General features: G+C 44.1%; 1 protein-coding gene across 1 annotated transcript; it reads left to right on the top strand.

The window, feature by feature from the left end:
• Window positions 1-49,018: 49,018 nt before the first annotated feature.
• TNKS1BP1 (tankyrase 1 binding protein 1) lies at window positions 49,019-134,774 on the top strand. Its single transcript, XM_077251171.1, has 10 exons — window positions 49,019-49,129; window positions 62,066-62,134; window positions 68,240-68,678; window positions 70,879-71,743; window positions 84,638-85,089; window positions 86,779-89,377; window positions 100,655-100,796; window positions 104,287-104,438; window positions 114,579-114,688; window positions 134,489-134,774. The coding sequence occupies exons 2-10, from the start codon at window positions 62,086-62,088 to the stop codon at window positions 134,544-134,546; spliced, it is 4,866 nt and encodes a 1,621-aa protein (XP_077107286.1). The 5' UTR covers window positions 49,019-49,129; window positions 62,066-62,085; the 3' UTR covers window positions 134,547-134,774.
• Window positions 134,775-144,179: the final 9,405 nt, after the last annotated feature.

Raw genomic sequence — 144,179 nt, 5'->3', positions numbered from 1 at the left:
CTGATGAGGATGATGAAGTAGAAAGTGTGTTAGAAGTAAAAAAAAGGTGCAGAGCATGGAAGTAGAGAAACATAAATATCTGACAAAATCTAAAAAATCCAAACATAGTCAAAATCTTTGTAACTCCGAACGTCTTAAAAAATTTATAATTCCTGCTATTCCATTTGAATGGGTTAAACCTCTATGCCTTTAATGTCCCCTCCACCTTCTCCGATACATTCTACGTTATTCTTAGTTGTTTTCCTTCATGTGGAATTAGGCTACAAGGAAATAAAGGGTTTATTTTAATTCCGATATTTTGCTCCCATTGACTTGCATTGGTATCGGGTATCGGTATCGGCGAGATCCGATATTTTGCCGGTATCGGCCGATCCAATCCGATACCGATACTTTCGAATATCGGAAGGTATCACTCAACACTACTCCCTATCAAAAAAAAATTTTGGTTCCAAAATTGTGCTGATGTAAAGTAGACATGTGGGAAATGTTACTTATTAAGTATTTTGTGTGACATATCTCTGTGATTTAAGGGCATAAAAAGTTGGAAAATTGTGAAATTTTCAAAATTTTACCCAAATTTCCTTTTTGTTCACAAATAAACACATCAAAGAAATTTTACCACTATCATGAAGTTCAATACGTCATGAGAAAATAGTGTCATAATCATCAGGATCCGTTGAAGTGTTGCAGAGTTATAACCTCATAAATGGACAGTGGTCAGAATTGTAAAAATTGGCCAGGTCACTAACGTGCAAACCACCCTTGGGGGTTAAGGGGTTAAAGAACAGAATGACAGAAAGAGCAGAATGGGGAACATATACCAGGCTGGAGGATATATATATATATATATATATATATATATATATATATATATACAGTGCCTGGCGAAGGTATTCTGCCCCCTGGAACTTTTCAACCTTTTCCCACATATCATGTTTCAAACATAAAGGTACCAAATGTAAATTTTTGGTGACGTAATTCTAGGCATTCAGAATTTGAAAATTACGTCACGGCTTATGATTGGTCGCGTGCCGCCCATGTGACCGCGACGCGACCAATCACAAGCCGTGACGTAATTTTCAAATCCTGAATGCCTAGAATTAGGCATTCAGGACCTGAAATTACGTCACGGCTTGTTGTGATTGGTCGCGTCGCGGTCACATGGGCGGCACGCGACCAATCATAAGCCGTGACGTAATTTTCAAATCCTGAATGCCTAGAATTAGGCATTCAGGACCTGAAATTACGTCACGGCTTGTTGTGATTGGTCGCGTCGCCGTCACATGGGTGGCACGCGACCAATCAGAAGCCGTGACGTCACGGAAGGCAGTAAACGCGCGCATTTTAAGCAAAGAAGGCTCCCGGTTCCCTCGGTAAGGTGCAGGCTGCGTCGGAGAGGTGAGTATAGCAATATTTTTTATTTTAATTCTTTATTTTACATAGTAATATGGATCCCAGGGCCTGAAGGAGAGTTTCCTCTCCTTCAGACCCTGGGAACCATCAGGGATACCGTCCGATACTTGAGTCCCATTGACTTGTATTGGTATCGGGTACCGGTATCGGATTAGATCCGATACTTTGCCGGTATCGGCCGATACTTTCCGATACCGATACTTTCAAGTATCGGACGGTATCGCTCAACACTATTTGTGAACCATTCCATTGTACATTTTGCCTTATGTTTGGGATCATTGTCTTGTTGGAAGACAAATCTCTGTCTCAGTCTCAGGTCTTTTGCAGACTCTAACAGGTTTTCTTCAAGAATGGTCCTGTATTTGGCTCCATCCATCTTCCCATTAATTTTAACCATCTTCCCTGTCCCTGCTGAAGAAAAGCAGGCCCAAACCATGATGCTGCCACCACCATGTTTGACATTGGGGAATGTGTGTTCGGGGGTGGTTTCATCTGACCAGAGCACCTTCTTCCACATGTTTGGTGTGTCGCTCAGGTGGCTTGTTGCAAACTTTAAACGATACTTTTTATGGATATCTTTGAGAAGTGGCTTTCTTCTTGCCACTCTTCCATAAAGGCCAGATTTGTGCAGTGTGCGACTGACTGTTGTCCTATGGACAGACTGTCCCAACTCAGCTGTAGATCTCTGCAGTTCATCCAGAATCCAGAGTGATCATGGGCCTCTTGACTGCATCTCTGATCAGTCTTCTCCTTGTTTGAGATGAAAGTTTAGAGGGACTGCCGGATCTTGGTAGATTTGCAGTGGTATGATTCTCCTTCTATTTCAATATGATCGCTTGCACAGTGCTCCTTGGGATGCTTAAAGTTTTGGAAATCATTTTGTATCCAAATCCGGCTTTAAACTTCTCCATAACAGTATCACGGGTTCCAAACAGAACCCTGAGGCAATCACAGAGTAGGTGCATTTATACGGAGACTTGATTACACACAGGTGGATTATATTTATCATCATTAGGCATTTAGGACAACATTGGATCATTCAGAGATCCACAATGAACTTATGGAGTGAGTTTGCTGCGCTGAAAGAAAAGGGGCCGAATAATATTGCACGCCCCACTTTTCAGTTTTTGAATTTTCACAAAAAATTGAAATAACCAATACATTTCATTCAACTTCACAATTGTGTTCCACTTTTTGTTGATTCTACACCAAAAATTTACAGTTGGTATCTTTATGTTTGAAGCATGATATGTGGGAAAAGGTTGAAAAGTTCCAGGGGGCCGAATACTTCGCAAGGCACTGTATATATACCAGGAAGGGGTTCAGGATAAGGGACAAACAGTGAAGAGCAAAAAAGGGTTACAATGTTTTGAACTTTGGACTTTCAGGCTGCAAATCTCACCATCCTCTTCTGCTTTGAACTTGAGACTGCCATCATTTTATAGACAGTCATCTTGGATATCTCATACTTAAATTTGACTTACAACAATTTAGCATGATTAGTTATGCAGATTCTTGTCATGTAACTGCATTGTTACTGCTTTGCTCCTAAAGATCTAAATTTTAATTTGTATTATTTTGTTAGTATTTTGTAAATCCACCTTTGGCTTTCAACACTGCCTGAATCCTTCTGGGCATGCTCTAGGTCAGATTCAAATATGTGTCGACCGAAATTTGATCTCAGGTCTCTTCTACATGTTCCCAAAGTTGGAAAATTGGTGCATATTGGTCGATTCACTTGGGTATGTATACAGTTTTTCTTCAATCTTACCCACAATTGTTTGACTGGGTTGAGGTCTGGGGACTGTGGGGGCCATTCAAGCACCTCTACATCATTGTCATTGAACCATTTCTTTGCCAATCTCAACGTATGCTGTTTGTTATTGTCTTGTTGGAACACTATGTCACTCTTCTCATATCCATAGTACTACAGTGTACGACATAGCGAACCGGGCTGCCTGTTGTAAACTGTGTTTAGTCAGTGCTGCAGGTCTCCGTAGTGTTGGGACACTACTCGCTGAGGATAATGATGTTTCCTCCTTCATTGCCTCATCTACTGGACCCAAAACCCACGTCAGGATCCCAAGGAGTCACCGCCATCGTCAGGACCACAAGAGGACATCACCAATGTCAGGAGATATTACCCCGTCTTCCTCAGGACTGTGACAAACTCCCACTGCAATCTAAGCAGCCCCAGTCACAGTCTGAGTGATAAGTTATTATTAATTGTCTGTTTTATTTGTCCTTTTTCTTTAATTTAACCCCATTAGCCATTTACTGTATTGTCACTCCGTTTTCTCCCTGCGTGGAGTTTCTGTTGTTTAAAACCTTCCTCTAGTGTTAGGGTCGTGACCGACCTGTTTTAGGTTTTAAAGGCATACAAATTCTCCAAAATGTTTAGAATTGAGAGTCCTCAGTGGTTGATACCTTTTAATGGCTAACTGAAAAGATGGTAACAAATTGCAAGCTTTCGAGACTTCTCCGGTCTCTTCATCAGGCATAGACTAATATAAATTCTGAAGAATCACATATTTATGCACAACATACAACGGTATCAAGATATATATCTTTCCTGTACAAATTCTACATACATTTGTTTATTGCATCAAGACTTTTTGACTTTTTCAGGAACTTATTTTAAAACAAAATACAATAAAATAAAACTATTTTACTAAATTGTAAAATGCTCTTATTAAAATTATAACATTTGTGTTGTTGGGGTCAATTTCGAACCAGGTCTAATATAAGAGTTAAAAAACAATAATAAGTCCCAAAACTGAACTCATAAACACAATATAAACCAACAGCCCACAGCCAGCTCTACCTCCAACAACTTAAGTTAGGGACATGTCCAGGCATGTATGGCCAAATCAGCTTAGAGTTGGTACTTTGCAGAGTATACATCTTCAGTTTACACATGCAACAATGAGGAGAAGATTTGATGTAAGCCAAATTCTGGATTATATCTTAGATGATAATGAATCAGAGGACACACAGCAGCAAACTGATACAGATGAACAGGTTTCTGAGGAGGAAGATGATGTGGAGTATCAACCGGAAGACACAGACAGTTCTGATCAGTCTGATGAGGAGGTCACTGGTGCCGAAGCTGCTCCCGCTGAAAGATTCAAATCCAAAAGTGGTAAGATTAGTTGGAGCTCAGTACCTCCAGATGTACATGGCAGGGCAGATGCTGCAAATGTCATAAAAATGACCTCTGGGATCACAAGGTTAGCTGTGACAAGAGTAAGTGACATCAAGACATGTTTTGATCTGTTTATGCCATTGTCAATAAAAAAAAGTTATTAATGCTATGACAAACCTTGAAGGATAAAAGTCCACGGCAACATGTGGAATGACCTTCATGATGATGTCCTGGATGCCTACATTGGTGTTCTTCTCCTTGTTGGAGTGTACAAATCCTGCAATGAGGCCACTGATAGTCTCTGGGACGCATCGACAGGCAGGAATATTTTCCAGGCAACAATGTCACTTCAAAAGTTTCAAATGATATCAAGAGTCCTCAGATTTGACAACAGAGACACCAGAACAAAATCTGACAAACTTGCTCCCATCAGGGATGTTTGGGAGAAATGGGTGCAGCTCCTTCCACTGATGTTCAACCCAGAGCCAGAGATGACAGTAGACGAACGTTTTCTCCCTTTCCGCGGAAAATGCCCCTTCCGGCAATACATGCCAAGTAAGCCAGGCAAATACGGCATAAAAATCTGGGCAGCCTGTGATGCAAAAACTAGCTATGCATGGAATCTACAGATTTACACAGGCCAGTCTGCAAGCGGCATCCCTGAAAAAAAACAAGGAAAACGTGTAGTCCTCGATATGACTACTGGACTGCAGGGTCACAAAATTACTTGTGACAATTTTTTTTACCAGCTATGACCTTGGACAAGAACTTCTCAGGAGGAAAATCACCATGGTGGGCACAGTGAAAAAAAACAAACCTGAGCTGCCCGCTGAATTGTTGCAGATGAAGGACAGGGCTCCACTTTCCTCAAAGTTTGTTTTTACAGACACCACCACTGCTGTTTCATACTGCCCCAAAAAACGACGAAATGTGGTACTGATGTCCACACTTCACAAAGATGCAGCTGTGTCATCAGGAAGTGACAAAAAGCCCAGAATCATCCTGGACTATAACAAAAACAAAGGAGGAGTGGACAACCTGGACAAGCTGACTGCCACCTACACTTGCCAGCGAATGACTAGGAGATGGCCAATGGTTGTATTTTACAACATCCTTGATGTGTCAGCATGCAATTCATTTGTGTTGTGGACCCACATTCACCAAGGATGGAATTCAAAGAAAAAAAAACAAGCGGAGGATGTTTCTTGAGGAACTTGGAAGATCCCTTGTCAAGGCGCACATTGACCAAAGGGAACGAGTGCCCCGAGACCCAGCCGCTGCAGCCTTGGTCCGACAACTCCAGAGCTCAACAAGTGCTTCGTCCACACCCACAGCAACACAAAGAGCATCATCACCAGCATCCTCCTTAACCAGTCCTGCCTCAACATCAACCACAACAGCCACAACCCCAGTGAGACCACCTGATTCTAAAAGAAAGAGGTGTCAGGTCTGCCCTAGCAATAAGGACAGAAAGACAAACACATCGTGCTTCGCCTGCAAAAAATACCTCTGCAAAGAACACACAAAAAGTGTCACTTTTTGCCACACATGCATCTAAATACTAATGCATCTAAAAACTAGTACTTGATTTCTGTTGATTTGATTTGCTTGATTGATTGTTGTTTGTTTGTTTGACCTAGAAAAGCTACTTTTTATTATTATTGCTATTAATGTTAATATAATTTTCATCTTTTATTTGTATTAATAAAGTTCTATTAAAAAAAAAAATCTGTTTTTTGCCTTTTTCATAAAGTAGTTAGATATGGGTCAAAATTGACCCGTAACACCATAGATGTTACTAGAGTTAATAATATAAAATATATATATATTGAAAAAAAGGGGGGGTAAACACTGACGCTGCACTGTCCGAACAATAGGGGAAGGGGGAGATAAAGCTGCTGGTGAGGTGACAGAGACTGTGCTGAACCCTGTCTAAAATAAATACATAATGTAATAAACCGATACCACACCTGCGCTAATAGGAAAAGGATGCTGCGTACACTACGGCGCTGCCTGCTGTGAGGGCAAAAACGGAGCCAATTGCGCTCTGCTAAGTGAAGAAGGTCCAGGATGCAGACAGTTTATGTACATACACATGCACTTACTAGATGTAGGCGTGAAGATGGTTACGGAGGTCAGTATATGTCCAAGTCCCTTCTGCCGGTGAGCCGGGCTGAACCGCGTGCCTCTAGGGAGATCCGGAGCCGCAGGGCCGAGGGGTACCCGGTACCGGGCCTCTGAGTCTCTGCTCTGGGGTTATCACGGTGGCTAGACCCGGTCCGTGACCCTGCTGAGGGGCGTACAGTGATAGATGTGGATGGTGGTGGTGGTGCGGTGCAGTAAATAACGAGGACACCAGGTTGCAGTCTCTTTACCTCTTTACTGAAGGTCTCTGGGTCCTCAGTCCGGAATACGGTTCACCAGGCTGCGCAAGTCCGGCCGGTCCGATGGCACTTCCAGAGTTCTCCTTGCAGGTGGAAATCTGTGCCTTCCTGCTAGCGCTATGTGTTGTGGGCCTCCCCTGCTGTGCTTACGGGATAGTCCCCACAACTGTTGTGTCTGTTTCTCATGTTCCCTCACAACAACTCGATTAGATGATTTTCTGCTAATCCTCCGTCCCTCCCGGTGTTATGGTTGGGACGCACCCGTATGACGGGTAGGCTCGGAGCTCTTCCGGGACCCTAGAGTCACCCCTCTCCACAGGTTGCCCCCCAAGTCTGCATAGGTGATTTAGGTGAGACAGCCCGCCTGTGACTGACTGTCCTGCCGCTGGTTTGAAGTATTGCTTGGAGCTAGATATATAAATACTTCCTCGGCGTTCCGGCCGCCGGTTGTGCGCCTCAGTAGGATGTTGCCTCGGTCTTACAGCATGACTCCTACTGGTATTCTCCTTCTTGCTTTGATCTCGTTTCTCACTCAGCACAATATATCTCGCTTCTGATCCTTTCTTAGGGCACCACCGCTATGCTGAGCAGGCACGGTCCCGTGACGTTCTTTCTTGTTGCCAGGCCTCTGTCAGGGTCCCAAACCTGACAGGGACCCTACCGAATCTTCCCCCACAACACCCTCTGCCACCAGGTGTTGTCCCTTAGCTCCCCCTGGAGGCCCGACTGTGAAATGTATCGGTGTATGTGATACCTGGTCAGATGAACTCCTTCAGTGCCATCAGACGTACCATAGCCCCCCTTAGCGGCGGAGCCACAGTACTGCAACGACCAGGACTCTGGGGCGCTGCATCTACCTTTTGGCTTCAGAATGGATGGATGGACTTCATTTTGTATTCTTCCAACTGTCATGGCACTCACATGATCCAGTTTGATAATTTTCTTGGCCGAGAGACCACTATTGATGAACTGGTTGACCCTGTTTCTCTTTTCTTGGGGAATCGTCTTCATGGCTCTTCTTCAATTCGGGGCGCTGCACTCCCCCCCGGTTAAATCCAGTACTCCGGGACTGGGAAGAAAACAACAATACATGTCAGCAAAAAGACATACAATTTTTGTGAGTGCAATAACAATAAGCATATTTGAACAGAGCTTCTCTTTATGGGAGGTGAGGACACTTAAACGTTACAAACATGGTTAAATACTTTCAAATAACTTTTCTTACCCAACCGGGTACTCTACTAAGTGCAAAAATTTTAAACATTAATTCAACATTGCCTTTAAGGATGTACACTCTGAATCCACTAAAGACCTTCTTATAACACATTATAAGGCTTAAGCAACTGTGCTACATTCTCCTACTTTATGTCTGCAGGACCGCCTGTCCTAACGGCTCCAGACCTACTGCCTCTCCTTTCTATTACAGGACCGCTCCTTTCAGCCCGAGCCTTCTGTCCTTCCACTACTATACACAGTATAGAACATGTTTTTCTTTCAGTTGGAGATTACTGAGCCATCCCTATATGGCTCCTAAGAGGACTCACCACTAACCCCTACGGGTTCACTTCCTGTCCTCATCCTTCTATTAACTTTATTGAACATTTCTTACAATCAACTAATTGGTTACATTTAACTTTCACATATCAACATTATTACTTCTTCTTTTAAAGCTATCGATGAACATCCCCTTTAAGAGGGGACCAAGTCTTTATGAGGTAGCGCAGCTTCTTCAGCTACCAGTCCGTACACCGTAAGGACTCCGGTGCGGGTTCCAAGAACCGTATCTTCGCAAAGAGTCCTTCTTGTATGTAAAACCAGTAAGAAGCACCTTTAAGAAGGTGCGAACTATTTACAAGGAGTTTGTATCATGCAGTGTTCATGATTCAGCAGTTCTTTTCAACAACGAGGAAACAGGAAACAAAAGCAAAAGCAGAGGAAGGGATCCCGGGTAAACAAAGGGATCCCTTTAAGAGTTAACCCTAGTCGGGTTTAAAGCAGCAAAAAGCAGGGAAACAAACAGTTAACTATGTACAGTTTCAGGTTTCCGAGGTTTAGTTGGACGGCTTCCAGGGCTGCACCTGGCACTTAACCCTTCTTGGCCTGGGAAAAGTGAGGTCCAGGGTTACACCCAGTGCTGGACAAACGCCGTTAATCCGTCTTGCATGTACAGTTAAATCAGGCGCAGCGATGGAGGCCTGCGCAGCTTGAGTATGGGCATTTGCTGCAGCAGAGTGTTGTGTATCCGCTTTTTGGGCTCCCCTGGTGGTTGCTGGTGGTACTGGTGACTTGTTTGCACTTTGCTTCTTCTGTTCACCTGCTTCCATCAGTGTTTGGGAGTTTCCTATTTAGCCTTGCTCTCCAGTCATTTCCTTGCCGGTCATCATTGTAACCAGAGCCTTCGGTTGCATGTTCCTGCTACTAGTCTGCTGATCAGCTAAGTGGACTTTGTCCTTTTGTTTTGTACCTTTTGTCCAGTTTGCAGTTTTTGTAATTCTCTGTAGCTGGAAGCTCTTGCGGGCTGAAATTGCCACTCCTGTGTCATGAGTTGACACAGGAGTCTTAAAGTAATTTCAGGATGGTTTTTGAAAGGGTTTTCAGTTGACCGTGAAGTCCTCTTTTGTATCCTTCTGCTATCTAGTAAGTGGACCTCTCTTTGCTAAATCTACTTTCATACTGTGTATGTCTTTTCCTCTTAATTCACCGTTATTACATGTGGGGGGCTGCTATCATCTTTTGGGGTATTTCCCTAGAGGTAAGCCAGGTCTGTTTCTTCCTCTACCAGGCGTAGTTAGTCCTCCGGATGGCGCATGGCATATAGGAAGCCATAGGTATGCTCCCTGGCTACTGTTAGTTGTGTGGTAGATTTAGCTCACGGTCAACTCGAGTTTCCATCACCCGAGAGCTCGTTCGTTACTTATTTGTTTCTTACGTTCCCTTGCCATTGGGAACCATGACAGTATGACCGGCCTACAAAGTGTTAATTGTTTGGGCTGAAGCAGGAGAAAAAGAAGTGTTGAAGGGAAATTTTTTTTTTTTTTTCCTTTTCCTCAGAGTTTTGCTGCCTAGCCCTTAATTGCTGTCTAGCTGCTTCTTACCTCCTCTTAACCCTTGAATGGCTCTGACCTTAGCTGTTTAATATGGATGTCCAGAGTTTGGCTGCAGGTTTAAATAATCTTGCTACGAAGGTTCAAAATTTACAAGATTTTGTTATACATGCTCCTATTTCTGAACCTAAAATCCCTACACCAGAGGTGTTTTCCGGAGATAGATCTCGGTTTTTGAATTTCAAATATAATTGTAAATTATTCCTTTCTCTCAGACCTCACTCCTCAGGAGATCCTGTCCAGCAGGTTAAGATTGTAATCTCTTTGCTGCGAGGTGACCCTCAAAATTGGGCATTTTCATTGGCACCAGGGGATCCTGCGTTGCTCAATGTGGATGCGTTTTTCCTGGCTTTAGGGTTGCTTTATGAGGAACCTAATTTGGAGATTCAAGCTGAAAAAGCTTTGATAGCCCTATCTCAAGGGCAAGATGAAGCGGAGATATACTGCCAAAAATTTCGTAGGTGGTCTGTGCTTACTCAGTGGAATGAGTGCGCCTTAGCGGCAAATTTCAGAGAGGGCCTTTCTGATGCCATTAAAGATGTTATGGTCGGGTTCCCTGCGCCTACAGGTCTGAATGAGTCCATGACAATGGCAATTCAGATTGATCGGCGTTTGCGGGAGCGCAAACCCGTGCACCATTTGGCGGTATCTTCTGAAGAGACGCCAGAGAAAATGCAATGTGACAGAGTTATGTCCAGAAGCGAGCGGCAGAATTATAGGCGTAGAAATGGCTTATGCTTCTATTGTGGTGATTCTGCTCATGTTATATCGGCATGCTCTAAGCGTACTAGGAAGGTTGACAAGTCCATTTCAATTGGCACTTTACAGTCCAAATTTATTTTGTCTGTAACCTTGATTTGTTCATTATCAGTTATTACCGTGGATGCCTATGTGGACTCGGGCGCCGCTTTGAGTCTTATGGACTGGTCCTTTGCCAGGCGCTGTGGGTTTGATTTAGAGCCTCTGGAAGTCCCTATACCTCTGAAGGGTATTGATTCTACACCTTTGGCTTGTAATAAACCACAGTTCTGGACGCAAGTGACTATGCGTATGACTCCAAACCATCAGGAGGTGATTCGCTTCCTTGTGTTGTACAATTTACATGATGTTTTGGTGCTTGGATTACCATGGTTACAGTCTCATAACCCAGTCCTTGACTGGAAGGCTATGTCTGTGTTAAGCTGGGGATGTCGGGGGGCTCATGGGGACACTCCTATGGTGTCCATTTCGTCATCTATTCCATCTGAGATTCCGGCATTTTTGTCTGATTATCGTGATATTTTTGAAGAGCCTAAGATTGGTTCACTCCCTCCTCACAGGGATTGTGATTGCGCCATAGATCTGATTCCTGGCAGTAAATTTCCAAAGGGTCGTTTGTTTAACCTATCTGTACCTGAACATGCTGCTATGCGCGAGTATATTAAGGAGTCCCTGGAAAAGGGACATATTCGTCCTTCTTCATCACCTTTAGGAGCCGGTTTTTTCTTTGTCTCTAAAAAGGATGGCTCTCTGAGGCCTTGTATTGATTATCGTCTCCTGAATAAAATTACAGTCAAATATCAGTATCCGTTGCCTTTGCTGACTGATTTGTTTGCTCGCATAAGGGGGGCTAAGTGGTTCTCTAAGATTGATCTTCGTGGGGCGTATAATTTGGTGCGAATTAAGCAGGGGGATGAGTGGAAGACCGCATTTAATACGCCTGAGGGCCATTTTGAGTATGTGGTAATGCCTTTCGGCCTTTCTAATGCACCTTCTGTCTTTCAGTCCTTGATGCATGATATTTTCCGGGAATGTTTGGATAAATTTATGATTGTGTACTTGGATGATATTTTGATTTTTTCTGATGACTGGGAGTCTCATGTTCAGCAGGTCAGGAGGGTTTTTCAGGTTTTGCGTGAGAATTCTTTGTGTGTAAAGGGTTCAAAGTGTGTTTTTGGGGTTCAAAAAATTTCATTTTTGGGGTATATTTTTTCCCCTTCTTCTATTGAGATGGACCCTGTCAAGGTTCGGGCTATTTACGACTGGACGCAGCCTACTTCTCTGAAGAGTCTCCAGAAATTCTTGGGCTTTGCTAATTTTTATTGTCGATTTATAGCTGGTTTTTCTGGCGTTGCTAAACCTCTGACGGATTTGACTAAAAAGGGTGCTGATGTTGCCAATTGGTCCCCTGCTGCCGTGGAGGCCTTTCGGGAGCTTAAGCGCCGCTTTTTGTCTGCCCCTGTGTTGCGCCAGCCTGATGTTTCTCTTCCCTTTCAGGTTGAGGTCGATGCTTCCGAGATCGGAGCGGGGGCGGTTTTGTCGCAGAAAAGTTCCGACTGCTCAGTGATGAGACCTTGTGCGTTCTTTTCGCGAAAATTTTCGGCCGCCGAGCGAAACTATGATGTTGGTAATCGGGAGCTTTTGGCCATGAAGTGGGCATTTGAGGAGTGGCGTCATTGGCTTGAGGGTGCCAGACATCAGGTGGTAGTTTTGACTGATCACAAAAATTTAATTTATTTGGAGTCTGCCAGGCGCCTGAATCCTAGACAGGCACGTTGGTCGTTGTTCTTTTCCCGGTTTAATTTTGTGGTCTCGTACTTACCGGGTTCTAGGAATGTGAAAGCAGATGCTCTTTCTAGGAGTTTTGAGCCTGACTCTCCTGGGAATTCTGAACCTGCTGGTGTCCTTAAGGATGGAGTGGTTTTGTCTGCTGTCTCTCCAGATTTGCGACGTGCTTTGCAAGAATTTCAGGTGGATAGACCTGATCGTTGTCCGTCTGGTAGACTGTTTGTTCCTGACGAGTGGACCACTAGAGTCATCTCGGAAGTTCATTCTTCTACTCTTGCAGGTCATCCGGGAATTTTTGGCACCAGAGATTTGGTGGCTAGATCCTTCTGGTGGCCTTCCCTGTCTCGAGATGTGCGTGTTTTTGTGCAGTCTTGCGATGTGTGTGCTCGGGCCAAGCCTTGTTGTTCTAGGGCTAGTGGGTTGTTGTTGCCCTTGCCTATTCCGAAGAGGCCTTGGACGCACATCTCTATGGACTTTATCTCGGATCTCCCTGTTTCTCAGAAGATGTCTGTCATCTGGGTGGTGTGTGACCGTTTTTCTAAAATGGTTCATTTGGTGCCATTGCCTAAGTTGCCTTCCTCATCTGAGTTGGTCCCTCTGTTTTTTCAAAATGTGGTTCGCTTGCATGGTATTCCGGAAAACATCGTTTCTGACAGGGGTACCCAGTTCGTGTCTAGATTTTGGCGGGCAGTCTGTGCCAGGTTGGGCATTGATTTGTCCTTTTCGTCTGCATTCCATCCTCAGACCAATGGCCAGACGGAGTGAACTAATCAAACTTTTGAGACTTATTTGAGGTGTTTTGTGTCTGCGGATCAGGATGATTGGGTTGCCTTTCTGCCGTTGGCGGAGTTTGCTCTTAATAATCGGGCTAGTTCTGCCACTTTGGTTTCTCCTTTCTTTTGCAATTCAGGGTTTCATCCGCGTTTTTCATCTGGTCAGGTTGAGTCTTCGGATTGTCCTGGAGTGGATGCGGTGGTGGATCGGTTGCATCGGATTTGGGGACAAGTGGTGGATAATTTGGAATTGTCCCAGGAGAGGACTCAGCAGTTTGCTAACCGTCGTCGTCGTGTTGGTCCCCACCTTCGCGTTGGGGACTTGGTGTGGTTGTCTTCCCGTTTTGTCCCTATGAGGGTTTCTTCTCCCAAATTTAAGCCTCGGTTTATCGGTCCTTATAGGATTTTGGAGATTCTTAACCCGGTTTCCTTTCGTTTGGACCTCCCGGCATCTTTCGCGATCCATAATGTGTTCCATCGGTCGTTGTTGCGGAGATATGAGGTACCGGTGGTTCCTTCTACTGAACCTCCTGCTCCTGTGCTGGTGGAGGGTGAATTGGAGTACGTCGTGGAGAAGATCTTGGACTCCCGTATTTCCAGACGGAGACTTCAATATCTGGTTAAATGGAAAGGCTATGGTCAGGAAGATAATTCTTGGGTAACTGCCTCTGATGTTCATGCCTCGGATTTGGTTCGTGCCTTTCATAGGGCTCATCCAGATCGCCCTGGCGGTTCTTGTGATGGTTCGGTGCCCCCTCCTTAAGGGGAGGGTACTGTTGTGTATCCGCTTTTTGGGCTCCCCTGGTGGTTGCTGGTGGTACTGGTGACTTGTTTGCACTTTGCTTCTTCTGTTCACCTGCTTCCATCAGTGTTTGGGAGTTTCCTATTTAGCCTTGCTCTCCAGTCATTTCCTTGCCGGTCATCATTGTAACCAGAGCCTTCGGTTGCATGTTCCTGTTACTAGTCTGCTGATCAGCTAAGTGGACTTTGTCCTTTTGTTTTGTACCTTTTGTCCAGTTTGCAGTTTTTGTAATTCTCTGTAGCTGGAAGCTCTTGCGGGCTGAAATTGCCACTCCTGTGTCATGAGTTGACACAGGAGTCTTAAAGTAATTTCAGGATGGTTTTTGAAAGGGTTTTCAGTTGACCGTGAAGTCCTCTTTTGTATCCTTCTGCTATCTAGTAAGTGGACCTCTCTTTGCTAAATCTACTTTCATACTGTGTATGTCTTTTCCTCTTAATTCACCGTTATTACATGTGGGGGGCTGCTATCATCTTTTGGGGTATTTCCCTAGAGGTAAGCCAGGTCTGTTTCTTCCTCTACCAGGCGTAGTTAGTCCTCCGGCTGGCGCGTGGCATATAGGAAGCCGTAGGTATGCTCCCTGGCTACTGTTAGTTGTGTGGTAGATTTAGCTCACGGTCAACTCGAGTTTTCATCACCCAAGAGCTCGTTCGTTAGTTATTTGTTTTTTACGTTCCCTTGCCATTGGGAACCATGACAGCAGAGGTAGCGGCTGCTGCAAGATCAGTCACTGGAATGGAGTCAGCAGTTGTGGCACTAGCAGTCACTGCTAGTGGTGGTGTCGGTTGTCAGGGCAGGGTCGTCCTTCATACCTGCTTCAGATGCGGTCCCTCCGGTGCCGTTCTGCTCCGTCTCCGCTGAGGTCTGAAACGCTGGTTGCAAGGCCTTGTGCTGTGGCGTTGTCATCTCTGCATGCAGCATACCACTTTCCGGCAGGGCCTGGCTTTCCGGCTTCGGAGCGCTGGAACTTCTTTCTTGCTCCGGACCAGGCGAGGCTGCCGACAGATGTCTGGTGAGGCTCCCGATGATGGTCTTCTTCCACCCGGCCTCAGTGCTCAGCTGCGTCTGCAGGAGTTGGTGGATCAGCTCATCCGCTCCGGTCTGCAGGAGGTCAGCATCAACTGTGGAGGTCTGGCTGTGGTGCCTCTCCGGGTAGCTGGGGGAGTCCTCGGCTCCGACCCCACGCTCCGGCTCCGGGCGGCTGGCCATGGCGTCCTCCATCTCGCTGACTTCTTCTTCCTGGTCCTTTTCCTGCTCTCTCCTTCGTGGGTGGTTTCGTTTTCTTTGTCTCCGCCCCCCATTGAGGATCAGTAGGCGGATCTCGGCTGCTGACGGACATGTTCTCAAGGGGCAGCAATATTTAGACTGGGCGGCCATTGTCTTTCGCGCTCTCCAGCTTGTCTACGCCCACTCCACGCCCTTCTTCTTCTCCTGCGCTCTCCTTAGCGCTGTAATGGCGGCGGTTTTGGCGGGAACTTCTGGCGGCAAATGGCAATCCACAGTCTTTGCAATAAGTCACAGTCCAAGTATAATAAATCACAGTTCCAAGGCACACATGACCTGATTCTTCAGGCTTAAGTAGATCCTGTTCGTGACGCCAAGTTGTAGCGCCCCCACTGCCGCAGGGCCGAGGGGTACCCGGTACCGGGCCTCTGAGTCTCTGCTCTGGGGTTGTCACGGTGGCTAGACCCGGTCTGTGACCCTGCTGAGGGGCGTACAGTGATAGATGTGGATGGTGGTGGTGGTGCGGTGCAGTAAATAACGAGGACACCAGGTTGCAGTCTCTTTACCTCTTTACTGAAGGTCTCTGGGTCCTCAGTCCGGAATACGGTTCACCAGGCTGCGCAAGTCCGGCCGGTCCGATGGCACTTCCAGAGTTCTCCTTGCAGGTGGAAATCTGTGCCTTCCTGCTAGCGCTATGTGTTGTGGGCCTCCCCTGCTGTGCTTACGGGATAGTCCCCACAACTGTTGTGTCTGTTTCTCATGTTCCCTCACAACAACTCGATTAGATGATTTTCTGCTAATCCTCCGTCCCTCCCGGTGTTATGGTTGGGACGCACCCGTATGACGGGTAGGCTCGGAGCTCTTCCGGGACCCTAGAGTCGCCCCTCTCCACAGGTTGCCCCCCAAGTCTGCATAGGTGATTTAGGTGAGACAGCCCGCCTGTGACTGACTGTCCTGCCGCTGGTTTGAAGTATTGCTTGGAGCTAGATATATAAATACTTCCTCGGTGTTCCGGCCGCCGGTTGTGCGCCTCAGTAGGATGTTGCCTCGGTCTTACAGCACGACTCCTACTAGTATTCTCCTTCTTGCTTTGATCTCGTTTCTCACTCAGCACAATATATCTCGCTTCTGATCCTTTCTTAGGGCACCGCCGCTATGCTGAGCAGGCACGGTCCCGTGACGTTCTTTCTTGTTGCCAGGCCTCTGTCAGGGTCCCAAACCTGACAGGGACCCTACCGAATCTTCCCCCACAACACCCTCTGCCACCAGGTGTTGTCTGGTTCCAACCCAGTCAGCTTTCTGAACTAACTTCCTGCCTGACCCCCAGTTTACCCACACGGTGAGGAGTGGCCTAATAAATAGCACCCTTAGCTCCCCCTGGAGGCCCGACTGTGAAATGTATCGGTGTATGTGATACCTGGTCAGATGAATTCCTTCAGTGCCATCAGACGTACCATAGCCCCCCTTAGCGGCGGAGCCACAGTACTGCAACGACCAGGACTCTGGGGCGCTGCATCTACCTTTTGGCTTCAGAATGGATGGATGGACTTCATTTTGTATTCTTCCAACTGTCATGGCACTCACATGATCCAGTTTGATAATTTTCTTGGCCGAGAGACCACTATTGATGAACTGGTTGACCCTGTTTCTCTTTTCTTGGGGAATCGTCTTCATGGCTCTTCTTCAATTCGAAACAATGACCTTTCACTTGGGAATCAACCTAGTAATACACTGAGCTATTAGAAAATGTGAGAACAGGTTGTGTTTTGCAGTAAAATATTTTTCCACCACCAGGAGCAAAACTATAGCAATGCATGGACATGACAAGAATCTGCATAACTAATCACATGCTAAATAGTTGCAAGTCACATTTATGTATGAGATAGCCAAGATATTTGTCTATAAAATGATGGTAGTCTCAGGATCAAAGAAGTTGTAGATGTGAGATATGGAGCCTGAAAGTCAAAAGTTCAAAACATTGTTCCCCTTTTGCTCTTGACTGTATATACCAGGATGGGGCCCATGATAAGGGACATAGATACCAGGTTGGGGGATACATATACTACGATGAGGCCCAGTATAATGGACATATATACTAGGATGTGGCCAAGGATCAGGGACATATATACCAAGTTGGGGGATATATACGGTGGGCCATTTATATGGGTACACTTAAATAAAATGGGAATGGTTGGTGATATCAACTTCATGCTTGTGGCACATTAGTATATGGGAGGGAGAAAAGTTTTCAAGATGGGTGGTGATGAACATAGCGGCCATTTTGAAGTCTGCCATTTTGGATCCAACTTTATTTTTTCCAATGGGAAGAGGGTCATGTGACACATCAAACTTATTGAGAATTTCACATGACAAATAATGGTGTGCTTAGTTTTAATGTAACTTTATTCTTTCATGAGTTATTTACAAGCTTATGACCACTTATAAAATGTGTTCAAAGTGCTGCCCTCTTCTCCCACTCTTGACACACTGATAGCAGCACCGCAGATGAAATGCTAGCACAGGCTTCCAGTATCCATTGTTTCAGATGCTGGGGTCATCTGTAGGCAATTGTCTATGCTGTGAAGATATGAGATGTGCAGCATCTGAAACAACAGATACTGGAAGACTGTCATTTCTTCTGCGGTGTTGCTATCAGTGTGTTAAGAGTGGGAGAATAGGGTTGCATTGACAATCCAACACAATGGGCAGCACTTTGAACACATTTTATAAGTGGTCATAAACTTGTAAATAACTCATGAAAGAATAAAGTTACGCTAAAACCAAGCACACCATTGTTTTTCTTGTGAAATTCTTTAGATGTATCCATATAAATGGCCCACAATGTATATACCAGGATGGGTCCCAGGATAAGGAACATACTGTATTTTTTGGACTATAAGACTCACTTTTTTCCCCAAAAATTTAGGGTGCGTCATATAGACGGAATGTACTTACAGTTAGCATGGTGGCAGCAAGAGTCAGACAATTCTTCTGGTGGTCCGATGCTGCAGGGCGATAATCTCACGGGAGCCTATTGCGGCTGGTGCAGCAGGTTCAGCAGTGCTCAGTGGAGCGTGGTGGTGTGGGGGGCTCCGGGGGCATTTTGTGAAAGCCCGGAGCCCCCAAACTTCTATTGCATCGTTGCTGTGGCTCCGAGATCTCATCTTCTGAGATTTTAGGACGAGATCTCATAGCTGAGATCTCAATCTGTGCCTGGGGAATCAATCTGGCCTCTGGGAAAATGGCCGCCGGATGCGGCACATGCGCAGATTAAGATCTTGGCTCTGGGATATCATTTCCCAAGATCTCGGGACGAGATCTCGTTGCCAAGATCTCAATCTGTGCATGTGGCATTTTCCCAGAGGCCACAGCATCGAGGCAATAGAAGTGCGGGGGGCTTTGGACTTTCACAAAATGTCACCATAGCTCCTGCACCAAAGCTCACCACCGAGCTCTGCTGAACCTGCAGCACCAGCCACACCAGGCTGGGATGGGAGTGAGATCATCACCATGCAGCAAAAGACTGGGATGGGATTTCCCGGAGACCAAAGCATCACAGCAATGGATGTGCGGGGGCTCCGGGCTTTCACAAAATGTCACAGTAGCACAACCCAGCACTGCCGATCCTGCGCACCAGTCTGGGTCATATCATCGCCGGACCACCAAACACCCCCTGTGACTCTGTTGCCGATTTCCCCGGGTCTGCTGATTTTAGGACTGTAAGACGGACCCCATTTGACGCATTAATTTTTTCCCCCATTTTCCTTCTGAAAATTTGGGGAGGGTCTTATGGTCCCGTGCATCTTATAGTCTGAGAAATACGGCATATACCAGGATGGAGCCCAGGATAAGGGCCATACATACCAGGTTGGGGCATATACAGTTAGGTCCATATATATTTGGACAGAGACAACATTATTCTAATTTTGGTTCTAGACATTACCACAATAAATTTTAAACAAAACGATTCAGATGCAGTTGAAGTTCAGACTTTCAGCTTTCATTTGAGGGTATCCACATTAAAATTGGATGAAGGGTTTAGGAGTTTCAGCTCCTTAATATGTGCCACACTGTTTTTAAAGGGACCAAAAGTAATTGGACAGATTAAATAATTGTAAATAAAATGTTCATTTCTAGTACTTGGTTGAAAATCCTTTGTTGGCAATGACTGCCTGAAGTCTTGAACTCATGGACATCACCAGACGCTGTGTTTCCTCCTTTTTGATGCTCTGCCAGGCCTTCACTGCAGTGGTTTTCAGTTGGTGTTTGTTTATGGGCCTTTCTGTCTGAAGTTTAGTCTATAACAAGTGAAATGCATGCTCAATTGGGTTCAGATCAGGTGACTGACTTGGCCATTCAAGAATATTCCACTTCTTTGCTTTAATAAACTCCTGAGTTGCTTTGGCTTTATGTTTTGGGTCATTGTCCATCCTTAGTATGAAACGACAACCAACCAGTTTGGCTGCATTTGGCTGGATCTGAGCACACAGTATGGCTCTGAATACCTCAGAATTCATTCGGCTGCTTCTGTCCTGTGTCACATCATCAATAAACACTAGTGACCCAGTGCCACTGGCAGCCATGCATGCCCAAGCCATCACACTGCCTCCGCCGTGTATTACAGATGATGTGGTATGCTTTGGATCATGAGCTGTACCACGCCTTCGCCATACTTTTCTCTTTCCATCATTCTGGTAGAGGTTGATCTTGGTTTCATCTGTCCAAAGAATGTTCTTCCAGAACTGTGCTGGCTTTTTTAGATGTTTTTTAGCAAAGTCCAGTCTAGCCTTTTTATTCTTGATGCTTATGAGTGGCTTGCACCGTGCAGTGAACCCTCTGTATTTACTTTCATGCAGTCTTCTCTTTATGGTAGATTTGGATATTGATACGCCTACCTCCTGGAGAGTGTTGTTCACTTGGTTGGCTGTTGTGAAGGGGTTTCTCTTCACCATGGAGATTATTCTGCGATCATCCACCGCTGTTGTCTTCCGTGGGCACCCAGGTCTTTTTGCATTGATGAGTTCACCAGTGCTTTCTTTCTTTCTCAGGATGTACCAAACTGTAGATTTTGCCACTCCTAATATTGTAGCAATTTTTCAGATGGGTTTTTTTCTGTTTTCGCAGCTTAAGGATGGCTTGTTTCACCTGCATGGAGAGCTCCTTTGACCGCATGTTTACTTCACAGCCAAACCTTCCAAATGCAAGCACCACACCTCAAATCAACTCCAAGCCTTTTATCTGCTTAATTCAGAATGACATAATGAAGGGATTGCCCACAACTGTCCATGAAATAGCCTTGGAGTCAATTGTCCAATTACTTTTGGTCCCTTTAAAAACAGGGTGGCACATGTTTAAGGAGCGGAAGCTCCTAAACCCTTCATCCAATTTTAATGTGGATACCCTCAAATGAAAGCTGAAAGTCTGAACTTCAACTGCATCTGAATTGTTTTGTTTAAAATTCATTGTGGTAATGTCTATAACCAAAATTAGAAAAAGGTTGTCTCTGTCCAAATATATATGGACCTAACTGTATATACCAGAATGGGGCCTAGGATAAGGGACATCCATACCAAGATGTGCCCAAGATGTGGACCAATATACCAGCATGGGGCACAGGATAAGGGACATATATACCAGGATGGGGCCAAGGATAAGGGGCATATATACCAGAATGGAGCCCAGGATCAGAGCCATATATCAGGTTGGAACATATATACCAGGATGGGGCCCAGAATAAGGGACATATGTACCAGAATGGGAGATACATATATACACCAGGCTGTGCCCAGGATAAGGGACATATTTACCAGAATAGGACCCAGGAAAAGAGACATATACACTAGGATAAGTGACATATATCGGGGTGGGCAACATACAGGGCCGTATTTGCCACTAGGCACTCGAGGGCACGTGCCTAGGGCGGCGACATTGCGGGGGGCGGCACCTGAGCAAGGTTTTTTTTTTTTTAAAGTCCCAGGTCACAAATACGACCAACTGCCCCCCCCCCCGCCTCCCGCCCCCCGCCTCCGAGTCCCACCCTCCTTGAAGACGATACTCACCCTGCTCCAGCGATGTCTGGTCTCAGCGCCTGTAGCGCGTCCTGAGTGAGCGGTCACGTGGTACCGCTGATTAAGCTCATGAATATGCACATATTCATGATCTTTAATTAGCGATACCACCTGACCGCTCACTCAGGAAGATGGCGCTGCGGCGGGACAGAGCCAGAGGGATGTCGGCGCGGCCGCGCGGTGTGTGGGACAGCTGACAGGTGAGTATGGGCCCCCCCTTCTAATACTCACCTCTCCTGGTTCCTGCAGCAGCTGCAGCGTCTTCACCGCTCTCTGACTCTGCGACGTCTCAGGGCAGAGGGTGCGATGACGTCATCACTGCGCGCTCAGCCTCTCTGTCCTGAGCGTTGCAGAGCCGGATAGACGCTGAGTGCACCGGACCTGCGCTGGGAACGGGAGAGGTGAGGATTTTACTTTTTTTTTTTTCTTTATGTCTGACAGACCCTGGGGCAATGCTGCACACTGGGGCAGATTGCTGGACACACTGGGGCAATGCTGCACACTGGGGCAGATTGCTGGACACACTGGGGGCAATGCTGCACATACTGGGGCAGATTGCTGGACACACTGGGGGCAATATGCTGGACACACTGGGGCAGAATGCTGGACACACTGGGGGCAATATGCTGGACACACTGGGGCAGATTGCTGGACACACTGGGGGCAATGCTGCACACTGGGGCAGATTGCTGGACACACTGGGGGCAATGCTGCACACTGGGGCAGATTGCTGGACACACTGGGGGCAATGCTGTACACTGGGGCAGATTGCTGGACACACTGGGGGCAATGCTGTACACTGAGGCAGATTGCTGGACACACGGGGGCAATATGCTGGACACACGGGGGCAATATGCTGGACACACTGGGGCAATATGCTGGACACACTGGGGCAGAATGCTGGACACACTGGGGCAGATTGCTGGACACACTGGGGGCAATGCTGCACACTGGGGCAATGCTGCACACTGGGGCAATGCTGGACACGGGGGCAGATTGCTGTACACACTGGGGCAGATTGCTGGACACACGGGGGCAATATGCTGGACACACGGGGGGCAATATGCTGGACACACTGGGGCAATATGCTGGACACACTGGGGCAATATGCTGGACACACTGGGGCAGAATGCTGGACACACTGGGGCAGATTGCTGGACACACTGGGGGCAATGCTGGATACTGGGGAAGATTGCTGTACGCACTGGGGCAGATTGCTGGACACAGTGGGGGCAATGCTGGACACACTGGGGCAGATTGCTGGACACACTGGGGGCAATATGCTGGACACACTGGGGCAATATGCTTGACATACTGGGTCAGATTGCTGGACACACTATCTGGGGGCAATGCTGGACATACTGGGGCAGATTGCTGGACACACTGGGGGTAATATGCTGGACATACTATTGCAGATTGCCGGACACACTGTCCGGGGGCAATACTGGACACACTGGGGCAATATGCTGGACACACTGGGGCAATATGCTGGACACACTGGGGCAGATTGCTGGACACACTGGGGCAGATTGCTGGACACACTGGGGGAAATATGCTTGACATACTGGGGCAGGTTGCTGGACACACTGGGGGCAGGACTGGAGGTATGGACAGAATGTAGATACGGGGCATGATTTTAGACACGGGGCAGAATGAAAGACATGGGGCAGGATAAGATCATGGGGCAGGATGGATACGATAGAGACAGATGGGGCAGGATGGGGAGATCATATGGGGTAGAATGGATACTCATGAGGGCAGGATGCGAGAACATATGGCTGGAGCCAGGAATGAGACACACGGGGCCAGGGTGGGGAATATTATTACCATAGGGGCTAAATAAGGGATATTATTACTGCAGTGATGTATTTATTTTATTTTTTGAGTATACTGTTTTAAATGGGGGGGGGGCGTCCTGTTACTGTGTAGAGTGACACTATGTCGCCTTTTTTTCTTCATGTGGTGTAATGTAGAAGTTGTGAAAAATTAAGTAATGTGTTCTGCAAGCAGAGCTTGAGATAACTGTGTTATTTCCTGCAGAAATGAGTCCTGGCTGGAAGACATGACGGCGGTCTGTGCTGGATGAAAGATGAAGGACTTCACCTAGAGACGTCACTGGTGAGTATGGAGTATCATGTGTGGCCAATGGCCATTATACAGTATGGAGCATCATGTGTGGCCATTATACAGTATGGAGCATCATGTGTGGCCATTATACAGTATGGAGCACTGTGTGGCCATTATACAGTATGGAACATCATGTAGGGCCATTATACAGTATGTGGAGCCCTGCGTAGCCATTATACAGTATGGAGCACTGCGTAGCCATATTTTTTGGGGGTTTTAATTATTGTATAGGAAACAGTGTGATCAGAAGTGCTAAATGGCTGTGGTTGGGACTTGGATATGGGTGTGATTAGTTGTGAAATGGGCGTGGTCAGAGGCATGGCCTAAAATTTGCCGCGGCGCACTACGTGCGCCGCAACCTTTAGTCCTTTTTCCCTTCTTCAAAAGTTGGGAGGTATGGTACCGCATTTCACAGATCACAGCAAGTGCTGCAAATCCCATAGGGAATGAACGAAACCAAACACAGTCTTGCCGTAAGTGATCCATTACACAGCAGATGCAGAAAAAACTGCCCGATCTGCTGCAAAAGGCGACTTTCACAACAGCGATTCTCACCAAAAGTCTATGCAGATAGTGTCATACTCACCTTTTTATCGTATGTACTCTTCAACTATGAGAGACAGAACCTAAAAGTAAAAAAAAAGAAAATCACATTGTATGATTTTTACATAATTAATTTGCATTTTATTGCATGAAATAAGTATTTGATCACTTAACAACCAGCAAGAATTCTGGCTGTCACTGACCTGTTAGTTTTTCTTTAACCCCTTTACTCCATAAGGCTGTTTGCACCTTCATGACCAGGCCAAATTTTACAATTCTGACCACTGTCAACTTATGATTGGTAACAACTCTGGAATGCTTCAATGGATCTTCCTGATTCTGAGACTGTTTTTTATGCAACATATGTACAATATTATGATAGTTGTAAAACTTCATTGATATGACTTGCTCTTATTTGTGAATAAAATGGAAATTTGGAGAAAAGTTTGCAATTTTCCAACTTTTAATTTGTATGCCCTTAAATCAGAGAGTTACATCACACAAAATAGTTAATAAGTAACATTTCCCACATGTCAACTTTGCATCAGCACAATTTTTGAAACATGTTTTTTTTAGTTAGGAAGTTATAAGGCTTAAAAGTTGACCAGCGATTTCTCATTTTTCCAACAAACTTTAAAAGACCATCATTTAGTGACCACATCACATTTGAATTGACTAAAAACTACACCCCTCAAGGTGTTCAAACCCACATTCAGGAAGTTTTATTAATCCTTCAGGTGTTTCACATGAATTTTTGGAATGTAGAAGGAAAAAATGAACATTTAACTTTTTGTCACAAAAATTTTACTTTAGATCCAATTTTTTTTAACTTTCACAAGGGTAACAGGAAAAAAATTATCACAAAATGTGTTGTACAATTTCTCCAGTGCATGCTGATACCCCATATGTGGAGGGAAACTACTGTTTGGGCGTACAGCAAGGCTCAGAAGGGAAGGAGCACCATTTGACTTTTGGAATGTAAAATTTGCTGGAATAATTAGAAGATGACATATTGCATTTAGAGAGCCTCTGATGTGCCTAAACAGTGGAAACCCCTCCACAAGTGATATCATTTTGGACACTAGACTCCTCAGGAACCTTATCTAGATGTGCGGAGAGCACCTTGAACCCCCAGGTGCTTCACAGAAGTTTAGAACATTGACTGTTGAAAATAACAAAAACACATTTTACCCTTCGCCATGACAGCACCCACTAGAGAGATAGGGATCTGCCCCAAGGAACAGGAAACCTACAGAGACATAAAAGGGGGCGGTCCCCCTCTCCTCCTCAGTTTAGGTTTCCTGTTCCCAGGGGACAGGATCTCTGAGAAAACTACAGAAGATCATACCTGGGCTAGGAGCATCCGCCTGTGCGGTTTCTGCAGGAACGGCAGGGGATGCAGTCCAGAAGCAGCGTCGGGGGAGACTCCGTTAGACGACTCCCCCCTCGTCTGTCCGGCATGTGGGATGGCTGGGTCCGGGAAGACGCCGCCCGATTCCACAGAGCAAAGCTGCAGAGGTGCAGCCTTGAAGAGGCTCCAGAGGCAGGCCAGCAGGTAAAGGGATCCGGGATCTGCGGCACAGCTGCAGCGGCAGCCGGTACACCGCTCCATAGCGCAGGCCGGGATAAGATGGCGGCCGCACATGCGTGGAGCAGTGTAAGAATCCCCATACTGACCCGGAGGTATGGGAACACTTCCGGGTCACTCACACAGCGGTGAGGGAAAGCGCGGTTTCGCGCATGCGCACACCGCTGTGGAAAAAAAAAAAAAAAAGGGAAACTGACCGGATCTTGGCCTATAAAAAGGGGGAAGTTGCAAACGCACAGGCGATGCAACATGTCGTCCCCAGGCAAAACAGTGGACCCAGCAGGTGAGCCAGCCAGCAGAAGGTCCTCAGATGCCAGCCACAGGAGTGAGACCAAGGATTCAAGATCCAGAAAGTCGCAGCCTCCTATTTCGGTACCGTACAGCTTCACTGGGTGAGTGTAATTTCCCCTCTGCCTATAAAGCTGACACCCTTTTCCACAAATGTCTTCTTCTCCCAGGCCAAAAAGAGACAGAAATCTAAGCACAAACAGTGTGCGTTATGTGACGAGCCTCTCCCAGATTCCCACCCAAAAAAACTCTGCAATCAATGTATGGCGGAAACAATGCAGAGTCCATCTATGTCGGTCACAGATATACGGGCCATAATTAGAGAGGAATTACAGGCCATCTCACAAGCCAGTACCCCCCCTAAAAAATCCGGGAAAGAAAAGGCTATATCCAGCTCTGAGTCCGAGGAGGAAGGCGTTATCCACTCAGACTCCTCGCAGGCATCATCCTCTTCCTCAACACAATCCGACATTGAGGGTCGAGCTTGTTTTCCCCTTGATGGGGTGGACAACCTAGTGAAATCCATCAGGAATACTATAGGTTGTGAGGATGCAAAAGACGACCAAACTGCACAAGACATCATGTTTGCAGGGTTGGCAGAGAGGAAGAGAAGAGCATTCCCAGTAATTCCTGCGGTTAAGGCACTGATAAAGAGGGAGTGGGAGAAACAGGACCAGAGAGGTTTTCTCCCGTCAGCCTCCAAAAGGAAGTACCCCTTTAATGATGAGGAGTTAATTTCATGGACTAAAATCCCTAAGGTGGACGCTGCAGTCGCCTCCACCTCAAAACAGTCAGCTCTACCAGTAGAGGATGCGGGCCTACTTTCTGATCCTCTAGATCGGAAGGCAGAATCGTCACTAAAACGATCATGGGAAGCTTCCACGGGCATATTTAAACCATCAATTGCCAGTACATGCACTGCTAGATCCATGCTTGTTTGGATTGATCAGCTGGATCAACAGATCGAACAGGGGGTCTCCAGACAAAAATTGCGGGATGCGATACCACTAATTAGAGGTGCAGCAGCATTCATGGCCGATGCTTCTGCTGACTCTCTTCGCCTTGCAGCAAGATCAGCCGGTCTGATTAATAATGCCAGACGTGCGTTATGGATGAAGAGCTGGAAGGGGGATACGCAGTCAAAAGCTAAGATCTGTGCTATTCCGTGTGAGGGTGAGTTTTTGTTTGGAAAAGCATTAGACGAGATCCTCAAAAAAGCAAAAGAGAGGAAAAAAGCCTTCCCTGACCCCTCAATTCCTTTCTATAGGAAGACCTTTAGGAAGAGGCCGTTCGGGAAAAGAACAAAAAATGAAAGATCGTCACGATGGGCTACAAGAGAGGGAAAACAGGGTGGCACTATGTTTAAAGGCCCCCCCTTCCGTAGAGACAATAAATTCTGAAACACCAGACACCCCAGTAGGGGGTAGGTTAACATTTTTCTTTCCCCAATGGCGAAAAATCACGTCAAGTTCCTGGGTGCTAAATATTATTAAGGAAGGAATGAAAATAGAATTCCTCCAAATTCCCCATGATTCCTTTATTTTAACAGCCCTTTCCTCACCAGTGCAACAGAAGGCCCTTGAACTGGAAATTAGAAGTCTTATAGTTAAAAATGTTTTAGTTAGGTTGCCAAAGGGACAAGAGGGTAGAGGATTCTACTCTCCGTTATTTTTAATCCCTAAACCCGATGGTTCATTTCGAACAATTATAAATCTTAGAAAACTCAATACGTTTATTAAAAATTATACGTTTAAAATGGAGTCTATTAGATCGGCCATTAAGCTCCTTTTTCCAAATTGTAAAATGGGCGGCATTGATTTAAAGGATGCCTACTACCATCTCCCTATCGATAGTAGGTATCAAAAATACTTAAGAGTGGCAGTAACTCTTGAGGGGGAGATTCATCATTTCCAGTATACAGCCATGCCCTTCGGTCTCTCCACGGCACCCAGGATCTTCACGAAGGTAATGTTAGAAGTAATGGCCTACCTTCGCCAGAGAGACACATTAATCATTCCCTACTTAGATGATTTTTTAGTTGTAGGAAATTCGTCCCTTCAGTGTGCGGAACGATTAGCTGACACTGTCTCGTCCTTAGAAAGCCTGGGCTGGATCGTCAACTATAAAAAATCCAGACTCATCCCACTCTCTCTTCAGACATTTTTGGGGTTCAATCTAGATTCCATAAAACAAAAATGTCTACTTCCCCAAGAAAAAATATCTCTTATAGAGGGTAAAGTAGTGGCGGCCATTCACAAACCTCAAATGTCCCTGAGAGCAGGAATGTCCTTGCTAGGATCCCTCTCCTCCTGTACTCCAGCCGTTCAGTGGGCACAACTTCATACCCGAACATTACAACATCAGATACTTCGGGAACAGAGAAAATTTCTGGGGCACCTGAAGCGATGGCCCGGGGACCACCACGGTGCAGGAAGACTACTGTACACAAGACGAGGTGCGAACAACAAAGGATGGATTTATTGGGAGACAGGGAATGGAAGGGACATGTAAAGTGCAAACAGGGATTTACAATAGCACAAGATAATGCACATGAATCAACTGGTCTATATAATAGCACAGTGCTTCAACAATCATAAACTCAGAATCTATCTCACCAGCAACTTTACACAATAAAACATTTATAGATGCTACTCTGCATATAACCTTCCTGGCCTGTACTACGCAGGCCGCACGGCTGCCGTGCTCTTACTACTGAAGCCTGCACTAGACCCTAACTGTTGCGCCAGGCAGGAACAGACTCACAGTGATGTTGGGGACACAGGTCCAGTCCCGGGGGGCCCCAGAATGTCCAAAACGGTGGTGCGCACGGATTCCTATCGGCTCTGTAAAGCGTGGTCTTCTCTTTGCTCCTGGAAACCGTAAGTCCCCTTCCAAGTATCTTCGTGGCTTCACCAACCAGCGCAGAACAGCCACTCTTTGCTGTAAATGGGAAAGTCTATCTGACAAACACAGTTCGTCTCAAGCTGTGTAATCTTTCTTGCAGCCAAAGTCTCTTCCTTGCAGACAGGACAGAACACAACACACGGTTTTCTATCTTCCCTCTGGAGACTTCTTCCTGCACGCTGCTTCAGCTCCACCCCTTCACACAGCCCCGACCAATTCATAGCAAAAGCAAGAGTAGGGGAGAACAGTAGAACATACCATCACATAAGACAAGGGGATGCAGCCTCTTAAAGTGACAGCGTGTTTCTTATTATCCACAACAGCACCACCCTCTTACATGCCTCCCTTCTTAATGATGGTCGTCCTCGGCCATCACAGCTTTAGGGTAAAAGTGTAATGGAGGAGGCAACAAAGGTGTACAAACAAACAGAGCACACTGTTCTACATATCGGACTGGTGGAACCCCTGCATTAGACCTCTGGGATCTCCGAAGCTCTTGGCTGTCAGGCAAGGCCTGACTATCTTCCAGAGTAACACTTGTTGCAGGGGACATTGTGCGCTCTTGTCTGGTCTCCTCCTCACATGGCGGTACTGGTACATCCATGAGATTACCGCCTCGGGGCGGCTGAGGACCCCCTACTGTGTCAGGGACGGTCCACCACTCATCATCGAATTGGACATCAGGCATAACAGATTCTGGCAGTGGAGTGGCGCCTCCAGGCAACAATGGCATAGAACAGACTTTAGACCGGCAAGGCCGCAGCATATTTCTGTGAAGTACTCTAGGGGTGGATGCCCCATCTTCAACCTGTACCTTGTAGACAGGGCCGTTAGCATACACTCGCTCGATAACCTTGTACGGCTGTACTTCCCATCTTTCACTTAGTTTTCCCTTAGGGCGTCTCTCTCTGACCAATACCCGGTCTCCAGGTTGGAGCGGTAGCTCTTGAGTCGGTTTGCGGGCCGTATGTTCTTTTTCTTGCAGTTGCTGACCCGCCAACCACCGTATCGTTTGCAAACGTTGCCGATGCTCTTTCACCCATGAGGTGACATTTCGCTCCATCAGCTCCTCTGGCTGTTCCAGATTCAGCTCAATGATCTCTCGTCCAGCTCTTCCAAACAACAGTAAATAGGGGGTATAACCCGTGGTGGAGTGGACCCGATTGTTGTAGGTCCAGACCAATTCTGGCAGATAGTCTGGCCAACACGCCTTCTTATCCTCCTCCAAAGTTCTCAGCATCTGAAGCAAAGTTCTGTTGAAGCGTTCGCAAGCTCCATTGCCTTGAGGATGATAAGGAGTGGTCCGGGACCGCTCGATGCCATACATGCGATACAATTCTTCCATCACCCGGCCTTGGAAACATGCGCCTTGATCGGAGTGGATGCGCTTTGGGCACCCATATGTTGTGAATTCTGTTTTTGGGCTCCCTCTGGTGGCTACTTGTGGTACTGCTGACTTGTGGCTTGGGTTCCCAGTGCACCTGTTTTCATCAGGCAATTGGGAGTTTCCTACTTAGGCTGGCTTCTCAGTTATTCTAGTGCCGGCAGTCAATGTTACCAGAGCTCCCCTGTTGCTTGCTACCTGCTCCAAGTCTGCAATTCAGCTAAGTTGAATCTTTGGCATTTGAACGTTTGTTTTTTGTCCAGCATGCATTTATGTTTCTTGTGCTGCTGGAAGCTCTAGTGAACTGAAATTGCCACTCCGGTGTCATGAGTTGATAACGGAGTTAAGGTAATTTCAGGATGGCTACTTAGGGTTTTTAGGTAACCGTGAAGTCCTCTTTTGTATTTTTCTGCTATCTAGTTAGAGGGCCTCACTGTGCTGAATCTATATTCATACTGCGTTTGTGTTTACCTCTTACCTAACCGTCATTATATGTGGGGGGCTACTATGACTTTTGGGGTTTCCCTGGAGGCAAGCCAGGTCTGTGTATTCCTCTGATAGGGGTAGTTAGATCTCCGGCTGGTGCGAGGTGTCTAGAAACAACGTAGGAACACCCCCTGGATACTATTAGTTGCGTGGTAGGTTCAGCATCGCGGTTACCTTAGTTTCCATCTTCCTAGAGCTAGTCCGTTTTTTCCCTGTTCCCTTGCCATTGGGAATCATGACAGTACTGCCGGCCTAAATGTATTGGCTGAAGAAAGAGAGAAAAGAAAAGAAGTTTCTGACACTTTTTTTTTTTTTGGCTCTGAAACTCTGCTTAGCCATAATTGCAGTTTGCTGTTTTTTGTTTTTTTCTCTCCTCTTAACCCCTGAATGGCTCAGATCTCAGCTGCCGAAAGATGGATATCCAGGGTTTGGCTTCGGACCTGAATACACTTGCTTCTAGGGTGCAAAATATCCAAGACTATGTTATACATGCTCCTATATCTGAACCCAAGATCCCTATACCTGAGTTCTTTTCTGGAGATAGATCTTGCTTTTTGAATTTTAAGCACAATTGTAAATTGTATCTTTCTCTGAAATCTCGCTCCGCTGGAGACCCCGCTCAGCAGGTTAAAATTGTTATTTCCTTGTTGCGGGGTGACCCCCAGAATTGGGCATTTGCATTGGCACCAGGGGATCCTGCGTTGCTCAATGTGGATGCGTTTTTTCTGGCACTGGGGTTGCTCTATGAGGAACCTAATTTGGAGATTCAGGCTGAAAAGGCCTTGATAGCCCTCTCTCAAGGGCATGATGAAGCTGAAATATATTGTCAAAAATTTCGAAAGTGGTCAGTGCTTACTCAGTGGAATGAGTGCGCCCTGGCGGCTAATTTCAGAGAAGGTCTCTCTGACGCCGTTAAAGATGTCATGGTGGGGTTTCCTACGCCCACAGGTCTGAATGAGTCCATGACTATGGCTATTGAGATTGATCGGCGTTTACGGGAGCGCAGACCAGTGCACCATTTGGCGGTGTCTTCTGAGCAGGCACCGGAGATTATGCAATGTGATAGAATTCTGTCCAGAAGTGAACAGCAGAATTATAGGCGTAAAAATGGATTGTGCTTTTACTGCGGTGATTCTGCTCATGTTATATCAGCATGCTCTAAACGCACAAAAAAGGCTGATAAGTCTTTTGCAATTGGCACCTTACAGTCTAAGTTTATTTTGTCTGTAACCTTGATCTGTTCATTATCATCTATTACTGTGGATGCCTATGTGGATTCTGGCGCTTCCTTGAGTCTTATGGATTGGTCCTTTGCCAGACAATGTGGGTTTAGCCTAGAGCCATTGGAAGTTCCTATCCCTCTGAAGGGTATCGATTCCACCCCTTTGGCTAGGAATAAGCCACAATTCTGGACACAAGTGACTATGTGTATGACTCCTGATCATCAGGAGGTGATTCGTTTCCTTGTGCTACATAACTTGCATGATGTCTTAGTGCTTGGACTGCCATGGTTGCAAACTCATAATCCAGTCCTTGACTGGAAAACTATGTCTGTATTAAGCTGGGGATGTCGGGGGGCTCATGGGGGAGCATCTTTGATTTCTATTGCTTCATCTACTCCTTCTGAAATTCCAGCATTTTTGTCTGATTTCTCTGATGTTTTTGAGGAGCCTAAATTTAGTTCTCTTCCCCCCCACAGGGATTGTGATTGTGCAATAGACTTGATCCCTGGCAGCAAGTTTCCCAAGGGTCGTTTGTTCAATCTATCTGTGCCTGAGCATGCTGCTATGCGAGAGTATATTAAGGAGTCCTTGGAAAAGGGACATATTCGTCCATCCTCATCCCCTTTAGGAGCAGGTTTTTTTTTCGTGGGTAAAAAGGATGGCTCCCTGAGGCCCTGCATTGATTATCGCCTGTTGAATAAGATTACAGTCAAATACCAGTATCCTTTGCCACTATTGACTGATTTATTTGCTCGTATTAAAGGGGCAAAGTGGTTCTCTAAGGTTGATCTTCGGGGTGCGTATAATTTGGTGCGGATTAAGCAGGGAGATGAGTGGAAAACTGCATTTAATACGCCCGAGGGCCATTTTGAGTATTTGGTGATGCCTTTTGGCCATTCTAATACTCCTTCAGTCTTTCAGTCCTTTATGCACGATATTTTCCGTAAATACCTGGATAAATTTATGATTGTGTATTTGGACGATATTTTGATTTTTTCGGATGACTGGGAGTCGCATGTTCAACAGGTTAGGAAGGTTTTTCAGGTTTTGCGGTCCAATTCTTTGTTTGTAAAGGGTTCAAAGTGTATCTTTGGGGTTCAGAAGATCTCCTTTTTGGGGTATATTTTTTCCCCTTTTTCTGTTGAGATGGATCCTGTCAAGGTTCGGGCCATTTGTGATTGGACGCAGCCTACTTCCCTGAAGAGTCTTCAGAAGTTCTTGGGCTTTGCTAATTTCTATCGTTGATTTATAACTGGGTTTTCAAGTATTGCTAGACCTTTGACTGATTTGACTAAGAAGGGCGCTGATGTTGCCAATTGGTCCTCTGTGGCTGTGGAGGCCTTTCGGGAGCTTAAGCGCCGCTTTGCTTCTGCCCCTGTGTTGCGCCAGCCTGATGTTTTGCTCCCTTTTCAGGTTGAGGTAGATGCTTCCGAGATTGGAGAAGGGGCGGTTTTGTCACAGAAAAGTCCCGATTGCTCAGTGATGAGACCATGTGCATTTTTCTCTCGAAAGTTTTCGCCCGCTGAGCGAAATTATGATGTCGGGAATCGGGAGCTCTTGGCTATGAAGTGGGCATTTCAGGAGTGGCGTCATTGGCTTGAGGGTGCTAGACATCAGGTGGTGGTCTTGACTGATCACAAGAACCTGATTTACCTTGAGTCTGCCAGGCGTCTGAATCCCAGACAGGCGCGCTGGTCGTTGTTTTTCTCCCGGTTTGATTTCGTGGTTTCATACTTGCCGGGCTCGAAAAATGTAAAGGCAGATGCTCTTTCTAGGAGTTTTGAGCCTGACTCCTCTGGTGATTCCGAGCCTACTGGTATCCTTAAGGATGGAGTGATTTTGTCTGCTGTCTCTCCAGACTTGCGACGTGCGTTGCAGGAGTTTCATACTGATAGGCCTGATCGTTGTCCGTCTGGGAGATTGTTTGTTCCAGATGAGTGGACCAGTAGTCATCTCAGAGGTTCATTCTTCTGTGTTGGCAGGCCACCCTGGAATTTTTGGTACCAGAGATTTGGTGGCCAGGTCCTTCTGGTGGCCTTCCCTGTCTCGAGATGTGCGTACCTTCGTTCAGTCTTGTGATGTGTGTGCTCGGGCCAAGCCTTGCTGTTCTCGGGCTAGTGGATTGTTGTTGTCCTTGCCTATTCCAAAGAGGCCGTGGACGCACATCTCTATGGACTTTATCTCGGATCTTCCGGTGTCTCAGAAGATGTCCGTCATTTGGGTGGTGTGTGACCGTTTTTCTAAGATGGTTCATTTGGTACCCTTGCCCAAATTGCCTTCTTCATCGGAGTTGGTTCCCTTATTTTTTCAGAATGTGGTTCGTCTACATGGTATCCCGTGTCATGATTCTCAATGGCGAGAGAACATAGCCCAGCATATATGAGAACTAGCTCTTGGAAGATGGAAACTATACTGACCATGAACTAAACCTGCCGCACAACTAGAAGTGGCCGGGTAGCATGCCTACGTTTTTTTATCCCTAGATGCCCAGCGCCAGCCGGAGAACTACCTAATCCTAGCAGAGGAAAAGACAGTCCTGGCTCACCTCTAGAGAAATTTTCCCAAAAGGCAGACAGAGGCCCCCACATATATTGGCGGTGATTTTAGATGAAATGACAAACGTAGTATGAAAATAGATTTAGCAAAAATCGAGGTCCGCTTACTAGATAGCAAGAAGACAGAAAGGGCACTTTCATGGTCAGCAGAAAACCCTATCAAAACACCATCCAGAAATTACTTTAAGACTCTAGCATTAACTCATAACACCAGAGTGGCAATTTCCGCTCACAAGAGCTTTCCAGACACAGTAACGAAACAGCAGCTGTGAACAGGAACAAAATGCAAAAACACACAAGGACAAAAGTCCAACTTAGCTGGGAGTTGTCTAGTAGCAGGAACATGCACAGAAAGGCTTCTGATTACATTGTTGACCGGCATGAAACTGACAGAGGAGCAAGGTAATATAGCGACTCCCACATCCTGATAGGAGCAGGTGAACAGAGGGGATGATGCACACAAGTACAATTCCACAAGTGGCCACCGGGGGAGCCCAGAATCCAATTTCACAACAATCCCGGAAAACATCGTTTCTGACAGGGGATCTCAATTTGTGTCTAGGTTTTGGCGAGCGTTCTGTGCCAGGATGGGCATTGATTTGTCTTTTTCGTCTGCGTTCCACCCTCAGACTAATGGCCAGACGGAGCGAACTAATCAGACCTTGGAGACTTATTTAAGGTGTTTTGTGTCTGCTGATCAGGATGATTGGGTCGCCTTTTTGCCGTTGGCCGAGTTTGCCCTCAATAATCGGGCCAGTTCTGCTACTCTGGTTTCTCCTTTCTTTTGCAATTCAGGGTTTCACCCTCGTTTTTCATCTGGTCAGGTGGAATCTTCAGATTGTCCTGGAGTGGACACTGTGGTGGATAGACTGCACCAGATTTGGAGTCATGTGGTGGACAATTTGAAGTTGTCTCAGGAGAAGACTCAGCAGTTTGCTAATCGTCATCGTCGTGAGGGTCATCGTCTCCGTGTTGGGGACTTGGTGTGGTTGTCTTCTCGTTTTGTCCCTATGAAGGTCTCTTCTCCTAAGTTTAAACCTCGGTTTATAGGTCCGTATAAGATTTTGGAGATTCTTAATCCTGTATCTTTTCGTTTGGACCTACCAGCATCTTTCACCATTCATAATGTCTTCCATCGGTCGTTGTTGCGGAGGTATGAGGTGCCGGTTGTTCCTTCTGTTGAGCCTCCTGCTCCTGTGCTGGTGGAGGGTGAATTGGAGTATGTTGTGGAGAAGATTTTGGACTCTCGCATTTCCAGACGGAGACTGCAATATTTGGTTAAATGGAAGGGATACGGTCAGGAAGATAATTCTTGGGTGACTGCTTCTGATGTTCATGCCTCTGATTTGGTCCGCGCCTTTCATAGGGCGCATCCAGATCGCCCTGGTGGTTCTCATGAGGGTTCAGTGCCCCCTCCTTAAGGGGGGGTACTGTTGTGAATTCTGTTTTTGGGCTCCCTCTGGTGGCTACTTGTGGTACTGCTGACTTGTGGCTTGGGTTCCCAGTGCACCTGTTTTCATCAGGCAATTGGGAGTTTCCTACTTAGGCTGGCTTCTCAGTTATTCTAGTGCCGGCAGTCAATGTTACCAGAGCTCCCCTGTTGCTTGCTACCTGCTCCAAGTCTGCAATTCAGCTAAGTTGAATCTTTGGCATTTGAACGTTTGTTTTTTGTCCAGCATGCATTTATGTTTCTTGTGCTGCTGGAAGCTCTAGTGAACTGAAATTGCCACTCCGGTGTCATGAGTTGATAACGGAGTTAAGGTAATTTCAGGATGGCTACTTAGGGTTTTTAGGTAACTGTGAAGTCCTCTTTTGTATTTTTCTGCTATTTAGTTAGAGGGCCTCACTGTGCTGAATCTATATTCATACTGCGTTTGTGTTTACCTCTTACCTAACCGTCATTATATGTGGGGGGCTACTATGACTTTTGGGGTTTCCCTGGAGGCAAGCCAGGTCTGTGTATTCCTCTGATAGGGGTAGTTAGATCTCCGGCTGGCGCGAGGTGTCTAGAAACAACGTAGGAACACCCCCTGGCTACTATTAGTTGCGTGGTAGGTTCAGCATCGCGGTTACCTTAGTTTCCATCTTCCTAGAGCTAGTCCGTTTTTTCCCTGTTCCCTTGCCATTGGGAATCATGACACCCATACACCCTGATGAAGTCTTGACAGATGGCTCGCGCCGCCGATTCCGCAGTCTGGTCTCTAGTCGGAGTGACTACTGCGAACTTAGAGAAATGATCGGTCATCACCAAACAATATTGCAGCCCCCGGGCCGAGTGTCCCACGAGGAGGTAGTCGATCATCAAGACTTCCAGCGGCTCCTTAGTTCGTATGGTCTGGATGGGTGCCCTCTGTTCAGTACTCTTAATGAGGTCACATACTCGACACTGCCGGCAAACCTCTTCCACCACAAGCTCCAACCGGGGGCAATAGACATGCCGCTGTAACCATTGGTAGGTCTTTGTGGAGCCGAAGTGCGCTCCGAATTCATGGGCTTCTTTAGCTATTTCTTGAGCCATTCTTCCTGGGATGACCACTTGCCACCTTACTTCCATCTCTTTTGGCTGTTGCTTCTTACGATATAGTACTGACTCTCGCACTTCCAGTCTATCCCACTGGTGCAACACACTCCTCGTTTCAGAGTCCAGATCATCTCTCTCTTGTTTGCCAGGCTTCCGCTTTTGCGTTACCCACCATTTCATTTGTCTCAGCCCTTCGTCTTCATCCTGAACGTGTCCCCATTCTTCATTGGTTCTTCCCAGGGACGGAGGTAATGCGCAGGCCTCCCTTCTTGACTGGGCCACAACCATCGGGGGCTTGAACTTATTAAAGTCTGGGGTTTCTTCTACTTCGAGTTGTTCATCAAGATCCCCCACTGGAGTCTCCACAGGCACTCTGGACAGCCCATCCGCATTTGCGTTTTCGGTAGCAGAGTGATAGCGGATAGTAAAGTCAAACTTGGCCAGGCGAGCCATCCACCGTTGTTCTAAGGCCCCCAGTTTAGCATTCTCAAGGTGGGCCAGGGGATTATTGTCCGTTCGAACTTGAATTTTTGTACCTGTCAGGAAGCCTGCAAACTTTTCTGTCATGGCCCACACCAGAGCCAGGAGCTCTAACCGGAAGGAGCTGTAATTGTGAGGGTTTCTTTCGCTGTCTCGCAGGGACCTGCTAGCATACCAGATAACTCTCTCATGTCCATCCTGTATCTGAGCAAGTACTGCACCGAGTCCATGTAGGCTACCATCGGTGTACAACAGGAACGGTTGATCGAAGTCTGCGTAGGCCAAAATCGGGGCCGAAGTAAGGGCATTCTTTATAGCCTGGAAGGCCTCGTGTTGTCCCTGTGCCCAGGGGATGCGCTGGGTCTTCGGCACTCCAGCGGTCCCCCTCAGCAACTCATTGAGAGGACCGGCCAACTTCGCGAAGTCTTTAACAAACCGGCGGTAGTACCCCGCGAGTCCCAGAAAGGCCTGGAGTTCTCTCACTGTTTGAGGGACTGGCCACTTCTGGATAGCAGCCACTTTTTCTGGCGAGGGTAGAACTCCATCTTGTGACACTATGTGACCTAGGTACTCGATTTCCCTCTTGAAGAGGTGGCATTTTTTTGGCTTCAACTTCAGGTTATGAGCACGCAATCTTCCGAGTACCTGTCCAAGCCGGGCAAGGTGATCTTCGAAAGAGGATGAAAACACAATGATGTCATCCAGATAGATCAGAGTAGCCTCGAAATTTAGATCTCCCAAACACTTCTCCATCAGCCGTTGAAAGGTGCCTGGGGCATTGGAGAGCCCAAAGGGCATCCGGTTAAACTCGTACAGTCCCATAGGGAGGATGAAGGTGGTTTTCTCTCTGTCTTTCTCTGCCACGGCTACTTGCCAATATCCGCTTGCTAGGTCCAGGGTGGAGAAGTACTTGGCTTTCCCCAATGCTGTCAAGGATTCCTCGATGCGGGGCAACAGATACGAGTCTTGAACAGTGCAGGCATTGAGTTTCCTGTAATCTACACAGAACCGGATGGTCCCATCCTTTTTCTTGACGAGCACCACCGTGGCTGCCCAAGGGCTCTGACTACTCTGCACCACTCCTGAATCCAGCATCTGCCGCAGTAATGTTTTCACCTCTTGGTACATCTTGGGCGGGATCTGCCGGTATCGTTCTCGAATTGGACGAGCTTCCCCAGTCGGGATCTCATGCGTGATGGCTTCAGTACAGCCGAAATCTTCGGCGTGACGGGCGAATGCGGCCTGATTTTCCCACAGCATAGTTTCTATTGCTTGCACATGCTCAGGGCCCATAGCCTTCACATCCACTTCCATTTGCTCAAGGATGACCCGTCCACTCCATTCTGGAGATGGTGTCTCTTCGCCTCCCGCAGCAACTGCTAGGGTCCACCCCACGCCTTCTTTCGGTGATAAAGGCATCTCCTTCTGACTCACCACTTCACCCTTATGTAGGTACACCAGGGCCAGATCTGTCCCTCGTGGCAAGGCGACCTCCCTGGGGCTCACATTCAAAGCTCTTATGGGGACATGTCCTCGCTGGACCACAGCTATCGTGCAAGCTATCATGACTTCTTGGTCCACTCCGCCGCCTACCACAGGCTGAACAACCACTTCCAACCCATCAAGGTTGCGGTGGGTCCCCACTGGAAGGTACACTAAAGTTTCTCGCTCGGGAGGTAGGATTACAGGTTCTTTCCCAGGAGCCCGGATGACCCCCACCGTCTGATAAGATGGCACACTCTTCTGCATCCCACAGACGCGGATCAGTCGTTGAAGGGCCTCCTGAGTAGGCTTATGTGGAGTAGCCTTCTTCCAATATCCAGGTCCCCGTTTGGTAAACATAATCTGATCGAGTTCCCGTAGGATATTCATTCCCAGTACTACAGGCACATCTTTCTTGACAGGCTCAGGGACTAGTAGGATCCCTTTTCTTCCAACTACTTGTCCACAGATTCGAATATTCATCCACACGACCACTGTGACCGGAATCGGTTGTTGGTTGGCAGCAAACAAGCGAATCAATGTCTCTTTTTCTGGCTTGGCCAGGTTCTGGAAATGCTGTTTGAAGTACGCTTCTGACATTGTTGTCACTTGTGACCCGATATCTACCAGGCAATCCACCAGAACTCCTTCAAATTCAGCACGTAGGATGGGGCTCCCAGCGATCAAGTGTTCGTTATGATATGGAGCGGCCTCTCTTCTCGCCTCCCCCGCAGAGTGCCGCACTACTGCGGGGGTTGGTAGTTTAACGACGGCTTCCACCGGCCTTGAGTACAGTTCCGACAGTCTTTGGCAAGGTGCCCCCGTCCTCTACACTCCCAGCATTGAACGCCTCCCCCTCGCCGAGGGGTACTTCCAGCCTGTCCTCGGGCCGCCGATGTCTGACGGGAGGGGGCTTGTTCCCACTGATCCATTGTCGATCGGGCCAAAGAATGGTTGTATGAGTATGGTGGGTCAGTTTCTTGTAGTTCCCCCACTCTACGCTCCATCTGGGTCAGTTTCTCTTGTACGTTCACAAGGGACCGCTGCAAATCTTGCACTACCTGGACCAGCACTTCTTGATGGTTTGGGTCCCCTCTGGCATTGGCGCCCTGGACACGCATCACTCCAGACGCATAGCTTTCTTCTTTACTTCGGGCCACTGTTTCCGCCAGGACTTGACGAAACGTAAGGGCCGGGTCTGCCCGGACCCGTTCTGACAGTGCTCGCCTCAAGGATGTGCTGTGTAGTCCCAGAATGAATTGCTCCCAGAGTATCCGGTCTTTAGAGCCCATGCCGCCAAGTCCATCTGCCTCCTTTCTCTGCACCTCTTCGAACACTTCTTGCAGTACTGTTGCATACTGAGAAATTCCTTCTTCTTCCTGCTGCAGCCTAGAGAAAAATTTGGCGCGAAGATGTCCCGCGCTAGCAGTCTCACCGTAGATCTCTTCCAGGAACTTCACTAGCTCCTTCAGGGTGCTGCGGATGAGTTCTGGTTGTAGGCAGACGTTTCTGCGGGCTTCCCCCTCTAGGGCAGTTAAAGCAATGTCCACTTCAAGGTCTGGGCTTATGTTATAAATCTTCAGGGTGCATTGCAGCCGGGACACCCAGTCGGACAGTGGCATATTCTTGCCGTCAAATTTTGGGAGCACACTAAATATGGTGCCCATAGGGAGTGTCCTTGCAGGGGTTCCACCAATGCCCACAGCATCCCCATTAATGTTAGCATTCTCACCATTGCTGTCTGCTGCCTCCATCTTGGTGACAGTACCCTGCTCGCAGCGCCACTTGAAGCGATGGCCCGGGGACCACCACGGTGCAGGAAGACTACTGTACAAAAGACGAGGTGCGAACAACAAAGGATGGATTTATTGGGAGACAGGGAATGGAAGGGACATGGAAAGTGCAAACAGGGATTTACAATAGCACAAGATAATGCACATGAATCAACTGGTCTATATAATAGCACAGTGCTTCAACAATCATAAACTCAGAATCTATCTCACCAGCAACTTTACACAATAAAACATTTATAGATGCTACTCTGCATATAACCTTCCTGGCCTGTACTACGCAGGCCGCACGGCTGCCGTGCTCTTACTACTGAAGCCTGCACTAGACCCTAACTGTTGCGCCAGGCAGGAACAGACTCACGGTGATGTTGGGGACACAGGTCCAGTCCCGGGGGGCCCCAGAATGTCCAAAACGGTGGTGCGCACGGATTCCTATCAGCTCTGTAAAGCGTGGTCTTCTCTTTGCTCCTGGAAACCGTAAGTCCCCTTCCAAGTATCTTCGTGGCTTCACCAACCAGCGCAGAACAGCCACTCTTTGCTGTAAACTGGAAAGTCTATCTGACAAACACAGTTCGTCTCAAGCTGTGTAATCTTTCTTGCAGCCAAAATCTCTTCCTTGCAGACAGGACAGAACACAACACACGGTTTTCTATCTTCCCTCTGGAGACTTCTTCCTGCACGCTGCTTCAGCTCCACCCCTTCACACAGCCCCGACCAATTCATAGCAAAAGCAAGAGTAGGGGAGAACAGTAGAACATACCATCACATAAGACAAGGGGATGCAGCCTCTTAAAGTGACAGCGTGTTTCTTATTATCCACAACAGCACCACCCTCTTACACACCTTGAATCAAAGATAACTTTATCCGAGAAAGTCTTATCTTCCTTAGAGTGGTGGCTAGATAAAGACAACCTAGCGGGGGGTGTCCCTTGGGTAATATCACCATCCCACACGATAACTACGGACGCTAGTCCCCACGGGTGGGGCGCACACATGGGAGATAGATTCTGCCAGGGAACCTGGGATAAGAATGAGGGTTTATATTCATCAAACCTGAAAGAATTGAATGCGGTAAACTATGCACTGCGTCAATTTCTCCCACAGCTACGAGGAAGCCATGTCAGAATCTGTTCAGACAACACTACGACAGTGGCGTATTTAAACAAACAAGGCGGCACAAGATCAGACACTCTAATGTCTTCCGCAAACAGTACCTTAATCCTGGCCGAAAAGCATCTGTTGTCCCTCTCGGCAGTCCACATCAAAGGAGAGGACAATCAACAAGCGGACTTTCTAAGTCGACACACTCTTCATCAAGGAGAATGGTGTCTCAATCCTCACATTTTCCACAAAATAACATTGTTATGGGGCAAGCCCCAAATAGACCTGTTCGCTACAAAACAAAACAAACAAGTCCAGAAATTCGCATCTCGGTCCCGTGCAGATCACCCGGACATTCTAGATGCTCTTCAAACACCCTGGCAATTCAAGCTAGCGTATGCATTCCCTCCGATAATTCTGCTTCCACAAGTAATAGGGAAGATCAGGGAAGAGCAGGCCAGGATAATACTGATAGCACCATTCTGGCCCAAGAGACCATGGTTCTCGTGCCTGCGGTCAATGTCGGTGACGGATCCTTGGGTCCTTCCCTCAATCCCAAACCTTCTCTCTCAGGGACCTTTCTTCCACCCTCAGGTGGACAGCCTCCACCTGACGGCCTGGAATTTGAAAGGCAGATATTAAATTCCAGGGGTTTTTCAAAAGGCCTAATTGATACACTCCTGCTTAGCAGGAAACCATCTACAACAAAAATTTACACCAAAGTATGGAAGAAGTTTCTTCAGTTCCATACTAGTTCAAACCCCTCTGAAGTCCCAATAAAATCTATACTAGAATTTCTACAGAAAGGGAAAGAGTTAGGTCTGTCAGTTAACACACTAAAGGTCCAGGTGTCCGCTCTGGGTGCCCTCTATGGCCATAATATTGCTGGTAATAAATGGGTATCCCGCTTCATCACGGCCTGTGAACGAGTTACTCCTGTCCACATACCTAGGGTAGCTCCTTGGGATCTAAATCTAGTCTTAGATTCTCTAACAGAATCTCCGTTTGAGCCTATAGACACAGCATCTTTGAAACACTTGTCGTTAAAAAAAAGCCTTCTTAGTAGCCTTAACATCGGCTAGAAGAGTCAGCGACATTCAGGCCTTGTCGATAGATCAACCTTACCTCCTCACATTTCATGACAGACTAATCTTAAAACCGGACCCCTTATACCTTCCTAAGGTAGCAGGGAAGTTCCACAGGTCACAAGAGATACATCTTCCTACTTTCTTTAAAGACCTCTCTACTCATGAAGAACAAAAATTTCATACTCTAGACGTCAGGAGAGTAGTTTTGCAATATATTGAGAAAACTAGTAGTTGGAGGCAGAGTAGGGCTCTGTTCATATCCTTCCAGGGCAAAAAGAAAGGATATGGAGTCACAAGAGCAACATTATCCAGGTGGATAAGAGACGCTATCCGGTTGGCCTATTCCATGAAAAATGAAGAACCTCCGGAGGGTATCAAAGCACATTCCACCAGAGCCATGGCTTCTTCCTGGGCCGAAAAAGGGAACGTGCCAATCGAGGATATATGTAAGGCTGCAACTTGGTTGGCTCCTTCCACTTTCTATAATCACTACAGGCTTGACCTGTCTTCCGACTCTGACCTACACTTTGGCAGGACTATCCTCAGCACGGTGGTCCCCCCTAGGTGTTGGTCTCTGGAAATCTCTCCAGTGGGTGCTGTCATGGCGAAGGGTAAATAGCCGGATTACTTACGGTAATGCTCTTTTAATGAGTCCATGACAGCACCCAGTCACATCCCTCCCTAATAAAAGCCAATGTAATTACTTCTATGAAGTTTATATTCTGATGATACATTGTGATGATTGACTAACACTGGCGGTCCTCCGGGTACTCTGAAATTAAACTGAGGAGGAGAGGGGGACCGCCCCCTTTTATGTCTCTGTAGGTTTCCTGTTCCTTGGGGCGGATCCCTATCTCTCCAGTGGGTGCTGTCATGGACTCATTAAAAGAGCATTACCGTAAGTAATCTGGCTATTTGCCACCAAAAATAATATTTAACCCTATTTTATATTTTCACAAGGATGGCAGTAGAAATTCAACCCTAATATTGGTTGTGTAATTTCTCCTTAGTACACAGATACCCCATATGTGGGGGTAAACTACTGTTTAGGCTCGCAGAAGGGCTCAGAAAAGGAGGAGTGAGGTTTTGGAATGCAGACTTTGATGGAATGGTTTGCCGGTGACATGTCTAGTTTCAAGAGCCCCTGATATGCCTAAACAGTGGAAACCCCCCACAATTGACACCATTTTGGAAGCTAAACCCCTCAAGGAATGTGTCAAGATATGTGATAAGCATCTTGAACCCCCAGCTAATTCAGATAAGTTTATAATGTGCCATGAAAATAAAACAAATAATATTTTTACCACATAAATGTTATTTTTGCCCCTTTTTTATTTTCATAAGGATAGGAGGAGAAAAGGGAGGCCAAAATTTGTTGTGCAATTTCTCCTAAGTACCCTGACACTCCAATTGTGGTTGAAAACTGCTTTTGAGGCCCAGTGCAAAGCTCAGAAGGAAAGAAGCACTATATTTGCGTTCACATTTTGCTGGACTGGTTTGAGAGTGCCATGTTACATTGGTGGAGCTCCTGTGGTGTCAGAACAGCAGAACTCTCCAAAAGAGACCGCATTTTAAAAATTACACATCTAGGGGTGCAGTAATCATATTGACACCACAGGTGGGTCACAGAATTTTGTACTGTTGGGCAATGAAGAAAAAGATAATTACATTTTTACCACCAACATTTTGTTCTAGCCCCAGATTTTACATTTTCACACTGGGTACCAGTTAAAAATGGCATCAAAATGTGTCCCACAATTTCTGCTGAATGTAGAAATACCCCATATTTGGCTGTACAGTTCTGCTTAGCCATAGGGAGACACTCGGGAGGGATGGAGCGCTATTGGATGCATGACATTTTTACTCCCTGGCTGAACTGAATGTTGAAGAGACTACTCTCTTTTATTTTAGTGATATTCTCTTGTACAACTATCCCACTCATTCAGAAAGCCGCAGTATTTTGTGTATCCACCCTGGAGACTAACCTCTAAGTTAGCACAGAGGAGCCACAGATGTTGGTCTTAGCTTAGGCACCTCAACAGCTGTTTCATGTTGTCATAGGTTTCTATCATGTGGACTGCATAACCAACTGGAATTGAAGGTAGTGCAAGATGGCTTTTGGGCTTGTTTTTAACGAATCAATGAAAAGCCTCCATTCCTTTGGATTATGACTTTAATTCAGAGCTTCTATTAAACTGTTGATGCTGTTGCATGCCACCAGATCGCCCTCCATGAAGAAGTAGTGGACAAGATCTTTATCACGGTTGCGGAGCAAAGAAATCTGAACATCGGCCACTAGGAGATTCCATTGCTATAGCCTGCAACCTAGGAGCAGGGCCGGTTTTAGACAAAGTGAGGCCCTGGGCAAAAGCTTAAAGTGGGGCCCCAAATGCTAACATATTGCACCATCACACAGAAACATTTCTGTTGTATTTAAATGCGCTGAGTTTAGGCCGTTAAACAAGCTGGATTGACAAAATTGAAGTTGTCTGATGATTGTTCCCGAGTTTCTTTACACCGGCTGAGAAAGAATGATGGGTACAGATAGTCCTCGATATAGTATAATGCACTCTTCATGGTCCTTGATAGAGTATACTGCAGCCCCTGTCAGGGTATACTGCAGCCCCCTCAGTGTATACTGCAGCCCCCCTCAGAGTATAATGCAGCCCGCTCTCAGAGTATAATACAGCCCTCCTCAGAGTATACTGGAGGCCCCCTCAGGGTATACTGCAGCCTCCCTCATAGAGTATACTGCAGATCTCCCCACACACAGTAGAGTGCAGACCCCACACACACACAGTATAATGCAGCCCCTTCACACACACACAGAAAAATGCAGACACACACACACACTATAATGCATACACATATATACACATACATACACACAGTATAATGCATACACATATATACACATATACAATACTCACCTCTCCTCCTCGTTCCACGCGCTGCTCCAGGCTCTGCTTCATTCTCATCCGCTCCACTGCTGGCGCAGCATGGTGCATGATGAAGTGATGTAATCGCGTGCCCGCTGAGTCATGCGCAGAGGGCAATGATGGGGGAAGAAGCGTCATGTGACGCTCTCTCCAACATCACTGATTTCAACTGTATCGGCATCTATGATGCTGATAAGTTGAATGTGAGATGCGTGGGGAGGGACGCCACCAGGTCCCTCTTGCTCATGGGCTCCATAGCGGCCATGTGGTGTGCCATTATTAGTGTCATGTCACTGGCTGGGGGCCCCTGGAGGAGCGGGGGCCCAAGACAGTTGCCTGGTCTGCCTGCCCCTAATGCCTCTAACTCTTGGGCAGTTACAAATGTTTAACAAGATTCTTACCGCAGGGGTCGGTGTTGGGGCCTATGCTCTTCAACATATTTATTAGCGATCTGGTAGAAGGTTTACACAGTAAAATATCAATATTTGCAGATGATACAAAACTATGTAAAGCAGTCAATATAAAAGAAGATAGTATTCTGCTACAGATGGATCTGGATAAGTTGGAAACTTGGGCCGAGAGGTGGCAGATGCGGTTTAACAATGATAAATGTAAGGTTATACACATGGGAAGAAGGAATCAATATCACCATTACACACTGAACGGGAAACCACTGGGAAAATCTGACATGGAGAAGGACTTGGGAATCCTAGTTAATGATAAACTTACCTGGAGCAGCCAGTGCCAGGCAGCGGCTGCCAAGGCAAACTGGATCATGAGGTGCATTTAAAGAGGTCTGGATACATATGATGAGAGCATTATACTGCCTCTGTACAAATCCCTGGTTAGACTGCACCTGGAGTACTGTGCACAGTTTTGGGCACCGGTGCTTCGGAAGGATATAATGGAATTAGAGCGAGTCCAAAGGAGGGCAACAAAATTAATAAAGGGGATGGGGAACTACAATACCCAGAGAGATTAGAAAAATTAGGATAATTTAGTCTAGAAAAAAGATGACTATGGGGCGATCTAATAACCGTGCAGAAGTATATAAGGGGACATTACAAATATCTCTCAGAGGATCTGTTTATACCAAGGAAGGTGACGGTCACAAGGGGGCATCTGGAGGAGAGAAGGTTTTTCCACCAACATAGCAGAGGATTCTTTACTGTTAGGGCAGTGAGAATCTGGAATTCCTTGCCTGAGGAGCTGGTGATGGCGAACTCAGTTGAGGGGTTCAAGAGAGGCCTGGATTTCTTCCTGGAGTGTAACAATATTGTATCTTACAGTTATTAGGTTCTTTAGAAGGACATAGATCTGGGGATTTATTCTGACGGAATATACAGTAGGCTGAACTGGATGGACAAATGTCTTTTTTCGACCTTGCTAACTATGTTACTATGTTACTATGTTCAGTTCTCTTTGTTTTATAAGATGTGTTTCAGTGAAGGTTGCTGACAGAAAGTCTAGGTTATAAGAGGAAAATGCTTCATGACACCAAACACCATCTTCTTCCTCACTTGACTCGATTGAAAATGAAATTAGATTTTTTATTTTCTCCACTCATTGTTATAACCTTCTGTGAAGCATCTGGTGGTTTAGAGTGCTCACCACTCATCTAGATAAGTTCCTTGAGGGGTCTAGTATCCAAAATGGGATCATTTGTGGGGGATTTACACTGTTTAGGCGCATCAGGGGATCTCCAAACGTGACATGGTGTCCAGTAATGATTCCAGCAAATTTTGCATTCAAAAAGTCAAATGTAAAACTCTTTCCCTTCCGAGCCCTGCCGTGCATCTATACAGTAGTTTTCCTCCAAAGTATGGGGTATCTGCGTGCTCAGGAAAAATTGCACAGCAAATTTTGGGGTCCACTTTCTCCAGTTACTTATGTGAAAATAAAAAAGATGTGGGTCTAAATTAAAATTTCTGTGAAAAGAAAATATTCATTTTTTTCCTTCCACATTGCTTCAGTTCCTGTGAAGCACCTGAAGGTTAACACATTTCTTGAATTGAGGGTGCAGTTTTTAGAATGGTGTCACTTTTAGGTACTTTCTGTCATATAGACCCCTCAAAGTCACTTCAAAAGTGATGTGGTCCCTAAAAAAATGGTCAACTTTTAACCCTTATAACTTCCTAATAAAAAAATATGTTTAAAAAATTGCACTAATATTAAGTAGACATGTGGGAAATGTTATTTAATAACTATTTTGCGTGACAAATCTCTCTGATTTAAGGACATAAAAATAAAAAGTTTGAAAATTGTTAAATTTTCAACATTTTCACCAAATTTCTGCTTTTCCACAAATAAACACAAATCATATTGAATAAATTTTATCATTATCATAAAGTACAATATGTCACAAAAAAACTTTTTCAGAATCAGTGGGATCTGTTGAAGCGTTCCAGAGTTATTACCACATAAAGTGACAGTGGTCAGAATGGCAACATTTGACCTGAGCATGGAGGTGAAAACAGGCTTGGGGGGTAAAGGGGTAAAACATCATATTCATTTTCAGCACCACAAAATTAGATACATTCAACTGTTTTGTCTCTGAACCAATTTGGCTGTAGAACAGTGATAATCAAAAGAAAAGCCGCACATGCAGGCAGGTAAGAGACCTTACTCCAGTGGCCACAGATCACTGTCGTGGTTGATGGGATATAACTCCATAGACGTAACTTTAGCAGCACTGTGAACTTATTCTAACATACAAAAAGTAATATAATTACAGTGCTTCTTTGACCCATGCACTGGAGCAGGCAAAAAAAGGCAGAACTCATTTCTTTCTACATTTCTGTCCAGTAAAATACACGACGGCGTTTGGCTACAGAGCTGCCCGTGCGAACCCAGCCTCAGGGTCTGTCCATGGAGTTCCAGGCTTGCTCAGTACAGTGCAGTCCAGCCACATTTTTGTGTTCCCTCTATCTGAGGCACTGCCTTTTTTGTCCATAATATTTCGTTTTCTGCATTGCAAGCGGTGGCAGGGATCAACACTGATTATGCAAGAGCTGAACATATATTCATGAGTGAGCCTGAATATGTAAGAGCTGGGGCTGGGCTACCTCTGAGTAAGTGCAGAGGAATGCCTCCCTGACTTTCATTCTTGGGCTGTGTGTAGCTTGTAAAAACAGTTGCAGACTCACAAGTCCGAAGGAAAGACACAGATGCAGGTACCATATGGAGAGTAGGCGGCTTGTGCTGTGCATGGCTCTGTGGGCTGCATGTTGTCATGCATATGTGGATATGAAAAGTGACATGCCTCCACTCATGCTTGTGTGTGGAGGGTACGGCTAGTTACAGTGTATTGTTGCTTTAAGTTTCTATTGTTTGTCAGCTTGATACATTGTATGATAGGAACCTTTAGACTGAAGAATGGTATGATACCATGTTTCAGACTGATTCATGGTGATATGTGGTGTGATACGGTGCTTCAGACTGATAAACGGTACTATACAGTGTTTCAGACTGGTAAAAGGTGCGATAAAGTGTTTCTGACTGATACTTGCTGTAATATAATGTTTTAAACTAATGCATTGTATTATATATTGTTTCAGACTGATACATGGTGTGATACGGTGCTAAAGACTGACACTTGGTGTGACATGGTATTTCAGACTGATGCATTGTAATACATGGTATTTCAGACTGATACATGGTACGTGATATAGTGTTTCAGTCTGATTCATGGTATGATATGGTGTTTTAGTCTGATGCATGGTATGGTACAGTGTTTCAAACTGAACACATGATATAATGTAGTGTCTCAGACTGATACATTGTATGATACAGTGTTTCAAACTGACACATGATATGATACAGTGTTTCAGACTGATAATGGTATGTGATATGGTGATTCAGACTGATAATGGTATGTGATACGGTGATACAGACTGATAATGGTATGTGATACGGTGATTCAGACTGATGCATCGTATAGCACAGCTTTTCAGATTGATGCATTGTGTGGTATGGTGTTTCAGAGTAATGCATTGGGTGATACGGTGTTTCAGACTAATGCACGGTATGATATAGTGTTTCAGACTGATACATTGTATGATATGGTGATTCCGACTGATACATGGTGTAGCACAGTGTTTCAGACTGATACATGATGTAGCACAGTGTTTCAGACTGATACATGGTGTAGCACAGTGTTTCAGACTGATGCATTGTGTGATACAGCATTTCAGACGAATGCATCGTGTGATACGGCGTTTCAAACTGATGCATTGTGTGATAGTGTTTCAGACTAATGCATGGTATGATATGGTGATTCCGACTGATACATTGTATGATATGGTGATTCAGACTGATACATGGTGTAGTACAGTGTTTCAGACTAATGCATTGTGTGATACAGTGTTTCAGACTGATGCATAGTATGAAATAGCATAGCTTAGGGGGAGAGGCGGGCACTTTATGTGCCAGAAGGGGACAGCAATAAGACAAAATATTAGGATATAGGTCTCAGACAGCACCCTTAATCTTTAACTCTGAATGGAGTGTATACAGGTCGTGTGGGTGAGAACCCGGGTGTGTCTGGGAGCCTGTCACAGTTTCTGCTTGGCATCTAATACTTATTGCTCAATTCTTGGCTCTTCTTCCTATTTCCCTTGAGGATTCCTTTGTACTTTGGAACATTTTATCAGGCACAGATCACGACACAGGGAGACAAGGCCGGCCCTGAACACTCACACATGGAGCCATGCCAGACTTACTGCTCAAACATTTATACAATTAAAACCACAAGCCCCACACATGATCGTGTGTCCATACTAATTGGGTACAACTAAAGGGTTAATTGGGCAAATCATGAGTCTGTGTACAGCGGAAGGGTCTGTTCCCCTGGTGAACATACCATGTCCTGTCCCTTTAATTGCAGAGATCTGATCACTGCTGAGAAACAGATTTTTTCCAGATGTTTGCTTTTCCTCTTGTGCCTGAGATATCATGTAATCCTTGTAGTCATTTATGTTTTGCTGTACACATTTTAAAGGGATGGGATCTATTAAAAGACCATTTCCCATGGCAATAAAAAGTTCTATAGCTCAGTGTGGGAAATCTCAGGGCAATGACTGGGTTGGTCACTCGTCTTACCGAGAGACCTGAATGACAATCTTCCTAGTGGGGTTGGGTGTGCCATTGACGTTCATACCAGACTTCAGACTGACAATGATGAGGGCTTTAATGACAGCGATATTGGTCGTCACACCACTAACCGAGAGACAAATATAGCTAAGATTCAGGTGTATAATAGAAAGAACGCCGCAAGGCAAGAATTTAGATTTCTGGGTATTTTTTGGCTGTACTGAGGCCTCATGCTCATAGTCATGTCCAAGAAGTTGCCCAGCGGCACATGTAGTCATTGTAGCTCTGTATTATTGAGCCCTAGGCACTTCGTGCGCCGTAGAGTAGCAAGGCACTTCCATACGTCTTAAAGTCCGCACTTTGGTAATTGTGATGCAAAACAGGTGTTTAGAACTGTGTGACTTATGCTTGTATAAGGCTGAGTATCTGATGCCAAAGGACACAAAAGTCATGACTGCCTTCTCTGCCCATAATGTCATAAACAAGAAGAGACAAACAGATTTGATTTCTGTATTAAAATTGTACAATATATAAATAAAAGGAGGAATTATCTCATAACATTCCGATAATAAAGCAGATTCCCAATATTTTTACAGTGAAGTTTAGAATATGAAATCAGTGATTGATTTAATTTCATGGCATCTGCCCGGTTATGCAATAGTTTGTTCCCTCATCGTTGGTCAGGTGTATTTCCCTCATGGTCGGTCAGGTGTGTTTCCCTTGACATCGGTCAGGTGTGTTTCCCTTGACATCGGTCAGGTGTGTTTCCCTTTACATCGGTCAGGTGTGTTTCCCTTGACATCGGTCAGGTGTGTTTCCCTTTACATCGGTCAGGTGTGTTTCCCTTGACATCGGTCAGGTGTGTTTCCCTTGTAATATCAAAAAATACTAGGCCTAGATAGCTGGCACTTCCAATTATTAATTCATCCTACAATTAAATGTGGAAGTAAACACCAAATTGAAATAATATATGTTTCCCTCGCCGTCGGTCAGGTGTGTTCCCCTCGTCGTCGGTCAGGTGTATTTCCCTCGTCGTTGGCCAGGTGTGTTTCCTTCATACTCGGTCAGGTGTGTTTTCCTTATTGTCAGTTGTTTTTCCCTCATTGTCAGTCAGGTGTGCTTCCCTCATCGTCCGCCCGGAGTGTTTCCCTCGTCGCCGGTCAGTTGTGTTTTCCCTTGTCGTCGTTCAGGTGTGTTTCCCTCATCGTTGGTCACATGTGTTTCCCTCATCATTGGTCACGTGTGTTTCCCTCGTCGTCAGTCAGTGTCTCTGAGAAAGAGAGCAATCTATGGAAGTGCATGTTTGCACAGGGATCACCCACACCCAGGATCTGTCTGCAACTTGGAAGCTTGCTCAAGCCCGTACTGCAGTCTGGATTATTTGTTCACAGTGGTGAATATACTGCAAAGTTATTTCTATTATGTATGTATGTATGTGTATATACACTGGATGAAATTTTTTTTATAAATTATGAAGAAAAACAACTTGTTGCCGTTTTCTGCTTTTGATGTTCTATTCGAAAGACATGTACGAAAGAACAGAAAAAAGACTAGACTAATAATGGCGTGCACATCCACATAGTAAAATATAAGAAAAAACCTTTATTGCACCTCAAGACATATCAACATTTAAAAACATGTAAAATACGTATAACATGACCAATAAACAATCACCCCCAAAGAACTAGGCCAATTAGGCATAGAATGAAACAAATGAAATAATCAAGGAGAAAGGCTGTAAGATGGAGCCATGTGAGCATGGAATCCTAATAAAGGATAAGAGGGGGTGAGGTAAGGGCCCCACACGTATCGCTGCAGCAGCAGCTTCGTCAGGGGAAGACTTCCATGCTCACATGACTCCATCTTACAGCCTTTCTCCTCAGTTGGTAATGTGGTTTTACGCACTCACATCCCACAGGCTATTGTAGCCTTCTGTTGATCTTTATTCCACCAGGAGTGACCATCCATCAGGTTATATGTTTACCTTTCCCCAGTGTTGCTGCACATTCCATTATTGGACTTTCCTTATCCTTTCCTCTTTCCAACTATGATGTTTCATATCGTGGGAATTTATTCCCATACCTTTTAGGATAACACACCAGTGATCTGGGGGTTGGGATGGATCATTATATGTTTTCCCAATGCGGCACACTTGTGAAAGCAATCGTGTGCATATATCCTATGTAAGGTGTATTCTATTCACTATACATGATTTTGCGGTCACATTATTTTTGGGATGTTGTATGGCTTGCCACTAATATTTGCGTGTACTTACTGACTAGACCAATATAATGGTGTACATGGGCCATTATTGAGCTTTTTATAAATATAACATTGATTATTTCATTTGTTTCACTTTATGCCAAATTGGCCTAGTTCTTTGGGGGTGATGGTTTATTGGTCATGTTGTATGTATTTTACATGTTTTTAAATGTTGTTTTGTCTTGAGGTGCAATAAAGGTTTTTTCTTATATCTTACTATGTGGATGTGCACACCATTATTAGTCTAGTCTTTTTTCTCTTCTTTTGCACATATCCAGTACAGACTAGGTGATGCACCCCATTTTAGCAATTTATATAATTATATATTTGTGATAGCAGTGCACCCCTTATTCCTCTTGTAACTATTCCAAAGACATACTGATAGGGGATTTAGATCATGAGCCCCATCGGGGACAGCAATGATAATGTGTGCAAACTAAAGTGCTGCGGAATATGTTAGCGCTATATAAAAATAAAGATTATTATTATTATAAATAAAGGCCAGTTTCCACTCCTAACAGAGGTTGTCGGTGATAAATGTTGCTTTTTCTTAGGGATACAGCCCAAATTTGAAGCAGCATGAATCAGAGCCTGGCTGCACGACTGGAATCAGGAATATTTTTCTCTCACATACTCTGGGTGTTTCAGAGAAAATATACTTTTAGGCTATGTGCACACATTGCGGATTCCATTGCGGATTTTTCCACGCAGATTTTGCAGAATCGCGCTGCGTTTTACCTTGCGGATTTACTGCAGATTTTGTGCGGTTTTTATGCGGATTTCACCTGCGTTTTTACACCTGCGGATTCCAATTATGGAGCAGGTGTAAAACGCTGCGGAATCCGCACAAAGAATTGACATGCTGCGGAAAATTAACCGCAGCGTTTCCGCGTGGAATTTTCGCAGCATTTGCACTGCAGATTTGGTTTTCCATATGTTTACATGGTACTGTACACCGCATGGAAAACTGCTGCGGATCCGCAGCCAAATCCGAAACGTGTGCACATACCCTAAAGATCCAGCCGGGACCATAGCTGGAGAAGAGTCTAGTCTTTTACCATCTCCAATCTGCCGTCTTAAGTGATTGACATGTCTTTCCCATAGCGAGAGACTCACCTAGAGCAGTGTAAGGAAAATATAGCTGAGGGAAGTGACGGACTAGTTTTGTTTCTACCTGTGTTTCCCACATGGATGTTTAATAGGCACTTGCAATGCAAAAAAAATACTATTAACCTGCAGACATTGGGCTCTGCAGCGCATCACTGCAGAGGTGGCTGTCAGCGCCAGGGTGTGGTTGCATCTGCCGCTCACTATGTGTTGAGCAGATATCACAGACGCGTCATCTATGACTGAAAGCTGGAGGCTGCCGGGAGGAATAAAGTTAATTTCCTTCCAGTACCCAGGCTTTCAGTGCGGCAGGCTTTATTATCTGTTTCCGCCACTGGTTGCAGAAGGCCACTGCAGCCAATCACTTGCTTCAGCAGCTCGTACAGTATACATAGTGTTTGTTATTTTTATCAGTTGCACACTTAGGTGCTTTCACACTGCATTCAGGCATCCATTCAGTGGCTTACGTCCAAACACCCCGGAAAACGGGATTTAGACGAATGCGAAGACGGGGTGATCAACTATAATGGTGCCATCAGAGCGAATGTGCACTCTGTCGTACATCATTTTCGGGCATGTACGGCTACTGGACATGGACACCCAGACCCGGTCTACTACGTCTGAGTGTCCGCCTCCCGTATGACAGAGAGCGCGTTTACTCTGTCAGCATCATTATATGCTATGGCCCCGTCCGCACATATGCCCAAATCCCGTTTAGCAGTGTGGTTCGGTCATAAGCCCTGATGGGACCAACTAACAGGTGCCAGAACGCAATGTGAAAGCATCCTTATGGAAAAAAAATATCCTGGACATACAAACCCTTTAATTCACATAGACTAGGATGGAGAGAACGGTGTAAATATCTGTCCCAACGATTCTCAGGCTTACTACTTACCGCAGGGGATCGTTTCAAGCTTGTGTACGGACAGGTGAACTATTCTATAAATGTTGCTAAGTTTTAGAATTTGACCCAGTTATAGCTACTGCTTTACACCTGGCAGTATGAAATATGCTAATTATAACCAACAGTAACCTGTTAAATTTTCCGCCACTCTAGCTGTCCCCATCATTTCTAAATTAATTGTAGTAATATATCAGCTATATTTCCATACACCCTGCAGTCAACCACTGGCCTCAGTGGTCTCTTGACGCACAACCAAGAATGAGCGCAGTGATTGGCTGCTGCAGTCACAAGTATCATTGGGGCATGACATTATTATGGATGTCATGTCATCATCATCAGGACAAAAACACAAAAGTAGCAGAGGGGGAATGGTTGGTAATAGTATGGGTGTAATATACCTTACTAAGGGGACCCTAGAGGATGCAGAAGCTCTCTCAACACTACATGGAGTCAAGTATTAAAAAATTGTTGCATTATAATTGGATGTCCTTTTTGTATTTTTTATTCGGACCTTTAGAACCACAGGATGCTAGATGCCACCAGGGCTGTGTCATAATGAGTGAAGGAGAAGGCAAGGTCATCATAAAATGATTTTGTAGCAGACAACATACATAAAAAGTAACTTTTAGGGTTTATTTGTAATAAAACTAGTGATTATTGATGACATGCTCGGTTGTGCCAAAGAAGTAGAGACTATTGACAATACCATGATTGTATATATGTTCAAAGCAACACTGGCCAACATTTTGTAGAGGGGCAGGAAGTGTATATGTGCATACCTAAGCAAATATACTCCACCTATAACAGTGACTAGAAAGACAGACCAATAGTGCCAGTCATGTTGGCAGTTTTTCACAGGAAATGAAGGTTTGTTCTGTAAAATCAGTTACATACATTCCCTTTTTTAGAAGCTTTGTTGAATGGTTACCCTCTACAGCACTCCTGATGCTGTATCTTATAGACAGTTGCTTATGCCCTACAAGAAACTCATAAGAAAGTAAAATGTTCATTCAAAGTTCAAGTGAATTTAGAGTCTTTGCGGGAAAGGTTCTTAAAAAAAAAGTCTTCGTTGGCCCACCAAGGTGATCATAGTTGGTCATATTGGCTTTTATTGTACCCTATAGCTATTTTTTAAGTTTATAGAGTTGGGTAGAATGGATTGTGGTCTGTGGCCTCTGGATGGCAGTGAGAGAACCACCTCTCACCTGACAGCATTTTTGTCTCTTTTGATTATCTCATCTGGCTTGGCACAAGTCATCTTAATGGCGACATGTTGCACTGAGCTCGCTAATGGCTAATAAGAAAATAGAGCCTTGGATGCCATCAGGTTAGAGGCAGTTCTCTGTTTCCCATCTAGAGGCCAAAGTTCACTGTTGTGGTCAAATCGATTGGTATCAACTCTACTTTTCATATTTGTCCATAGTATGGGTGAATTTTAACATCATAACTACACAACACCCAAGCAACCTGGTGACTTTTGTCAATATAAAACATTTTGGATCTGCCTGGACCAAATACTAAAAAGGGACCTAAAAGGGTAGCTTAGTCCCTTGTTTTTCAATGAGCTTTTTTTTGCAAATGAGGCTATGGGCAGTCAAGGGAATAAAACAAACAGTACTGACTGTTCCCGGCACTATGGTCTAAAGAAGAGGACTTTAGCATTGGGGAAATCATATTTACAAATGTAGTCAAGAGAAAACTACTCGTCGGCGCCTGATTTTGTTGGAAGGTGCCCAATGCTTACCTGCTATTGCATCTCCTTCTCATATAGTGTACGGTCATTCAGTGTATAACAAAATACACAGTGACTAATAATATAATCTGTGTAGAGCCAATATAAGCCATACAGAGCCAAACAGCATTTCTATACACTTGCTATACCATGCTGCAGACACAAAACACGGCAAAAGTAATAAATTGTGCAGTACCTTATAGTGCCTAAGTAAATACAAGATAGTTGGCTTGTAGTATATGCCTACCTCTATTTAACACTGTGCTGTGACCCAGTTCTAGATAATTAAGCTTGAAGAATATCTTTTTTTATACACTTTACTGTAAAAAGGTTTTAGGCAAGTGTGGTAAAAAATCTATAAAGTTTTAGTAGTTTTATTTATATCAATTAACAAAATGCAAAGTGAATGATCAAAAGAGAAATCTAAATCACATTAATTTTGGTGAGACAGCCCATTTTTTTTTTCAAAACACAGCACAGATCTGTTAATGTGGGTTTGTACAAATCCTTATATCTCTCCATGGAATCCCACACAGACTCGATGATGTTGAGATGAGGGCTGCGTGAGTCCATATAATCACTTCCAGGACTCCTTGTTCTTCTTTATGCTGAACATGGTTGTTAATGACATTGGCTGTATGTTAAGGGTCGTTGTCCTGCTGCTCCATGATGGTATTGAATGATGGATCAGTATCTAACTGTATTTCTCAGTATTGAGGGACACCATTAATCTTGACTAAATCCATAACTTCCATTTGCTGAGATGTAGCCCAAAACTTGCAAGGAACCTCAGCCATGCATCATGGCTACTTGCAGACACTCACTATTGAAACACCCTCCAGCCCTTTCACATTTTGGCTCATTGGTCAAAAGCTCCTATTACAATTTTTCTGCACCCCAGTTTTAATGTTTTTGTGCATAGTTAAGTAATTTGCTCTTGTTTGCATGTCAAAGATGTAGTTTTTGGGCCTCAATTCTTCCATGAAAACCACTTATGGCCAGATGTCTCCAAACAACAGTTGAGTGTAGCTGGGTCCCACTGGTTGCTGCCAGTTCTGAGCTGATGCCACTGCTGGACATCTTCCGATTTCGAAGATAGGAGTGATGTGTATTTCATCTGCTGCACTAAGTTTTCCTTTGCCTACTATCGTGTCCACTATCCTCATTGTTGACCATTTCTTGATGTCCTTAACCATTATGCAATATCATCAGGGAGGCATCTGACTCACTGTATGTTTGGGGTCATTGTCTTTGTGCAGAATAAATTTGGAGCCGATGTCATTAACGAAGAATTATCTTTAGTGTAAAGAAGAATAGGGAGTCCTGGAAGTGACGATGTGGTCCTCATAGAGTCCTGATGTTAACACCATTGAGTCTGTCTAGGATTATATAAAGAGAACAGAAGGATTTGTACAATTCTACATCCACATAAGATGTGCGGTTAGTTCGCCAAGATGTTTGGAACAATCTCCCTGCTGAGTTCTTTCTGAAACTGTGTGCAAGTGTATCTAGAAGAATTGACACTTTGATGTAATTTTGAAAGCGGGTGCACTCGAGTAAGATGAATTTGGTGCATATTTCAACTAAACTGGAGTAATATATTTCAGTCAGTGACTGGAGTAAATTTCTGTCATAATTTGCCCTACTTTTGTGGTGCAAATCATGATGAATTTGCTATTCCTGTGCTATTCCTCCTGACAAATATTCACCGACTCTTAAAAAGGTGATTGGCCTGAACGGGTGTAAAAATACTCATTGTTGCTAAACTTTTATACAACTATAAGTGGCATGAATATTTTGTGATATTGCAGACTGTTTTACACCACCAAAATTTTGTAAAAAACTGTTTTATGAATTGGGGCCAAAGTCTTACTGATATAGGTGTGGGACTTTCTTAGTATTTTGCATCTTTCTTTTGTAAGGCTTCATGCAGACATCCGTGAAACTTGGTCTGAGCCTGGGCCATGATGCAGACTCTTCATGGATCTCCTTGACAGCTTCATATATTCAGGTTGGGAGAGCCACAGACTGTCCATGTATTGCAGTTCGTGCTTGGACCGACTTTCATGAATGTCTGCATGAAACCCAACAAATAATGTGCGAGCAAGAGATTTTAATCAACAGGTGTGTTAACTTTTTGACTGCAAACGAAGATATTGGAAATTGAGGTGAACTGATAAATAATTTGTAACTATGGATTTGCATCCATGATTCAAAGGTTGGCCGTGGATCTCTTGACCCCAAATCAACAGCCTCATAGGCAGCATTGTAAGACAGCTTTCACACATCCGTGTGTCACGGTACGGGCTCAGTCTATGATGTATGAACTGTCTTCAACAAGACAGCTTCATAAATATCTATAAGTTTGTCAAGTTAGAGTCAGGAATGGCAAGAACTGCCACTGCATCACGATCCATCAATGTAACCTCATGGTGGGTTCATACAGTGCAACTGGCCAAGCAGCCAATGCTTGGCGTCGGTAGGCGATGTATCATTTTTTCAGTATTCCCGCAGTATTAAGGCACAGTCAGATGACCGTATAAATAGGAATGAGATTGGAGCGCAGTGCACGCCTGATGGTGACTCTCCAGGCCCGATCATGTATTTCCATGCAGCTGTCACGCTCTGGTTGGAAGAGTCACCGACCAATCCGTGCACTGCATTCCGTCCTCATTCTGATTTATACGGCTGTCTGACTGCGCCCTTATGCGTATTCACATCTGAGTGTAATGGTCCAACCACAGACTGAGATTTACAGACCGGCCACATATCTCCTGACCCAAATTTGACAGCCTCAAAGACATATATGAGACAGTCAGTCCATGCACCACAGTGCCTGCTGACTTCACACTATCAACAATGAAAAATAGGCTAAATGGGGACTGCTGTTAATGAGAGATTGTCACCATAATGTCCCTTTGTCCCAGAAGAGTTCTCCTTTAGGTTGTCATTTACTGGTTAAGACTGAATATCTTTAGACAGAAGATTTACCAGACATGTTTCAAACAAGCTCCAGGGTGGCCGAGCAAGCAAATCCAACCTCGCACACAGAGACTCGTATTATACCATGAGAATATTACGCTGTAATTACTGTTTGTGAAACATTCTTTATGCAATAGGATCCAACCCGTATGTTAATGCAACCGGATCATCAAGTTATGTTTTCTCACTGACAAGGCAAATGAAACTGTACTGACTTGCAAGACCTCAGGCATTGCAAGGTATTGCAATTGTGTCATGTATGTTTTATGTGAGTCTGAGAGCACAGCTTTCCTGTTCTTCATTAAAGCATGCTGGACTGATCTGAAGTGTTAAAGGGGTACTCCCATCTCCAAGATCCTATCCCAATATGTAGTAGGTGTAATAATAATATTAGCAAATTCCTCCAATTAGATATGTAGTATACAGAGGGGGAAAAAAGTACAATATAAGTAACTTACAAAATCAGCAAGGGATCAAATACTTATTTCCCCATCGAATTTCCCCATTGTGCAAATTCGACACAACGTGGGCAGCGGATGCAGTTTTACAACGCATCCGCTGCCCATTTTAAGTCCCGGGGAGGAGGGGGCGGAGTTCCGGCCGCGCATGCGCGATAGGAAATGGCGGATGTGACGTACGAAAAAACGTTCCCTTGAACGTTTTTTCATGACGACGGTCCGCCAAAACACGACGCATCCAGTGCACGACGGATGCGACGTATGGCTATACGTCGCGATCCGTCGGCAATACAATTCTATGGGCAAAAAATGCATCCTGCGGGCACATTTGCAGGATGCGTTTTTTTTCCCAAAACGACGCATTGCGACGGATCTAAAACGATGCCTGTGTGAAAGTAGCCTAACTGATGACATTCTGTCATTTAGGGGCTGAGATATCATTGGTGCAACCTGTGCAGCCGCACAGGGGCCCAAGAGGTAAGGGGGCCAATTTCTACCTCCAAAGCAGGTGCAGTTTTGCATTTTTAGGAGCTCTTGGGCTGGAAAGGGCCCCTACATTGTTCTTGCACAGGGGCCTCTTCGGTCTGTGTCCGCCAGTGCTGTCATTGCCCAGTGAGGAATCTAACAAGATTGGCTTTACCATCCAATAGTCAAACAAAAGATCTTTCATTCTTAAAAAATATTTTTTCATTTACAAAGATCTGTCCTTGAGAGAATGTCCTGAAAAAGATTGCTTGTTCTATGACTATTGTCATTAAAAAAAAGTATGGCCAGGATGAGCAGCTATTATGGCCAGTTTGGACTAAGGTGTATCACTACTGCTGTGTAATGTTCGATCACCAGATGATGGTTCGCTCAATCAGCAAGCTACTATTTTTCTGAACGTGAACATGACGCAGAAGTGTTTATCGTCTGATCCCGGGTTAGGCCAATTTCAGTCTAATTTGTATGGAAGTCTTAATGTGTATAGCTACCTTACAGCCCTAGGCATATCCAACCCAAGTTCTATAGAGATGGCATGTATGTATCATAGAACATGACTAAATGGGTGTCTAGGAGCCCTTGGAGTAAGAGGGCGCAGCCTTGGTTGGTGGTATTGTGGCCTGATCACGGGCAATCTGGTACCAGCCCGAGAAATTTCACCCCCCCCCCCATCCCATTACCATCATGGTGACTTAGGCCCTTCACTGCAGACTGTCATTTTTCTGTACCTAAATTTTTGCCTCTTAGTTACCGTATATATATATATATATATATATATATATATATATATATGTCAGGTTTTTTTCTGATTGTTACCTTGTTACTTTCTTATCTTCAGAACTAATAAAACATACATAAAAAATGGTGGTGAATCAGCCCCTTGGTCATGGTTGGTCTGTATTGGCTAATACAAATACAAGGCCCCTCCATCCCTGAGTGATAAACTCTGGCACCGTAATGGGGACCCATATTTCTTTTTTTTACGAACCCACTTTTCTATGTATACCATTCATAGAAAGATTAGAAAAATGCTTCTACTTTGCTATTGCTATATTAATTAAAATTGTATTCTATTTTTCCTTGGCACCAGGAACATTTCCCAGCATCATCATGTCAGCGTCCAACTCCCAGATCCTGGAGCAGACAGAACCCTTGAGAGGTATGTTATCCACACGAGAAATAGCAGAGTAGGCATGTTAACACAGAAGAACAGAAAGAGGACGTGTTAGACAGAAAACGCCCAAAAATTTCTGCGCAACATATGTGCAAAGGGACAGCAATGAGAGGGGCTGAACAGCTGCCTTTTAGGTTACACAACTTGCTTGTATTGATCCAAACATGCTGTCATCATCATCCTTTGCAGTTCATGTGACTATTGTAGCAGATTTTGGGCCAAAATCTGGAAACTTTGGCTAGAATCCCTGTTCCTCACTGCCTGTTTAAACCATAACATCAGGTATCTGAAAAAAAAAAACCCGGATGAGGGTAATGTGTCCCACAAGGCATTAGTAGACATGCATAAATCCAAAAACAAAAAATTACCATGACTGAAATCATCATTATTAAGTTAAAAGTATTGATCTTTATTGAGTACAAGATATAAAATATTAGTAAAATCTAAAATATAGACACAAAGACATATTGGTGAGTGAGTAACTGAGGGGACCCCAAGTCAAAGTTTCCCTTGTATAGGGTGATATGTATATAGATTAAACAATCATTTAAGGATAGTATAATAAGGTTGTAATTCTAATACACAGTCAAGCAATATAAGTGGCCATATGCATATCCCACAGTTGAAAGCGTAGCAACTAGTGATGAGCGAATATACTCGTTACTCGAGATTTCTCGAGCATGCTAGGGTGTCCTCCGAGTATTTTTTAGTGCTCGGAGATTTAGTTTTTCTTGCTGCAGCGGAATAATTCACATCTCTTAGCCAGCTTGAATACATGTGGGGATTCCCTAGCAACCAGGCAACCCCCACATGTACTTATGCTGGCTAACAGATGTAAATCATTCAGCTGCGGCAAGAAAAACAAAATCTCCGAGCACTAAAAAATACTCGGAGGACACCCGAGCATGCTCGAGAAATCTCGAAGAAATAAGTATGTTCGCTCATCACTAGTAGCAACAATAAACATATAAACATATATAATGTACTTTTTTAGTAAGCAACTCACCTACCAGACACTTGACGTGCGTTTCACAAATTCTTCATCATGGCTCTGTTTAAACCTTAGTACATTGTTATACACTCACTGGCCACTTTATTAGGTACACCTGTCCAACTTCTTGTTAACACTTAATTTCTAATCAGCCAATCACATGGCGGCAACTCAGTGCATTTAGGCATGTAGACATGGTCAAGACAATCTCCTGCAGTTCAAACCGAGCATCAGTATGGGGAAGAAAGGTGATTTGAGTGCCTTTGAACGTGGCATGGTTGTTGGTGCCAGAAGGGCTGGTCTGAGTATTTCAGAAACTGCTGATCTACTGGGATTTTCACGCACAACCATCTCTAGGGTTTACAGAGAATGGTCTGAAAAAGAAAAAAAATCCAGTGAGCGGCAGTTCTGTGGGCGGAAATGCCTTGTTGATGCCAGAGGTCAGAGGAGAATGGGCAGACTGGTTCGAGCTGATAGAAAGGCAACAGTGACTCAAATCGCCACCCGTTACAACCAAGGTAGGCCTAAGAGCATCTCTGAACGCACAGTGCGTCGAACTTTGAGGCAGATGGGCTACAGCAGCAGAAGACCACACCGGGTACCACTCCTTTCAGCTAAGAACAGGAAACTGAGGCTACAATTTGTGCAAGCTCATCGAAATTGGACAGTAGAAGATTGGAAAAACGTTGCTTGGTCTGATGAGTCTCGATTTCTGCTGCGACATTCGGATGGTAGGGTCAGAATTTGGCGTAAACAACATGAAAGCATGGATCCATCCTGCCTTGTATGGAGCATCTTTGGGATGTGCAGCCGACAAATCTGCGGCAACTGTGTGATGCCATCATGTCAATATGGACCAAAATCTCTGAGGAATGCTTCCAGCACCTTGTTGAATATATGCCACGAAGAATTGAGGCAGTTCTGAAGGCAAAAGGGGGTCCAACCCGTTACTAGCATGGTGTACCTAATAAAGTGGCCGGTGAGTGTACATAGACAGAACCAATATATAGATGAAAGGACCTAGGGTAACAATCAAAAAGGGAACCATCATATCACCATTTTTTGACAATTATTTCCATATTTTCTTGAGCTGTATATACAGTTGTGGCCAAAAGTATTGACACCCCTGCAATTCTGTCAGATAATACTCAGTTTCCTCCTGAAAATGATTGCAAACACAAATTCTTTGTTATTATCTTCATTTAATTTGTCTTAAATGAAAAACACAAAAAGAATTGTCCTAAAGCCAAATTGGATATAATTCCACACCAAACATAAAAGAGGGGGTGGACAAAAGTATTGGCACTGTTCGAAAAATCATGTGATGCTTCTCTAATTTGTATAATTAACAGCACCTGTAATTTACCTGTGGCACCTAGCAGGTGTTGGCAATAACTAAATCACACTTGCAGCCAGTTGACATGGATTAAAGTTGACTCAACCTCTGTCCTGTGTCCTTGTGTGTACCACATTGAGCATGGAGAAAAGAAAGAAGACCAAAGAACTGTCTGAGGACTTGAGAAACCAAATTGTGAGGAAGCATGAGCAATCTCAAGGCTACAAGTCCATCTCCAAAGACCTGAATGTTCCTGTGTCTACCGTTCGAAGTGTCATAGTGTCAACAAGAAGTTTAAAGTCCATGGCACTGTGGTAACTTCCCTAGATGTGGACGGAAAAGAAAAATTGACAAGAAATTTCAACGCAAGATTGTGCGGATGTTGGATAAAGAACCTCGACTAACATCCAAACAAGTTCAAGCTGCCCTGCAGTCCAAGGGTACAACAGTGTCAACCCGTACTATCTGTCTGAATGAAAAGGGACTGTATGGTTGGAGACCCAGGAAGACCCCACTTCTTACTCCGAGACATAAAAAAGCCAGGCTGGTGTTTGCCAAAACTTACCTCAAAAAGCCTAAAACATTTTGGAAGAATGTTCTCTGGTCAGATGAGACAAAAGTAGAGCTTTTTGGGCAAAGGCATCAACATAGAGTTTACAGGAGAAAAAAGAGGCATTCAAAGAAAAGAACACGGTCCCTACAGTCAAACATGGCGGAGGTTCCCTGATGTTTTGGGGTTGCTTTGCTGCCTCTGGCACTGGACTGCTTGACCGTGTGCACGGCATTATGAAGTCTGAAGACTACCAACAAATTTTGCAGCATAATGTAGGGCCGAGTGTGAGAAAGCTGGGTCTCCCTCAGAGGTCATGGGTCTTCCAGCAGGACAATGACCCAAAACACACTTCAAAAAGCACTAGAAAATGGTTTGAGAGAAAGAACTGGAGACTTCTTAGGTGGCCAGCAATGAGTCCAGACCTGAATCCCATAGAACACCTGTGGAGAGATCTAAAAATGGCAGTTTGGAGAAGGCACCCTTCAAATATCAGGGACCTGGAGCAGTTTACCAAAGAAGAATGGTCTAAAATTCCAGCAGAGCATTGTAAGAAACTCATTGATGGTTACCGGAAGCGGTTGGTCGCAGTTATTTTGGCTAAAGGTTGTGCAACCAAGTATTAGCCTGAGGGTGCCAATACTTTTGTCTTGCCCATTTTTGGAGTTTTGTGTGAAATGATCAATGTTTTGCTTTTTGCTTCATTCTCTTTTGTGTTTTTTCATTTAAGACAAATTAAATGAAGATAATAATACCAAAGAATTTGTGTTTGCAATCATTTTCAGGAAGAAACTGAGTATTATCTGACAGAATTGCAGGGGTGTCAATACTTTTGGCCACAATTGTACATAGTGTTCAGTATAAGTACACCCCAACACATTTGTCATAAAACCTTTTAGTTCCCTTTCAAAATCAACATTTTAAATGTGACATCATACTACTAAATATTCCCACAAATGTGGGCCATTGATTGCAAGATTTCTTATTTTGCACACCCAAAAATGTAATTTTCCTAACAAATTCATTCAAGACCATAGTGCAAAAATGAGTGCACCCCAATGAATGTCTTAGGAGCAAATCCAAAGACTACAAAATTTAATTAACAAAAATTCGAGCACAGACAAGTCTAATTATTAAACAGGTGTCCAGCAGACTCTTGATTATAAAAGGGTGTTACTTAACAAAAAAAAACCCTTCCCATTTCCTGCTGTCTGCAATGGCACCACATGAAAGAGAAACGTCACAAGATCTGAGAAAGAAAAAATTTTCTTCACACAACAAAGGTGAAGGCTTCAAGAAGATCAGCAAAGTTTTACTTATCGGTCAAAATACTGTAGCAAAAATGATACAAAAATTTTATACAGATGGTACTGCAACCATTTCACAGAGAACAACGACGGAAGCTAACATCTAAACAGGAGCATTTTTGCATGAGAAGTGAGGAAGAAAATCAACATGCAACTTCACTGCTGTTAGTTAAAAAAGTATAAAGTGCTTCCCATGACACAATTCAGCATACACTGCCTAAGCTGAAAAATATGAAGACTACTGGGACTCTATACTCTGGAGTGATGAGACCAAGACAAATGTTTTTGGAACTGATGGCTTCAAAACTGTATCAAAGGTGAGGAGCAAAAAGAAAAATGCGTGTAGCTTACAGTGAAATGTTTTGGTGGCAGTGTCATTTTGTGGAGCTGCATGAGTGCTATTGGTGTCAGGGAGCTACATTTCATTGATGATATCATGAATTTACAAATGTACTGCTCTTTATTGAAAGAGAAGATGCTACCATAGCTCCCTACCCTTGGTAGATGTGCACTTTTACAACATGCCAATGATCCAAAATGGCAAATCTGTTTCATTTCTGAAGAAGAATGGGGTAAAAGTAATTCCATGGACAAATAGGACAAATATGTCTATTGAACTGAACCCGACACCTGTGGGGAATTCTGAAGAAACAAGTTGAGCATCACTCTCCATCCAGCATCCAGGCCCTAAGAGGTTGTTTTTGAAGAATAGAAAAAGATAGATGTTACCATATGTCACCAACCTGTTCATTCCATGTCTAGAAGACTTGGTGATGTCCTTAAAAATCATGGAGGTCATACAAAATAGTAGATGTCGCAATTTTTAATGTGGGTCGTATTCATTTGTGCATAAAATAATTTGACTAAAATCTTACATTTAGTAATGAAAGTTATATTATTAAACTTTTTTGTCAAAATTTTGGAACTTGTTCTTGTGTTCGGTGAGATATTGATTCATATCTTACTTTTCAAAGGGAGCGTACTAATTTATGCTGAGCACTATAAATTATTTTTTTAAATGTATATCTAGACGCTGCCATGAAATACCAAATAATACTTTACTCTTCAGTGCCTGATGCTAAAGCAGTGGCGTAACGATTGTGGTCGCAGAAAATGCGACTGCGACTGGACCCGTGCGGTAGAGGTGCGTCAGAGGATGCACATTGTGGCTCATAGACCCACCGGGTCCCAGCGTTGTAATTAAAGCTGCCAACCAATCAGAGGCTGGCAGCTAACTTTGGTATGCCCATGACTGGGGTGGCATGGCAGTGACGTCATGCGCTGCCCATCACTTGCATGCTGAAGTCAGCTGCTGGCTACAGAAAAGGACACTGCGCTTATTTGGAATGGGGGCAAGGTGTGTAGAATTGTTTATTTTGTTTACGTGTTAAAGAACAGTGAAATAACAGGGGACATACAGTAAATACCAGGATGAGTGACATATATACCAGGATGTGGGCCATATATACCAGGATGGAGCCAGGATGAGGGACATGTATGCCAGAATGATTCTAGAATGGGGACATTACTACATAATGTGTTTGGGGGTCAACACTTATGCCTTTATAGGATTTAGAATGCTACAAAGACCCATACATCTGACCAACATACAAGGGAAGGCCCAGGTACAAATTTTGCACTGGGGCCCATTGGACTCTAGTTACACCACTGTGGTCAAGGTTGTTAGCAGCTATCGCAAAATAAAAACCCACAATAGGTTAATTTGAGGACTTTGGCAGTTGTTAGGATGGAACTATTTTTCAAGGTTAAGATTGATGGTGATCCCTTCACTGTGTAACTAAGGGCAATTACAAAACCTGAGCTTAGGTAGCATATATGTCTAGAATCTAATACAACTTGTGCTTTCCATATAATGATAACTGATGTATATCTCCTGTTCAATCAGGTGTAAAGCATGTGAAACCTCCCGTAAAGCCTCCTGTAAAACCAAAACCATTGGTACCTCCACGCCCTAAGGAAATTCCAGCATCCAGCCCTGAAAATAAAAGTCCTTTGCTATCACCAACATGTGGCCCATGCTCTCCAACTTTGGATATGCCATCTGCCCTCAAAATCAGCCAGCTCACAGGACCACAACCCTATGGGACCAGGCGGACTTCTTTAAAAAGATGGTCATCCTCTGTAGGAGAAGACGTAAACCCGGAGAATCATGCATTGTCACCAGTGGAAAACAGGAGTATAGATCTGCCAGCCAAAATTACAGCGCAGCCATTATCTGCTCCTTTGAAACCTCTGAAGACTGGACCAGTATGGAAGGGAAAAAGTCCTTTTATGTTAACAACTCGAGGATGGGGAGAACAAAGAATTAGTCAATCAAAAGAGAGGTGAGATTTGTTTAATTGCTGTGGTCATTTCAATTTCTTTTTTAAACTTGTTGTCAACTTCTCAATTTCTTAAACCCCCCCCCACACTTTCATACACAATACATTGCTGTCAGCTGAATGATGTTACGGTCCTTTATTTAGTCGGTATCTAGCTCACGACTCCTTCATACACAAGAGAGTTTGGTCTTCTGTTTGTCCACGTGTTCTCTAAGAGAGTGTTGCTGCCAGTCATCTCTAGCGGCGGCTTGTGCATCAAGAACAAAAGGATCGGCAGTTCAAAATCGGATATGCTGGATAATTCTCTCCCCTGATGCCATCTGTCTGGGTAGAGTCAGAAGGGCCCTATAAACATTAGGCTACTTTCACACTTCCGTCTTTCAGCTCCCGTCACAATCCGTCGATTTTTGAGAATGCAGGATCCTGCAAAAAAAATTGCAGGATCCTGCATTTTCCCATAGACTTGTATTAGCTACGGATCACGACGGATGGCTACACATCGCATCCGTTGTGTGACGGATCCATCGTGTTTTGGCGGACCATCGTCTGGGAAAAAACGTTCAATGTAACGTTTTTTGTCTGTGTCAGGAAAACGTGTAGCGATGGATTCTGCTTCATACGTCATTCAATAGAATGAAAGCCTATGGACGCAGGATCTGTCGCTGACCGTCACACACTGGAATCCAGCGACGGATCCAGTTTTTCCCCTCTGAGCATGCCCGGAAGAATTTTCAAGTCCGGGAAAAAGGTCTCTCTCTCTCTCTCTCACTCACTCACTCTCTCTCTCACTCTCTCTCTCGCTCTCTCTCGTCCCCGGACATTTATTTTCCCGGAATTTGTGGACGACGCATCCGTCATTACACTAGATGCTTCGCACACGTTTTTTACTATTTTCATGACGTCCGTCGATCCGTCATTTTGCTGCACTACGACGGACATAGAAAAACGGAAGTGTGAACGTAGCCTTATACATGTGGGGGCTTCTAGCGTGGGTTGTCTCAAGATGAACATTGATGCGATGTGAGAACTCTGTCTACTCAGCCCATGTCCCAGTGTTATGACCATACTGATCACTAGAGCAAAATATCACTCATGCCAGGAAAGCACTATTCCACTTTTTCTTCTGTCAATTCTGCTTAGCTTTTACCAGGTAGCTGCATAGTTGGCTCTTGACGTAAATGAGCCTTTGCATAAACTGCTATTAAAGTGAATGTATCGTCATAAAATGACCTTTATTTTTTGTCAATTTCCCATGTCACTCCTGATAAAGCATATATTAACCCCCAAGCAATGGCCACTGTACATCTACAGCTGCTGCGCACCATCACTGTAAAGAGCAGATCAGTAGCTGAGCTTGCTCCATTCTGCATTGGTATTGGCGGTGTTACATAGCTGGTACTCGATAGAAACTAATGCAACTGGAGCTAATGTCAGTTTAACCAACTAAATACTGCTGTCAAGTGGCATACATGGTAAAATGAATGGTGTCATTCAAAACTACAACTCATCCTGCAGAAAAACAAGCCCTCATACAGCTATGCCAATAGAAAAAAAATATGACCTTTGGAAGAATGAGAGGAAAAATTCTACATCTTTAAGGGAAATCTTGCGATTTTCCCTTTGGCCACTAAGCCTAATACTAAACCAATACTTCCTTTTCTGCACAAAAGACTTTTCAGCAGGCTCATTATCATCACAGCCAGAATTCACCTTTTATGATAGCTCATGCTAACTCCTCAATGTTCTCCTGCAAAAGTCGCTGAATCAGAGCCAGTCTATTGCAGCCTATATCCATGTGACTGCTGAAAAGAACACACAGTCTGAGTTTAGTATTGGTCCTAGAATCCAATCTGAAAATTTCAAGATTTCTGATTGTTTTTTAATGTAGATCTAAAATTTTAAAAAAAATTCAATTAGCATAAAATCTGATTTAAACAATTAAATGTAATGTGTCATCAGAAAATGACCTGTTAACTGAATGGTGCTGAAGTGTATTACCAGATACAGCCATTGACAAGATTAGTGTTATTTCAAGAGAAAAAAAAGTTGTGTTTTTTTTTGTTTTTTTTAAATTATTAAGAACTGCACATGAGAAACAAGGCTACAATAATTGTGACCCTTTCCTACGACCTTCTCCATGTTTTTCTTCTATTTTTTTCTGCTCTCTGTACTTAATACCTCTATTTATTTTGGCTCATATCAGCGATGCTGTATCCCTGAAATCCAGTTCCAGTGCGTCAAGTAAAGATACAGATGCACAAAAAGAAACAACTACACTTAGAGAAGACTCAAACAGTCACAACAGAATTACTGCAGAAGAAAAAGTCGTAACTCATGTCCTAGACTCCATAGCAAAGTCTGAAAAATCGCCTTCACTGGTGTCAGAAGATGTAATGATGGCTTCTTCTGGGCTTGGTTCTTCTAAAAGACCAGCTCTAGTTAAAGAATGTCAAAAAGAATTATCTGCTCCCCTACAATCTGATCTTTATTTTGAAAGCAGCAAGCAAGCCTCACAATATGATCATCAGGAAAACATCACGTCCATTGGGTCTAAAATCAAGGGAAAAGCACCAAGCGCTATGAGGGAATCCTTACAAGTCCAGAAAAGCCAGATTGAGGAAGAAAATGAAAAAACAACACTAGTTTATGATAACCAAATTCCTGACGTAAAGTCAGGCCTTGGACATGTATTAGCCTGTGATGGTGACATCATTGTTGACCAGGGACAACCAGAAGCTTATGTTGATCATGGCGATCTCCAACAAATTACAGATGTTATACCCAAATATACTGAACACACCAATACAGCTTTTGGGCAACCATCACATCATGAAAAGCAAGAGCCAAAGGACATAAGTGTTACCTCAGTTCTTTCTCCCCCAAAACCGAAAGAAAGAAAAAAGCCATCGGCGCAATTCATTGTGCCAAAAGCAGATGACTCCGCTGAAGGACCAATATCATTGGACTCTACTTTACCGGAATCGGAGAGATGGGAAACCAACTATAAAGAGAATGATGATGGGAATGCAGATATGAGAAGATGGCATGGCGCAGACAGGATAGAGAAGGTAAGATTTCAAATAATAATAATAAATAATATTTTTTATTTCAATAGCGTCAACATATTCCGTAGCACTTTACCTTTTAGCGTTACACATAAAACACGTAAAATAAATTGTCTACAAGTTTAGCCCTAAGTGGTCACTACTAGAAACAATGTTTCTAGAAAAGAGTACCTGTGTGACATTGCATTTTATAGACTATTCCACAAAACCAGAGGCATGCGGAGATTTAGCTAACTTCTCCATTGGCAAAGAGTCTTTTATATTGAAGTTTAAAGCTCCCTTCCTATTGGAGTTTGTCAGCAGTGCCAGCTATGATGAGAGGCCATGTTACATTCCACTAAAGCCAAAGAGGCCTTCAGCAAAATTCTCAAAATGTGTCAGTTCAGTAGTAATAAACTATGTCTTATGGTACCAAAGAAAGAGAATTCTTATTGCTTTACCAGCGACTGGTCTGGTGAACACCAGTGTTGAAGATAGGATACAGTACTGGAAGTGAATGGTGATGGGACTTCCCATAGAGTCTTCATTACAATAATGCACCTGAGCCATATCAGAAAGGGCCGTGTTATTAGAACTTTATTATTTATATTACTCATTCATATAGCGACATAAATTCCACAGCGCTTTACAGACATCATCATCACTGTCCCCATTGGGGCTCACAATCCAAATTCCCTATCAGTATGTATTATGCTATTTGCTAAATACAGAGCCACCACGCTGTCCACAGTATGGTGTCAAGCTGTGGGACTTAAAATCTAGCCTGGCGATCAATGTAGGAATGAAAGGGTTCATGCCAAGAAGAGATGTTATCCTCTCTCCGTGGGATATGGGATAACTTTCTGATTGATGGGGGTTGAATTGCTGGGATCCCAAGAATGGAGCTCTGAATGGCCTAGCTTGCGCACCTCTGCCCCATTCATTTTTAACGGGACCATCAGAGATAGGGTGCGCATGCTTGACCACCACTAAGTCCCATTATTAGGATTTGTGGGGGTCACGATAGTTCACCCCCAGCAACCAGGAAGCTATCCTCTATCCTGTGGTTAGAGAGTAGCTTCCCATATTGGGACAAGCCCTTTAAATTGGATGTCTGGTCTTCTGATAAAAGTACCAAGTTAATGACCAAATACTTATTTTCCACCATAATTAGCAAAATAAATCTTGCCAAATCAGACAAGGTGATTTTCTGGATTTGTTTTCTCATTTTGACTCTCAGTTGTGGTCTACCTATGATGTCAATTACAGGCCTCATCTTTTTAAGTGAGAGAGCTTGCACAATTGGTGGCTGACTAAATACTTTTTCCCCCCCACTGCATGTGCGGTGCGCACGCTGTCAGGATTCACAGGTATGGCCGGTGAGAATGGGCAGTCACTTGACCTCAAGAATTACATTTGCATACCACCGGCCACATTCCGATTACAAGTGAATTGAGATAAGCTGAACACGTCTAGTCGGCATGTGACTGCATGCATGCTAATTGCATACTTTTGGTCATGTGACTGCCCAATTCCAGAGAATCCTGACAGTGTATGCACCACATGCTGTAAGGATTCAGAATTCTGCAGTCACACATAGTGACTGCTTACTTTTATCAGTTTTATCAGAAGACCGGACATCCCGTTTATGATATTTTCCTGCAATTTTAAACATTGAAGATCATAGCTTGGAATTATAAGTCTGAGGACCATTCTGCCCTACTGCGGGATTGAAGACAACATACAGCGGCAGATTTATCAATGCTGTCTAATTCTTAGGTAGTGTAAAATGTAAAATATAGAGCAGTTTTTGGGGGGCACACAGTACACCATAGTTCGCTTGCATTTAACTTGATGAATATGTCCCAGTTTTTATTTCAGCTACAGATGGGACTTACATGGATGTTCCATGTATTTCCCTCCTGGGATTTGTAGTACATATCATGACCACTGGATTAGAATGCTGGTGATGTGCACAGTTGGCCAGATCGGTTTTACATGTCTGATCTGCACAGACCAAATATGCAAATATACTGTATATGAGGCTGTGATTGCGTTCGAGTCAGGAGACCTGTGGCCAATCTGGACATCATGGTCAGTGCTCAGATCATGAATGCCAGAGGTGTGAAGCCAGCTATAGTTGTATCTATTTTTTCTTTGTTATTTAAGACATTAAAACTGATCAAAAGAAACTGCAGAAAGCGAAAAATGTCAAACACGATCTAGTAGAACAAAACTCCTCCATAAAACTTTATTCATTCTAATTCGCCCATGCGCCCCCTGGTGGTAGACTGGAAAACGAAGCCTGTTCTACTACTGCTGCTTCAAACACTTTGGATTTGCTTTAAGAATAAAGATAAAAGTACACGTGTTACTGCTCTTTAGGGTGCGGTTTGTGTTACTTTGCTCACTCAATCTTGGCTAAAAAAAAATAAAAAATTGCCACTGTTTCTTGAAAAATAAATTAGATGACAAATGCTTCTTACAATAAAAATGAGAATACCGGTAGTTAGCATGGAGTTCTGTAAGTGGCCAGGAACATGACTAAGGCTGGGATCACGCAAATTGTGGCCATACCTGGCTCCGTTTGCTCTTCCATAGGAGCTGCCTGCCATTGTCATGCACTGGTTATTATTGGATAAGTGTACGGTCTGCTCAGCACACGGACACTACTCTGACTCAATATACAGCTATTTGAACCCTGCCTAAATAGGATTCAGATCTAGCATACTTGGGCTGACGCACATCAAAGACCCCTCTTCCCAGTGTCGGACTGAGGTGCCAAGAATCACCCTAATTTACCTATGCTTCTATATGATAATAAACTGGGTATTTTTGAATGATTATATCTACCCTTGTCTGTACATGTTGCATTAAGTGCACTGTGCCATACAATGCTCATTTAAGGGGGTGGAAGGCCAACTCCAGCAGAGGGGCCTACCAGGGGATTCACCTGTTCACCCGTGGACCAGTCCGAACCTGCCTCAGCAGCATAAGATGGCACAATTTGTAATAATGGCACTCCATAATAAACAAAGGGTCCTAATACAGACTTACTATTGGGACCTAAGAGGTTAAAGTCACAGCACGAGTAACTTCACTATGTGACATCTCTGATATTTTATGGTCACAACAATTCTTATTATGACGACTATATGACAGTTTTTCATATGGTCCATTTTGCATTACCCTATTAGGCAAGATTATTTCTCCTACAACATTTATCGTTTTTAGCCTTCAAAGGGAACAATGATGCCGAAGGTCTTATCATTTTTCCATGCATTCTTATCTGACATATGTTCATTTATTAACCTCGCACTGTAGTGACTTTGCTACACTGGAATGCATTACCGACTGTGCACATATGTTATGCTGTGCCAAGGGGATAAATAATTACAGCTATGCATGGAGAAATATATTGTATAATGAGAACATGGAGGCCTCATTCGTGTTCCATCAGTGGTTAAAAGGAGACAAGTCCGTTTTTGATCGAAGTCATGGATCAAAATGACTAATATAGATAGGTCATCAATGGAAAAGCAGTGGAAAACACCTTTCAGCAGGTTACATAACTCCTATTCATTTGTGGGTTTTTTCATGGCCATCCGGGTTCCATTGGTGGAAACCCCAATCTTGCACACTGCAATCTACTCACCTATCAGGAGTCAAATGCTTTATTAGCTTTCAATCTCATAAATCAGTACAAAGACCTGCCAGCCGATAAATAAAATTGTGGCTTCCATGATATTGTTCTTGGAAACCACAAGTGCAGTAACCACGGTATGTTATTGACTTGTCAGGCACAAAAGCCAAAATGATGCCATTGTGTGCTCAAGCTAGATGGAAAACCAGTTTCCCTGGTTGTTGGGTGACAGGTGAGAACCAGAACTAGTCTTTAGCCGTACGATCTGTATCTGGATTCCCATTTCCCAGGTCTGGAGTGAGACAATCCTAAGAATGACCATGAGGTTCCTTTTAACCTCGCTTCATAAATGGCCCCATATTTTTTATATACATGTATGAAATACCATCAAGTTGAATCTGATGGACCAAAGATATTACTAGTCAGTCATGAGTCTGGGTTTCAAACCTCGAATAAATCCAGTGGTCAATGGTCCCCCGGATTTGTAGACAGCTTAACTGCAGTACATTTTAAAATGTATTTTAGTAATTCTTTGTGGCAACATCACTATCAGAGGTTACGTCACTAGCAGAGGCAACGTTAGTGTTCTGCAACCTCTGCCCCCTGCTCTGATGATGCTTCCTTTGAGAATCCCAGCATGCACTGGATTTCTGAAATGAAGCATCATCACACAGGAAATAGATTAGTTAGGGAAATGTAGGGAATTTTTCATACAAGAATATTAGAAAATAGCTTAGATTATGGCACTAAATAGATAGGGATCTAGAATGAAATTTAGTTTGACTTCGGACCATCCCTTTAAACGCTGAATCTATTAAAACTAGTGCTACCATGCAACAGCCGCCATTGCTTTAGGTAACCTCACTGATGGCTTGGCTCAGCGGTTAGCACTGTACTCTTGCAGCACTGAGGCCCTGGCTTCAAATCACACCAAAGACAACATCTGCAAGGAGTTTGTGTGTTTTCACGTGTTTGCTTGGGTTTCCTCCGGGTACTCTGATTAACTCCCACACTCCAAAGACATACTAGTAGGGAATTTAGATTGAGAGCCCTAATAGGGACAGTGATCACGGTGTCTGTAAAGCTGTGGAATATGATGGTACTGTATAAGTGAGTAAATTACAAATAATAAAACTAAATGTCAGTGCTATCAATGGATCAGAAATGCAGAAAATTTGTAACGGCACTGTCCTGCCAACAGTAGAAAAATCCGAAGCTTCAGCCATACGTCCTCAATATAAAGATCGCTCATTGCCTTTTGTAACAAATATGAGTGTGTTAAAAAGTTTGACTTACTGTATCTATACTACGTCTGACCTAACATAGTACAGGATACTGTATTCACTGTATTTGTTGTTAGTAGTAGAGATGGGCAAACCTGAACATTAAAGTTTGGGGTCTATACCGAGAAACTCCGGCGGCTCTGATCGGCCGTAAAATTAATAACACCGGTCAGAGCGCTGCGGTTCTCATGCTGTCAAAGGACAGCAAGAGCCCACAATTGTGATCGGAAAATTTACCTCCGGCACTGATGTCAGCTAATGGGACTACTACTCCCATCAGCCTACACCTGCTGCCGCTAATAACAGCGAGAGCAGGTGGCGGCTGATGGGAGCATACATCAGCCAGCGCCTGTGCTCTAAATAAATAATTAAAACAAAAACGCATGGGGTCCCCCCCATTTTTGACAACTAGCAGACAGCTGGGGGCTGGTATTCTCAGACTGGTAAAGGGCCATGAATATTGGCCCCCTCAACCTAAAAATAGCAGCCCGCAGCCGCTCAGAAATGATGCATCACTTAGGCTAGGTTCACATTGCGTTAAAGCAGTCCGTTCAACACATGCGTTAAACGGGCTGTGTTAACGCAAGTGCCGACCAGCCATCGTGCTAGCACAGATAGAGCTAGCAGATGCTCTATCTACACTAGCAGTTACGGACCCGGAAAAGCTGCAGCCCGAGTCCGAGGATCCGTCACTCAATGATGGCACATCGCTAGCGCACGCCCATTTTGGGCGTGCGCTAGCGATGCGCCCGAAGTAGTGCTTAATGGCAGCATTTACGGACTGCGTTACACCGCATTATGCCGCTGTGTAACGCAGTCCGTTTAATGGACTGCTTAAACGTAATGTGAACCCAGCCTTAAATGCGCCAATTCTGGCTCTTTGCTCAGCTCTTCCCACTTGCCCTGTGACGGTGGCAAGTGGAGTTCATATTTGTGGGATTGATGTCACCTTTGTATTGTCCTGTGACATCAAGCCCACTACTTAGTAATGGAGAGGCATCTATAAGACCCCTATCCATTACTAATCCTATAGTTGTATTGTAAACAAACACACTTTTACTTTTTTACTTAAAAATAACAAACAGTTATATTTACTTAACGCCCATTCCACTGAAGCCATGGTCTCCTGTAAAAAAGCAAAACTAAAAAGCAACCATATCCCTCACCTGTGACGTCCTATCCCATGCCAAAATCATTGTCTGGAGGTAAACAATTTTCAATCTGGACAATGCTAAATGCGACCATCCAGGCTGAGAACCAATGAGGAACGAGCTGCTGTGAGCACAGCCTCAGTGACTAGCAGTGATGTCATCGAGGTTACTGCAGGTCACTGAGGCTGCATTCCCAGCCAGGCCCCTGATCTGCAGTGATCTTGGTGAGAACACCGCTTGTCCTGTGAGAAAAAGTCTCATGGTGCAGAGGTGAGTTCACCGTAGTTCACTGTAAGAAATTTCATTTGACAGTGTGGGAGTGGCGGCTCTCTGGCCGGCAGTAATGATTTTACCACAGATCACAGGCAGTGATCAAGTGAATGGGTCCAAGTTCGGGTACTATTCTAGTACGCGGGCTGAAATTTTTTTACACTGTTTGGTTGAACGCGCTGGTCCTGAAGATCCAGGGGTTTGCCCATCTCTAGTTAGTAGTTGTCAGGTTAACATTGTAAGATCTCAGCAGATTTCTGTTTAATAATATGACCAATATATTTCCTAGAAATAAAATTATAATGTTATCCGATCCCGTTTAAACTTGTGGTTTAATCCATTACATAGAAAAAATGGTTACATGCCGAGCTGCAGGTGTCAGGGGAGTAGTTCATAAGAATAGAAGACCTGACGGACTAAGACCACTTAACGGCTTTCTGGGTCCATAGAAGCACCGGAAAGGCGTGAAACGGCTGTAGTCCGTCAGGTCTTCTATTTTTATGAGCTACTCCCCTGACACCTGCACCTCCAATATGTAACCATGTTTTCTGTTTTCTATGTAATGGATTAAACCACAAGTTTAAACAGGATCAGGTGAGTGCTGCATTTCTTTCTACCCTTGACAATTGAGTACATGCACTTTAAGTGTCTGCACCACCCAGAAGAGATCCTACGAGGTCAATTAAGAGGACTCAGGTAGTGTTAACACACTAAATGCTGGAACTTGGTGCTTGGAATAACCCTTCTGTAATAATTATAATTTTACTGTGAGAGTTAGCCTGCACATTGTTTGCTTAAAAGTAGAGATTAACGGGTCTGTTGAAATGAATGATTATATAGCTACAGCACTTCTGTAAACATTCCACTGAGTGACTATACAGCTTCAGCAGTGTCAATTGAATCTTTCGGTTATTATTCACAGATTCCGACTTCCTCTCCCATTTTCAATGTGTTACCTAGAATGAGCTGTGCGCTCTGACCTCCTATCCCTAAGTGAACAAGCATAAAATGGCACTACTTGGCCAGGCCTCATCTTTTATACTGCCTATGACAGACCACCTGATTACCTGCGCTACAGCCATGTGATGCCAAAGCTGCAGAGCATTAGGAGGTTGCCTGTGCAAATTGCTATTAGCCCGCCAGCTGATGCATCAGCAATGTGTGAAATAACATCAGGCATTGCTTTTTTTCCGTGATTCTTGTGAATTGAATTTCAAACTATTCAAATTTAGAGAGACCTGCGAATTTCAGAGAATCTGACTTGAAGTTGATCCTCTGCTTATCTCTTCTTGTACTAATCTGTGCTAGAAGTTTTAGTTGCATTTGGTTGTAGCCAGCCATTTTCAAAGCTCTGAATTACTGTTTTTTTTAGTCCATTCCTCTGATTTACCTTTGTCCAGGTCATAAAATATGTATATTGTATCTTACTTATTCTATAATCCTTGTTCCGTCTTTTCCTTCTTAAATTAGAACGTAAAGCAAAACTGTCACCAGGTTTGGCCGATATAAGATATGGCCACCGCCTTTCAGGGCTTATCTACAGCATTCTATAATGCTGTAGATAAGCCCCGATCAGACCTGAAAGATAACAAAAATAACTTTTATTATACTCACCTGGGGGGGTGGTCTGGTCCGATGGGTGTCGCTGGTCTTGGTCCTGCGCCTCCCATCTTCTTGCGATGCCGCCCTCCTGGTTGCTTCATGGTTCCCCGGCATCACGCTCTTGCGCAGAGGGCAGAGGAAAGTACTGCAGTATGCAGGAGCCGGGAAAGGTCAGAGAGGCCCAGTGCCAATGCACTGCAGTACTTTCCTCTGCCCTCAACAGGGCAGATAAGTACACCTGAGCAGGAGTGCAATGCCGGGGAGCCATGAAGCAACCAGGAGGGTGGCATCGCAAGAAGATGGGAGGCGCCAGACCAAGACAAGACCAGCGAAACCCATCGGACCGGACTGCCCCCCCCCTTTCCCCCCTTTCAGGTCGGATCGGGGGCTTACCTATAGCATTATAGAATGCTGCAGATAAGCCCTGAAAGGCGGTGGCCATATCTTATATCGGCCAAACCTGGTGACAGGTTTGCTTTAAATGGAAGACATTTCTATTCTGACATGGTGATGTTCACATTACTGTCAGCACATACTAGCAGTGTATTATCATCTTAAATTCAAACTGGCATATAAAAAAAATTTGTATCTGTATTGTCACATAGGGGTGGACGAACCTGAACGATAAAGTTCAGGATTCTTAACAAACACCTAGTATACGTGCATGGACCCCGAACATGGACTTCTCCAGGATGTCCGTGGTACTGTTCAGGTTCGACAGCCCGAGCAAAGATTTGCTGTTCCCTCTATTTTTGATAACCAGCGCAGGCAAAACCGACAGAGCTGTGGGCTGCATCTCCCAGCTGTGAGCTTTATCTTTGCTGGTTATCAAAAAGAGAGGGGTCCCCATGCTTTTTTTTTTAATTATTTAGCTAACGAACCAAGCTAAAACAAACAACTGGGGGAAGGTATTCTCACACAGAGAAGGGGCCATGGATATTGACCATCTCCAGCCTAAAAATAGCGCCTGATGACATCCCAGAAAAGGAATATCTATTAGATGCACCATTTCTGGTACTTTTCCCGGCTCTTCCCACTTGCCCTGCTGCTGCAGCAAGTGGGGTAATAAATGTGGGGTTGATGTCAGCGATTTTCTGGCCACTGACATCAAGCTCACTGACATCACATGCCCTCATTACTAACCCTGTAAGTTTAAGTTAAGAAACATACACACTGAAAAAAATCCTTTATTTGAAATAAACACTCCCCACCCTCTTTTATCCATTTATTAAGATAAAAATAAAAAAACACAGCATTTCTCACCTGTTTCCAAAAAATCCATTTGTCCCATGATGTGCTCCAACTCTGCTACATCTGGATGCATTAATGAGAGGTGGCAAGATGCTATGCTAATGAGAGGTGGTTACTCAGCCATGCATCCAGGAGACACAGAGATGAACGTGAATATGTAGCTTCAGTGCTGAGCAATGACGTCAATAAGGTGAGCGGTGTTCTTAGCAGATGAACTCCAGTCTCCTTACTGACGTCAGCGCTTGGCACTGAAGCTGCATTCTCACGCTCACCTCAGTGTCACCTGGATGCAGGGCAGAGCGGTCGTATCACCCAACCGCTCAGCATCAGCAATGCATCCAGATGTAGCTGAGTTGGCCCATGTCGTGGGACATATGGATTATCGGCTGATAGGTGATGAATACTGTGTTTTTTTAATTTGCATTTGGAAAATAACAAATTGTTAAAATAGGATTGGTGAGTTTTTATTTCAAATAAAGGACTTTACTCTGTGTGAGAGTGTTTTTTAATTTAAACTTACGGGGTTAGTAATTTGGGCATCTGGTAGGTGCCTCTTCATTACTAACCTCTGGGCTTGATGTCAGCTGACATTACAAAGCTGATATCAACTAAATACTATTATCCCACTTGCACCAGGGTTAGTAGGAAAAGCGGGCAAAGCATCTTATAATAGATGCGGCTTTGCTGGGGTGGCTGTGAGCTGCTATTGTTAGGCTGAGGGGGCAACATCCATGGCCCTTACCAGTCTGAGGATACCAACCCTCAGCTGTCTGCTTTAGCTTAGCTAGTTTCCAAAAATGGGAGGGACCACTCTCCTTTTTTTTAAATTATTTATTTTTGATAATCCACCAGGATAAAGCTGACAGCTGAGAGATGCAGCCTGCAGCTGTCTGCTTTAGCTTGGCTGGTTACAAAAATGAAGAGGCCCCACAAGGTTTTCTAAAATTGTTTATTTAAATATACTGGAGCTGTGCTATACGAGACCCAGCTGCTGGGAACTGAGGTGATGTCAGTAAGCGTATATCAGTTCACAGCACCCGGTTCTCATGAGGGCAGGGCCGCTGTGTACTGAAATAACCTTACTGTAAGGTCAACTGAGTTCATAGCAGCTTGTTCTCATGCTGTACAGCGCCTGTACCTGACTGATTATGGACTGCACTCGGCACTCCAGCATTCATCAGTCCGGCACTCGGGCTACTGTGGGACCCGTTGGCTAAGGTTACCAGGGTTCACAGCTGCCGAGTCTCCTGGCAGCTGTGAGGTCCAGAAACCTGATGGGAAACTTTGAGGGACACTTCAAGGTTACTTTTGTTTCCAGCTGTTGGAGCACCTGGAGGCTGTGAACTAAGGTTACCTTGGGTGTGTATTTTACTGTACTTGATAATAAATAAAAAAGTAAATGAAGAAAATGGCATGGTATTTCCCCATAATTTTCATAACCAGCTGAGGGAAATCTGATGGCTGAAGACTTAATATTCTTGGAAGGGGACTATACCCATAAAGGTTAACAGGCTATTAAAATCAGCTCACAGCTGTTTACTTAGCTTTTACTGGTTATTATAGGGAAGACCCCCCAAAATATGATGAAGTGTCCCCCTATATTTACTATCCAGCAAAGGCTATGCAAACAATTGTGGGCTAATATTAATAGCATAGGAATGGGCCATGGATATTGTCCCCCACAGACTAAGAACATTAGCCATCAACCGCCCCCAGAAATGGTGCATCCATAAGATGCACAAATTCTGGCTCTTAGCCTTGGCTTTTGTCACTTTCCCTGGTGTGGTGACAAGCAGTGTAATAGTTGTGGGGTTGATGTCAGCCGTTCTATGGCAGCTGAGATCAAGTCCATGAGTTAGTAATGGAGAGGTGTCTATCAGACACCTCCATTACTAAACCCATAGTCACATGTAATAAAGACACAGCCAGAGTAAAGTCCTTTAATTGAATAAACACACATACTCCTTTATTTCAAATAAAACCTCCCTACCCTCTTTTACCCATTTATTCATCAAAAATTCAAATTAAAAGGCAAAGTTATACTCATGAATTATTGGCAGAAAGGCGAGTATAACTTTGCTTTTCTTATTCTATTTTTTGGTGAATAAATTGGTAAAGAGAGTTATGGAGTTTTTATTTCAAATAATTATGCAAATTGTCTCTTCAGAGAGGAAGAGAGCTAGAACTCCAGTGCCACCTGTTGGAAGGTAGCAATCCTACAAGTCAATATTGACCCTTTAACGAGCCTTGTCACATGACTTAGGATAATAGCCAAACCAGAATCTCAATTTGCAGACACTGGGATTGAGATTCTCGTGGCACTAGAGTTCTAGCTCTCTTCCTCTCTGAAGAGACAATTTGTATAATTAGCATATTACCCAGAGGAGCATTGCGGCTTTAAGTCTCCTCATCTCAGCATGCTTAGCATGTCGATCTCCGCAAGGAGAAACAATACTTGGATATTTCAAATAAAGAAGTCGGGGAGCATGGACTACATTAGATCTTCCTGGAAACATTTTTGGTAATAATTCCTTATCATAGAATCATAGAATGTTAGAGTTGGAAGGGACCTCAACGGTCATCGTATCCATCCCCCTGCTAAATGCTGGATTTGCTAAACCATCTCAGACAGATGTCTGTCCAGCCTCTGTTTGAAGACTTCCAGTGAAGGAGAACTCACCACCACCTCTCGTGGCAGCCTGTTCCACTCATTGATCACCCTCACTGTCAAAAAGTTTTTTCTAATATTTAATCTGTATCTTCTTTCTTTCAGTTTCATTCCATTGCATTGCTCATCTTGTTTCCATGTGCAAATGAGAATAATGCTGATCACTCTACACTGTGATATCCCTTCAGATATTTGTAGACAGCTATTAAGTCTCCTCTTAACCTTCTTTTTCTACAAGCTAAACATTCCCAGATCATTTAACCGTTCCTAGTAGAACATGCTTTGCAGTGCGCATACTATCCTAGTAGCTCTTCTCTGAATTTGCTCCAGTATTTCAATGTCTTTTTTAAAATGTGATGCTCAGAACACAGTATTCCAGATTACGCCTGACCAAGGAGGAGTAGAGGGGGATAATTACTTCACGTGATCTACTCTATGCTTCTCTTAATACATCCTAGAACTGTGTTTGTCTTTTTTTGCTGCTACATCACACTGTTGACTCATGTGCAGTCTGTGATATATTAGTATACCCAAGTCTTTTTCTCAACGTGCTGTTGCTTAGTTCTATTCCTCCCATTCTATAGATGTAATTTTCGTTTTTCTTTCCAAGATCCAGAATCTTGCATTTCTCCCTGTTAAATACCATTCTATTAGAAACTACCCATTGCTTAAGCTTATCTAGATCCTTATGGAATCTCATTTTGCTTTTGCCACACCCATAAACTTTAATGTGCAAGTCTTTACCGACAAATATAAAGAGACTAGTCCATGCTGCAATTTTTTTTTCACATGGACATTCGGTCCATTTAAAAAATGTCATCTGAACAGGGTAATTGAATAACATTGGTCCTACAGCTGTCTGTCTGTGTGATGTCATTTTTTTCAATGAACAGCACTTTGACTGAAAATACGATCATGGGAACGTAGCCTAAGGGTTATAATTAAGTCCAGTAAAATTCTCAGACTGGCAAACAAAAAAAAGTATTGTAAAACATAATTTTAATCAACTGGTCAAAGTCAGCTAATTATTTTTATGTACAAACTTTGCAGATACCAGTTTCAAAAGGGCAGCAAAAGGCTGGTGAAGAAAAGAATCAGGAGAAGTCTACAGAAATAGAGGAGCCACCAAGTTATGTAAGGACACAAATAACCAACTATACAGTGACCATAGATGACATTATTAGCAAAGATCCTACAGACTATACAACAAGTCATAGAAGTGACCGTCATAATAGTATTCAAGAAAATATGGATGTTTGTCAATCTGATATTCATGGGTCAAGTTATCATCAAAAAGAAACTAAAATTACTTATGAAGAAGACAAGTCTTCCATTTCTTACCCTACAAAGCTGAATGATGATGTTGAGCATGGGAATCAACCTGACAATGTGGTTGAGGAGTACAGAAGCTTCCATAAGAGACAGCCAGATGGAGATCCTGCAGTGAAGAACATGGACTATATGCCTCATTTTGCTCATACGCCCCCAGATTCTTCACCCAGGTAACCAATTCTATTTAATTGTATTCCTTAACTGAAGGTTTTGTACAGGAAGGAGATGTTTTCTTTTTCAGAGAATACATCTCGTATTAAATACATGTCATTATTGCCATTGAAGTAAGAAAATTTAGAAAATAAGCATCATTGTCATTAAAAAGATCAGTTTGTTTTAACAAGAACCTTTCACCAAATTTTTCATGTAGATCTGGATACATAAAATGGTGTCTGCAGAATGGTGTAAAATGTCCCCCACCAAAAACTCTCTGATAACACCCACTTGGGCTTAATGAAAATGATGTCATTAGGTGCCAAATACTTTGCTTATATCTAATCAACGGAGAAATGAAAAAAAAAAAGGTTTTATTCTGCTCTGCAGCCGCTATTACATCGTGTGTCCAGTTCAACAATAAAAATTTGGTGAAAGTCCTGTTTAATAATCAGATGTCTAGAAATAGGGGATTTAAATCAAATATGGTGGGTCACATATTATATTAAGCCAGGGGATAAATACACTGTACAGGATCCTCAATGTCTCTTGAATGCACCAAAAGGCTGTGTAACACATTTAACACATTCAGAAGGAACAGGTTAAGAGGCATGTGCAGTCCATGACACCTTGAGCAAGGTCAGTGTCACCCTAATGACTAAGTTTTGCTATATTTGCAAATGCCATTTTACTGGGAGAACATTTATCTGACACATGCAGCTGTACTGCCTTACCGGTGACAGATATCATAAAAATAATCTCTGATGTTCTCTATTTAATCTCTATTTGACAATTGTACTGTCTGTTGCATTTAGCCACGAGACCAAAGAGGTTTGGTTATGTTTGGTCAGCCCAAGGTCCATTTAAACTGTGGGATGTGCAATATTAAATGACTTCGGACGGACAACATGTTTGCTGGTGTGAGGTTGTTTAATACCTGCTTCAGATATGCACTAATAGATCATTCGGAGCAAATAGACTGCCATTGTTTTTCACAGCACAGATCCTGTTTGCACAGGATGATGTGCTGTTGAGAACGAAGATCTTTTGTGCAAGCCAAAAGATCGTTTCACCTAACGAACAAGCTTTCTGCTTGTCTGTGATGGGTTTTAACGTGATTAAATATGTATATTTTTAGGTACCTGAAAACCCAAGTAAACTGAGTTGGCATTAAAGCTATATAGTTATAGTTAAGTATTCTAGCATTTGAACAAACTTCTGTGCAAAATCTTCTGCTGATTAATATGTTAATATAGTTATAGAATTTTTTATATCGGTGGAAGTTCCATTTTCAATTACAAAGTTTTATCCCCTGTAAAACTTTACAATTAAATGTAAAAATTCTGTCTGCCAGCAGCACTAAAGGGAAACTTTTGTATGCTGTGAATACATTAAACCCAATACTAAAACAGTCAAATGTAAACTCTAAGCAGCCCTTTATAGGCATTAAGATATATTAAAACACAAAAGTTTGGCTCTAAAATCACATTTGGCTAAAATGTGAACATTCAAACTCCAGTATTAACAACAACTTTAAGGAGTGACCTAAATAGGCACCAGCCTAGTTTTACTTACTCTATGGGCTGCTGGTGGCAATGGCATTCTTGGTCTGGCAGTAAGTGTGCATCAGGTCAATTTTTTGGGGTTATTCATTGTACCCATGTATATGCATTTATTATATTTATTTTCTGTTGTTTTTTTTTTAGATCAGAACATGAAAATTATGAGTATTCCTCCCATGACTCTGGGACAGCTTATATCCATCATTATAAATCCACAATGGATCATTCAGAATGTGATGATATAAAGGAGCCATCACACATGAGTAAAGAATCCCAATCAGAAAACAGACTTCCTTCACGGGAAATAAATACTAATTTAGTGGAAGTTCATCCACCAAGTGCTCTGACTCAATCACAAGAGGAGCTGACTCAGCTGAAGAACTATGAATCAAACAGTTCTAAGTCAAAACTTGGTTACTTAGAAGATTTGGTGTCTTCTAAATCAGAAGAAGTTCAATTAAGTAGTTTTGGAGATCCTACTTACAAAATCATTCAGTCAACGGTGGAAAGTAATATAAGTGATCACGAAGGAGGACTTCAGTACTATAATATTTACTCACAAAATTTGCAAGATAGAGAAAAAATAAAACACAGAGTTGATGAATCAGAGGACCATGATTATTCACATAGTCATATAGAAGAACCAATGCATGAACACGCACAGTCTGAGGAACCAGTTCATACATATGAACCATCTGAGGAACAAGTTAATACATTCACAGAATCTAAGAAAATGTTTCACACATATGCACCATTTGAGGAGCAAGTTCACACATATATATCATCAGAGGAACCAGTTCATACATATACAGAATCTGAGGAAAATGAACATTCTTATGGAACATCTGAGGAACCAGTTAACAAATATGCACAATTTGAGGAACCAAAGCAAACTTACGCACAATCAGAAGAGGAAAGTCATAGATACGGTATAATAAAGAAACCAAAATATGAGTATGATCAGTCAGAGATGCTAGAACATTTGTATAAGCAAGCGGAGAATCAAGTTTCCCACAATGCCGAGTCAGAAGAGTTAACTCATAGCCAACAACCTTCAAATACACAAATCCTCACATATGAGCAACATATGAAACCAATTTACACATATGATGAATTAAGGGAGTCATATTCCCAGGACCCACAAGTCAGGGAAACAGAAATTACATATGAAGAAGTTTATCAACATGCAAAGGAAAGGTATGCACAACCAGAGGATTCACCAGAAAACATAATTCCCTATATAAAAACACATTACCAACAAACAGAGGCAGAAGAGCCAGTTAGAAAGAACTCCCTTTCAGAAAAAATAAGTTCCAGTAAAATGCCATTGGAGTTGTCAAATAACCTACAAGCACAATCAGAGGTGTCAAATTATGGACCAACACAAACAAAAGATCTAGATTACAAACTAATACAATCAGTAGAGCTTAATTATCAACAAAACCAACCAGAAGAGCCACAATATCAACAAAAACACTCAGTAGAGCCAAATTACCAATATAAATACTCAGAGGAGTCAGAATACCAAGAAGAACACGAGGTGCCAAATTATCAATATAAACAGTCAGAGAAGTCATATTCCCAAGAAAAACACTCAGTAGAGCCAAATTACCAATATGAACACTCTGAGGAATCAGAACACCAAGAAGAACACGTGGTGCAAAATTACCAATATAAACAGTCAGAGAAGTCATATTCCCAAGAAAAACACTCAGTAGCGCCAAATTACCAATATAAACACCCAGAGGAGTCAGAATACCAAGAGCATGAGGTGCCAAATTACCAATATAAACAGTCAGAAAAGTCATATTACCAAGAAAAACATTCAAAGGAGCCCAATTACCAATATAAACAGTCGGAGGAGTCAGAATACCAAGAACACTCAGAGAAGCCCAATTACCAATATAAACACTCAGAGGAGTCATATTACAAAGACGAACACTCAAAGGAGCCAAATTACCAGCAAGAAGACTTAAATGAGCCAAATTATCAAAAAGAACACTCAGATGAGCAAAATTATCAAGAAACACGATCAGAAGAGCTGAATTTCAAGTATTCACAACAAGAAATCTTGGTACATAAAAATAAAGACTCAGAGCATCCACACTTAATAAGTTATTATTCAGAACAATCAGAGGAGAAAGATGGTCAGATACAGGAACAGAAAAGTAAGATGTTTGGAGAACATAACAATAGGTTAACAGAGTCTTTAGAGCAAGAATATATGAACCTGCATGCAGCAGAAAAAGACAGTGGACATATTACTTCAGTAGAGCAAGATAAACCTAAGAGCACACTTGAAACATACTTGGAACAGCAAGATAGCGATAGTGCCCCGGAAGAATACCACCACAAAGATGAGTCAACTTCTGAGACCTACGATAAGGAACTGCTGTTGAAAAATCAAAAGCTTGAGAACACACAGAAAGAAGAGCCAAAGACTTTATGTGCTCATACTGTTGAGTCAGAGCCTCAAGATCAACCAGATTCTAAAGAAACAGATAAACATGCTCAATTCCTTGAATCACACACAGAGGAAATACACGATACTTGTGCTGAGGATGACTTGGACAAAAACACTTTAAATGAAAAAATTATAAATGGACATTCTGAACTGGAAGAACCTGAACACATTGAAGATAGGTCTGGTGGACATAAATCAGATGGAACACAGGAAGAAAGTCCAGTGGATACGGCATCAGATACAGAGGAAATTCCAGAAGAAAATTTTGATTTTCTAGAGGTATGAATCCTTCCTTTTATGGTTTTGAATAGCAAAACATTTAGCTTTCTAGATAATGAGTCCATTGTTTTGCTGTATCGTGATATGGCAGAGCTCTGGCTACGAGCATGTTCTGAATGGCATAAACTCATTTTGATGTAACACTATGAAACCGTAGGCCATGGCTTCTAGTGCTTCATAGAGATATTACTTTATATGCTTCTTCATGAAATCCAAGGCATGTACTGTAGTGCAATAGGGGGACTTTGCTTTGTGCAACTCCAAGGTTTCTTTGGCCATTATTATGACTATAATAAACATGAGGCTCTAAACTTAGGATCAGTTAGTAGTTATCAATAAGTAGACCACAGATACATCTATCAACAACAGTGATCAATCTACATAGTTATTAGAAATATACTTGATATTGGGTGCTAGAAGTGACAGGCAGACTATTGCTAAAGCAATCCTTCAGGCTATCCCTCACTAAGACTCATGACGCTTACCAAATATTAATCAATCACCTGATTATCATCTTTTTCTCACTTGTGGTATAGTAATCTGTACTTTTTAATCATTCTGCCCTTACTATAATAGAAATCAACTCTGAAGAGGCAGAACAGAAGGAAGAAGGGAGTGAGCACCAGCTTGGACCATTAATGAGACATTAGGTGTGTCCAAGGCCAGTTTTAGACAAAGTGGGGCCCCAAATGCTCACATATTGCACCATCACACAGAAACATTTCTGTTGTATTTACAAGCGCTAAGTTCAGGCCGGTAAACGAGTGTGATCGACAATATTGAAGTCATTCGATGCTTGTTTCCCGGCCTATTTAGGGTACGTGCACACATTCAGTAATTGGCAGCGCTTTGGACGCAGCACATGTCTGCTGCGCCCAAAGCGCTGCCGACTATTGAACGCAGATTAATCCACATGTGTTCATTGAACCATGCGGAATCACTGCACCAATACATTGTACGGGTGAAATTTATCTTGCGGAGACAAATAAAGATAAATTGACATGGTGCGGTCTCCGCGGGTGAGCTGCGGGCGTCAGTGCACGCATAGTGGGCATGGGATTTCTTGAAATCCCATCCACTATGCTATAACATCTGGCCACTGCACAAGTACGCAGCATCCAACCCGCATCATTTACAGTATAATGCAGGTCCCATATAGTAATATGCACTTCCCATGGTCCTTGGTAGAGTATACTGCAGCCCCCCTCATAGAGTATACTGCAGCCTCCTCAAACAGTATAATGCAGCCCCATCAGAGTATAATGAAGCCCCCTCAGAGTATAATGCAGCCACACACAGTATAGTGCAGACCCCTCAGAGCATAATACAGCCCCACATACAGTATATTGCAGGCCAAGCCCCACAAACACACATAGTATAGTACAGCCCCCTTCACACACAGTGTAATGCAGCCCCCTCACACACACAGTATAATGCAGCATCCCCCAGAGTATAATGCAGCCCCCTCAGAGTATAATGCAGCCCCACACACAGTATAATGCAGGCCCCACCCCCACACAGTATAATTCAGCCCCCTCCACAAACACACACATTATAGTGCAGCTCCCACACACACAGTATAATGCAGCCCCCCACACAGTATAATGCAGCCCCCACACACAATATAATGCAGCTCCTCCAGAGTATAAAGCAGCCTCCTCAGAGTATAATGCAGCCCCCAGTGTATAAAGCAGCCCCCTCAGAGTATAATGCAGCCCTACACACAGTATAATGCAGACCCCCACACACATAGTATAGTGCCGCCCCCCCACAGTATAGTGCAGCCCCCGCACACAGTATAGTGCAGTTCCCTAAGAGTATAATGCAGCCCCCACATGCACACAGTATTATGTAGCCTCCTCTGTTGTGAATTCCGTTCTCGGGCTCCCTCCTGTGGTCATGAGCGATATTGTGTGAGTTTGTTCTGGGGCTCCCTCTGGTGGCCTTTAGCGATATGGCTGGTCTTGGCTGGGCTCAGCTTCTTCATTTCCTGCTATCCTGAGGCCTATTTAATTCATCTGGCCCTTCATTTGTTGCCTGCTGTCGGTGTATTCAGTCCTGTTTCTGAGAGCTCCTGAATATTCCTTGTGACCAGTCTCCTGCTGGAGAAGTTAAGTTGTTTGTTCTTTTTGCTCATTATTTCCTTGAAAACGTTTCTTTGTACATGATGAGTTCAGTCCAGCTTGCTTATATGTGAACTTGCACTTGCTGGTTAGTTCTGGGGTGCAGAGTGCGCCCCTCACATCGTGAGTCGGTGTGGGGGTTCTTGTATTCTCTGCGTGGTTTATTTTTGTTAGTTTTTGTACTGACCGCACAGACTCCTATCTATTTTCAGTCTATCTAGTGTTAGCGGGCCTCATTTGCTTAACCTGTTTCATTTCTACGTTTGTCTTTTCCCCTTAACTCACCGTTATTATTTGTGGGGGGCTGACTAAATCTTTGGGGTTATTTCTCTGAGGCAAGTGAGGTCTTTGCTTTCTCTCTAGGGGTAGTCAGTTTCTCAGGCTGTGAACGTGGCGTCTAGGATTTTAGGAACGCTCCACGGCTGCCTTTAGTGTTTGTGGATAGGATCAGGATTGCGGTCAGTATAGCTTCCACCTCCCCAGAACTGGTCCTATATTCTGGTCACATGTGTCAGGTCAGTTTTGAGATCCTACCACCGGATCATAACAGTACAGCAGGCCAAAAAGTGTTAATGCAGCAGAAGAGGGAGAAGAGAAATCCTGAAGTCATTTTTTTTAATCTTTTCCTCTGCACTGTGTTTGGCCTCTCCCCTCCCTTTAATCTCTGGGTGGTTCTGAATTCAATTGCAGATATGGACATTCAGAGTCTGTCTTCTAGTGTGGATCATCTCACTGCAAGGGTGCAGGGCATTCAGGATTATGTAGTCCGCAGTCCTATGTCAGAGCCTAAAATACCAATTCCTGAACTGTTCTCCGGAGATAGATCTAGGTTTTTGAACTTTAAGAATAATTGTAAGTTATTCCTTTCTCTGAGACCTCACTCCTCAGGTGACTCTGTTCAGCAAGTTAAAATTATTATTTCTTTGTTACGTGGTGACCCTCAAGATTGGGCATTCTCTCTGGCGCCAGGAGATCCTGCATTGCTAAATGTGGATGCGTTTTTTCTGGCGCTAGGAGTGCTTTATGAGGAACCAAATCTGGTAGACCAAGCAGAGAAGGTTTTGCTGGCTCTCTCTCAGGGTCAAGATGAAACAGAGGTTTGCTGTCAGAAGTTTAGGAAGTGGTCTGTGCTCACTCAATGGAATGAGTGCGCCCTGGCGGCGATTTTCAGAAAGGGTCTTTCTGAAGCCCTTAAAGATGTTATGGTGGGGTTCCCCACACCTGCGGGTCTGAATGAGTCAATGTCTTTGGCCATTCAGATTGATCGGCGTTTGCAGGAGCGCAAACCTGTGCGCCATCTGGCGGTATTTTCTGAGCAGAAACCTGAGCCTGTGCAATGCGACAGGACTCTGACCGGAGTTGAACGGCAAAACCACAGACGTCAGAATGGGTTGTGCTTTTACTGTGGTGATTCTACTCATGTTATCTCAGCATGCTCTAAACGCACAAAAAGGTTCACCAAGTCTGTCACCATTGGTACTGTACAGCCTAAATTCATTTTGTCTGTTACTTTGATTTGCTCTCTGTCATCCTACTCAGTTATGGCTTTTGTGAATTCAGGTGCCGCCCTGAATTTGATGGATTTGTCATTTGCCAGGTGCTGTGGTTTTATCTTGGAGCCTTTACAATTCCCTATTCCACTAAGGGGAATTGATGCTACACCATTGGCCAAGATTAAACCTCAGTACTGGACTCAAGTGACTATGTGCATGGCTCCTGCACATCAGGAGGTGATTCGCTTTCTTGTGCTACATAATTTGCATGATGTTGTCGTGTTGGGTCTGCCATGGCTGCAAGCTCATAATCCAGTCCTGGATTGGAAAGAAATGTCTGTGTCAAGTTGGGGTTGCCAGGGAATTCATGGCGATGCCCCTTTGGTGTCAATTGCTTCTTCTACTCCTTCTGAAGTCCCTGAATTTTTGTCGGACTACCAGGATGTATTTGATGAGCCCTACCTCCTCATAGGGATTGTGATTGTGCCATAAATCTGATTCCTGGTAGTAAGTTCCCTAAGGGACGACTTTTTAATTTATCTGTACCAGAACATGCCGCTATGCGGAGTTATATAAAGGAGTCCTTGGAGAAGGGGCATATTCGCCCGTCCTCGTCCCCTTTGGGTGCGGGGTTCTTTTTTGTGGCCAAGAAGGATGGTTCTCTGAGACCCTGTATAGATTATCGCCTTCTAAATAACATCACGGTTAAATTTCAGTACCCTTGCCACTGTTGTCCGATCTGTTTGCCCTGATTAGGGGGGCCAGTTGGTTCACCAAGATAGATCTTCGAGGAGCGTATAATCTTGTGCGCATAAAGCAGGGCGATGAATGGAAAACAGCATTTAATATGCCCGAAGGCCATTTTGAGTACTTGGTGATGCCTTTTGGGCTTTCTAATGCCCCCTCTGTGTTTCAGTCCTTCATGCACGACATCTTCCGAGAGTATCTGGATAGATTTATGATTGTGTACCTGGATGATATTTTGGTCTTTTCTGATGATTGGGAGTCTCATGTGAAGCAGGTCAGGATGGTATTTCAGGTCCTGCGTGCCAATGCCTTGTTTGTGAAGGGCTCTAAATGTCTCTTCGGAGTCCAGAAAATTTCCTTTTTGGGCTTTATTTTTTCTCCTTCTACTATTGAGATGGATCCAGTCAAGGTCCAGGCTATTCATGACTGGACTCAACCTACATCTGTGAAGAGTCTTCAGAAGTTCTTGGGTTTTGCTAATTTTTACCGTCGCTTCATCGCTAATTTTTCTGGCGTGGTTAAGCCTTTGACGGATTTGACCAAGAAGGGTTCTGATGTTACGAATTGGTCTCCTGCGGCCGTGGAGGCCTTTCAGGAGCTGAAACGTCGGTTTTCTTCGGCTCCTGTCTTGCGCCAGCCCGATGTCTCTCTTCCCTTTCAGGTCGAGGTTGATGCTTCTGAGATTGGAGCAGGGGCTGTCTTGTCGCAGAGAAGCTCTGATGGCTCTGTGATGAGACCATGTGCTTTCTTTTCTAGAAAGTTTTCGCCTGCCGAGCGGAATTATGATGTTGGTAATCGTGAGTTGTTAGCAATGAAATGGGCATTTGAGGAGTGGCGACATTGGCTTGAGGGAGCCAAGCATCATGTGGTGGTCTTGACTGATCACAAGAATTTGACTTATCTCGAGTCTGCCAAACGGTTGAATCCGAGACAGGCTCGGTGGTCGCTGTTTTTCTCTCGTTTCAATTTCGTGGTTTCATATCTTCCGGGTTCGAAGAATGTGAAGGCTGATGCCCTTTCTAGGAGTTTTGTACCTGACTCCCCGGAAGTTTCTGAACCTACTGGTGTCCTCAAAGAGGGGGTGATTTTGTCTGCCATCTCTCCTGATCTGCGACGGGTGTTGCAGGAGTTTCAGGCCAATAGACCTGACCGTTGTCCACCGGAGAGATTGTTTGTCCCAGACAGATGGACCAGTAGAGTTATTTCCGAAGTTCATTCTTCGGTGTTGGCAGGTCATCCTGGGATTTTTGGTACCAGGGATTTGGTGGCGAGGTCCTTTTGGTGGCCTTCCTTGTCGCGGGATGTGCGTTCCTTTGTGCAGTCCTGTGGGATTTGTGCTCGGGCCAAGCCTTGCTGTTCTCGTGCCAGTGGATTGCTTTTGCCTTTGCCTGTCCCGAAGAGGCCTTGGACGCATATTTCCATGGATTTTATTTCAGATCTTCCTGTCTCTCAGAGGATGTCTGTCATCTGGGTGGTTTGTGATCGTTTTTCTAAAATGGTCCATTTGGTACCCTTGCCTAAGCTGCCTTCCTCCTCCGATTTAGTGCCACTGTTTTTTCAGAATGTGGTTCGTTTACATGGTATTCCGGAGAACATTGTGTCTGACAGAGGATCCCAGTTTGTGTCCAGATTTTGGCGGTCCTTTTGTGCTAAGATGGGCATTGAATTGGCTTTTTCGTCGGCCTTCCACCCTCAGACGAATGGCCAAACTGAACGAACTAATCAGACCTTGGAAACTTATTTGAGATGTTTTGTTTCTGCTGATCAGGATGATTGGGTGACTTTTCTGCCATTGGCTGAGTTCGCCATTAATAATCGGGCCAGTTCTGCTACCTTGGTCTCACCGTTCTTTTGCAATTCTGGTTTTCATCCTCGGTTTTCCTCGGGTCAGGTTGAGTCCTCTGACTGTCCTGGAGTGGATTCTGTGGTGGATAGGTTGCAGCAGATTTGGAACCATGTGGTGGACAATTTGACGTTGTCCCAGGAGAAGGCTCAGCGCTTTGCTAACCGCCGTCGCTGTGTGGGTCCCCGACTTCGTGTAGGGGATTTGGTATGGTTGTCTTCTCGTTATGTCCCGATGAAGGTTTCCTCTCCTAAGTTCAAGCCTCGTTTCATCGGTCCTTATAAGATTTTGGAAATCCTCAACCCTGTGTCATTTCGTTTGGAAGTCCCAACATCGTTTGCCATTCATTATGTGTTCCATAGGTCATTGTTGCGGAGATACGTGGTGCCTGTGGTCCCTTCTGTTGATCCTCCTGCTCCGGTCTTGGTCGAGGGGGAGTTGGAGTATGTGGTGGAGAAGATCTTGGATTCTCGTATTTCGAGACGGAAGCTTCAGTACTTAGTTAAATGGAAGGGTTATGGTCAGGAGGATAATTCCTGGGTTGTCGCCTCCGATGTCCATGCGGCCGATTTGGTTCGTGCCTTTCATTCGGCTCGTCCTGATTGGCCTGGGAGCTCTGGTGAGGGTTCGGTGACCCCTTCTCAAGGGGGGGGTACTGTTGTGAATTCCGTTCTCGGGCTCCCTCCTGTGGTCATGAGCGGTATTGTGTGAGTTTGTTCTGGGGCTCCCTCTGGTGGCCTTTAGCGATATGGCTGGTCTTGGCTGGGCTCAGCTTCTTCATTTCCTGCTATCCTGAGGCCTATTTAAGTCACCTGGCCCTTCATTTGTTGCCTGCTGTCGTTGTATTCAGTCCTGTTTCTGAGAGCTCCTGAATATTCCTTGTGACCAGTCTCCTGCTGGAGAAGTTAAGTTGTTTGTTCTTTTTGCTCATTATTTCCTTGAAAACGTTTCTTTGTACATGATGAGTTCAGTCCAGCTTGCTTATATGTGAACTTGCGCTTGCTGGTTAGTTCTGGGGTGCAGAGTGCGCCCCTCACATCGTGAGTCGGTGTGGGGGTTCTTGTATTCTCTGCGTGGTTTATTTTTGTTAGTTTTTGTACTGACCGCACAGACTCCTATCGATTTTCAGTCTATCTAGTGTTAGCGGGCCTCATTTGCTTAACCTGTTTCATTTCTACGTTTGTCTTTTCCCCTTAACTCACCGTTATTATTTGTGGGGGGCTGACTAAATCTTTGGGGTTATTTCTCTGAGGCAAGTGAGGTCTTTGCTTTCTCTCTAGGGGTAGTCAGTTTCTCAGGCTGTGAACGTGGCGTCTAGGATTTTAGGAACGCTCCACGGCTGCCTTTAGTGTTTGTGGATAGGATCAGGATTGCAGTCAGTATAGCTTCCACCTCCCCAGAACTGGTCCTATATTCTGGTCACATGTGTCAGGTCAGTTTTGAGATCCTACCACCGGATCATAACACTCCTCAGAGTATAATGCAGCCACCCCCAGAGTATAAAGCAGCCACTTCAGAGTATAATTCAGCCAGCCCTACACACAGAAAAATGCAGCCCCCCACAAACACACACACAGAGTATAATTCAGCCCCCCACAAACACACACAGTATAGTGTAGCCCCCACACACAGTATAATGCAGCCCACCACACACAGTATAGTGCATTCACCCCCACACACAGTATAGTGCACCCCCCCACATACACAGTATGGTGCAGCCCCCCCACACACACACACACAATATAAAGCAGTCTCCCCACACACAGTATAGTGCAGTACTCCCGCAAACACTATTGTGCAGCAGACACACACACTCTATAATGCAGACACACACACAAACACACACACTAAAATGCAGACACACACTATAATGCAGACACACATGCACAATACTTACCTCTGATCCGCGTTCCCCAGCTGCTCTGACTTCTGTAGAGCATCTCAGCGTCTCATCAGCTCCACTGCTGAAACACGCTGAGTCAGAGGCAGAGGGGGAGTGATCTGATGGGAGAGGGAGTGTCACATGACGCTCTCTTCTCCATCACTGCTTTCAACTTTATCGACATCTATGATGCTGATAAGTTGAATGCGCGATGTGGGGAGGGGGTGTCACTGGGCCCCTCTTACTCACAGGCCCCATAGCAGCAACTGGCTGGGGGACCCTGGAGGAGCGGGGGCCATAGGCGGCTGCCTGGTCTGTCTGCCTCTATCACTGGCCCTGGGTGTGTCTCAGACTACGTTAGACTCTTTGTAGAAAATGCTATTACCACAGCTTTACTCTAAGGTAGGGGTCCGCAACCTGTAGCTCAGGAGCCACATGTGGCTCGCGGTCCCATGAATTGTGGCTCACGGCTGTCTGCCAGCTTGGTGCATTAGTTCCAGATTTAGTAAACTGGAATGAAGAGCACATCACAAAATGGTGAACTTTGTGAGTACCCCTGCAGAAAAGAGCAGATTTGGGTACACATCTACTGGTCTTGGGGGTTTAGAGATAATTTAAGTATGGTACGCTGGACACAGGATGATACTACTTGTCAGAGGAGGTGCTTGAAGATGGATGTGACTTTGTTGGGAGTGCGTGATGAGAATGCTGAATGTGGTGGGGTGTGGTGGGAACCCCTGGATCTTGGTATACTGTTTTGGGGTGATTTGTGTGGAAAACCTTTGGTTATCATTACAGTCATAATGGGGGCTTTGGTTACCACTACTGTGAGGGGGACAGCAGCTGGATGTGGCTCGCAACCCTCTTGCAGAGCTCAATGTGGCTCTCAAGGTCAGAAAGGTTGGGGACCACTGCTGTAAGGGAACAGAGGTAGAAATCAAGTAAAATAGTAGAAATTTACATGCATCACTGATATGTCCTGACATATATTGTCATAACTGAACAGTTGCTTATTCCAGCCCTGATAGGAAGGTGCATCTCTTTCGTGATTTGTGGTAGAAAAAGGCACATGGAAGAAATATCTTTCAACAATATTGTGCAATATGGTCCTGTGGGGCTATTAAACTCAAGGCCTTTAGGCATTGCCTAAGTGACTGAATACTGAACCTACTCTTGGTCACAGTGCAAATATGCTAATAAGGCCTTTCGGCTAATATTGGCTTCTGTTATTCTGCAAATTAATAGGTGGTTATATTATCAATATTTTTATATAATAATCAAATATTAGAGCATATAATCCTCAGAACTCCTTATCAAATTCAACTTCCTTTATCCATGAACAGCAGATACAATATTCCAAAGCGATGTATGGCCGTTTCGCTTTTGAATATGCTTTCTTGATGCCTTGACAAAGCATATTCACAGGCGAAACAGCCGACGGATGCTATGGGATTCTGTACTTACATGTTCCTGCTCTTCATGATTAAACGAAACGTAATGGACATTTGGTGCGAAGAGTGCCGTAGAATAATCACTAAGCATCACTGAGAGTTCCTAACCTAACCACAAGTAAGGATCCTTATCTGTACCTTTAATGGGGTGTTTCCCTGAATGTGATTTCGGCCTGTGGATAGTGGCGGTGATTTTTGTTTCTTTACTTGCTACTAATTTTACAAGTATATAATGTTTTAGACTCATGTGTTCACTTCTCACTAGCTGCAGGTTGTGACTCTTTTAAAAACCCATAAACCCATAACCATTGGCAAATATCTGTTTTTTTTACATGTTTTTAAAAACATACCCTGTATGTTTTTGGCCACGGATACACCTTGACAAATGTCTTCTATTACAATACATAAGCTGTGTGATTTGTGGAGGCTTTTTGTTCTAAGAGTTGAGATAAATTATGATGAACTGAGAAAAGCAAGAACTGGAGAAGTTATCCTTAGCACATTTCAGCTGTCAGTTATCTACTGCTGGTTAGGGAAAAAACAAGCAGTGACATGAATGGGTGTTGTACAGATCCCATGTGTAAACAGTACCCTTAATCCTTAGAGTATTGCATATCCTAAATGGCAATTGGCCATTATGGGCAGGTGACGTATTGCAACCATCAACAACAGGTCCGTAACTTTTTTTCTTCTAATATGTCTATACTGTGCCAACTAAAATGCCAGCATCAAAAGACAGTCTCAAAGTGTCTTCCATGGCCTCAGTAATAAATAAAAAGGGAAGCGCAAGATTCCTGCTGGCTCAAATCAGCAGTAATGAGCCAGCAACAGAGCATGTTGTAAGAATACCTGGGGTGCAGAGACCAGTGATGTAATTTGCTGGGCGCGGCGTTGGACACTGACCACTGGGTATTCTGACAATGTGCTCTGTTGTCAGCTCGTTACTGCTGATCTGAGCCGTCAACAGAGCGCATTGTCATTATGCACAATGCATATCGCGCAAGGACTAGTTCAGCCCCTGAAACAAGTGTCACTGATGATGCTTCATGTCAGGGAGGGGCGGGGTCTGCCGCAGTGACTGCAGTCTCTGCCCCTGATGAAGCTTTGCTTGAATATCCCAGCATGCCTTGGGATTCTCAAATGAAGCATCATCAAAAAGAAAGTGAAACAAAAAGTAGTTAGTGTAGTTAGGGAAGGATAAGGAATTTTTAGTTCAAGTTTATTACAAAATAGTTTAGGTTAAGACATTAAATTGATAGGGCTTTAGGATGAAAATAATTTTGAACTTCGGACCACCCCTTTAAGTGAGGAACAGTAGAAGAAGAAGCCAAAAAAATAGTTTCTATGATCTGAATGAAGTGGGGACGATGTTGAGGCATGCAAAGATACCTGTTATCACTTGAGGGTGTGAAACCCGAAACTTGTAACACATTTGTTATAATTGCGATGGTATTTTCAGCAAAGTTCCTGTAAATTTACTTTAGTCCGGGACAGTTAGAAGCTGAACACCTCAAGTCACCTTGTTTAATACTTGCTCCACTTGGTTTTTTTTCTTGAGTGGCTGCCTGAGCCTGAGGGGCCATTGTCTGCATACTTTGATGAAACTTGAGCCATCAGAAGAATTGAAATCATTGCATCTAGTGGAGACTTGAGGCAAAATTACATTTTTCAAGGTTACCTTCAAGCTTTAGGATTATAGGTCTTTTAAACTCACAACTGTTTGTTGTTTTCCATTCAGGGCACCAACGTTTTAGATACATCATTAATGAGAGGCAGAGCGTCGCTTGGCAAGAAAAGATGTCATCGAACACCTGCAGCAGGAACCTGCACTGCCCAAGAGGAGACTGATGCCGAATATTGGATGTTCCGGGACTCCACAGGTATACAAACTGTAGAAGACTTAGAGGAATATGCGCCAGTCTTAATGAAGTCCGATGTATCAAATTCCTTAAGACGTGCTTGTCGCTTAATGAGATCGGCGCATGTTTTCAGTGGTGTGCGGTCTCTGTGCCCCTCACCAGAAATGGGGACTGGCAAGCTGCTTCAAACCAGTGTGTGAGCACCAAAGGTAGCAAAAAAATTTTGTGACTCTTCAAAGCGTTTCACGTCACTTTTCTGGCGTCAAAGCTTTCATTAATCCGTCCCACAGTTTTCAAGTTCCTCCATAAAAGGACAAAAAAAATCTATTTTGTTCTTTGTTGTTAGGTGTCTGTAGCATTCAGGTAATAGGTCCTCTTTAATGCATCACCCTCACAAACTTGACGAGGTAAAAGAAAATGAAGCTATTTACCTTCTATCAAATATATAATTTTAGGAAACATGTAAGATGATCTTTTTATCTTTTGAGGGAATCTGTCAGCAGGTTTTTGCTATTTAATCCGAGAGCAGCATAATGTAGCCACTGTGAGCCTCATCGCAGTGATATGTGACATATTAGGCTGTGTGCTGTAGTTTCTATATAATCAGTGTTTAATCACCAGGAGCTTATTACTAGAGGACTACACCTCACATGCAGACCAGTCAGGCTAATCTGTGTAACCCCGCCCCCACCACTGATTGGCAGCTTACTGACAATTCACAGTGTACACAGGAAGCTGCCAGTCAGGGGTGTGGGCGGGGTTATACATAGAAAACTTAGCTCCGCTACTACATCTGCAGCAGACAAAACAGGGATTCTATCAAAACTACACCAAGAAGTCCAGTAAGTGATACATCCCTGGACTTGAGGCCTCTGTCTCTACATTATTCTACTATCAGATTTCATAGCAAAAACCTGCTGAAAGATAACCTTTAAGAGATTGAGGCTAAAGTTGATTTATACTGTCTCACTATCTAGACAGGTGTGTCACATTTTTTGCCTCTGAGCTATTAGATTATCAATGCGAGGGGAATAGAGTGAATGTAGCAAAACAAAAGGCAGATCTGTGCTGCTCTCTTCATGCTGGATGTATTGATATATAAAGCGACATAAGATGAATTCCTGTATAGTAAGAGTCATATTTAGAGCTCAGTCTGCCGAGACATTGAGGCCACGTTCACACGTTGAGTATTTGGTCAGTATTTTACATCAGTATTTGTAAGCCAAAATGAGAAGTGGGTGAAAAATGTAGAACTGGTACACATGTTACTATTCTGCTTTTCCTCTGTTTGTTTCTCTGCTGATTTTGGCTTACAAGTACTGGTGTAAAGTACTGACCAAATATTGAACATGGCCTAAGCCTGATATGCCCCAATAAAGCCCATTTGCACTCGCCAATCATCATCACAATTCATTTATTTCTTAGCAAACATATTAAAAATAATAATTGATGGGTGTAAACATAGGAGATCAAAGATTAAACATTAAGTAAACAATGGACTATCAATCATGATTTTGTATAAGTTTTGCCAAAGTATTTAATGCAAGTGTAAAGCTCATGTACTAATGCAAGTCAATGCGGTAGTTCAAATGGAAGTTTTTACATGAAGATCTATAGATATTGGGCGCTTAAAAATTGATGTCATATGGACTTGATCCATATGGCAATTTTTTTTAAGATACATTACAAATACCAACATAGAAAACTGTATTTGGCCTTGTACAATTTTTTAATTGATTTTGTATATATTACATATCACAGCAGAAATGAATACTGACAGCGGTCAGTTCAGATGGTTTACCCAGAATCTTGACCAGATCTGCATTCACCATTAAGATGCTCTGTGTAATCAGTTCCCCCCTCAGTGTGTATCTCGCAGAGGAGAACTAGCACTAGATTTTGTGCTCACTTTGGTGAGAACAAAACCTGTTACTGTATAGGGAAATCATTATATATGGTGATCAAATGTATATCAAAAAAGTCTTATTTAGTCTATCACCCGCCACTTTTTTATCCCAAAAGTAATAGGTCTTCTTTAAGGGAATTTGTCAGCGGGTTTTTGCTATGTAACCTGAGAACAGCATAATGCCGGGGCTATAACACAGCGATGTGTCATTTATTAGACTGTCCGATGTTGTTTACATACAATGAATGTTTTATCACTAGGAGATAACCATTGTTCAGACCACAGTGCACGCGAGCCCTGGTCCGACCACACCCCCTCCTCTGATAAGCAGCTCACTATGAATATACAATGTACACAGAGAGCCAGGTGTGGGTCATTGTCACGGTTCCACCCCTCAGTGTGTCTGGGATGCAGTTTCTGACATATTAGCCATCCAATCTGGTACAGGGGCGTGCTGAGCTGTCAGTGTGTTAATTGACAGCTCGACTATCCAATCTGTGACTGGGTAATCACTATCCCGGGTAATGGCCATGCCCATTTAACTGAGCTGCTTCTCCCAGACCACTGCCAGACGTATATTCACCTTGTGAGGTTTGTTCTCCTGTGCCTTTAGTTCTATATGCTTGATCTGTCACCTGACCTTGGACTTCGTTCTTTCCATCCGCCTGTTTTAACCCCTTCTGCTTTGATCCATTATCCTCCCTGGTACTTTTGACCTTGGAACGTTACCCGACTACACTTTTGTCTCTTCCTTCTGTTTATGATGTACCCTCCTGGTTTCTGACCTTGGACTCCTTGACCACTCTGACTCACGGTTTGGCTGTGAGAAGTGACTAATGGCACATTTAGCTTTCTGAGCTCTGCTACATCTAAAAACTCTGTTAACAACAGCAAGGTGAAGAATAATCAGCAACAGATCATTTCATTAGTATGGATATTCACTAAAACGAAATATGTATACTAAGGATTATCTTGGTAAAAATATAATTTTATTAGGTTATAAAATAAAATGTAAGAGACAATAAAAACACATGAGGGGGGATCCAGTAACATATAGAGAGAAACCACTGTAAGCAGTATTGGTAGTGGGTATAGTGACTCTACAACATAAGAACTTCATTACATATAGCTTATGGCTAAAATATTTGTAAACGGGTACATACATAGAGTATGTGTAAGAGAACATAATGAATATTCACATGATAAAGTAGGCACTAAAAAGAGACAAGTGTAAAGGAAGTTGTATTTACCAGTAGTCAGTACTCAATTGGCTCCTGTGACTGCAACGTACGTTTCGCCGAGTGGCTTTCTCAAAGAGTGTCTCTGATTGTGTCATACCTGCTGCCCCCAGTAGACTATGTGATACACCGTTGAAATCAGGGTCTCTTTTCCTTTATTATCCTGCTCTCAGACAATGTAGCAAAAACTTAGTGACAGATTCACTTTACGAAAAGGTTGTCACAGGAAATGTGCACCAGTATAACAAAAAATAAAAGAAAATGAGTTTTCTTTGGCTCATTTGCTAAAAGTGCAGATTATGTCTTCACATTCTGTTGAATACACTCTACAGTATCTTTGATTTACACATTATACATTAATTTTTAGAGCCAACATGTTCCCCAGGAGAGGACTCTGATGATGAGGAAAAAGAAGAGACATCTACTGACTGTACACCAGAGAATTCTCCAACATCAGTAAAATCCCCAACAAAGAAGGGTGGAATATTTTCTGGAATAATCTCGCCCTCTATACTAAAGGTAAGAAAATTAAACCCCCCAAAAATGAACTGGGGTATAAGTTTGGTATCAATGCAAAATAGGAGCATGTTCACACTGGCTATTAAACAGACAAAACCAAAGACAAACAAAATAAACATATACCCTGCTGTAAGTATGTAAGTACAAGCAATAGTGCATATAAATTACATAGGGTGCTTAGTAAACACTATTATTTATCAAAAAAAGGGTAAACACCATCCCACTAGCTTCAAGGTGTACCCAAATCAGGATGGGCCTAGCCTCTAGTATTGAAACCTTAACATGTGTCAAAGTGACTTCTATGTGAATATGGTCCGATTGAATTGACCACATTTTTTGGATATGGATTTTGGCCATACATACCAGGACGGAGATGGAGGCCCTGCATACCAGGATAAAGATGGGTCTCTGCATACCAGGATGGGGATGGGGCCCATCCATACCAGGATCAAGACAGGGCCATGCATACGAGGACAGAGATGGGGGCCATGCATACCAGGATGGGGATGAGGGAGCCATGCATACCAGGACAGAGATAGGGCCCTGCACACCAGGATAGAGATAAGGGAGCCATCCAAACCAGGATGGGGGATATTAAGTATAGAATTGACCACATTTTTTGCTTCAATTTTTTTTCCTAATTTCCTCCTCTAAAACCTAGGGGCGTCTTATGGTCCGGTGCATTTTATAGTCCGAAAAATACGGTATATCTAAGGAGCAATGCAATATTTGCCCCCTCTTATCTCTATAGGAGCCATTAAGGCTGGGGCTACATCTATAGTGTAGCTACCAGGGGGGAAGAGGGTGCGGTTGCTCTGGATGCCACAATTGGATGGCACACCCATAGCTACGCTAAGCTACGCTAAGCCCGGCGGTAGTACAGGGAGAGATGACCGCCCCACACTGCGGCCCCCCAGTTCTGAGGATGGCAAGTTACTTTAGCCTGTTGTCTACAGATTGGCAGAGGCGCCGGCGCAAGCACAGAACGTCAGAATACTGGTGTCCCAGCCAAAGTCGCCGTGTAGCCCAAGCCTAATTTTAACAACAAGTGCTTTGAGTCTTATTTCATTTTTTCACTGTCGCCACTGCGTTAGCTCAATATTTTTCAAACATCTTCAGTGTGTACCGCGCCAGACCAAGGTGGTTGTGTAGCCAGTATTCACATCACTGTTGCAGGCCATTAATGACCATTTTGACCAGGTGATCAGCCATTATTCTGGATAACACTTAATTATGCAAAGGTGGAATTAGACAGTGAGGATACAGTGTAAGTGGAGAACTTCAGATATGAAAAATAGTGGAGCACATTTAGTAACTGAGCAGAATTCTCTTATGTGATCAGTGATCACAGTATAGCTAACGTTATGGAACTTACCTAGGGCAAGCAGGGAAAGGTTTTTCTGGACAGATTATCATAAATCACTGACAGATAATATATTTTATGGACACATTGGAAAACCATAATAACTCATTGTGATAATAAGTCATACGTGTCTACAGTCCATAATTTTGATGCGAAGACAGGATCTGCGTTCATTGTGAACTGTATAGTTTTCTTCAGCCTCAAAAAGATCATGGACACCTTAAATCTTTTTACGGACAGGGCAAAAAAAGCCCTATTTTTATGGACTGTCCAAGAATTTGTGGATGGTTGGCAATACAGCAAGGTAGTCTCTTGTACAACCAGCACAATTTAGACATGCTTCAAGCACCACTCCAGTGTTTTCTTTTACTTTAACGCTCGAGTTGTCCCACTAATACACTGTAAGTTCCTTGCCCCTTGTCTTATACTTACCAGCCACCGTCTTCAGCTGTTCCTGTTACCACTCCAGTCCCAATCCGCCCTCTGACTGGAAGTCAGAGGTAGTGGTCACCAGCTCTCAATATAAGTCTATGAGAGCCGCATTGTGACCTTGTTCTGGCTGTCATAGACGTACATTGAGTTCTGACTTCTGGCTCACCCAGGAAACACTGGAGCGATCTGGCAGGTCACAATCTGCAGAAGATAGACTGAAGCAGTGCTGGGAACTGAAGAAGACAGTGGCTGGTAACTACAGTGGGTACGGAAAGTATTCATACCCCTTTACATTTTTCACTCTTTGTTTCATTGCAGCCATTTGGTAAATTAAAAAAAGTTATTTTTTTTCTCATTAATGTACACTCTGCACCCCATCTTCACTGAAAAAAAAACAGAAATGTAGTAATTTTTGCAAATTTATTAAAAAAGGAAAACTGAAATATCACATGGTGATAAGTATTCAGACCCTTTGCTCAGTATTGAGTAGAAGCACCTTTTGAGCTAGTACAGCCATGAGTCTTCTTGGGAATGATGCCAGTTTTTCACTCCTGGATTTGGGTATCCTCTGCCATTCTTCCTTGCAGATCCTCTCTAGTTCCGTCAGGGTGGATGGTGAACGTTGGTGGACAGCAATTTTCAGGTCTCTCCAGAGATGCTCAATTGGGTTTAGGTCAGGGCTCTGGCTGAGCCAGTCAAGAATGGTCACAGAGTTGTTCTGAAGCCGTTCCTTTGTTGTTTTAGCTGTGTGCTTAGGGTCATTGCCTTTTGGAAGGTGAACCTTTGACCAAGTCTGAGGTCCAGAGCACTCTGGAAGAGGTTTTCATCCAGGATATCCCTGTACCTGGCCGCATTCATGTTTCCTTCAATAACAACCAGTTGCCCTGTCCCTGCAGCTGAAAAACACTCCCATAGCATGATGCTGCCACCACCATGTTTCACTGTTGAGATTGTATTGGGCAGGCGATGAGCAGTGTCTGGTTTTCTCCACACATACAGCTTAGAATTATCGCCAAAAAGGTCTATCTTTGTCTCATCAGACCAGAGAACCTTATTTCTCATAGTCTGGGAGTCCTTCATGTGGATTTTAGCAAACTCTATGCAGGCTGTCATATGTCTTGCACTGAGGAGAGGCTTCCATCTGGCCACTCTGCCATAAAGGCCCGACTGATGGAGGGATGCAGAGATACTTGACTTTGTGGGACTTTCTCCCATCTCCCTACTGCATCTCTGGAGCTCGGCCACAGTGATATTGGGCTTTCTCTTAACCTCTCTCACCAAAGCTCTTCTCCCACGATTGCTCAGTTTGGTTGGATGGCCAGGTCTAGGAAGACTTCTGATTGTCCCAAACGTCTTCCATTTAAGGATTATGGAGGCCACTGTGCTCTCAAGAACCTTGAGTACTGCAGAAATTCTGTTGTAACCTTGGCCAGATTTGTGCCTTGCCACAATTCTGTCTCTGAGCTCCTTGGCCAGTTCCTTTGACCTCATGATTCTCATTTGGTCTGACATGCACTGTGAGCTGTGAGGCCTTATATAGACAAGAGTGTGCCTTTCCAAATCAATTTTTTTCAGTCAAGATGGGGTACAGTGTGCACATTAATGTGAAAAAATGAACTTTTTTGAATTTGCCAAATGGCTGCAATGAAACTAAGAGTGAAAAATGTAAAGGGGTATGAATACTTTCCGTAGTCACTGTATATTACTACGGCAGGGAACTTAGATTAGAGTCACATCTCCAGCGATAACATACAAAGAGACACTGAAATGGTGTTTTCAGTAATCACTGACAGGCACTTTGCATATCTGCTTCTATGTAATCTAGGATGTAGTTATAGGAGGACAGAAGTTGCAGTCAAACTCAGGCCCTTGTACCACATAAGAAGTTCTACAAGTGGGGGCCCTGTTACAGAGTTTACATTGGTGGCCAGGAGATACAAATGATGCTTTGAAACAAACTGACATGGTAACCTATGACATGCAGGTAAAACATGACAGTCAGAGATATAGAATAAACAAGTTTCTATGTCATATAATTGGATGCAGTGTCGGACTGAAGTGCCAAAGGCCCACCAGTAACCAACCCAGGGCCCCAGTTTTCAGCTTCATACTAATGTGACATTATCCTCCATCACAAACAATGAGTAGATTGTTAGATGAATAAGATGCTGCCTTTGTCTGTACATAGTGACTTAGGTATATTGTTCCAAGTACTGCTCATATAAGAAGATGGTGGCCCACTGTTGCACAGGGGCCCACTGGAGGATTCTCCTGTTCTCCTGTGGGCCAGTCCAAGCCTGATTCTATGTATAGTTTAATGATAAAGACTTCAGCAGTAGAATAGTATAACTTTACATACACACTCATAGATCTTTAGTGTGGATTAACTCTTTTCAATATATTCCACTACATATACACGTCTTAACATGAAATTTTATAGCTCAGATTCTAGCCAGAGTATCGACGTACGCATATTCTAAATTCTTCTATACTTTACTTGGAGAGAATTTATATCGCCCTGTCCAGGTAATAGTTCACAATTGCATCACAACCGCATGAATCTTATACAGTGTATAGACTTGACATGACCGGGGCATTTTTCTTCACTTTACACCAATTTAGATCCGGTGTAAAGATTACTCTAATTCTAACATATGCACATGGGCATGTATGCCATTGCTTCCTATTAAAATCTCTTTTTCTAGACCTCAAAAAAGATGAAAATTCCAAAGCTTCTCTTTCTCTGATAGTGAAAAATGGATGCAACACAGATGAAATTCATGTGCTGTTTTTTTCATGGACCCATTGACTTGAATAAAAGATTTCTACAAATCGGATCAAAATTGGATATCTCCATTTTTATTTGTTAACATGAGAACATTCCCATAGACTATCAAAAAACAGATAAGGATATGAACGAAAATAAAAAGCGCCTTAGAGATTTCTAAACTTTTATCCCTTACATAGGGATCTGGATTTTGCTGCAGTGAATGCCCCGGATGCTGTTCTCCGCCAGATCTAGAACTGGCAATAGTAGCGCAGTTGTACAGGGAATATAGAAAAGGCCAAAAGGTCATGATCAGGTCATCAGAAAACATGATGAGTACAGAGAGAGTAAGCATGGCCCAAACAAAGCCAAGGTCAGAGCACAGTAGAATGACAAGGATTAAAGGGAGCCTGTCACTGGATTCATGCTGCCCGTGGTTTGGGCAGCATGAATTGGAGCCTGGCTGCACTATTTCGGCCAGGTATTTCTTCCTCTAAAACACTCCGTCACTTCAGAGAAAACATAGTTTGAGGATCCAGATGCAGCAAAAATCGAGTGAGTTACAGATTCCCATTAACAAGACAAAGTCAATAAAGTAACAATCGAACAATGTCTGTACGCAAGTCAAGGTCAGGAACATGGAAATCAGATAGTAGTGAGCACTTGAGTAAATTTGCTCGGAAAATACCACTACCTTCAGGCAGTGAATGACTATATCATTAACAAGTCTGTGCCAACCGGCCCAAGCACGATGTCCGAGTGAGCCTTTAGACTTAAAGGGAAGGTGACGTGATTTTTATTTTTGTATTAATAAGTATTGCTTATGTAATCAACTGTTTTCAATGCAAAATGAAATGTGCTGCTTCAATTGTGTTTTATTTGGAATTGTTTTCTTCAGCCACTGAGGGCTGCTATTTGTATTGCTGGTGTGTAATGACACTTACACTCCTCAGATATGACAGCCCCTGTATATAGGAGACTGTGGTCGCTGTATGACCACATTTCCTCCATCGTGGCTACCTCCTGCTGTGACATGGGCTCTGGACACACTGACATATGAAAGCTGAGTCCCTGGAAATCTCTGAAGGAATCTAATGCCATCGTGTGATACCAGTGAACTAAGCAAAGATGGAAAAACACTTCAATGATCATTTTAATCTTCATTTATGTAACTTGTAGGCATTTTCCCATAAGCCATTTTCAAGTAAAATGAGTCCAGTGCAGAGGATCTTTTTGCTCCAGTGAGCAGCGATGTGATGCACAAAGATGCTACTTAACAGTGAAGGGTTTTCCGACATTTCGGGGATCCTACCCTTTTTCTCGCATGGAGAGGGGTGACATCACACATATGTGAGCAGATCCGGCCCACATTTACTGCAGTCGTAATGTGAGCTAGTTGTACACTAGGGTTTCATGGCAAATATCAGCAGCTGCTCCCCCTAGTGTTTAAGAGTGCAAAATATCAAACTTTTTTAAATTTTTTAGATTTTACTCCATTAAAAACAAATGATATTTTTTTAGAAAACGAAAACATGAATACGTTACATGTTTTTAGAGAAGGTGTCAGCTGAAAGATTGCAATTATTTCCATTGTCTATTACCTGGCTGAATGCTCCAGTGTTCCTACCAGACATCTATGGCAGCAGCTTATGCCTTCGAGAACAAAAAGGATCGGCGTCTGAAAAGAAACATGCCAAATCCTTCTTTCTCCCGACATCATCTATTAGGAACAGCCAGGAAGCCCCCATACACCTTAGATTGTTAGTCAAACCTGTCGATATCAAAAGATTTGGCTGATGTTAACCTAATATGTATCGGGGCCTTTAAGTCGCATTCCCACATTATGTGCCCCAATGGAGTTTTTTTGCTATGGTTTCACAAATTGACTCAGATTCAAAGTATTTTTTTAATTATTTCATAAAAAACAAGGCAATTTGAGCAAACAACAAAGAAACGGACTTTCAGATGGGCGAAAAAATTCTCTAAGACGGCTGATTACCAGCAGATCACAAAACCTATTAACTATTGGAATTTTGGGTTTTATAAATTGAAACTGTCTGTGAAATGTTCATGTACAATGCCTCTTCCGACCTCCCCAAGATCATGCTTGCCAAATTTCGAGACTTTTGGAGAGATTGGCAAATCTTGAGGTTGTTGCTGAAAACGCCCCAAACCTCCCAGAAAGCAGGGCTTCTAGAAGGTTTCTTGTGATTGATGCTGGGTGCTCAGTCATTAAATATATACTCAGCATTTAAACGCACATTTGTGGGGCATGCAAGAGGTGTGGAGGGGTTGAATAAAGCATAGAGGATTGTGGCCTGGAAAGAGGGAAAAATACCAGAATCAGACAGTGGTATGACTACAGTCTTATGGGTCCTAAAGCAAACTCTGGACCGGGGCCCCACCAAAGACCCCCTCCTGCGCAGCATACAATGAGACAGTGCCTTGCTGACATACTTTATCATAGCACCTCCAGGCTTCTACAAGAGCAGTATACAGTGAGTCAACAAGCTGGCCCTGCCAGCATGCTTTAAACCCCAGCTTAGCTTGCTCGGTCCTTTGCCTGTGAATGCGAGCAAGAGAAGAGACGTGCCTTCTCTTTTGGCATTAGATCCATGCTGTCACAAATCTGGTAACCTGGCATAACTCAATAGTTGTGCACTATTTATCAAGTACAGTGCACCATTAAATGTGGCGCACATTGCACAAAAGTTGCGTCGTTAGGATATGAGTTTGATGCTGTGCACACATGTACTCCTCAGAGTATGCTCACATGGGGTCTTATAGTTTCTTTTAAGCAGAAGGTGCTTCAGAACAAGGATGGCAGTGTTTTTTCCAAAAGTGCAAACATCTTTTTTTTTTTATTTTATATATATGATAGTGGCTGCTTCCAAGTGGAAGCCGCCTGAAGACTGTCAGGTCATTTGTTTCACTTCTCGGGTTTCGAATCCTGAAGCAGTTGAAAAAATGTATTCCTATGCAGCTGTACGCTCGGGTCAGGAGTGCTGCCGGCCAGTCCGAGCATTGCAACGCGATCATCGTCCATGTTATACTGCCATCTTGTCTTACTGTCACAGCCTAAGGCAGGTTTCAGACAGCCATACTTCCCTGCCCATGGCAGGACCCCAATTCCTGTCGGGGCTTATGTCTGGACCCCAACCCAAAACGGAATTTGGGCATATGCGCCGATGTGGCCATATAGTATAATGATCCCAACAGAGTCAACGTGTGCTCTTAAGTGCATAATTTATGGACTCTGTTGGCACCATTATGGTTTATTTATAGTCTACGGCCCCATGGGTGCATACACAAGTATCCCGTTTTGCATGGGGGTGGGGGTGGAAAGGAGAAGGAGGGTCCAACGAACGTAGGCAAAAATGCTGTGTGACGAATGGAGCCTTATCACCCAGGGAGCAATTGTTTTCCCTGTATTGGTATTAAAATTAAGAATATCTTCACTTTATTTCACCCTTATTCCTCAGTCATAAGACATCTATACATATACACTTGTCAGTGAGGTCTGTCAACCTTTATGGAGGATCCACTTCAAATACATAAATCTAAAAGATAACATGCTCCAGGGAATGGTACACTGCTACATCAGAGCGTAATGCCAGTCCGTCTTTTTTCACCTTACTTATGTCACAATACGTCCACTTTCACTTGCATTATGCTGCGGTGTAGCAGCGGCAATATTTGGCTACATTACCCGTGATGCCTAATACTGTGTGTGCCATCACGTTAGTAAATGTTATACTATAGCATTACATTATTGCTACATCTTCACACCCTTAGGTACAGTATTTTACATTAACTACATAATAATGTATTTTAAATGCAATGATATTATTCTTGTGATGTGACAGATTTGTGACAAATGTATGAACTGCATAAGAGATGTGAGTGTCTGGTGATTTTATAGGTTGTGATAAGAAAGATGCTACCCCTGGTCACAAAATGGCACATGCAGGGGGTCGTTGGATAGTAACATATTAACATAGTTAGCAAGGCCGAAAAAAACATTTGTCCATGCAGTTCAGCCTATATTCCGTCAGAATAAATCCCCAGATCTACGTCCTTCTAAAGAACCTAATAGTAACATGATAGAAAAAACTTGGCACTCAGTAGTGAGGAAAATTATTTTGCTTCTTTTTATTATTAATGCATCCAGACATTTCTTCTACTAATAGTAACATAGTTAGCAAGCCCGAAAAAAGACATTTGTCCATCCAGTAACGCGGATAGAGGTTTAAGTGTCTGAGGTTCCGTCAGTAAGGACAATGGTTTCACACTTAAACTTTTAAGAGTTAATAGGCACTGAAGTTGTGAGTGAAGTCCTCCATACATGTTAGGCTGGGGTCACACTTGCGAGTGTGATACAAGAAACTCGTGCATCAATACCCCGCACTGCCACCGCACTTGGGACCGGACTGTGTGGCCGCATGTAGTTCTATATAGCCGAACGCTCCGGTCCCGAGTGCCGGCGGCAGTGTCGGGCATTGATGCGAGAGACTCATGCAAGTTTCTCGCATCACACTCGCAAGTGTGACCCCGGCCTTAGGGCTCCTTTCCACTTGCGAGATAAACGTCCGTGTCTCGCATGTGAAAACCAAGCTCTGGCACCGGCACTCCAGAGCAGAGCGTGCGGCTGCATAGCAATACATGGAGCTGCACGCTCCGCTCCAAAGTACCGGCGCCAGAGCTTGGTTTTCACATGCGAGACACGGACGTGTTTCTCGCAAATGGAAATGAGCCCTTAGACTGATGTTTGCCGATCCCATCAATATCGACGGGTTCAGCTCACAGTTTAATGTGTAAGTTGGGCACTAGTCAACTGATGGTTGGGAGAGATATTGATTGCCATTGGATGAGTCAAACTATAAAAGTTCCTGCCTCTCCCCTTCCCTCACAACACACCTCCTGATGAAGCTGTTATTTATTCTCATGGTAGTGTGAGGCACTGAGGGAAATTAAGGTCTATACAAGTGTCGTTATGTGTCTCCCATAGAAACACACTGAGCTCACTGGAGAGCATTGTAATTACAGCCACAGCTATGGTTACAATGCAAAATAAAAGTAAGTGTGGACGAGATCAAGCTATTTGACCAAGTCAGATTTAGGAAAACCTGACATGGGCTTTTATTTTTGGGAGATCTGTAGGATGGTAGTGGGACGAATCTCTCCCTCCACTCCGGGTCTTGGAAGTGGCCCATGTTCACGATTCCCATTTAAGCTTTCAGGTAAGAGTTGGGTGTGTCAGTGTTGGTTTTACAAGCATCAGAGCAGGAGGTTCTGTGTATGCCTTGTCTGTGTGAGACTGAGCACAGACCAGGGCCAGAGACTAAAGCAAAGGTATTGCCGCACCCATGGCAACGGTCTGATATGGTCTGATACCGACGTTTTGGCTGCAAACTGGATGATAACGTTTTGGATTTATTTTCACAAGTTGGCAAATAAAGACATTTTTAAGTTGACTGCTTCATTACGTATGTACGTGGAAGCCACTGCCTTACAGTAGGAATCATTTGTCTTCTAGTACTCTGAAATCAATAACCACTATTCATATCATTAATGATAGGGCCGCTTGAAATCTCGAAATAAAGCTCCTGGAGGTGAAGCTACCAAAACTGAATCAAAGGAAAGCCAAGAGCCAACATCTCCAGGGAAAGACAAAACGGAATCTTCAAGGTAAACTCATTGTATTACCATAGTCTAGAACAGACAAGACAGGCAAATATTGTATACTAGATTGTGGCCCGATTCTAACGCATCGTGTATTCTAGAATATGCATGTCCCCGTAGTATATGGACAATGATGATTCCAGAATTCGCGGCAGACTGTGCCCGTCGCTGATTGGTCAAGGCAACCTTTATGACATCATCGTCGCCATGCTGTGCCCGTCCCTGATTGGTCGAGGCCGCTTTATGACATCGTCGCCATGGCAACCATTATGACATCTACGTCGATACTGTGCCCGTCGCTGATTGGTCGAGGCGAATTCGCGGCAGACTGTGCCCGTCTCTAATTGGTCGAGGCAACCTTTATGACATCGTCGCCATGCTGTGCCCGTTGCTGATTGGTCGAGGCCTGGCGGCCTCGACCAATCAGAGACGCGGGATTTCCAGGACAGACAGACAGAAAAACCCTTAGACAATTATATATATAGATATAATAAGCTAATAAGCTCTATCGGGTACATCAGTATTTATAGCTGCCGATACTCCACTACTATAGCCTCAGCTACACTTCTATATACTGGGTACGCCTGTATTGTAGCAGCAGGTACAGCTACACAAACTGGATACTCCTTTACTAAAGCAGTGGGTACACCTATACATACTAAGTGCACCTTTACTATACTAGCAAGTACACCTATGCACACTGGGTACACCTATAGTAGCAGGTACTCATATACATACTGGGTACACCTATATATCTTCAAGTCTATTAACACAGAATGACGGTTCAAACCAAGCTCAGACACTCGGCATAACCTTGGCATGGGCAAAAATTTAAAGGGACTCTGTCAGCACAGGATTATTTTTGAAACCATCATGGCAGGGCCAAACACTTAAGTTCACTTTCTACACACTTGTTTTCCATCTATCTCCACCCTTCATACATACATACACTGGGTTCACTACATTACACTTGGTTCACTTGTAATGTAGGGCTAGGTAAAACCTACAGGCAAAGGGTAGAATTGTACTAAAAACTTAAAAGCAATTCACTAAAACTACAAAACACTGGATACACATGTACTATAGCAACAGGTACACCTGTACACCCTGGATACACATGTACTATAGCAACAGGTAAACCTCTACACCCTGGATACACATGTACTATAGCAACAGGTACACCTCTACACACTGGATACACATGTACTATAGCAACAGGTACACCTGTACACACTGGATACACATGTACTATAGCAACAGGTACACCTCTACACCCTGGATACACATGTACTATAGCAACAGGTACACCTGTACACACTGGATACACATGTACTGTAGCAACAGGTACACCTGTACACACTGGATACACATGTACTATAGCAACAGGTACACCAGTACACACTGGATACACATGTACTATAGCAACAGGTACACCTGTACACCCTGGATACACATGTACTATAGCAACAGGTACACCTGTACACCCTGGATACACATGTACTATAGCAAAAGGTACACCTGTACACACTGGATACACATGAACCATAGCAACAGGTACACCAGTACACACTGGATACACATGTACTATAGCAACAGGTACACCTGTACACCCTGGATACACATGTACTATAGCAACAGGTACACCTGTACACCCTGGATACACATGTACTATAGCAACAGGTACACCTGTACACCCTGGATACACATGTACTATAGCAACAGGTACACCTGTACACCCTGGATACACATGTACTATAGCAACAGGTAAACCTGTACACCCTGGATACACATGTACTATAGCAACAGGTACACCTCTACACACTGGATACACATGTACTATAGCAACAGGTACACCTGTACACCCTGTATACACATGTACTATAGAAACAGGTACACCTCTACACCCTGGATACACATGTACTATAGCAACAGGTACACCTGTACACACTGGATACACATGTACTATAGCAACAGGTACACCAGTACACACTGGATACACATGTACTATAGCAACAGGTGCACCTGTACACCCTGGATACACATGTACTATAGCAACAGGTACACCTGTACACCCTGGATACACATGTACTATAGCAACAGGTACACCTCTACACACTGGATACACATGTACTATAGCAACAGGTACACCTGTACACCCTGGATACACATGTACTATAGCAACAGGTACACCTGTACACCCTGGATACACATGTACTATAGTAACAGGTACACCAGTACACACTGGATACACATGTACTATAGCAACAGGTACACCTGTACACCCTGGATACACATGTACTATAGCAACAGGTACACCTGTACACCCTGGATACACATGTACTATAGCAACAGGTACACCTCTACACACTGGATACACATGTACTATAGCAACAGGTAAACCTCTACACCCTGGATACACATGTACTATAGCAACAGGTACACCTGTACACACTGGATACACATGTACTGTACAACAGGTACACCTGTACACACTGGATACACATGTACTATAGCAACAGGTACACCTGTACACCCTGGATACACATGTACTATAGCAACAGGTAAACCTCTACACCCTGGATACACATGTACTATAGCAACAGGTACACCTGTACACACTGGATACACATGTACTGTAGCAACAGGTACACCTGTACACACTGGATACACATGTACTATAGCAACAGGTACACCAGTACACACTGGATACACATGTACTATAGCAACAGGTACACCTGTACACCCTGGATACACATGTACTATAGCAACAGGTACACCTGTACACCCTGGATACACATGTACTATAGCAACAGGTACACCTGTAAACACTGGATACACATGAACCATAGCAACAGGTACACCAGTACACACTGGATACACATGTACTATAGCAACAGGTACACCTGTACACCCTGGATACACATGTACTATAGCAACAGGTACACCTCTACACCCTGGATACACATGTACTATAGCAACAGGTACACCTGTACACCCTGGATACACATGTACTATAGCAACAGGTACACCTGTACACCCTGGATACAAATGTACTATAGCAACAGGTAAACCTGTACACCCTGGATACACATGTACTATAGCAACAGGTACACCTCTACACACTGGATACACATGTACTATAGCAACAGGTAAACCTGTACACCCTGTATACACATGTACTATAGAAACAGGTACACCTCTACACCCTGGATACACATGTACTATAGCAACAGGTACACCTGTACACACTGGATACACATGTACTATAGCAACAGGTACACCTGTACACCCTGGATACACATGTACTATAGCAACAGGTACACCTGTACACCCTGGATACACATGTACTATAGCAACAGGTAAACCTGTACACCCTGGATACACATGTACTATAGCAACAGGTACACCTGTAGACCCTGGATACACATGTACTATAGCAACACCCTGGATACACATGTACTATAGTAACAGGTACACCAGTACACACTGGATACACATGTACTATAGCAACAGGTACACCTGTACACCCTGGATACACATGTACTATAGCAACAGGTACACCTGTACACCCTGGATACACATGTACTATAGCAACAGGTACACCTGTACACACTGGATACACATGTACTATAGCAACAGGTACACCTCTACACACTGGATACACATGTACTATAGCAACAGGTAAACCTGTACACCCTGGAGACACATGTACTATAGCAACAGGTAAACCTGTACACCCTGGATACACATGTACTATAGCAACAGGTAAACCTGTACACCCTGGAGACACATGTACTATAGCAACAGGTACACCTGTACACCCTGGATACACATGTACTATAGCAACAGGTACACCTCTACACACTGGATACACATGTACTATAGCAACAGGTAAACCTGTACACCCTGGAGACACATGTACTATAGCAACAGGTAAACCTGTACACCCTGGATACACATGTACTATAGCAACAGGTAAACCTGTACACCCTGGAGACACATGTACTATAGCAACAGGTACACCTGTACACCCTGGATACACATGTACTATAGCAACAGGTACATCTGTACACACTGGATACACATGTACTGTAGCAACAGGTACACCTGTACACCCTGTATACACATGTACTATAGCAACAGGTACATCTGTACACACTGGATACACATGTACTATAGCAACAGGTACACCTGTACACCCTGGATACACATGTACTATAGCAACAGGTAAACCTGTACACCCTGGAGACACATGTACTATAGCAACAGGTACACCTGTACACCCTGGATACACATGTACTATAGCAACAGGTACACCAGTACACACTGGATACACATGTACTATAGCAACAGGTACACCTGTACACCCTGGATACACATGTACTATAGCAACAGGCACACCTGTACACCCTGGATACACATGTACTATAGCAACAGGTAAACCTGTACACCCTGGATACACATGTACTATAGCAACAGGTACACCAGTACACACTGGATACACATGTACTATAGCAACAGGTACACCTGTACACACTGGATACACATGTACTATAGCAATAGGTACACCTGTACACCCTGGATACACATGTACTATAGCAACAGGTAAACCTGTACACCCTGGATACACATGTTCTATAGCAACAGGTACACCTGTACACACTGGATACACATGTACTATAGCAACAGGTACACCTGTACACCCTGGATACACATGTACTATAGCAACAGGTAAACCTGTACACCCTGGATTCACATGTACTGTAGCAACAGGTACACCTGTACACACTGGATACACATGTACTATAGCAACAGGTACACTTGCACACACTGGATACATATGTACTATAGCAACAGGTACACCTCTACACACTGGATACATATGTACTATAGCAATAGGCACACTAGTACACACTGGATACACATGTACTATAGCAACAGGTACACCTGTACACCCTGGATACACATGTGCTATAGCAACAGGTACACCTGTATACACTGGATGCACATGGACTATAGCAACAGGTACACCTGTACACACTGGATGCATATGTACTACAGCAACAGGTACACCTGTACACACTGGATACATATGTACTATAGCAACAGGTACACCTGTACACACTGGATACATATGTACTATAGCAACAGGTACACCTGTACACACTGGATACATATGTACTATAGCAATAGGTACATGTTGTGAACTCCGTTTTCGGGCTCCCTCTTGTGGTCACAGATGGTATTGTGTGACTTTGGTTTTTTGGCTCCCCCTGGTGGTTTGGTTTATTATCCTGCGGGTCTGGCTGGATCAGCTGCCTCGTTATTCACCAGGGAGGCTCCTATTTAGCTCTGCTTCACTTCCACTTGTTGCCGGCTGTCAATGTATTCAGTGCTATTCTGATTACTCCTGATTATCTCGTTTTCTGCCTCTTCAGGATAAGCTAAGTTCTGTTTGAATATTTTTTGCTCATCTGCCTGCAATATGATTTCTGTGTATGATGAGTCTAGTCCAGCTTGCTAATATGTGATTTCTTTTTGCTGGTAAGCTCTGGGGTACGGAGTTGCTTCCCCCGCACCGTTAGTTGGTGCGGGGGCTCGAGCAATCTCTGCGTGGATATTTTGAATAGGTTTTTTATTGACCGCACAGTTCCCTTCCTATTTTCTGCTATCTAGTATTAGCGGGCCTCATTTGCTAAATCTGATTTCATCTCTGCGTTTGTGCTTTCCCCTTAACTCACCGTTAATATTTGTGGGGGGCTATTCTATATCTTTGGGGTCATTCCACTGAGGCAAGAGAGGACTTTCTTTCCCTCCAGGAATAGTCAGTTTCTCAGGCCGTGAAGAGACGTCTAGGATTTTTAGGTAACGTTCCACGGCTGCCTATAGTTGTTTGCGGATAGGATCAGGTTGCGGTCAATCTAGTTACCACTTCCCCAGAGCTAGTAGTCTGTTCAGTTACTTAGCTAGTCCGACCTGCGATCCTTGCCACTAGGATCATAACAGGTACACTTATACACACTGGATACACATGTACTATAGCAACAGGTACACCTGTATACCCTGGATACACATGTGCTATAGCAACAGGTACACCTGTACACACTGGATACACATGTAATGATCATAATTTTTATAGTGCCAACATATTCCGCAGCACTGTATAATTTTAAAGGGGACTTGTATAGACAATAAAGACATTACAGAATGACACATAACTCAACAGGTGCCAAAAGGAGTGAGGATCCAGGAAAGGCTGTACTGGGCCCCTGGCCCTCAAGGGAGGCCAGCATGACGGGGTCATGGGGAATGGCAGAGCCTCAGGGTGGGCAAGGGCAAGTCGGGGTTAAATAGTTTGCTTGGGCTGTGTACTTTTGAATTTGGACAGAGGGGGGACAGGGTTTGGATGAGTCAGAGAGGAGCAAGCAGGGGGAGCTTACTGAGGGGGTGATTTGGATAAGAAACTGACAATTTCACCTCAGCAACTGCCATGCTCACCTGCTGCTTCGGCGGTGGCTGAAATCAATCCCCAGTGATGGATGTGGAGGCCTTATTGCAGAGACTGCGTGAACAGGCCAGCACACAGGGCACCGAATGGCTGCAGCAGTCCATCAGCAGCCTTCTGGACGGAGCGGTGACGGGACCAGCCCAGGTACCTGCAGAGGGACCCCGGCCGCAGAGGTCCAGGCCTCCGGCGCGCTTGAGCCTCGACGTCACCCCTCGGGCCCGGCGCTGTATCAGGAGCCCCTCTAGGGACCCTCCGGCAGGAGACGCAAGCGGCGGTGCAGCAGCGGCCCGCGGCAGAGCCGGGAGGAATCCGGCAGCACGGCGGGGCCTGCAGCAGGGGGAAGTGTCGGCCTCCTCCTCGGCGCGTGTGACTCACCAGGTGTCGGGACCAGGAGCGGCGGGCTGCACCAGGTCAGGTGAGCCTGCTCGGCACGGAGGAGCGGACGCTTCCAGGAGATGGGGGCCTTATTCCCAGGCCTCTCGGCGTGTGGCATCTAACGGGTGGCGTTCTGCCGGCCCTGTCAGCAGCGCTCTGCCTGGGACGGGGCAGGGAGCTGGAGGGCTGACTTCCTCTAGCCAGCGCAGTCCGGGGCTGAGTCCATCCAGGGGGTCTGTGTTGTGAATTCTGCTTTTGGGCTCCCTCCGGTGGTTGTAGGTGGTAATGCAGTTGCCCCTGAGTTGCAGTCCTGGTCAGGTGTATCTGCTGATTGCAGTTCTGACTGGGGTATTTAGGCGTGCAGGATTCATTAGTCCTTGCCAGTTGTCAATTGTTGTTGGGAGGTGTTGGACCTCTGCTTGGTTCCTCCTGCCTTTCTGCCAAATCAGCAAAGATAAGTGTCTGGGGTTTTTTTTTCCTGTGGCACACATGCTATGTGCTTCACAATTCAGTGCTATTCTTTGTGTTTTCTTGTCCAGCTTAGATTGTGTCAGTATTTTCTCAGTCTTGTTGGATTCTCTGGAGTGGCAGATATACATTCCATTTCTTTAGTTAGATTGTGGAACTTTTTGTATTATCTGCTGTGGATATTTTTGGAAGGGTTTTAATACTGACTGCCTAGTAATCTGTCCTATCCTTTCCTATTTAGCTAGAGTGGCCTCTTTTGCTAAATCCTGTTTTCTATCTGCGTGTGTCTATTCTTCTCCTACTCACAGTCATTATTCGTGGGGGGCTGCCTATCCTTTGGGGGTCTGCTCTGAGGCAAGGTAGCATTCCTATTTCCATCTATAGGGGTATTTAGTCCTCCGGCTGTGTCGAGGTGTCTAGGGTCCGTTAGGCACACCCCACGGCTACTTCTAGTTGCGGTGTTAGTTCAGGATTTGCGGTCAGTACAGGTTCCACCGACTCCAGAGAAAGTTTCATGCGGCTCCAAGGTCACCAGATCATAACAGGTCTGGCCATGTCACAGCTGCAGATAGGAGCACTTCCCAGCACGGGCAGCGTTACGCTGGCTCAGGCATCTTCACAGCGGCGGCGTCAGCAGCAAGGGACCCTGCACCTTCGGATGGGGTGTCACAGGACGGCAGTCGGCCGTCTGACTTACCCGGGGACCAACGAATGGAGAGCTCAGGAGAGGAGCACGTAGGTCTGGCTTCAGGATCTTCGGCTGCCGGGTCCACAGCGCTCAGGCAGCTAGGTGAGAACAATCCTTTTCTTTCATGTACCCCTGTGTTAGCTCCCTCTGTCAGTGTTAATAGGGATGTATTTATGGGGGGAGTCGGGGCTTATCATGCACGGGCTTAGAGATCTGGCGGCACTATGGGGATTGGGGGGCTCAAACCTGGGGTCTTCTCCTTCTGCGGCATAGCTTGGGAATCCGGGGGAAGTTTCGGGTTTGAGGGGTTCTCTGGGGGGGTTCACTGATATGAGTTCTAGGAGTATGTCGTCAGATAATGTGGGGAATGATGCTGCGGCGACGAGTGCCGCGGTACCTTCAGTTAGCTTGTCTGTTGCCAGTCAGGCAGGGGAAGCGGAAAAAGATACCTCAGTGCGTTTGGATGACGCGGCCCGTGGGGAGGTATACGTTTGTTTCGAGGGACCGTTGGGGGCACACTTAAAAAGTGAAACTAGGGATAAAATTTGGAAAGGGGAATACGTGGAAATATTCTCCTTATTGACACTAGAGCGTTTTCAATTGGACAGGCTGTGCAAAGATGATTTTAAAAAAGAGGAGGAAGAAAAGAGGCGTTTTAGGCTGATTCCTAGGATGTTTTCTAATTGGTTACAGGCATTCGCCATTTTGGCAAGTGTGATTGGTGAGAGGTCCCCCGAGAACTGCTCGGGGCTTTTTTGTTACATGGATGCGATTGGCGAAGCTTATCGGACTTACGGGGGCCAAGGTTGGCTCAGATACGATGAGCAATTCCGGCAACAGAAGGCCATTAGGCCCAGTATTCGGTGGGATCACAAAGATATAGCTTTGTGGATGAAGGTTATGGTCCCGTCATGCTTCGGGTCAGGCAGCCAGTCGTTTCTTGGAAGCGCTGGGGGTTCAGGGCAGTCGGGACACTCAGCGGCAATGCAGAGAGGACTGTGCTTTGAATTCAATTAAGGGTCATGTAAATTTTGGGGAAAATGTAAATTCAAGCATGAATGTGCAACTTGCGGGGGACCGCACGGGTCATCCAAATGTTTTAAGGGTGGCAGACAGAGAAGCGGAGACGGTTCTGAAAAAAGGAATGACGCCAATTCGTCTGGACGTGATGGTGCCATTTCTAAATAGGTACCCCGATTCACCAGCTGCAGTTTTGTTAGAAGGAGGTTTTCGGGATGGTTTCCGTATTCCATTCGTGGATGCGGAACATAAATTTTCCACAAAAAAATTTGAAATCGGCTTTACAATTTCCTGACGTGGTTGCTAAAAAGCTGGAAAGCGAAGTTAAATTGGGTAGGATGGCCGGCCCTTTTCCAGTGGCACCTATACGCAATCTGAGGGTTTCCCCGTTGGGCGTGGTACCAAAAAAGGAAGCCAATAAATTCAGATAGATTCAACATCTGTCCTTTCCGAAAGGGTCCTCAGTAAATGACGGAATTGACCCTCAGATATGTTCGGTGATTTACACTTCATTTGATGCGGCTATGGATTGGGTGCGGGTATGTGGGGGTGGCGCACTGTTGGCGAAAACGGATATCGAAGCAGCTTTCAGGCTACTACTGGTTCACCCGGAGAGTATGCATCTCCTGGGTTGCTATTGGGATGGAGGTTTTTACGTCGATCGCTGTCTCCCCATGGGTTGTTCCCTTTCCTGCGCGTACTTTGAAACTTTTAGCAACTTTTTGGAGTGGGTGGTGAAAGTTGTGTCGGGCTTGAAATCCTGCATTCACTATCTGGATGACTTCCTGTTTATAGGCCCGGCTCAAAGTACTGATTGCTCGGTGCTATTGCACACTATGGAGAGAGTGTGCAAGATTGTCGGGGTTCCTTTAGCTCCGGACAAAACTGTGGGTCCAGTCACTGTTCTGAGTTTTCTGGGTATAGAAATCGATACCTTAGAAATGGTGTGCAGGCTGCCTTCGCTCTGAGCGAAGAGGTGTCTAGGGCATGTAGTGCTAAAAAATTGAAGCTGAGGGAGGTACAATCTTTGCTTGGCAAATTGAACTTCGCTTGCCGTATTATGCCGATGGGAAGGGCATTCTGCCGCAGGTTGTCTTTGGCGACCAGGGGCGTTCGATCTCCGGTTCATTTTATCAGACTAAAGAAGGAATTGCGTGAAGATTTGGCAGTATGGGCAAATTTTTTGGAGAATTACAACGGAAAGTCTATCTGGATAAAACAGGTTGTGAATTCAGATGATTTGGGTTTCATCATTGCCGTGGTAGATGATCGTGGTTTTGGTTTGTTTTTTTCAAGGCAGTTGGTTGTTGGCTGAATGGCCTGGTTTCTGGCGGGAGCAAGGTTGGCTACAAAATCGGGTTCTTCCTCATTTGTTCCCTATCGTTGTTGCATTGTTGTTATGGGGTAACAGTGTGCAAGAAATGAAGATTTCTTTTCCATGTGGGTCCGATGCAGTTGCCGTGGCGATAAATTAACTGTCGGCTGATTCACCGGAGGTAGTAAAAATTTTGCAGCGCTTGGTGTTTTGGGGCTTATCTTTGAAATTGTGGATTGTGGCGGAGGTCAGGTCGATGGCTTCTAACCCTGTCTCTGTTGCTTTCTCACTTGCAGGGAGATTGTTTTCGAGAATTGGTACCTCAGGCGGAGTCAACAGCCCGGGAGTGCCCAGCGGAGTTATGGAAGCTTCCTGGCAGGCAGTAGATTATCTGTTTCAGAATTCTTTATCGGCTAGGTCTTGGAGTCAGTATCAGCAGGCATGGGGTATTTGGGAAGAGTGGGGTGTTTCTTTAGGGGTGGGACTACAGGATGAGAGGAGATTATTGTTGTTGATCGGGCATTTTAAAGAGTCGGGTTGGTCCATGTCTAGACTGAACAAGTTGTTGGCGGGCATTGCATTTGGTTTCAAGGCTCGGGGCCTTAAGGATGTCACGAAGTCTTTTTTGGTAGTTCAGACGTTAAAGGGATGGAGAAAAGGTTGGGCGATGAGCGATAAAAGACGCCCGGTATCATACGAGGTATTGTTAATTTTGGGCAATCAGTTAGCTTCGGTCTGTTCATCGCAATGGGAAATAATTCTTTTTAAGGTGGCCTTCGCATTAGCGTTCTTTGGAGCCTTTCGGGTAGGGGAGTTGGTCAGCCCCTCTAAAAGAACCAAAGGGGGTTTGTTGAGGGAAGACGTGGACGTGTATAATGATAGGGTAGTTATTCGGCTTCGATTTTCTAAGACAGACAGTCAAGGTAAAGGCTGTAAAGTGGTGTTATTTAAGGGGGCCGGTTCCCCGTTATGCCCGGTCCTGTGTGTCAATGCTTTCATGGGGATGGGCGGAGGATTGTCCAACCCCCTTTTGGTCCATGAGGACGGTTCCTTTTTATCTCGATTTCAGTTCATAGCGGTTTTTAAGAAATGTTTGATCGCAGGGGGAATTTCACCGGGGGATTACAGTGGGCACTCATTTAGGATCGGCGCAGCGACGGAAGCTGCCAGGAGGGGCCTGGGCGAGGAGGTGGTAAAAAAGATCGGTCAGTGGGAGCCGAGGAGATTCATTTCCTATATCCGCCCGAACTTGGTCTAATGGTTTAATAGTTGAGTTGGTTTTTTCTTATTGTTGTGTTATCTATTTCAGGCCGCGAGCACCGGCTGGTGTGGATCATGGGCCACTCTTTCGTTTTTTGGGCGGCTTTGCGGGCCGCAATTCGGCCGGACAGGCGGCAACTGGGGTTCTCAAGAGAGACATCGATTCTGCGGTGGATCGGGAAACGCGGAATGATTTGGAGCCAGCTTTTGCCGGAGTTTCACCAGTTTGTTCATTTGGATCGAGCTCCAGATGTGGTAGATCAGTCCGTGGAGGGGCTGATTAAGGGATTTGGTAATCGGTTGGTTTGGCCGGGTTGATCGATATCTGCCTCCGAGCTGGTGCTTAGCGGCTGGAGGCAAGACTAAGCCTGGAGGCCAAGGTACACAATTTGAATTTCTGCAAGGTTATTTTTGAGGCTTCGAGGACCACCACTCCCTGGGGGGATATTGTTTACATGTTGTGTTTATGTTTAATAAAAGGCTGCTGTGGCCATTTAATCCAAATCTGGTGTAATGTCGTTATTCAGGAGGGGATCTTATGATATGGCAGTTTACGAGAGATCTGATGCAGTAAGTAATTAAGGTTAGGCATTTAAGTCAGTAAAGGCGGTCATGAGTCACGTGTACCCCTTACGTCAACGAAAGGCCGTACTGGGCTCCTGGCCCTCAAGGGAGGCCAGCATGACGGGGTCACGGGGAATGGCAGAGCCTCAGGGTGGGCAAGGGCAAGTCGGGGTTAAATAGTTTGCTTGGGCTGTGTACTTTTGAATTTGGACAGAGGGGGTGCGGGGTTTGGATGAGTCAGAGAGGAGCAAGCAGGGGGAGCTTACTGTGTGGGTGATTTGGATAAGAAACTGACAATTTCACCTCAGCAACTGCCACGCTCACCTGCTGGTCAGGCGGTGGCTGAAATCCCCACCCACCCTCCCTTTTTCTTGTTTCGATTTTGTTTAATCGCGTTTATTTTAAGGTTATGTTTTTGTTTAAGGGAAAGGAGAAATTTTTGTCATAGCAGTTAGGCGGGGGGAGGGAGGTCCTCGAAGTTGGTGGAAAGAGGGGAATGGCGGATGATTCTAAGAGGGGGGGACCTCTAGTGGTCCTGGACTCCCCTGGAGTGGATTGCGAGTGGATGTGGTAGATCAGCCCGTGGAGGGGCTGATTAAAGGATTTGGTAATCGGTTGGTTTGGCCGGGTTGGTCATTATCTGCCTCCGAGCTGGTGCTTAGCGGTTGGAGGCAAGACTAAGCCAGGAGGCCAAGGTACACAATTTGAATTTCTGCAAGGTTATTTTTGAGGCTTTGAGGACCACCACTCCCTGGGGGGATATTGTTTACATGTTGTGTTTATGTTTAATAAAAGGCTGCTGTGGCCATTTAATCCAAATCTGGTGTAGTGTCGATATTCAGGAGGGGATCTTATGATATGGCAGTTTACGAGAGATCCGGTGCAGTAAGTAATTAAGGTTAGGCATTTAAGTCAGTAAAGGCGGTCATGAGTCACGTGTACCCCTTACGTCATGCTCACAAGTAGTGTTGAGCATTCCGATACCGCAAGTATCGGGTATCGGCCGATACTTGCGGGTATCGGAATTCCGATACCGAGATCCGATACTTTTGTGATATCGGGAATCGGTATCGGGATTAATATCAATGTGTAAAAGAAAGAATTAAAATAAAAAATAGGGATATACTCACCTCTCCGACGCAGCCTGCACCTTACCGAGGGAACCGGCAGCCTTCTTTGCTTAAAATGCGCGCGTTTACTGCCTTCCGTGACGTCACGGCTTCTGATTGGTCGCGTGCCGCCCATGTGACCGCTACGCGACCAATCACAACAAGCAGTGACGTAATTTTCAGGTCCTGAATGCCTAATTCTAGGCATTCAGGACCTGAAAATTACGTCACGGCTTCTGATTGGTCGCGTGCCGCCCATGTGACCGCGACGCGACCAATCACAACAAGCCGTGACGTAATTTTCAGGTCCTGAATGCCTAATTCTAGAATTAGGCATTCAGGACCTGAAAATTATGTCACGGCTTGTTGTGATTGACGTCACGGCTTCTGATTGGTCGCGTGCCGCCCATGTGACCGCGACGCGACCAATCACAACAAGCCGTGACGTAATTTTCAGGTCCTGAATGCCTAATTCTAGGCATTCAGGACCTGAAAATTACGTCACGGCTTCTGATTGGTCGCGTGCCGCCCATGTGACCGCGACGCGACCAATCACAACAAGCCGTGACGTAATTTTCAGGTCCTGAATGCCTAATTCTAGAATTAGGCATTCAGGACCTGAAAATTACGTCACGGCTTGTTGTGGTTGGTCGCGTCGCGGTCACATGGGCGGCACGCGACCAATCAGAAGCCGTGACGTCACGGAAGGCAGTAAACGCGCGCATTGTAAGCAAAGAAGGCTGCCGGTTCCCTCGATAAGGTGCAGGCTGCGTCGGAGAGGTGAGTATATCAATATTTTTTATTTTAATTCTTTATTTTACACATTAATATGGATCCCAGGGCCTGAAGGAGAGTTTCCTCTCCTTCAGACCCTGGGAACCAACAGGGATACCGTCCGATACTTGAGTCCCATTGACTTGTATTGGTATCGGGTATCGGTATCGGATTAGATCCGATACTTTGCCGGTATCGGCCGATACTTTCCGATACCGATACTTTCAAGTATCGGACGGTATCGCTCAACACTACTCACAAGCTTACACATTGACTATAATAACAGACACGTGTATACTAGGTACATCTTATGGTATAGCAGCAAGTACACCTGTACACACTGGGTATACCTGCACTATAATAGCAGGTAGACCTGTACTATAGCAACAAGTACACCTGCACACACTGGATACACCAGTACTATAATAGCAGGTAAAACTGCACACACTGGGTACACCAGTACTATTGAAGCAGGTATGTCAGCACCACACATTGGGTACACCTGTACTATAGCAGCAGCTACATCTGCACACACTGGGTACACCAGTACTGTAGCAGCAGCTATGTCTGCACACACCGGGTAACCCTGTACTATAACAGCAGGTACGCCTGCACACACTGGATACAGCTATACTATAGCAGCAGGTACATCTGCACACACTGGGTACACCTGTACTATAGCAGCAGGCATGTCAGCACCACACACTGGGTAAACCTGTACTATAGCAGCAGGTACATCTGCATACACTGGGTACACGTGCACTACAACAGCAGGTGCGCCTGCCACACTGGGTACAGCTGTACTATAGCAGGAGGTATGTCAGCACCACACACTGGGTACACCGGTACTATAACAGCAGGTACGCCTGCACACACTGGGTGCACCTGTACTACATCGCAGCAAGTATGTCAGCACCACACGCTGGGTATATATATTAGCAGGTACGCCTGCACACATCAAAGGGCACCTTTGCTATAGCAGTAGGCAAACTTATATAGACACATACCCTAAGCTTAGTGGCTACACCTGTATTACAGGAGCAGGCACACCTCTACACATTGGTGTCACCTGTACTGTAGCAGCGGTCACACCTATACACTCCCTGGGTGCCAAGGCAGTCCCAGATTATACATAAGACATTTAAATGATAAAATTCTTTCTTGCTCCATCCACCCATAGGAGGATCTACTTACATATTTATACAGCTAGTAATGAGGTCAATGGGAGTCGGAAATGAATATGCAGTGAGCGCCCCCTACTGGGAATAAATAATATTAATAACTAGAACACCATAATTGCCCGACCAGCATCTTTAGCATCATAGATACATTTTGTTCTTTTTATCTTGATCACGAACACCTTTGGGCAAAATAATGAATTACAGCCTTCAAAAACTGACGTGAATACTTTTCTGCCCAATGATGACAAAAGTATTCTTGCAGTGATACCTTTATTGGCTAACCAGAAAATGTTTGCAAGCTTTCAGAGCACAGTGGCTTCTTCTTTATGCATGTTTACTAATAAATTAATAAGAAAAAGGCACAACATTTAAGGGATACTACAGAAGGACATTTGTTCAGGGGGTGGGAAGTGTGATGCCTCCTAAAGATAAGCCAAGGAAATCAAATTAGGCATTTTCTTAAGGCCCCGTCACACTTAGCAACGCTAAAGCGATCCCGACAACGATACGACCTGTCAGGGATCGTTGCTGCGTCGCTATGTGGTCGCTGGTGAGATGTCAAACAGTGAGATCTTCCCAACGATGCAGCAGCGACCTGTAGCGACCTGTACAACGATGTCACATGGCAGCTATTATGACGATTCAGAGGGACGTCCTGTGTGACGAGGTCGTTGGTAAGGTGTCAAACACAGCGATGTGTGCTACCCAGCGGGACCTCAACGATCAAAAAAAGGTCCAGGCCATTCCGACACGACCAGCGATCTCACAGCAGGGGCCTGGTCGCTGCTACGTGTCACACATAGCGAGATCGCTACTGAGGTCGCTGTTGCGTCACAATACTTGTGACTCAGCAGCGATCTCGCTAGCGACCTCGCTTAGTGTGATGGGGGCTTTACAAATGGAGAGGCAGTGGGAATGATGTTCTTAGTTATCTGTAGTCCATCTGGTGGAGGTGTGAATTGTGTCCATGTAGTGACTCATAAATCCAGGTGTTAAATTGAGTCCTAGTGTCAAAGAATTGAACATCTTTATCAGTTTGAATTCCCAAATTTTTCTTTCCCTGTGGTCCTTAAAATTACCTTTTAGTATTAAGACTTTTAAGTCTGTCGTACAGTATCCAGGTCCAGAGAAATGTTCTCCCACAGGCGTGTCCATTTCATTCCTGATTGTGTGTCTGTGTAGTTTCATCCTTGTTTGTAGTTTTTGCATGGTTTCCCCAATATAGATATCTCCAGGACACCATGTACATTGTATCATGTACACCACGTTGGAGGATGTACATGAAAAGAAACCCGTGACCTTATAGTCCTGATTTGTGTTTGGTATGCGGACTGCATTTGTTGGTAATATGTGAGTACAAGTTTTGCATTTTTTATTGTTACATGGGAATGTGCCAGTCACTGATGGTGATGAGAGGACACTTCTGACAAGGAGATTCCTTCAGTTAGGGGACTGTTTATAGGAGAGAAGTGGTAGTTCTGGGAATATGTCTTTCAATTTGTGATCTCTTTGGAATATAGGTTGGAGATCAGCACCAATTTTCTTAGGATGCTCATGTGGGGGTTGTATGTGACCACAAGAGGTACCCTACCCTGTTATTCTCCTCTCTCAGTTTGTAATCCAGGAGGCTGTTTCTTGGGATCCTTGTAGCCCTGTGGATCTGTTAATCTATTACCAGTGGATTGTATCCTTGTTGTAGGAATGTGTTCCTCAGTGATCGCAGCTGTAGTTCCCTGCCTTTACTGTCTGAACAGATCCGAATATACCTCAGAGCTTGACTGTAGATAATGGATTTTTTTGTGTGTCTTGGATGAAAGCTGTTCCATCTAAGATAAGCCGGACATCCTGTTGGCTTATGGTAAATTGCTGTTTGTATAGCATTGTCCTTGATGTATATGGCCATGTCCAGAAAATGTATTTGGGTCTTTGAAAAGTTGAGAGTGAGCTTGATGGTAGGGTGGAACTTGTTGAAGTTATTGTGGAAGGTAAGCAGATCATCTTTTGAGCCTGTCCAGATTATTAGCAGATTATCAATGTAGCAGAAGTATGCAAGAGGTTTAACAGAGCAAGATAACATAAGATAGCAAGATAAACTCATGAAATAGGCCTGGACAGAAATGATGGTACCCCTGAAAATAATGTGACAAAAGGGACATGTTAAATCAAGGTGTGTCCACTAACTAGCATCACAGGTGTCTATAATCTTGGAATCAGTGAGTGGGCCTGTATATTGGGCTGCAGATACTCACTGCGATGTTTGGTTACATGGTGTGTATCACACTCTACGTGGACCAGAGGAAGCGACGGAAAGAGTTGACTCAGGAGATTATAGAAAATTATAGACAAACATGTTAAAGGTAAAAGTTATAAGACCAACTCCAAGCAGCTTGATGTTCCTGTGACTACAGTTGCACATATCTTTCAGAAATGTAAGATCCATGGGACTGTAGCCAACCTCCCTGGAAGTGGCCACAGGAGGAAAATTGATCACAAATGAAAGAGACGGATAATACAAATGATAACAAAAGAGCCCAGTAAAACATCTAAACAGATTAAAGGTGAACTTCAAGCTCAAGGAACATCAGTGTCAGATCGCACCATCCGTTGTTGTATGAGCCAAAGTGGACTTCATGGGAGACAACCAAGGAGGACACCATTGTTGAAAAAAGCTTAAAAAAGCCAGATTGGAATTAGCCAAACTACATGTTGACAAACCACAAAGCTTCTGGGAGAATGTCCTTTGGACAGATGAGACAAAAATTGAACTTTTTGGCAAGGCACATCAGCTCTATGTTCACAGATGGAAAAATGAAGCATATCTAGAAAAGAGACCTGTCCCTACTCTGAAACATGGTGGAGGATCTGTTATGTTCTAGGCTGCTTTGCTGCATCTGGCACAGGGTGTCTAGAATCTGTGCAGGATACAATGAAATCTCAAGACTATCAAGGGATGCTAGAGAGAAATGTGCTGCCCAGTGTCAGAAAGCTTGGTCTCAGTCGCAGGTCATGGGTCTCGCAACAGGATAATAACCCAAAGCACACAGCTAAAAACACCCAAGAATGGGTAAGAGGAAAATATTGGATTATTCTGAAGTGGCCTTCTATGAGCCCTGACCTAAATCCTATTGAGCATCTGGAAAGAGCTGAAACATGCCATCTGGAAAAGGCAACCTTCAAACACGAGACAACTGGAGTAGTTTGCTCTTGAGGAGTGGGCCAAAATACCTGTTGAGAGGTGCAGAAGTCCCATTGATAGTTACAGGAATCGTTTGATTGCAGTGATTGCCTCAAAAGGTTATGCAACAAAATATTAAGTTATGGGTATCATCATTTCAGTCCAAGCCTATTTCATAAGTTTTATTTTTTTTAAATTCTGTGGAAGCATGGTTGAAAAGCAATGTCTGACTTTCATTTGATCATTTTCATAGATCTTTTATTTATTATTACTTTTGTCAGATTCGAGTTATTTCTCTGACCACTGTGGTTTTTCCTGTCATTAAACGAGGGGTACCAACAATTTTGACCACGTGTGTATGACTCACTACATGGAAACAATTCACACCTCCACCAGAAGGACTCCAGATAACTATTTGTAAGAAAATACCTAATTTGATTTCCTTGGCTTAACTTTAGGAAGCATCACCCCTCCCACCTCATGAACAAATGTCCTTCTGTAGTATCCCTTAAAATGTTGTGCCTTTTTCTTATTAATTTATTTGTAATCCTGCCTGAAGAAGGAGCCACTGTGCTCTGAAAGCTTGCAAACACATATTATTTTCTGGTTAGCCAATAAAGGTATCACTCCGAGAATACTTTTGACATCATTGGGCAGAAAAGTATTCACGTCAATTTTTCTGGCTAACACGGTACCACAATATCATTTTTTTATTGTATAGCCTTCAAAAACAAAATGCAAGCACAATAGCCATTAAGCGAATTCCTTGTCAATAGACATTGTCTTTTAACCCTTCATATAAGCTGCAATCTAAAGGTACCGTCACACTCAGCGACGCTGCGGCGATATAGACAACGAGCCGACCTAAACTAGATCGCTGGAGCGTCGCTGTTTAGGTCGTTGTAGAGACGTCAAACACAGCAACTCCAGAACGATGCAGGAGCGATCCTGTGACGTAACGGCGACTCACTTCTCGTTCTCGCTGGTTGTTAGCTCCATGTCAAACAGCCGGAGTGTACCGACTGGCTAGAAGGAGACGCTGCGACGCCCCCTATGCTCGTTGCTGGCGTTGTTGCTTTTGATGTCAAACATGACGATACACGCCGACCTGGCGACGAAATAAAGTTCTGGACTTCTAGCTCCGACCAGCGATGGCCCAGCGGGATCCAGATCGCTGCTGCGTGTCAAACACAACGAGATCGCTATCCAGGACGCTGCAGCGTCACGGACTGTTGTCGTTCTATTTGCAAAGTTGCTGAGTGTGACGGTACCTTAACATGCATCTATTGTGTATAAAGGCAGCCAGACTGCACTCTGCGTCTGCTGTAGGGGGCAGATACATTCAACATGATTTTCTTGTCTGTTTTAGTCATTCCCTCGGCTGGTTGCAAGCACTAAAGAAAAAGAAGAAGAAGCATCCAAAGTGAAGATTGTCTCCATAGACAAGGGAAGACTGGCGTCTTAAAGTCTGAGTTTCAAGTATTCATCATATGCTGGCTCATCCCATTCCTTGGAATGAGTATTTAAATAAATAATTTGGTAATGAGTATGCTGCATAACAGGCAACACAGTCACTTAAAATGATTCCATCAGCTTTTATATGTTTAAAGTTTATGTTCATCTCTCGGTGCTGATTAAATTTGTAATATACTGTATCTTTGTTTGGATCACACACATTTATTTTACAAATCCTCTGCTTGATTATCCATTTTTTGTTGCTGCAATTACTAGATGAGCCTAGAGGGAGGTACCACTGTACTTAAGGGTCTCATAGACAATGAATAGAGTGGTGGTACTTACGTTCAACCACTGCCCAATTCACACCGAGCTATAGAGTCCAGGTCTTGGGATTGGTCAAGGTAGTGGAACCCCAACTCTCAGCAAGTTCTTACTTATCCACAGGATACAGTAGGTGATACCTTAGTACAACCCCTTTATAATCATGCTGCACATAGATTTATTGTTTAACTCTACCCTATATATCTTGAAGGGGTTGTCCACTACTTGGACAACCCCTTTCTTAGATGCTGTATTCCCAGATACCCAGATACTTACCTCCTGCACCAGTGCCGTTCCAGATCTGCTTAGTATTACATTATGCCAACCCTCCTGATGGCTGCAGCATCACATGTCCTCGGCTATCTTATAGAACTGTAAGAACTGAAGCCCATTACCAGCCAGTGATTGGTTGCAGCGTTCACGTGCCTTAATAATGTCATGCAAGCCGTGGTAGACCCTTGACTATCTGTTATTTTTATTTTGTACTGTGAACAGAGCCTAGCATTAAATTAAAGGGGTTCTCCACCACTAAAGCAATACTAGGCTAACTACCCCAAATTACATGTCAAAGTAAACAAAATATATAACATTTATTTTATGTTTTCTGCATATAATTAAAGACCTCCCATCATGAATATTAGAGGGGTATTGCATAGCTTCCAACCTTAACGGATCCAGCGGACACTGCGCGTATAACTAAGGAGTTTATTGCTCAGAAGTTCATCATCTTCCTAATTCTTCCTCAGCATCTGTCTGTGCTCTGTAGGTACTTGCATTTGTTTAATTAACTCATCTTTCACTTTTCATGAAGTGTAGTATTCCCTGGGATTCAAACACCCAACATCTTGCACGAAAGGAGAATTTTCTCTATTTGATACATAGTTACTTATTTACAGTTGTGCTCAAAAGTTACATACCCCAGCAGAATTTTTGCTTTCTTGGTCTTTTTTCAGAGAATATGAATGATAACACCAAAACTTTTTCTCCACTCACGGTTAGTGGTTGGGGGAAGCAATTTATTGTCAAACTACTGTGTTTTCTTTGCAAATCATAATGACAACCCAAAACATCCAAATGACCCTCATAAAAAATTCACATACCCTGGTGCTTTTGGCCTGATATTATGCACAGAAGTTGACACAAATGGGTTTGAATGGCTACTAAAGGTAACATCCTCACCGGTGACCTATTTGCTTGTAATCAGTGTGTATGCATAAAAGCTGAGTGAGTTTCTGGGATCCAAACAGACTCTTGCATCTTTCATCCAGCCACTGACGTTTCTGGATTGAGAGTCATGGGAAAGGCAAAAGAATTGTCAACAGATATACGGGAAAATGTAGTTGAACTGTATAAAACAGGAAAGGGATACAAAAAGATATCCAAGGAATTGATAATGCCAGTCAGCAGTGTTCAAACTGTGATTAACAAATAAAAAATCGGGGGCTCTGTAAAAACAAAACAACGGTCAGGTAGACCAACAAAAATGTCATCCACAACTGCCAGAAAAATTGTTCGGGATGCAAAGAAAAACCCACAAATAACATAAGCTTAAATACCGGACTCTCTAAAAACTAGCGGTGTGGCTGTTTCAAGATGCATAATAAGGAGGCACTTGAGGAAAAATGGGCTGTATGGTCGAGTCGCCAGAAGAAAGCCATTACTGCACAAATGCCACAAAGTATCCCACCTACAAAATGCAAAACAGCACAGAAACAAGCCTCAAAACTTCTGGATCAAGGTAATTTGGAGTGATGAGACCAAAATTGAACTTTTTGGCCACAACCATAAAAGTTACATTTGGAGAGAGGTCAACAAGGCCTATGATGAGAGGAACACCATTCCTACTGCAAAGCACGGAGGTGGATCGCTGATGTTTTGAGAATGTGTGAGCTACAAAGGCACAGGAAACTTGGTCAAAGTTGAAGGAAAGATGAATGCAGCACGTTATCAGCAAATACCGGAGGCAAATTTGTAGGCATCAGCCCCGAAGCTGCGCATGGGACGTACTTGGACGTTCCAACATGATAACAATCCAAAACACAAAGCCAAGCTGACCTGTCATTGGCTACAGCAGAACAAAGTAAAGGTTCTGGAGTAGTCATCTCAGTCTCCTGACCTCAATATCATTGAGCCACTCGGGGTAGATCTCAAGCGAGCAGTTCATGCTAGACAGCCCAGGAATTTACAGGAATTGGAGGCTTTTTGCCAAGAAGAGTGGGCAGCTTTACCATCTGAGAAAATAAGGAACCTCATCTACAGCTACCACAAAAGATTTCAAGCTGTCATTGTTGTTAGAGGGGGCAATATATGGTATTAAGAAATGGGGTATGTGAACTTTTGATCAGGGTCATTTGGATGTTTTGATTGTCATTATGATTTAAGTGGAGAAAAAGTTTTGGTGTTATCATTCATATTCTCTGAAAAAAGGCCAAAAAAAGCAAAAATTCTGCCGGGGTATGTAAGCATTTGAGCACAACTGTACATACCAGTGCATTTCTTGAAATAAAATAAAAGTCAAAGATTTTTTCTTCCTATAAAATTGCAAAAAATAATGAAAAACAGTTATCATAATGACATTTTAATGCACTTTAAAAAATATATATATATATATATATATATATATATATATATATTACAAATAAGCAAACAAACGTACATATTTGGTATCCCTGTAATTTTATCAATCCATACAATACAGTGAACAGATTATTTACGGTACATGGTGTAAAAACATCTTGTGATTGTTTTTTTTTTTTTGTTCGTAAAACCTATAAAAAACTAATAAAAATGTAATGCTGAGGCTGTATTCACACATTTAAATGTTGTGGTTTTTTTCTGCTGCTTTTTACCTTCATGTTTTCTGCAGGTTTCCCGTGCCACACTAAGCAATAACAATATTCTCTGATTATTGTGCTTTTGTTGCATTTTTTGCTGCCTGTCCCCCCTATGTGATGCATTTCTGGTGCAGATTTAAAGTAGCGTTTTAATGCTTTTTTATGCAATAGAAAAGCCTTGATTCTGTAGTTAAAGGAGTCGTACCATGAACAAAGGACATTGTAATTAATAGATCTTGGAATGATAAGTTCCACAATTGAATGTGTAAAAAAATGTTCTTGTGCTTAGATCATTTTATAAATGTACGGTTTTGTTTGCTGTGTCTGATCATGAAGAGCTGCCCCAGTTCATGATCGGCAGATACCACAGCTCCTGGCCAACTAAGGAAGCATAAGAGAATATACAGACAACACAGCAGGGGCTCTCAGCTGCATTTTTCCGTGAGGTAACAAATTTCCCTGTCTCAGGTAACACATTTCCCTGCCTGTTTTATCACAGGAGGGAGAGTTTCTGCCACATCACCAGTACTGTAAGAGCATCATAAATCAAGTTGGTGACATATGAGCTCAGCAGCCACGGAAGAGCTCTGTACTTCACTGACTTGACGCATGCTCGACCTCTGCTCCATTTATTTTCTATGAGACAGCAAGAGAAAGAGATGTTTAGTGTTTGGCCTATTCATGCAGTCCCATAGTCCCATAGACAACAACCCTTTCTCAAGCATTGGCAGAGCCCATTAATCTCTAAAGATAACTTTTAAATAGAAACAATGTTGCAATGAGGCGCTAAACTTAGCCAGATAATCAAGATGAGGCATCACAAGAGATATTATAATCACATTTTTGGCCCTTCTAGTATCCAGTTTTAATTAGAAAACTACCAAAGTAAAGGAAACAAATGCACAGCTCGGATGGTAGGCCATGTGCAGACCACAATCCTATATCAGCTGCAGTTGGACGGCCAAAGTTTTTAGAATTTTCCTAGAATTACCATATATAAATTTTTAATGGCCACATTTTCTTTTTGCATTGCTAATGCATATATTTTGTCCTTCTCTTGAGATAATATTAATAGTTAGCAATTCTTAATAATGAAAATATTTCAGCAGATTAGATGAGGGGAAATGCTCTACAGCGAATCCGTCAGCAGGTTTTTGCATTTTAATCTAAGACTAGCATAATATTGGGCAAAAGAGCCTTATTCTTGCGTCATTTGTTAAACTGTGTGTTGTAGTTTTAATACAATCAGTCTCTTATCAGCAGGAGATTATCACAGCTGGACTATGACTCACGTGCAGGCCAGTCAGGCTAATATCCGCCCAGCTTAACTACATGTATACATGGACGATTGCGCTCTAGTATATGACTAGTAATGGTAGTGGCCTTTAAGTTTACGTTGTATGACTGGAGACTCATTTTAAGGGGTTGTTCATGTAAAGCTTCCATTTAATTTAGCGCTGTAAGTGGAGAAATTTGGTTTATGATCCAATACTTGCAATAATGTATATGTTGACTTTAAAGGGGTTGTCCAGTGAAAACAAGTAATCTTTAATCCACACGATAGGTAATAACTTACTGATCGGTGTTAATCCGACTGCAAATCCAACAGCAAAATAGGGAACTTTTATCCCTGACCAGACAGTTATCCCTCTGAGGCTACTTTCACACTAGCGTTAACTGCAATCCGTCACAATGCGTCGTTTTTCAGAAAAAACGCATCCTGCAAAAGTGCTTGCAGGGTGCGTTTTTTCTCCATTGACTAACATTAGCGACGCATTGCGACGGATTGCCACACGTCGCAACCGTCGTGAGACGGTTGCGCCGTGTTGTAGCGGTCCGCCGGGAGCAAAAAACGTTACATGTAACGTTTTTTGCTCCCGACGGTCCGCTTTTTCCGACCGCGCATGCGCGGCCGGAACTCCACCCCCACCTCCCCGCACTTCCCCGCACCTCACAATGGGGCAGCGGATGCGCTGGAAAAATGCATCCGCTGCCCCCGTTGTGCGACGGAGACAACGCTAGCGTCGGTGACCTCGGCCCGACGCACGGCGACGGGCCGAGCCCGACGCTAGTGTGAAAGTAGCCTTACAAAACAGATGCCCAACCAAGACTCAGAATGAAAGTTCCCCATTCTGACGATCAGCGGTCCTGTAGATAGGTGATAACTTGCTTCCATTGCAGAACCCCTTTAAAGTGCATTTTAAAAAGGTGAATATATATTTTTTCATGGCAGACAGCAGCAGCTTGTGTTCCTATAGACCGTAACCCATTAATTACTACAATCATTGCTTCTAAAGGAGAATCCACCCAATAATCGGTGCCAGGTGGAGGCACTATGAGAACACACTGAGTGCTTTTAGGGGTCTTCTACCATATACACCTCTGCCCACGCTTAGTGATTTTTATAGGAGGAGCATAGTGCAGAATATGAATGAATGCAATGTAATATTCATTATATGTTGTTAAATTATGTCTGTCTTTACATGTAAAATTCATCAATCTTGGCCCATGGGGCGCTGGTTCAAACAGTTATTCAATTGTCGAATTTCCACTTTACACCTGGTCTGTGAGCAGCCTGTTACAGAGTAGGAGGAATTGACCAGGTTTATCTATAGATTTCTATCAAAAAGTCACATTCCTGCTCACTTTGTCAATCATTGAGTCACTACGCCCACTTGACTCCGAAGCTCAGTCTTCCTTGTGTGGCCATGTATGCATAGATAGCTGTCAATCACTGCACAGCTCCACCCACCGGACTCTATTCATTGTAATGGATACAGTTATATGAAAAAGTTTGGGCACCCCTATTAATCTTAAGCTTAATGTTTTATAAAAATTGTTTTTTTTTGCAACAGCTATTTCAGTTTCATATATCTAATAACTGTTGGACACAGTAATGTTTCTGCCTTGAAATGAGGTTTATTGTACTAACAGAAAATGTGCAATCTGCATTCAAACAAAATTTGACAGGTGCATAAGTATGGGCACCTCACCAGAAAAGTGACATTAATGTTTAGTAGATCCTCCTTTTGCAAAAATAACAGCCTCTAGTCGCTTCCTGTAGCTTTTAATGAGTTCCTGGATCCTGGGTGAAGGTATTTTTGACCATTCCTCTTTACAAAACAATTCCAGTTCAGTTAAGTTTGATGGTCACCGAGCATGGACAGCCCTCTTCAAATGATCCCACAGATGTTCAATGATATTCAGGTCTGGGGACTGGGATGGCCATTCCAGAACAGTGTAATTGTCCCTCTGCATGAATGCCTGAGTAGATTTGGAGCGGTGTTTTGGATCATTGTCTTGCTGAAAGATCCATCCCCTGCGTAACTTCAACTTTGTCACTGATTCATGAACATTATTGTCAAGAATCTGCTGATACTGAGAGGAATCCCTGTGTCCCTCAACTTTAACAAGATTCCCGGTGCCGGCATTGGCCACACAGCCCCAAAGCATGATGGAACTTCCACCAAATTTTACTGTGGGTAGCAAGTGTTTTTCTTGGAATGCTGTGTTTTTTGCCGCCATGCATAACGCCTTTTTGTATGACCAAACAACTCAATCTTGGTTTCATCAGTCCACAGGACCTTCTTCCAAAAAGAAATTGGCTTCTCCAAATGTGCTTTTGCATACCTCAGCCGACTCTGTTTGTGGCGTGCTTGCAGAAACGGCTTCTTTGGCATCACTCTCCCATACAGCTTCTCCTTGTGCAAAGTGCGTTGTATAGTTGACCGATGCACAGTGACACCATCTGCAGCAAGTTGATGCTGCAGCTCTCTGGAGGTGGTCTGAAGATTGTCCTTGACTGATCTCACCATTCTTCTTCTCTGCCTTTCTGATGTTTTTCTTGGCCTGCCACTTCTGGCCTTAACAAGAACTGTACCTGTGTTCTTCCATTTCCTTACTATGTTCCTCACAGTGGAAATTGACAGGTTAAATCTCTGAGACAGCTTTTTGTACCCTTCCCCTGAACAACTATGTTGAATAATCTTTGTTTTCAGATCATTTGACAGTTGTTTTGAGGAGCCCATGATGCCACTCTTCAGAGGAGATTCAAACAGGAGAACAACTTGCAAGTGGCCACTTTAAGTAGCTTTTCTCATGATTGCATACACCTGGCTATGAAGTTCAAAGCTCAATGAGGTTACAAAACCAAAAAACGTGCTTTAGTAAGTCAGTAAAATGTAGGTAGGAGTATTTAAAACAAGAAAATGATAAGGGTGCCCATACTTATGCACCTATCAAATTTTGTTTGAATGCAGATTGCACATTTTCTGTTAGTACAATAAACCTCATTTCAAGGCAGAGACATTACTGTGTCCAACAGTTATTAGATATATGAAACTGAAATAGCTGTTGCAAAAAAAACAATTTTTATAAAACATTAAGCTTAAGATTAATAGGGGTGCCCAAACGTTGTCATATAACTGTATGTTACAGGTTATACTCAATCTTTTCCCACAAATTATATACCAATCTACTCAGCTTGTAAAGCTCTGTAATAGGATACTTACAGATTGTACCCCATGATAAGGTAACAGGTTCAGTTTTTGCCATGACTGGACGTGGCTGAGGAAAATATCATATCTATGTAATGGAGTTAGTGCAAATAAATGTGCGTGTCTCATTCCATGGACCACGATAGTGGTCTGTGACCGTAGCATATGAGCAGGAATACCACAAAGCAAGATTACATAGTAGAGTTGGTGCAAATCGATTCCCATTCCATCGGCCACTACGTGGGATCGGGAGTACCTCCTCTTACCTGACCTCTTGACTTGGGGTGGTCTTATGATTAGCCAGCAAGATGCAATGTTATTGTTGCTGCATGATTGCATGGGATGTTATCCGGCCCAGCGATTAAAAGAAGAGCTGCAGTTCCTGCCAGGTAAGGGGCGTACTCTGGATCCATGCAGCATCGAATGGCATACTATGTGCACCACCAATGTAATATCTACAAAGGTGAAGGCTGTCATGTCTGCGGACCTCAATATATCCTGTACAGCACTTGTCACACTTTACTGATGCCATTTGTGGAATTACGATTTTATACTGTCATTTCTATATCATTGTTATTTTCTCTATTACACTTGCTGTTGCACAGCGAATAAGTCTCTTCTTATTATTAAAGCCTATATAAGACAGAAATATGTGCTTTTGGGTGCTGTCTACAAGTGGCGCACGGATGTTTTGAAGAATAAACATTTATAAAACCAGGTTAGCATCTCGTGATTTGCTTCCATCAGCAGAAGTTTCTAATGTTAGCTCTGTATACATCACTGCTGCGTCGCTGGTCTCTCGGGGGAGGGTTGGTTGTGCTGTAAGGTAACAGAGGCCGGTAGTCAAGGGCGAGCTGCTGCTCCATGTCACCCTGGCATTGGCTCTGGCTGGGTGTTGGTGCTGTGGGATCTTGTGCCCGTGCAGGCCACCTGTGGCCGATGGTGTTGGCCAGCTAGGACCATATATGTTAAAGTTCAATAAAGGAGACCTCTATGCTAAAACATAGTCTCGTGACATGTCATTCTCTCCAAGTACTCCTTTAAGGTGGAAGGCCACTTTACCCCTTCACTCAGTTCCAGGTGTAACTGACCCAATAGCAGAACTGGTCACAAACACTTCCTAATGGGGGGCGTGGCTTCGGACGTCTATGGAGGCAGACGTGTGAAGAGGGAGCTCCAGGGGAAAAATCCCTATACGCGACTTCCACAGCATATTTTGGAGGCCCCTTGCCACATAATCCCCCTTCATCATCCCCTGATACCAAGAGGAACCCCTCCAACCAACTTCCTCCTCATCTCTGTCCCACAGAACAGCTCCAGCCGGAGCAGGCCTCTGGGGTCCATCAGGCCTAGTGAACAGGAAGGCCCTGCACGGCAGTGAAGAGGCAGACTCCTCCCCTGCCAGATCTTCACTTCAGGAGACTAAGCGCCGCAAGCTTCCCCCTCCAGGAGGAACTGCAAGCAGCAGAACGGGGGTTCCGGCCCTGCACTCCCTCTGGTAAGCCGACACAGTGGGCGTCCCCAAGTGGCACAACCCTCACTGTGGGCCGCGGCGTCAGACGTCCCCTCCCGAGTGCAGCGCCGCTGCGGACCCGCCCGAGGAGATCAGCAGCTGCCGGCGACGATCGCGACACTGCAGTGGCGCCTCCGGGGAAGCGCCGCCTGAGGAGCAGGACAAGCGGTTCAGCCCGAGAAGCAAGCCGCTCCACAGCGCCCCGGACACCGGCGCCGGCTGATCGGCAGGTCCCGGACCCCAGCGATTGGAGTCCAGCGGACGGCGGCTCTGCAGAGGCGCCGCTGGTGATCCAACTTACCCTCACCCTGCCCTCCGATCCAGCCCCGGATCTTCACAGGAAGCTCTCCGGCACCAATCCGCAAGGTCAGTGGTCTGGAAAAATCGAGCCCCCGGCTCCAAAGCGGCGATTCTCGGAGGCCTAACCTAAAAAAGTAG

The sequence above is a fragment of the Ranitomeya variabilis genome, chromosome 4, assembly GCF_051348905.1.
Source record: "Ranitomeya variabilis isolate aRanVar5 chromosome 4, aRanVar5.hap1, whole genome shotgun sequence".
In the NCBI taxonomy this organism is placed as follows: Eukaryota; Metazoa; Chordata; class Amphibia; order Anura; family Dendrobatidae; genus Ranitomeya; species Ranitomeya variabilis.
The sequence above is the reverse complement of the archived record's forward strand: the minus strand, read 5'-3'. Positions and strand labels throughout refer to the sequence as shown.

Coding starts and splice junctions, on each gene's coding strand:
- TNKS1BP1 (XM_077251171.1), top strand. CDS start 62,086: ATGTCAGCGTCCAACTCCCAGATCCTGGAGCAGACAGAACCCTTGAGA. Junction 89,378..100,654: donor AAAATTTTGATTTTCTAGAG/GTATGAATCCTT, acceptor TTTTCCATTCAG/GGCACCAACGTTTTAGATAC. Junction 100,797..104,286: donor GATGTTCCGGGACTCCACAG/GTATACAAACTG, acceptor ATTAATTTTTAG/AGCCAACATGTTCCCCAGGA.